Genomic DNA, 114433 nt, shown 5'->3' on the forward strand with positions numbered 1-114433 from the left:
AGATGGCTGACAATAACATCTCTCCGACCCACACGAGGTAATTTGGAGGCTGTGATGGGAGTAAATAGCCTCCCTACCCCCCCAGGATTGGGGGGGCTGCCCTTGCCTGCTGTGCCCTATACCACCCCCGAATTTGTGGGGATGGGGCACTAGGCAGAATGCCCTTCTGTGGATATCGGCGCTCCTGGACGCTGCCTCTGATCTGCGCGTCTAGCTGCAAGAACTTCAAAAGAAACGATTAGGATGAAGCGAATGCACATATTTCAAGGAAGGAGGGGGAGTAAAGACTGCTAACAGAAAAGATCTCTGATAAACAAGACGAGTCGGAAGAACAAGAATTAACCAGATGAAGATACACCAAGACTCGGTATGGCAAAAGGACTGGATGGGGGAGGGGAAAAAAACTTTCCTTTCTTTCCTCTATGTGATTAAATAAGAATTCCCCCCCTCACAAGTCAGAAATGTCGTTTGAAGGACTTAAGCTGTGGATTTATGTCTGTGTGGAGATAAACTTTCTAACCAAAGCATGCTTTAAGAAGAGCGTGGAATGTATAAGGGCTTTGGAATGACGCAGTTAAAAATACCGTCGCCATATTGGGAAGTTCTGTCGGAGGACTTAAGTCTGGGAGGAGAAATAGAGAAATAGAGCTGTTTTTATATTGTGGGTGAAACTTCTCAGAGGGACTTAAGAATGACAGTTTTGTGATTAATGATGGAAAGAGCGATGTTATCTATGAATGCAATAATATATGGAAACCATCTCGATTTGAGGATTGGATGAACGGAAAAATTCACACAGGATTATTATTGGTGTTTATCGGCTTAAGGAGATTATCAGCAGAGATCATAAAGAAAAAAGAGAAAATATATGAACAAGATGAGATGTGGAAACAGCAAGATAAGACTGGATAGAATTATGAACTTTGTTTGGACTGATTTGGACATTAACGCAGTAACAAGAAGATGATCAGAATCCCCCTTCGGATCTTGAAATATGGGTCCCCTCAACAAAATTTAAAATTCGGCTTTGTAATTCGGAATTTATGTGATGTGATTTGATTTGGTTTGATTGGTCGGTTAATAAAAATTATTTTTTTAAAAAAAGTTTCAAATAGGGCCCCACTGGCTGGCCCTGAGTCTCATAGTTGCTGGGCTGAGTTGCCCTGCCCTCACATGAAGTCTTGGGTTTGCAATTTTGGGAAAGGGGAAACTGCCCGCTGGGGGGCAGGCAGGCTGGGGAGGCCCCCTAGATTTAGAGGCACTAGGCTTCAGCCTACTTAGGTAAACGGTAACCCACAGTGCCACCCGCGTCCCTCAGCCTACTTAGCCTATACATAAATCCGGCACTGTTCAGTCCACCTCATGGGCATATTGACTCTGCTTTGTTATGTTCTTTCCAATTGGAGAATTCCCTGGTTCTCTGGTGCAGAGTTCAGCCACTGCAATTGAACCAGTGGCCACTAGAGGGTGCACAAGGACAGGTAAACAAGCAAGGATCCCGTTTCAGCTGGCAGGAAGCCAAGAAGGTCTCCCTGTGGCTTTCCATGTGCTTTTTTGCTCTGGTTCCAAGAGTTCAGTTAGGAGTGCCATGGAGCAGGATGCCACCCACTCCCTCCTTCAGCTGCAAAGCCCTCGAGTAAGTTGCATGCAAAGGCAGCAACGCAGATGCTCCTCAGATTGGAGAGTTTGCCCCACTCTTCAGGTCTTAGCCAATTGCAACTTGTCCCCTCTTTACACCTAGAATGAATATAGAGATAAAAACGGAAGAGAATGACTGCTGGTGCTAATGACACTTCTTTGAGGACCAGCAAAAAGGCCTTGCAGGCTGGGTGTTGGACCACTCTGACTTGGGAATTCAGGACTTATGTAACAAAGAGAGAAGCTTTGCCAGTAGGTTAGAGCGTGGTGCTGATAACACCAAGGTTGCAGGTTTGATCCCCATATGGTACAGCTGCATATTCCTGTATTGCAGGGGGTGGGACTAGATGATCCTTAGGGTCCCTTCCAACTCTTTAATTCTATGATCTATGAAGGCTAGAGCCGGGCGATATATCAATACATTGTCTGAAACTGGTTTGAAGTTTAGATTGTGGTAACAGCTTCAGAATTTTGAGCTGGCAATATATCGTGAATCCCTTTTGGCTCCCTGGTCACTGCCAACATAACAGATTTCACTCCTGAGTGACGCTTGTGCCCTGTAAGGCCACTTGATGCTCTCCCAATCCCTCCCTCCCACAGCCTCAGCAGTGGGAGCCCAAGAAGGTGTAGCCCACCCACCCATTTATCTGCCTGTGCCTTCGCTGGAGCAAGTGGGTTGCCTTGTTCCTCCTGGTTGCTCCTCCCCCTCCCTCCCTCCCTCTCCACCGCAATTGACCCTCCTTATTTCAGATGTAGTGATATTTCACTATATCACAATGGTTAGCTGGTAATATATCACAGTGTTGAAGAACAGGTATTGCCCAGCCCTAGTGATAGGGTTATTGTGATGGTCCTGGCATTTCGGGGGCAGATGGAGACTATGGATTAAGTGGGCCATTGGCCTGTTCCAGCAGGCCACTTGTGGTGCTCTTGTGGAACTTCCAGGCTCAGGGGCAATCTATCTTGATTCCTAGGCTGTTAGGTTAATTAGGTGAGTCTCTTCATATGTTCTTAACAATGAGAAAAGTTATCAGGCCTGTGGAAATTAATCAGTACTGGATATGATCAAAATATGAGTCCAGCGAAAGCATGGCTGAGTGCTGGATCTTTATCTCTCTCAGGTATTCCAGTGATCCTTTCTGCCTACCTTCATTCTTTAGCTCCAGTTCCTGCATTGTAAGGACTACATGACCCTTGGTGTCCCTGCCAACGCTATGATTCATTATACGTTTTTATACAGAGGTTGCACAGCCACCTGTTGGGGATTCTTAGGCTGGGTTCCTGAATTGCATGGGGGTTGGACTAGCTGACCCTTTGGGATCCCTCCCAACTCTGCAAGCCTATGGCAGAAACACCCCTGCCTCATCAAAGGTACGGCCCATCAGTCTTGCAGAGACCAAGGAGGGTGGTGGAGGGCAGCGCCTGGATTTGGCCCCACTGATAAGACGGGGCCTGGTTCAAAAGAGGGCAAGATACCTAGAAAGGACCAGGGGCTTATATCATGGAGATAAGGGAGGCAGGGCTCAAATCCCTAAGTAACTCTCTGGCAGATATATGGCCTCCTGCCCTAGAGCCAATTGAGACAGAGAAAAGCCAGCTGGGTGTAAATTCACAAGTCAGATTCAAAAGTCTCAACCCCACAGCTTAGTTTTTCTTTATTTTGTCCGTTTGTTGCATTTGTATCCCATCTTTGTTTTTTTCCTTCCAAGGATTTTGAGGGGATGTATGTGATGCCCCCCTCCTCATTTAATCCTCACGACAACCCTGTGAGGTGGGATACGCTAGTGTGGTGTAGGGATTAAGGGTGTCAGTCTGGGACCTGGGTTATTGTTTTGTATGTTATGTATTTTTGCCTTTGCTTGAATAATAATAATAATAATAATAATTTATTATTTATATCCCGCCCATCTGGCTGAGTTTCCCCATCCACTCTGGGCGGCTTCCAATCGAATGTTAAAAACAATACAGCATTAAATATTAAAAACTTCCCTAAACAGGGAATGAAAGGTGATACATAAATTTAATAATAATAATAATAATAATAATAATAATAATAAGCAGATCTTTCATCCTGTTTTACGAATAATCTCCTTTTTTTCTTTTCCGTAGTATTTTTTTAAAAAGTATTTTTATTCAATTTTAGCCATATAAGGCAAACAACAACAGAGAACTTCATGAGACATACACATGAAAACTAAACCAAACCAAAAGCTTCTATAACATGGTGAGAGTACACAGTTTGGAGTGCCTGGGAGGACATCTGTTTTGATCATGGGGTAGGTTGGGGTTGAAGGGAGTGTACTTTTGACCGGAGCACAGTTCGACCGAATCCCCACAGAGTTGAATGTCACAGGATGCGGGGGTGGGGGGGTGGGGAGGGGGGGAAGAGAGATGTTTGCTAACGTAAATTTAGTTGAAAAAACATGAGCTGCTTTGACCATAGAACCCCTTAAAAGGACATGGGAACTTGATACTGGCAAACAAAATCTTCCCAAGAATTGGAATAAAATTTTGAAATCTTAAAATCTCTTTCCAGTTTTCTTCGGAAAAACTCCGTGGAATTACTACGCAGGTATCATTACATTCCTTTGCCAATGTAATCCCCGCCCCCCATACCAGCTAATTGTTGGAGGGGCTGCGATAAACTTGGAATGTATTATCATGGATGGAGGGAATCTAAGTTGCTGCAAGATTTGACAGAAATGATAAATATTATAGAAGCATAAAATTGTAGAAGGACCCTGAGGATCATCTAGTCCAACCCCCTGCAGTTCAGGAATCAAAACTAACACATCCATGACAGATGGCCATCCAACCTCTGCTTAAAAACCTCAAAGGAAGGAAATTCCGCTACCTTAAAAAGGAGTCAATTCTACTGTCAAACTGCTCTTGCCATCAGAAAGGTCTTCCTGATGTTTAGTCAGAATCTACTTGCAACTTGAATCCGTTGGTTAAGGTCCTATCCTCCAGAGCAGGCGAAAACAAGCTTGCTCTGTTTTCCATGTGACATCCCTTCCTTCGGATATTTGAAGGTGGCCATTGCATCTCTCAGTCTCCTCTTTGGCAGCCTAAACATACACAACTCCCTCAGTCAGACTCCATTTCCACACCCTTAATCATCTTGGTCACCCTCCTCTGCACATGCTTCAGCTTGTCAATATCCTTCTTAAATTGTGCTGCCCAGAACTGGACAAAGTAATATACAGTTAGAAGATTAGGAGAGGTTATGGAATGAAGGTTTTAACTTCACAGCATGCAGTATGCTTAAAGAAAATGTAATGAAAATGATGTATAGGTGGTATTTAACACCAGTTAAACTGGCCAAAATGTATAGAACAAAAAATGGATGTTGGAAATGTAAGGAAAAGGAAGGTACTCTTTACCATACGTGGTGGACATGTAAAGAGGTAAAAGCTTTCTGGGAAATGATATATAATGAGTTAAAGAAAATGTTTAAAAACAACTTTGTTAAAAAAACCAGAAGCATTTTTATTAGGTATAGTGGGTAGAGAGATACCGAGACAAGATAAAAAATTGTTCTTATATGCAACAACTGCAGCAAAATTTTTGTTAGCCCAAAGATGGAAACAACAGGAGTTACCAACAAAAGAAGAGTGGCAGATGAAAATGATGGACTTTGCAAAACTGGCGACACCTACGGGAAGAATCCGGAACCAGCGAGATTAAGCATTACATAAGGGCTGGAACAAATTTATATTATATTTGAAAGACAACTGTAAGCAATTAACATCATTAGCAGGGTTATCTGAAGATCTGTAAGGTGAAATTGCTACGTATTCAGGTTGAGTAATATAATATTCTAGGTAATGATATAACAAGGATAGGAAATGAAGCGAAATGTAAAGATGTAAAGTTTAATTTTGTAAACCATCAGATGGGAGGGTGGGAAGTCGTTAGGCTCAGTCGAGCCAAAGAGATAAAACAAGAGGGTACGATGTTACGTAATGTGACTATATGTAAAACCAATAAAAATTATTTATATATATATAAAAAGAACTGGACCCAGTATTCCAGGTATGGTCTGACCAAGGCAAAATAGAGTGGTACTATGACTTCCTTTGACCAGGACACTAGACTTCTGTTGGTGCAGCCCAGAATAGCATTAGCTCCCCCCTTCCCCCCCACTGCTGCTGCATCACACGGCTGACTCATGTTCAGCTTGTGTTCCATCAAGACCCCTAGATCCTTTTCACATGTACTATAAGCAAGCCAATTATCCCCCATGTTATATTTCTGCAGCTGGTTCTTTCTGCCTAAGTGCAGAACTTTACATTTGTCCCACTTGAAGTTCATTTTCTTAGTTTGGGCCCTGTTTTCCAATTTGTTAAAGTCATTTTAAACCACAATTCTGTCTTCTGCAGCATTAGGTAGGTCTTCCAGTTTGGTGTCATCTGCAAATTTTATTATTATCCCCTCAATTCATTCATCCAAGTTGTTCATAAAGATGTTGAACAACCACAGGCCAGAACAACACCCTCCAGCACCACCCTTGTCCCTTTTTTTCCAAGATAACGAGGAACCATTAGTGAGCCTTCTTTAGGTTTGGTCTGTCAACTTGCTACAAATTCACCCAACAGTTACCATATCCAGCTTCTCTGGAAAAAATATCATGGGAGACTTTGTCAAAAGCCTTACTGAAATCAAGTTACACTATGTCCATAGCACTCCTCTGATCTACCAAGCTAGTAACTCTATCAGAAAAAGAAATGAGATTCATCTGGAATGACTTGTTTTTGAGAAACCCATGTTGGGTCTTAGTAACCACAGCATCCTTTTTCTAAATACTCAAAGATTTTGACTGTATAAACATCAAGCTCACCAATTGGTTGTTACTTGAGTCTTCTTCTCCCACCCCTTTTTGAAGACGGGGACAACATTTGCCTGCCTCCAGTCTGCAGGGACCTCATCTGTTCTCCAAGAATTCTCAAAGATTATATACAGAGGTTCTGAGATTACATCCGCAAGCTCCTTTAGTACCCATGGGTGCAGCTCCTCAGGCCCTCATCAGATTTTAATCCATTTAAAGTAGCTAGCTGTTCCTTTACCACCTCTTTTCCTATCTGAGGCTGCAGCTCCATCCTGGCATTGTTTATTCTGTGATGACCAGGTTGGACAATGCTTTCCTTTTGGGTGAAGACAATTGCTATATAAACTATTATTTGCTGTCCAAAATGAATGTTAATTAAATATTGTTAGGAGTTTGTTGTGGGGGGGACAGACTTCCAAAAAAGAAAAAAAGGTCGCCGTCTTTGTCAGCACAAAGGAAACACATGAGCAGATCACTAATATCTGCTGAAACAGAGGTCAGGGGATTGAACCTCAAACCTCTGAGGAAACCTGAGGGAAATGACCTTTGTAGTGATGCAGGATGCAACCTCTGAGCTTCCAAGGTTTGGGGGATGTTTGTCCATCAAGTCAGAACCTGGCTGCCACTGAAGATAATTAAACAGAGGTTGGGTGGCTACCTGCCAGGGATTATTTAGCTGTGATTCCTGCATCGCAGGGGGTTGGACTAGATGACCCTTGGGGTTCCTTCCAGCTGTAGAATTACAATGGTACCTTGGGTTAAGAACTTAATTCGTTCTGGAGGTCTGTTCTTAACCTGAAACTGTTCTTAACCTGAGGTACCACTTTAGCTAATGGGACCTGTTGCTGATGCCGCGCCGCTGCTGCGCGATTTCTGTTCTCATCCTGAGGTAAAGTTCTTAACTCGAGGTACTATTTCTGGGTTAGCAGAGTCTGTAACCTGAAGCATCTGTAACCTGAAGCGTCTGTAACCCGAGGTACCACTGTATCTGGAAAAGAGTAAGGTCATGGGCATCTGCCTCTAGCACCTGTGGTAACACCATCCTACCCGCCCCCCAACAATTAAACACTGGAGAATTGTCAGAAATGCTTCCATGCTCCCCTCTCCCGCATTTTATCTGGTATTAGGTTTCAAATTCCCCAGCTCCTTACAAGCCATGGGAGTTGTGTTTATCTAGCCTGAGGCCACAGCAGAGTGGAATCATGGAATCAGAGAATTGAAGACTTGGAAGGGATCCTCAAGGGTCATCTAGCCCAACCCCCTGCAATGCAGGAATCACAGCTAAAGAATCCCTGACAGATGACCATCCAACCTCTGTTCAAAAACTTCTGATGCAGGAGAGTCTGCGACAGTCTGTTCCACTGCTGAACAGCTCTTACCATCAGAAAACTCTTCCAGATGTTTACTCAGAATCTCCTTTCTTGCCATCTGAATCCATTGGAAGAGTTCATGGGCTATTAAGCCTGGTCAATGTTGTTATAATGAACCCCAAACTGGCACAGACTAGGGGACAGGGCTACATGATTTTTGGGGTCCCTTCCAAACCTACATTTCTCTGATTCTATTAAAAACAGTCCCCACTTTTGCAGCCTGTCTCACATCTCCTTTCCCTTCCCTCACTGTGAACCTTTTCCTGATGCCTCCCCAGCAAAAAGATAAGAGGCAGTTAAATTTATCATCAAAGATCCCCCTCCCTGACCTGCATCTCAAAAAATTGTGGGTCTTTAACCCCCTGCCCGCTGCCTCCTTCCTCTGCGTATAAATCTTGTCCTTATCGCACCCTGCAAAGAAAAAAACGGGAATGAGGGTGGGGAAGGGAGAACCAGTGGGAGGAAATGCAGCAGGATTTTCTGAGCCAAAGAAAATTTCTGGTTTGTATTAAGGAGGAAGGATGAAAGAGTGCAAAGGGCCCCGTGGAGAGCATAAATTAGGCAGGATGGGCCACGGGAGAAGATTTACAGGAAGGCCCTCCCCACTCTCGGAGAAACAGCAATGAGACGCACACACAAAAATCCTGCAGTCACAGCCAGGAAGGCACCAAATTGGGCCTTAAAGAATTGTAGAGCTGGGAGGGACATGAGGGGTCATCTAGCCCAACCCCTTGCAATACACGAATCACAACTAAATTCAGGAATCACCACTAGCTTGTCTCCTTCACACCGGCATCACTACCTTGCACAAGAGCTGGCTGGATGCAGAAAGCGTTGTTCGGAAAGGGATTTAGAATAAATCTGCCAATATCACCATGCAGTTATAGAAATCTATGGCATGGCTGCATTTGGAATATACTGCATACAGTTCTGCTCACCTCACCTGAAAAAAAGAGGTTGCAGAGTTGGAAAGGGTTCACAAAAGGGCAACCAAAACGACCACCTTCCAAGGTAGTCCCTTCCACTGTCAGAAAGCTCTTCCTAATGTTTAGTGGGAATCTCCTTTCTTGTCTTTTCAGTCTGTTGATTCATGCCCTCCCCTCTGGAGCAACAGAAAACAAGCTTGCTCAGCTTCCCTGTAGCAGACCTCTAGGTATTTTATAGAATCATAGAATCATAGAGTCGGAAGGGCCCCCCAAGGATCATCTAGCTCAACCCCCTGCAATGCAGGAATCACAGCGAAAGAATCCCCAACAGATGATGGCCATCGGACTTCTGTTTCAAAGAAAAGAAAACTGAGTCTGCCACCTTCCAGCTGAATGACTCAGGAAGTTGTTCCTAATGTTTAGTCAGAACCTCCTTCCTTGCAACTTGGATCATTGGTTCAGCATTGAACTGAGTCATGACTGGACTGAGTTGCATTAATTATTCTAACATTCTTTGCTGCATTTACCTATCATTGTGTTTTATATTGCGGCAGAGACACAACGTATGTGTTCCCTCCTTCAGTGTTACCAGGATTACTGTGAGCTGTATTGAGCTCAACATTTGCTGTTGGAAATGCAGAACACAAATCCAAATTAAATCAAATCAAATCAAATCAAAATTAACACTTCTGGATGTGAGTCTTGGCAGATATATGCAATGTGTGGAAACAGTATATTTTTTGCAGAGTCATGGTGACATTTTTCATGCACCCCAGTTTTTCCTTTCTTTCAGCTCATTTGCTATGGTTGCATTCCTTTTGTGAAGGTACACCAGTCATTTATACTTTCTATATTTTCCCGCACTGTATAAGTTAGGACTAGATGGCCCTTGGGGGTCCCTCCCAGCTCTACCAGTCTATGATTCTATTATTCTTTATATCCTCTGTCCACCAAAATGTAATTCGCCATTTCTTCCCTATTGTTTCTTTTATTTTTTCTAAACTATGTGTCAAATTAATAAATTTTTTAAAATAAAAAAATACTACTAATAAAAATTGCTCCCCAGTAGGTTTCTAAGGAAAGAGGCAACACTGCAGCTTTAGTTTAGATTCTGATTCTCTGCATTCTTGCCCAGACTGCAACGATGGCATCTTCTCTGGGTTATCAATACCTAAGTTGGTAGGACCTTGGTGAGTTTGCATATGAGGCCAGAGGTCACCTTATCTCTTGATTATTTTAAATCCAGCCTCTCTGTTAGGATTCCCCAGGGCCTTGACCCCAAGCAGAACAGCACCTAGTGCTCCTTGACTCGGTCATTCCCCTTTCCAGACAGGTACACGAAGAAACAATAAACTAATAAGATTCTTGCTGGGTCAGAATCTTGCTCAGCATACTGTTCTCTCAGTTGTCCACTAGATGCCGCAATCAGAAACCAATAAGCAGGACCCGAGTGCAAACTTCACTCACATCCACATTTTCTTTTATTGTGGAGAACCCTACTTGGCTCTCCCCCCCCCCCCAATCATCCATGCAATCATTGTTCAGCCTGGGGGTTCAGGGAGGATAAGGAGGTCGAGGAAGGGGTTAGCACTCCCCAGCTCTGTGTCCAATTTCCTCCAATCCCCTGCTTTATTTGTTAAGGAAATGTTGATCCTACCCTCTGTCATTCTTGACCCCAGGTCAAGAATGACAATGCATATCAGTATACTAATGCCAGAAGTTAGAGATAATCTCAATACCCAATAAAGTGCTTAACAGCTTGGAAAAATAAATAGTGCTACAGAAGTTGGGTGCCACCCCCAGTCTCTGCTGAGTGGTAGCAAGATTCCAGGGGGTTCTAGGAACCCACCCAGGGTCTGTGTTTCCTTTGGAGAATTGAGAAACAGCAGAGACTGTTGTAACTTTGAGAAGTACGGTTTATTCACCTAGTCACACCTTCAGTCTGCATGGAGGGCGTCCAGATCTTACGGCATGGTCATCTCAAACAGAGTTTGTTTCCCACAGTGGTGCAGCCCTGAAGCCCAAGGCATCCTTCCCAGCCAGCCTTCAGCCAGCCTGCCCAAGATGGATCCCAGTCTTTCTTCTGTCCCTTCTTCTTCCCAGCACACCTTGCCCCAAAGACTCTCTTTTCCTGTCACCTCAAAAACATACCCCATCACCATGGCAACCTCTGTCTGCCCAGGCCCAAGATTCCTCTTTGATAGGCCATCAACGCCTTTTAACACCTCTGTTCCAGGTGAGGCCCTGGCTTGGCCTGCCGTTTTCCCTTCAAATAATCCAAATAATGGAAAACCTACCATTTATTAATTTCTAGGAATTAGGGGAGGGTCCCCCTCCATTCTATAGCATCCTGTTTTAAGCTGATGTCAAAGGGCACCTGTGTAGCCCTGGTCAAACATATGGAGGGAGAGCATCCCACCTCTAGGGCACCAGGCCACTCTAGGGCACTGTGCAAGGCGATTCTTGGGATTCCATGGAACACACCAACCCTGCAGGCAGGACACTGAGATGGGTCCCTTCTAACACTAGACCTGGTGGGCATTCAGTGAAGCTGAATGTTGGAGGAATCAGGACAGATAAAATGAAGTACTTCTTCACACAGCACACAGTTAAACTGTAGAACTCACTGCCGCAGGAGGCAGTGATGGGAGGACAAGAGGATCATCAATAAATGATGATTGTGCTCTGTCTCCCTGGTTGCAGGCAGCAACATTGCTGAATACCAATTGCTGGGAACCGTCAGAAGGCAAAGGGCTATTGTGCTTGGGTCCCGCTTGCTGGATTCTCTATAAGGCACCTGGTTAGCCAACAGGATGTCCTTGTCCTGATCCAGCAGGGCTCTTTGTACATTCTTCTGTTCTTAGCAGGTAGGCCATTGGTGACAGAGAATTGGTAAAACAAGTGTCCCATCTTGCAGGCTGGAAGCCTGAAGACACAGTCTTCTGTTTGCACAGCTGAGGAGGTGGCTGCGCCAAGAAGCCTCCCAGGTGGACAAGGAGGTCTGGGGTGAGGCAAGCATTTTGGGGACAGACCTGCCAAATTAAACTCCTGCTCAGCATTGCTTGCTGGGTGGTCTTATGGACACATCTTTCTTTCTTTCCTTCTTTCTGCCTGTTTCTTTCTCTTTCTCCTCTTCTTTTTTCTTTTTCTCTCCACTTCATTTTATTCTTTTTCTTTATTAGGCTCCAGAGATTGTACACTGTTGGGCTGGTGACTGAGAGCAGCCACCAGGACCATGTAACACTGGTCCTAAAGGGTGTACACTGGCTGTTTGTACGTTTCTGAGTGCAATTCAAAGTGTTGGTGCTGACCTTTAAAGCCCCAAACAGCCTTGGCCCTGTATACCTCCATCATTCAGCCTGGACACTGAGATCCAGCTCCGAGGGCCTTCTGGCAGTTCTCTCATTGTGAGAGGTAAAGTTCCAGGGAACCAGGCAGCGGGCCTTCTCGGTAGTGGTGCCCATCCTGTGGAATGCCCTCCTGTCAGATGTCAAGGAAATAAACATCTGTCTGACTTTTAGAAGACATCTGAAGGCAGCTCTGTTTAGGGAAGCCTTTAATGTTTGATGTTTTATTGTGTTTTTAATACTCTGTCAGGAGCCACCCAGAGTGGCTGGGGCAACCCAATCAGATGGGCGTTATACAAACAATAAACTGATGATGATGATATGGTTGATGGAGGTATCCTGGTGGGGAGCAGGGAAAAGTTGGTCTCCCAGGTTGAGAGGCTGGGAGGAGAAAGAAAAGATCCAATAGCCAAAGCAGCTAGCCATGTCCTGTTTAACTCTGGCCCGGTAAACCAGCCTTGTTTATAGACTACCTGGCTGAGTTTTGATGGCAGGATTTCTTTCTTTTTTAAAAAATTAACCAGTGCCATTTAACCAGTGCCATTTGCATAATCTCCAACATTCCTCAGATGAAAATAGGGACAATATCCAACCTCCAGAGACATGCCCATCCTGGTGCTCATGCATCAACAAAGATGAGTGAGAAGAGAGTGGTTTGCTGCGCACATGCGGCTCCTCAGTGCAATTGCAGGGAGACAAGATGATGACCTTCAGTTCTTCCTCGCATGCCTGTCTAGACACCACCTGCTCATTCCTAGCCCAGACCATGAGGAAAGTTTCTTATGGCTGAGTATACCTGAAGGAGCGTCTCCACCTCCATCGTTCTACCCGGACACTGAGGTCCAGCACCGAGGGCCTTCTGGCGGTTCCCTCACTGCGAGAAGCCAAGTTACAGGGAACCAGGCAGAGGGCCTTCTCGGTAGTGGCGCCCTCCCTGTGGAACGCCCTCCCACCAGATGTCAAAGAGAACAACAACTACCAGACTTTTAGAAGACATCTGAAGGCAGCCCTGTTTAGGGAAGCTTTTAATGTTTGATGTATCATAGTATTTTAATATTCTTTTGGAAGCCGCCCAGAGTGGCTGGGGAAACCCAGCCAGATGGGCGGGGTATAAATAATAAATTATTATTATTATTATTATGAGGCACTGCTTCAGAAAGTCTGCCGCTGCGACATGCAGCTCCTCCTACTCTCTCTCTCTCTCTTTTGCAAGCAATTGTCAAGTGACATCCCAAGCCCCGCTGAGCAGTGGATGGGACAGGACTGGGAATTGTTCACAGGAAAAGTCCCCAGAAGGGTGGCCAGCTCCACGAACAATCCTTAAGGTGGAAGGACTTTTGCTGGGAAATCTTAAAAGCACAAAGAGTGGGGAGCAAGCTCTTTTGATGTTCTTGTGGAACCTCCAGGCTCAGAGGAAGTCTATCTCAATTCCTAGGTTCTCAAAGCCATGTGAGAACAGGGTGCTGGATTGGATGGGCCCTTGGCCTGATCCAGTAGGGCTCCTATGTTCTGAGAGCCCCACCTCTCCCAGGGCTGCCGCTGCCGTTTTTACCACAGGCCTGGGAGTTGGAAAGGAAGCCTCCGCTCTTTGCCTCTTTGTTCCCTGAGTGACAGGCCCCTCCTGATGCCGACACCCTTTCTCACAGCAACACCCCACAACATTCCTGTCTTCCCGCCTGCGGTCGCCAGGAGGGCCCCCCCCCTTGCTCCACCCGACAGGCAGCTTTGAAGCGGTTCCAGCTCCCAGGCTTGGATCCTGTTCCCAGGCACCTGGAGTGGCAGTCCCTGGGCCTGGAGGGGAGGGCTTGGCATGGCAGGTTGCTTGCTGGGACAGACCCCCCCATGAGTTTCTGTATGCAGCAGTTGCATGCACGCACCTGACTCCCTCCACTCACGCAATCTGTTAGGACTGAGCACATGGGCGTAGCCAGGGGGTGTAAATCAAGTAAATAAATATAAACACTTAACTAACTGACCAACTGCATCACAGATAACTTGGATCTGCCCCCCCCATCATAAAGCCTCCCCCCCAAAAAAACAAAATCCTGGCTATGCCCATGACCGATGGGATCATCTGGAAAGGTAAATTGATGGAGGAAAGGGCTATTGATGGACAGCTATGCTCTGCCTTAACGGTTGGAAGCAGTGAATGCTTCTGAACACCAGCAGATGGAAAATGCTTTTGTGCACCAATCCTGATTGTGGGTTTCCCTTTGGGCCATCTGCTTGGCTACTGTGAGAACAGGATGTTGGATTACATGGGGCACTGGTCTGATCCAGCAAGGTTCTTCTTATGTTATTTCCTAAGCTGCAGGGTTCTATCCTGGCACAATGTTATTCAACATCTCTATAAATGACTTGATTGAAGCAACTGAGGGGATGCTCAACAAACGCGCAGATGGCACCAAACTGGGAGGGGGAGCTAATGAGCCTGAAGACAGAATTGGGATTCAATTTGACCTTACTAGAATGGAGGACCGCGCCCAAACTCACCAAATGAACAGTTGAGGTAGTCAGGGATGTTTAGCCTGGAGAAGAGGAGACTGAGAGGTGACATGATAGCGATCTTCAGATATCTGAAGGGCTGCCACATGAAAGGAAAACCTGTCAGGAATTCTTTAGCTGTGACTCCTGCGTTGCCAATTATGCTCTGTCAGAAGAGGTTGGAGGGGAAACTGCCTGGGCGTCCCTTTGACTGTCAGCCTAGAGGGTTCATATCAGGTTAAATCTTCTTCTGATGTGCTCCCGTTTGGCTCAGGACCCAAAAACATGTGGGTGGGGGGGACGGACTTGTGTGTCATTTTCAATTAGAGTGTTTTCTTTTTTTCTTTTTCTAAATTAGCTGATGCAGAATTTGGTGGCCAGGCTGCTCACCGGGGCAAGATGGTTTGAACATATTACACTGATCCTGGCCTGACTGCACTGGGTGCCAATTAGTTTCAAGTGCTGCTTTTGACCTATAAAGCTTTAAACGGCTCAGGACCGCAATACCTCTGGAACGGTCTAGAGGTGGCTCTGTGCTTGTGGAATTCTCTCTCGTGTGTGTTGTTTCCCATTGGTGTGTTGGCGGCGGCACTTGCCCTTCTTCTGCTGGGAAATGCTCTATCAGGATGAGGGGAGGCAAAAAAATGGGGGTCAAGGAGGGACAGTTGTTGGGAGAGTGAGAAATGTCCTTATTTTCACCTGAGGAATGCTGGAGGGTATGTTTCCAGCAACTGGTATTCAGAAGCACTACTGCCTCTGACCATGGAGGCAGACAAGATCCATCCTGGCTAGTAGCCAGCAATAGCCCTCTCCTCCTCCATGAGGTCTGGGTCCATGAATTGGTCCAATCCTTTTTTTCAAGCCATCTAAGTTGGTGGCCACCACTGCCTCCTGTGGAAGGGAATTCCACAGATAACTGTATTTTTTGCTCTATAAGACTCACTTTTTCCCTCCTAAAAAGTAAGGGGAAATGTGTGTGCAACTTATGGAGTGAATTCAGGCTGCGCAGCTATCCCAGAAGCCAGAACAGCAAGAGGGATCTCTGCGCAGCACTCCCTCTTGCTGTTCTAGCTTCTGGCTTAGCCCCTCAGTCCCTTCCCCCACCTCCCGGAAAAGCCCCCAAGAGCCGCGCTCCCTTTAAAGAGCCGCACGGAGCATGTGTGTGGCTCTTGGGGGCTTTTCCCTGAGGAGGGAGAAGGGCAGCCCGTCAGTGATGGGCTGGCCTCCTCCCTCCTTGGGGAAAAGCCCGCAAGCGCCACACACGCGCTCCACGCGGCTCGTGAAAGGGAGTGCTGAGCAGAGCCTGGGATGCGTACAGGCTCTGCTCAGTGCTCTCTTTAAAGAATATTTTTTTCTTGCATTTGCCCTCTAAAAAATAGGTGCATCTTATGGTCAGGTACGTCTTATGGAGCGAAAAATACGGTAACTATGCGATGTGGGAAGAAGTATTTTCTTTTGGGAAAGAGGGAGGAAAACTGACCATATTCTCATTTTATAAGCTTCTATCATGGCTCCTCTCCCCCACCTTTTCTCTAAGCTGAAAAGTCTCAAACGCTGCAGCCTTTCTTCACATGCTTCCTTCATAGGGAAATTGCTCCAGCCTCCTGAACTTTCTGGTTGCCCTTTTCTGAACCGGTTCTTTTATCCCCAACTCTGCCGTATCCTTTAGGAGGGGAGTCTTTCCCCTTCCAGCTTCCTGCCTGGATCTGGGTCTGCTGCCAGTTCTGCCTCTGTTGTTCCTTTGCCTGCCCCAACCTTATCATTACGGGTGTTGGGACCTGCCCAGGAAAAAAGAACAAAAGAGAACTCTGTCTTGCATGGGAGTGACTGGCCGGGCAAGGCAGCCTGTGGTCTCTCTTTGCGACCAGAAAGTGTTTATATATATATAATTTAATGAAGAACAAACATGACTAGCCAAATATCCCAGCAATTCACAATGTGAAAGAAAGAAAAAAACAATTGAGCATGTAAAGTAACACAGCACATGGTTATGCTCTGCCTCCATGGTTGGAGGCAGCAATGCTTTGGAGTACCAGTTGCTGGAAGCCACAGGTAGGGAGAGCTTTTATTGTGCTTGGATCCTGCCTGCCGGTTTCCCACTGGAGTGTTTGGTTGGCCCCTGTGAGAAAGACTGGGATAGCTCCATCAATAGAGCATGACTCTTAATCTCAGGGTTTTGGGGTTTGAGCCCCTGCCTTACAGAATATTGGACTAGGCATCCCTAGTGGTCCCTTCCTGCTCTACAATTCTATGGATCTATGAATCCTATGAATCTATAATCAGGATGTTGGGGTAGATGGGCCATTGGCCTGATCCACCTGATCCTCATGTTATTATTACATTCTTGTGACAGCAGTACTTCTGAACATCAGAAACCGCAAAGTGGGGGGGGGGGGATTGCTCTTGTGCTAGAACCCTGAATTTCCCATTGGGGCAACTGGCAGGACATAGTGGTTAGAGTACCACAGGAGGGAAGAGTGCTTTTTTGCTCAGTTCCTGCTAGTGGGTTTCTCTTTGGCTGGCCACTGTGAGAACTGGATATAGTGGTACTTCTGGTTAAGAACTTAATTCATTCTGGAGGTCCGTTCTTAACCTGAAACTGTTCTTAACCTGAGGTACCACTTTAGCTAATGGGGCCTCCCGCTGCCACCACGCGATTTCTGTTCTCATTCTGAAGCAAAGTTCTTAAGCCGATGTACTATTTCTGGGTTGGTAACCTGAAGCGTATGTAACCTGAAGCATATGTAACCTGACTGGTCTTGATGGGCCACTGGCCCTGATCCAGCAGGGCTCTTCTTATGTTTTCATATTGTTATACAGAGATGCTGTAGATCCCAAAGGGGCCAGGGTGGAGCTTTCAGGCCAGGCCTCCCCTTACTGAGAACCTTCCTTTCTTAAACCCTGGATAGCCCTGATCCTGCTTGGCCAAAATGCTGCAGCACTACAGAGGTGGGTGGTGATTCCTGCATTGCAGAAGGCTGGACTGGAGGACCCTCGAGGTTCCTTCCAACCCTACAATTCTGTGATTCTATGATTCATTGCAGGTTTTTAAGCTAAGGTTGGATGGCCATTCACCAGAGATTCATTCGCTGTGATTTATTCATTGCAGGGTGTTGGCCTGTTGACCCCTGGGGGTACCTCTCAACCCTACAATTTTAGGATTCTATGACTACTATGGGGGGGGGGAGCCCATTACATAATCCTGCTGCCTTCTCTGGTCCTCCAGCCTCAGCTGCTACATATCGGCCCCGTGACAGGGTTGTGGGAATCCTAGCGCATTCAAGGTTTCTGCAAATGCAGCCCCCACAGATGTTTATTGGGGAGGGAGAAGATCAGACCAGCATCGAAGGAACTTAGGTGTTTCCCCCTCCCCCTTTTTTTATCTTGGATGTTTATGAGGTGGCCAGACCTTGCCTGGTCTGTTTGAACTTGTTGTGAAGCCTGGCTGGGTTTTATGACTTGCTTCCCGAAATGTTTGACGTTGGCAAGGCTGGGCCTGTCTGGGTTGCTCTGAGCCAGTCTCTGTACTGAGGATCCCAGAGTGGGGGGGGGGGGCAGATTGGCTAATGGATGGATGGGGGGCCAGCGAGGTGCCTTTGAGTCCTCCTAGGCTGTGTGCACAAAGAGATAGAATCAAAGTATTGTGGAGCTGGAAGGGCCCCCCTAGCACAACCCCTGAAATCCAGGCATCACAGCTGAAGAACCCCTGACAGGTGTCTATCTGGCCTCTGTTTCAAAACCTCCAAGGAAGGAAAGCCCACCACTTTCCAAAGATGTACCGGTATGTCTTACTCTCAGATAGATTTTACTGCCAATTCTTCCCAATATTTAGTTGGAATCTCCCTTCTTGTAACTTGAATCCATTGGTTCGAGTCCTAGCCCCCGGAGCAGAAGAAAATAAACTTGCTCCATCCTTGTTTGTTTGTTTGTTATATGCTCCTTGATTGCAACAACAACAACAACAACAACAACCCTCAGAGCAGTTTACAAAAGATAAGACAATAAAATCCAGAAAGATCCACAACCCAACTTTAAAACATACAAAAGTTAAAATACTAAAACAGGTTAAAATTGCTTCAACTTCCTGAGCATCTGGGAATGTTTTTAGCACGCACCAAAAAGAGTACAGGTAAGGCACCTGCTTGATATCGAGGAGTAGAGATGGCCTCCTCTGGGAGCCAGGCAGCCATGCATCTCAACACCAGTTGCTGGAAGCCACTGGATGGGAGAGGGCTCTTATGCTCAGACCCTGCTTGTGTGTTTCCCATTGGAGCATCTGGTTGACCCCTGTGAGATCAAGATGCTGGACAAGATGGGCCATTGCCCTGTTCTAGCAGGCTCTTCTGAGGTCACAGAATCTGGCGATTTTACTCTTATCCAAATGGGGGATATCATCATCATCATCATCATCATCATCATCATCATTTATTATTTGTACCCCGCCCATCTGGCTGGGTTTCCCCAGCCACTCTGGGCGGCTTCCAACAAACATGAAAAATACATTAAAATGTCACATATTAAAAACTTCCCTGAACAGGGCTGCCTTCAGATGTCTTCTGAATGTCAGGTAGTTGTTTATCGCTTTGACATCTGATGGGAGGGCATTCCACAGGGCGGGCGCCACTACCGAGAAGGCCCTCTGCCTGGTTCCCTGTAACTTGGCCTCTCGCAGTGAGGGAACCGCCAGAAGGCCCTCGGAGCTGGACCTCAGTGTCTGGGCAGAACGATGGGGGTGGAGACGCTCCTTCAGATATACTGGACTGAGGCCGTTTAGGGCTTTAAAGGTCAGCACCAACACTTTGAATTGTGCTCGGAAACGTACTGGGAGCCAATGTAGGTCTTTCAAGACCGGTGTTATATGGTCTCGGCGGCCGCTCCCAGTCACCAGTCTAGCTGCCGCATTCTGGATTAGTTGTAGTTTCCGGGTTACCTTCAAAGGTAGCCCCACGTAGAGCGCATTGCAGTAGTCCAAGCGGGAGATAACCAGAGCATGCACCACTCTGGCGAGACAGTCTGCAGGCAGATAGGGTCTCAGCCTACGTAACAGATGGAGCTGGTAAACAGCTGCCCTGGACACAGATTTGACCTGTGCCTCCATGGACAGCTGTGAGTCCGAAATGACTCCCAGGCTGCGCACCTGGTCCTTCAGGGGCACAGTTGCCCCATTCAGGACCAGGGAATCCTCCACACCTGCCCGCCTCCTGTCCCCCAAAAACAGTACTTCTGTCTTGTCAGGATTCAACCTCAATCTGTTAGCTGCCATCCATCCTCCAACCGTCTCCAGGCACTCACACAGGACCTTCACCGCCTTCACTGGTTCTGATTTAAAAGAGAGGTAGAGCTGGGTATCATCCGCATACTGATGAACACCCGGCCCAAACCTCCTGATGATCTCTCCCAGTGGCTGCGTGTAAATGTTGAAAAGCATGGGGGAGAGGACAGAACCCTGAGGCACCCCACAAGTGAGAGCCCAGGGGTCTGAACACTCATCCCCCCCCACCACTTTCTGGACACGGTCCAGGAGGAAGGAGCGGAACCACTGTATGACAGTGCCCCCAGCTCCCAGCCCCTTAAGACGGTCCAGAAGGATGTTATGGCCGATGGTATCAAACGCCGCTGAGAGATCCAGCAGAACTAGGAAACAGCTCTCACCTTTGTCCCTAGCCCGCCAGAGATAATCAACCAGTGCGACCAAGGCAGTTTCAGTCCCATGATGAGGCCTGAATCCTGACTGGAAGGGATCCAAATGATCCGCTTCTTCCAGGCGTGCCTGGAATTGTTCAGCAACCACTCGCTCAATCACCTTGCCCAAGAATGGAAGATTTGAGACTGGGCGATAATTGGCCATCGTGGCCGCATCTAAAGATGGTTTTTTAAGAAGCGGTTTAATAACCGCCTCTTTCAGCGGGTCTGGGAAGGCTCCCTCATGGAGGGAAGCATTCACCACCCCCCGAAGCCCATCGCCCAGTCCTTCCCAGCTAGCTTTTATTAGCCAGGATGGGCAAGGATCCAGGAGACAGGTGGTTGGCTTCACTCGTCCAAGCAGCCTGTCCACATCCTCGGAGGTAACAGGTTGGAATTGATCCCACGCAACTTGACTAGACAGGACTCTAGCACTCTCCCGCCCTGGCCCTGCTCCCATGGTGGAGTCTACTTCTTCCCGAATCTGAGCAATTTTATCTGCAAAAAATTTTGCAAAATCATTGCAGGAGATCATGTGGCCCGTACTGGGCCCAGATGTCGCAGGTGGTTCTGCTAAATTGTGAACCACCTGAAAAAGTCTCCTGCTGCTGTTTTCTGCAGATGCAATAGAGGCGGCAAAGAAAGTCTTCTTCGCCATCGCTATCGCCACTTGGTAGGCTCGACGTTGAGCTCTAACCTGCGTCCGGTCAGATTCAGAATGAGTTATCCGCCACTGGCGCTCTAGCCGTCTCAACGATTGTTTCATTGCCCTCAGATCCGTGGAAAACCACGGGGCTGTCTGGGCTCCATGCAATCGGAGAGGGCGCTTCGGAGCCAAACAGTCAATCGCCCTGGTTAACTCCACATTCCAGCGGGCCACCAGGGAATCAGCTGAAAGGCCATCAACATGGGATAAAGCATCCCCTACCATTCTCTGGAAACCATTTGGATCCATTAAGTGGCGGGGGCGGACCATCCGAATTGGTCCCACCTCCCTGCAGAGGGGATGGGTCGCAGAGAAGTCCAGTTATATATAGAATTACCCAATCAGCTTTTCATCCATTTTATCACCTCCATCCCAGGGTGGAAGACTTCTCAACTCCTGGCAGCTCAGTCCCATCCATTGACTTCAATGTTTCTACTCTGAGTAGGATTAGCATTGGACACATCCCCTTTGACTGTTATTTAATTATTTGGTTATGTATTATTTAGTTATTTTTCTTATTTATTGTTTACATACTATTAACTTACTAGTAAATAAGTAAGTAAATAAGTAATCGTAAGTCACTAGTAAGTACCGGTAAGTAAGCAAGTAAATAAATAAATAGTAAGGAAGTAAATAAATAGTAAGGAAGTAAATGTTAAGGAAGCATTGCTATTTATTTACTTACTATTTACTTACAATTACTTATTTACTTACTTACTATTGATTTACTAAGTACAAGGCTAGCATGGGACGTTGCATTCACCAGAGTAAATGGTAAAGCAGGTTATCTGGATATTTGTGATGAGATGCAGACAGTGGAGGGTACCATCACAAGAAAGGAGAGAGCAAGAGGTGTGATGCACACAACCTAAAAGATATACAGAAACATAAACCTATACCTGAAACCATCACAGACACAAACAGCACCAAGAATAAAAAAGTCTGTATTACATAGATTCCTGCATGGACTAGATGGTTCTTGGGGTGCCTTTCAACAATTCTATGATTCTACATCAAGAAACATTGTCAACCAATTTTTAGATGTTGCTTATCACTAATTTTTCAAGAAGTTTGCAGAAGAGACATATGCCAATATTCTTTTTCTAATGTATTCAATAATTCACTTATTTTGCTATACGGGAGGGAATTGGGGCAGGGTGTGTATTACCCTGGCGCTTTGAAACTGTAGTTTTTATAAGATGTTACAAACTTGTATCTTTTTACCATTACAAGAAATAGATACAAACAAAGGGAGAAAAAAGTGGCTGCCTTTGTTTTTTCTTTCAAAAAATGAGTGTACCAGGCAAGCTTTTCATGTCATGATTTCCCCTATATTCTTTGGAGCAATCAATAGACATGCGGCAGCAAGAAGGTAATTTGACAAGTATTTTTGTTTTATATTTTGATTCTTTCCACGGTTTTTATGAATGACTCACCTGAAGGGGGAGCAGGAGTGAAGCCAGTAGTGGCTGTTTCTGGCCACAAGAGGGAGGTATTGGTTCATTTTTGAGGAGTGCCATTGGCTTCCCTTTCGATAATCCCACTAACAATACTGCAAAAATTTTTTTTTTGGGGGGGGTGTGAATTTCTAGACCTCCTTTAAATGGGACATCCCTGATACAAATGTAAGCAACAAGGCACTGAAAATCTTCACTTTTACATGTTAAAATTGCCCTCAAAAAAGTTATTCATTGAAGAAAAACACAATTCAGGGCTTCAGAGTAGTGTACTTCTGCAGGGGAGAAGCCATTCTGTAGGATGACAGTGTGGTGCAGTGGTTAGAGTGTCGGACTAGGACCTGGGAGAGACCGGGGTTCAAATTGTCGCTTGGCAATGAAGCTCACTGGGCGACCTTGGGCCAGATACTCACTCTCAGCCTCTCCTACCTCACAGGATTGTTGTGGGGATTGAATGAGGAGGGAAAAGACCCTTTCACAGAAATAGCGCAAAATAAATGCAATAAAATAAAATAAATAAGACTACAAACCTCAAATGTAAAAAACCAGAGTAAAGAGGTGCTATTATAAAGGTGCTAAATGAAGGCAGGATGGAAATGCAATAAACAAGCAAGCTTGCTTGGAAAGAGGCAAAATCCAAAATTTAAGGGAATGTGGGTCTGGAACAGCCCCCCCCCCCCCCAATTTCACCACTGAATTTGATCAGTACTGTGTATGTATAATCCAGGTTGTTCCAGGCATGGAAAGGTGTTGTTTTTTTCAGGCTTCCCCCCTCATTGGGAGTCTCCTTGCAAAGAGAAAAAAGGCAGCTCAGGTTTTGTCCAAGCAGAGGCCTCTGTGGACTACAGGTCACGTCATCTGGTTGGGTGGACACCTATCAGGGAGTCTTTAGTTGTGATTCCTGCATAGAAGGGGTTGTATCAGATGACCCTTGTGGGTCCCTCCCAAACTGACAAGTTTATGATTCTATGCTGTGTGATCTGGACTGGCAAACTTGGGACATCCAAGGGGTGGTGGTGGTGGGAATGTAGAGGAGGGAGGGACATGTTGTACCAAGAGACCTGGCCAGGTGGGCAGAGGGCTGCATCTGAACTGGGACTTAGCCCCTGCACCCATCGAGAAAACCCCAGCTCACCCCTAAAAACGTGATTATGAATAAAGTGGAGGCAGTGCGTTCTAGCCAGGTGGGAGCAGAGCAGGCTTCTTGTCCCTTCAGGAAAGCTTCCTGAAAGGAACCAGGTGAGCTGTGATTCCTGCATTGCAGAGGGATGGGTTACATGACACCTGTGGGGGTCCCTCCCAACCGTTCCATTCTATGACTCTAGGCCCATTTGGAAGAGGCAGACAGACAGACCACCTTTTTCAGGAGGCCCTGAGCTCAATCTCTCCCCCCCACAGCACCATCTTCAGGTGGGTCTGGGCCTGCGCCCCCTACCTCTGATGCCTTGGAGAGCCCCCAAGTAGCAAAGGCTACTCAAGGGAGGGGAAAAGAAAGAAGCAGGGAGTACGAGCCCCCCTTCCCTAAAGCAGGAAAGTCTCAACTCTGGCCTGGCAGGCTGCTACATCTGTCGAAGCCCCTTGGTGCCGCCGCCATGCCTACCTTGCAGGGCAAGCGTGAGGGAAGCCAAGGAAAAGTTTCCTCCTTTATGTTTGGAAGTTGTTTTATTTTTTTTGAAAAAATATTGTGTTTTAATGCTGCAGTCTCCTCTGCTGATCGTAAGGTTCGAATCCCCACGGCGGGGTGAGCTCCCGTTGCTTGGTCCCTGCTCCTGCCCACCTAGCAGTTCGAAAGCACTTCTAAGTGCAAGTAGATAAATAGGTACCGCTTTATAGCGGGAAGGTAAATGGCGTTTCCGTGTGCTGCGCTGGTGCTGGCTTGCCAGAGCAACTTCGTCACGCTGGCCACGTGACCCGGAAGTGTCTCTGGACAGCGCTGGCCCCCGGCCTCTTAAGTGAGATGGGCGCACAACCCTAGAGTCGGACACGACTGGCCCGTACGGGCAGGGGTACCTTTACCTCTGGGACCATGACAGTGAAGGGTGGGCAGTAAATAAATTAACAATACATCAATACTATACGAAATCTTTTAAACATTTTATCAGTATTAATATATTCACAAATGCTTAGTATAGACACTATTATTGCTGAATAAATAACAATATATTGACACCAATAATAAAATCTATAATAAAACAATAGATATCAAAATTAATTAGTATTGTTATATTAATCCCAATGACATAATACCACTAATAAATTATTAACAGTAATAATGTTATTAAAGCTCGGCTGCCTCCCTTCCCGTTATCCTGTGAGATAACGGGTCAAGCTCCTGTGAGAGGAGCAGCAGCTGTCAGGACTCGGAGTAGGAATAGGTCTCCTCGTGAGCCGGCCCGTGCAGCGCGCGAGTCAGCGCCGTCGCGGCAGAAGCGGTAGCAGCAGCAGCAGGCGCGGGATCGGTCCCCCGGGAGCGTCTGCCGCGGCCGCGCCTCCCCGAGCTGGGCGTGGCCTCCGGCTCCTCCCGCCTTCTCCTGCAGCCGTCACTCACGGCAGGACCCGTTCTCCGCCGCGCCGCCATTGGCCGACGCACGGGGGCTGTCCTCGGTGACCGCCTGCTCGCGGGTTTAGAGCGCGGCAAGGGGTGCGCGGCGCGCCAGTCGGGGTTTGGCGGCCGGAGAGTGCGCGGTGTTGGAGCGCACCGAGCAGGAGGAGCAGCCCGGGAGGGATTGCTTAGCCTGGCCGGAGGAAGAGGGATCGCAGCCGGCTATAGGAGCTGCCTGAAGCCGCCGCAGGAGGCGCCGTGGCGGATCGGGGATTTACTTTTCGCTCGTGGTGTGGATTTAACAGGGGGAGTCGGAAGCGCAGGCGCCGGAAAGCCGGCGGCGGAGGCGGCGGAGGAGGAGGATGGGCCGCCCGGAGGGGACCCACGACGGCCGCCGCCTCCTCTGCCGTCGGCTGCTGCTGGGACTGCTGCTCGCCCTGTGCCGCCTGGCGCCGCCACTGCTGGCCAAGAGCCTCGAGCCCGTCGCCTGGAGCGCCGCCAACCCAAAGTACGTGCAGCCTCGACGGGGACGGAGGGCGGGCTGGGGAGGCTGCCGGCCGAGGCCGGAGCGGGGAGCACCGGCTGCATCTTCAGTCCCAACTCGGGAGCGGCTCCGTCGGGCTCTTCTGTCCAGGAATCCCTTCTGCTGGGGCTGGGTTGGACAGGGCGGGCGCTGGAGTCCCCTTCTCCCTTCCCCGCGTTGTTCCTTCGCCCTTGACCGGCCTCGGAGGGCGAAGCGGGCGCTCCCGCTCGTCTGAAAGGCGCCGGCGTGTCCCGAGTCCGGTTTCGGGTTTTTTTTCCCGGGGAGGAGAAAGGGCACCTGAGTGGGTGGTTGCATTTCCCTCTTAATTTTTTAACCCTCTCCCCAATTTTCATTTATTGTCTTGGGGGTGAATGGCCCTTCTTTGTTGCTGAAATAGAAAACCGAGTGAGTCCGAATTGCCTGTGTGTTCTTTAAAAATGTATTTTTAATTGGATTTTCAATCGCGTAATGAGCAAACAGGAAATATCAAGGCAGCACTGTCCAGATTGTGGAAGACAAAGGAGTCTCCTGGTGTGCGTTGGTAGGGGGGGGGCGCCTCCTCTTTTCCATCTATTTTTTCTCTGCCAGTCGGGAGTTTCTTTCTCTTAATAGGCGACGGACTAATTCTTTCCCCTCCAAGGACTTGTCTAACTTTCACCCCTGTTAAATGCTACACTCAGGCAACCCCTTCTTCACCCATTCCTCTCCGCTTTAAAACTAGGCTTCTTGAGTTGAATGGTACCCCCAAGGGTCACCCAGTCCAACCCCCTGTGATGCAGGGGTCAAATTGGGTGACGGGTTCTTTTGTTGCAGGAAAGTGGATTTTGGCTTGGCGTATGTGTGGGAATGGGACAGAGAGCTGAGTTAAAGGTGGGGGGCCTAAGTGCCACACTCTTTTAAGGTGTTTGAGGGTTTTCGTAAGGGACCTGCTTCCTTCCTTGGCTTCTCTGTTTGGGCCCTGAGCACTTCACCTGGGGGGAGTGTCATCTCAGGTTGCACCCAGACTGGATGCTGGCGCCCACTCTTGGGTGTGGCTGGGAAGGTAGTTGTTCCTGGTGAATGCCGTTGAATAGGGCGCCCAAAATTGACCCACTCTGATAATGGAAATTGACCCACTGCAAATGGAATATTTCTTCCTCCCCTCGTCTGGCACCAAGCGACCCCTGGGGTCGGGTTTATCCCCTGCCCTTCTGTGGTTTGTGGGGCTACCCCTAAACCTGGCTTGTCGAGAGTAGCTGAACCCCAAAACCCAGACTTTGAGTTTTTAGTGAGTCGAAGCAAAAAAGACTATTACTGGCTGCGCCCAGGAAAAACCACTGTGCCCTGGAAAAACCACTGAGACACCCAGGAATAGATGGTAAACATTGGTGCCAGCATAGTGTTGATTTGTCCAGCAGGCCTTCTGCATGCCGCCTTGGCAGGCCTCTGTCTGTCAGACCCAGCTGCAGAAATGTTTGCCAGGCGTTTGCAGACACAAAGCATCACCCACTTCTCTTTACTGGGCTGTGGGGTTTCCTGAGTTTGACTTTGCAGAAAGTCTCACTAAGTGCCTGGTTTCCAGTCTTCCCGGTTCTCCTTTTCCCCATTAATTTTAACCTGAGATACCTATTGTACTAGCTTGTGCTGGGCAAGGAGGACAGGTTTTGGATTCAGCCCTTCCACTTCTCCCTCATCAAAATGCAAATTGGAACCTCCCTGGGGCAGAGACTTGTCTGTCCCCATAATACAATATTCCATGGAGTGCCCTGCACATGGCAGCATAATGAAAAAATACTTTAATAGTGGCAAGAACCATCCTTGGATGTAGAGAAAAGTGTGTGGGTCCTCCCTCCATGTGATATTTATTATTTATTTATTTATTTCATAAAAATTACACACTGCTCGATTGTAAAAGAAATAAAAATCCTCAAAATGGCTTACAAAAAAGATAACAAAATGATCTCTGAGTAAAAAGGAGGACGATAGTTTAAGACTGATGAAAAGTTGAAATAACAATAAAACAGATTAAAATTCCCATCAACTTTCTAAACATCTCGAGAGGCTTGTCTATACAGTAATGTTTTCGACAGGCACCGAAAACAGGACAGTGGAGGATAGGCAGGGAGTTCCGAAGTGTAGGTGCTGCTACATTAAATCTAATAATGTAAATAATAATATATGTGGTCAGGCGGCTTGATTTCCAATAAGCAAAGTGGTTTCCTAAAATGATCACTAAGAAAAATTACCAACAGCAATGCAAGGCGTACAAAAAATTAAAAACTAAGTGATAATGATAGGAAGTGCATCTTTTTGCACCCATGCTAATGGAAGTTAAGTGGGGGGTGGTGGGGTGGCCCAGCAACTTGGGAGCGCTTAAAAAAGCTGCGCTGTTGCTTATATTTATATTGTTGTCAATAGGTTTGATAATGTAGCAGTATTAAATAAATAAATAACATTGTTTCTGGGTTCCTGTAAGTCCACTGTTGGGACCTCACATTTTTCCTTTTTATTAAAATAATTGCAGTGCAATTCCAGGCCTGCCTCTGTACTGTACTTGGTTTGTGCAAAAGAAATGTTAACAATGGCAGATGTTTCTTTCCAAACAGTCCTCTCAACTGCGAGAGTAAAAAAAAAAGTCCTCTGAGAGATGTTTAGATTCCCGGTTGGAGTGCTAATTATCCAGAGACGTTTGGAGACTGATTTCATCAGGATGTTTTGGGAGCGGCTATCCTTTATCTTATAAGTCTGTTTATCTCTTTTAGGGTGGGGGAAAAAATCAAGGGTGAACTAACCCTCTGGAGGGCACCCCCACTTTGTCCGTCAGGGAATAAAGCCCGGAAGGTGGAGGGAAGGAGAGGTGGGGGGGGGGTCATATTCTTTTCAAGTCACATAGTTGGGAAAGGACCCCTTTTCTCCAGCCTTCAAAATCATCATGAGCATTTATTAAATTTATTAGCTGCTACTTTTCTCTGAGCGCGACAAAAAGAATTATTCTGCATCAAGTTGTTGGAAGACATATTTAGATGTCCCTGAAAAGAGGAAACTTTTTGATAAAATTGAAGAACCCCCCCCCCCCAAGTGACCCAGCAGATCAGTTTTTAAGGGTGGAACTGGAATTCGTGAGCAGGATTCTGGAAGAGCCTGAAATCTTCACGCTTTCTTGGGGGGGGGTGTCTCTGTTTAGGAGTGGAGGGTTTATTTTATTTGGGGGTAGGTGTGCGTCTTTAAATACAGTGGTACCTCAGGTTAAGAATTCAATTTGTTCCCGAGGTCCATTCTTAACCTGAAACTGTTCTTAACCTGAGGTACCACTTTAGCTAACCGCGCCACCCGCAGCCGCCGGAGCACGATTTCTGTTCTCATCCTGAGGTAGAGTTCTTAACCCGAGTACTATTTCTGGGTTAGCAGAGTCTGTAACCTGAAGCATCTGTAACCGATGTGGGTCTTGAAGTTTTGAGACCCTTTTGTGGGATGATTGGTCATCGCTTCCAAATAAAAAGGGATAGCATGCCAAATAACAGCTAGAAAGTGTCTGTATGATAAGAGACCTCTGCCAAATATTTTATTTTCTTTACTTTTTCATACAACATAAGAGCATAAGAGGAGCTTGCTGTTATCAGCGTCGCTCTCCAGATTTCCATTATGAGAAGCTTGCAAGCAGAATTCGAACCCAGGAGCAACTCTCCCCTCCTGCAGTTTCCAGCAACTGGGATACAGAATTGTCACTGCCCCCTGACCATGGAAGCACAGCTTAGCCATCGCGGCTAGTAGCCATTGATAGCTGTGTCCTCCTCTATGAATTTGTCTCATCCTTTTTTTCAAAGCCATCTAGGTTTGTGACCATCACTGCCTCCTGTGCCAAGCGAGTCCCACAATTTAACTAAGAAGTTCTTTCTTTGATCTATCCTGAATCTTCCTGCATTCAGCTTCACTGGGCATCCATGAGTTCCAGGTGTTATTTGCACTTTCTCCAGATCACGCATAATTTTATAAACTTCCATCAGTATTCAACAATGTGCCCCCCCCCAACCTGGAGCACCAAATGCCTATTTAATTGCATTTGATTTTAAGTCCTTTTTTAAAAACAAAGGTATAGTTCGGTAAATGTATTTAGAAGCCTGTGACTTTTGAATGCTTTTGGACTAGATTGCCCTTGAACCCCTTCCAATGCAATTCTAGGATTCTGTGTTCTGCCGATATTGCATATGTAATAAAACAAGACCAGGTTGAGTGAGAAGTCGGGGTTTTCTAGGCTGTTCAACTCTCTCGGGACGTTGGGTTGTCAGTTTGTCCAGTTAATATGAAGTCCCAGAGTTGTGAGATCTGGTTCTCAAAGCAAGCCTGCATTTAGGGTCTCCCAAAAGATGGAGAACTTTTTGCCATGATCATTTAGGTTGGTGGCCATCAGTGCCTCCTCTCCCATAGTTTAAGTATGTACTTAAAAGAAGCACTTTCTTTTTTGTCTGCTGAATTTTTCAGCATTCAGTTTTGTTGGATGCCCATGAGCTACAGTGTTAGGACCGAGGAAGGAAAACTTTCCTCTAGCCAGGCATAATTCTTTAAATTTCAGTCATGTCACCTTTTTCCCTCTACGCTTAAAAAATCCCGAATTCTGCAACTTTTCTTCGTAGGGGAGCTGCTGCATCCCTACGGTCATTTCAGTTTCCCCTTCTCCGAACCTTTCCCAACTCTGCAGTATATTTTTAGAGGCGAGGTGGCTGGCACTGTACTCAGTGGCACGTTGCATTCACCATGCTTTCCCACTTTTGGATTTGGGGTGGCTGGAGGATGTGGCAGCAGCAGTCTGTGGTTGTATTGCAGAGCAGGTCGGCAAGGCAGAGAATACCTTGCAGGGGAACATCCTACCCTTCCGTGTGGTTGGAGATCTTGTTAAGTTCCCAGCAAAATAATACGGTCAGAGACTTCAGCTGAGGAAGTCTGTGTACTAAAAGCAAGCAAACTGCTTACGTTTTAAAGACCAGCTTTTCCACACTTACTTCGCTGTAAAGTCTCTTTCTCTCTCCCCCCCCCCACTCTTTTTGTTTGTTTGTTCTGGAGCTTCCTCTGTGAAAACCCGCAGTTTGAAGCTGAATTGGAGCAAACAGCAATTCGGGTTTTCTGTGGATTGCTGTTTGCTCTGATTGAGCTTTCAAAGAGCGGGTTTTCACAGCGAGAGCTCTGGAGAAAACAAAAAGCATTAAAGTGTGGACTATGCGTGGAAAGCATGGGGGAAAGGAAGTGTGGATAAGCCTGGAGATTGGATTCCACCCCCCTTCCCAGATGCCTTGAGAAGACCGTCATGAAAACATGGGGGGTTGGGCTAGATGACCCTTGGGGATCCCTTCGAATTCTGCAATTCTACAATTCTATGGAGGTTCGTTTATTGTAAAGCTTTCCGTTTTATTCCATAAAACAGAGAACAGTTATAACGACAGGTGAAGATTGACAGACAAAAAGTGAAGCTATAAAATAGGCACATAGAATGAGACTGGTTGCGCTTGGGTGAAAATAACAATGTCCAATTAAAGAATATCCCCTTTATTTGATTATTCCAGTTTTGCCAGGCTTGAGACAAGGGTTGTTCAGGAAATGATGCTTCTGTTGTATATGTCATATAGAAATGCCAAATCATACCAAAAAAGCCTGGAGGTTCTAGCCCTTGTTGAAATATCAAATTATGTGCATTTTTCTCCACTATAGCTCTATTACAGAGCAAGTGCTAGCTACTAAGCGTCCAGTGTTAAGATTTTGGGCTGCTTTCCATAGAATTGTAATGACTGGTTGAGCTGCCAAGATCATATATAAAAGCTGTTCTGTTGATACTGGTATCATCGAAAATAATCAGTAGCATTCATTCTGGACAAGAAATAGCAGCTTCTTTAGTAATATTGATCACTTCTGTCAAAATCAAATTCCAAAAAACCTTGCACTAACTTGCTTTTATTGGCAGTTTTTAAGCAGAGTTTGGACGGTCGCCTGCAGGAGATTCTTTAGCTGTGCGATTTGTGCATTGCCAGGGTTGGACTAGATTACCCTCGGGGGGGGGGGTGTCCCTTCCAACCCTTTGATTCTGTGCTTCATTTCAGGAGATTCTCTGGAGCACATAATGGTGGTTCTGCCTTCTCTGCCCCCACCTAACTGGCCTCCACAAGTGCTGTGATTTAATATTTGTTTTCAGAACAAATTGCCTATATCCTTTAAAAAGGAAAACAAGAAGTGTGGAGTTTTCCAACCTGGTAGAAATGGTGTTGCACTTTGCGGTGTTGAGAAAATCACTTGAAATGGTTCAAAATTTCATATGATTTAACAGAATGTAGAAAAGATGGATACTAACACCTTAAATAATCTATTTCTATTGTAACCAGCAGACAGAAAACCAGAAGTTTTCTTCCTTTATCTTTTATGTTTCTTATCTTTCTGTTCTTTTCTTCTTTTCCTTTCTTGTTCCTGTCTTGTTCCCCTTCTCTCTCTATCCTCTCTTTCTTGTCTTTTTGATTCTGTGTGTTCCAAATAGTATTTTATTGTATTGTGAAAACTGTAATAAAAATCATTTAAAAAAATGAAATCGTTTCAAATTTCTGTGCACTACTTCTGCCTCCAGTTTTCTTTTCCTCGCTCCGACATAACTTCTGCTACTCTAAAACAGTAGTTTATAACTATCTGAATGCCACCAAAGCCAGGATTGTGGGAGAACTTTTAGCTTTCCTTAAAACATCCCTTTGGCTAACATTCTTGAGTTAAATATCTGATGGAAGGAACAAATGCCGCTTTACCAGATTTTACCTGTTTTAAATCTTCAGTTTTATAGAATTGTAGAGTTGGAAGGGGACATCTAGCATTGCTTCTAGGTAAGCAGGCAATCATTTGTTTTGTATTTTGGTAGAGATAATGGAATCGGAGTTCTCTACCTTTTCATAATATTTAAACATTTATTTCTTCGTAGTTGCAGGGCGAAGATGTCTCGAATAATTCGTGAAATGCTTACGATTCGTTCTGCGTTTCAAATTCGCTATTGATTCTTGATCGTCTGTTGGAATTTTCCTTCCAGGAAAAGTCCCTGTATATATGCTCGTGTCTGTGAGTGTGTCAGACAGACAGACAGACAGACGCTGGTCTGGTTTTAATTTTATCCCCTCGTGCCTGAAGTGGGAAGTCTGCGTAGCAAATATCTTTCCGGGGAAAGGAGAACAATGGCCTTGCTTGGGTGATTTCAGTCATCCTTTTTTCTGCAATGCCAGACGTCCGGGGTTGCTCGATTCGGGGTGACGGAGTAACATCTTGGAGCCAAGGGGTGAAATTTTGTGGAGAAGTCATAAGGACGTCTGAAGAACCTGCTGGATAAGGTTCCATCCTTCCATTCCAGCATCCTGTCCACACGGTGGCCAACCAGATGTCTCTTGCAGAAAACCAGCAAGCAGGATCTGAGCAACAAGAGTCCTCTTTCCTCCTGCAGTTTCCACCAGCTGATACCCAGAAGGTGCCTCCAACTGGAGGCAGAGCATAGCCACTCTGGCTAGTAGCCATTGATAGTCGTCTTCTCCATGAATTTGTGCATTCGTCTTTTAAAACCATCCCAATTGGTGGCCATCATTGCCTCCTGGGGGAGCACGTTCTGTAGTTTGCACTTAGTGAAAAAGGACTTTCTTTCATCTGCCCTGAATCTTCCAACATTCAGCTTCACCGAATTGCCCACGAATTCTAGTGTTAGACATTCCTTCTTGCCATTTTAGTCAGTAAACATAGTGTATTCAATTAGGCGCAGCATAGAGAAAATCTGTTTGGCCAGTGTGAGAACAGGATACTGTTTCGGATGGGCCCCTTGGCCTGATCCAGTCAGCCTCATCCTGTGTTCTTATGGAAACCTCGGGAGGGGGAGTTCATTTGTACTCGAATCCTCCTTGCAGGCTTCCCAGCAGACGGCATAAGGTCTACCACTGAGAGAACAGGATGCTTGGCTACATGGGATCTCATTGTGTGCTTACAAGGCCTGATGCTTCTGAATGGCAGTTGCTGGAAACCGCACAGCGGGAGAGTAGCTACCTTGCTGCTTTCACCCTGGTGCATCTGGTTGGCCTCTATGAGACCAGGATGCCTCCCTCATCGAACAGCCACGATGGCCTCTCATTTCCTCAGGTGCTGAGAGGAGTGCAGGGCTTCATGTCGGCCTTGCTCCACTTTAGAAAAGAGGCTGGTGGAGGAGGAGCTGGACAGGAGCCAAGGGCTCCCGGGCCTGGGATTGGGAAAAGGGAAGGCAATAGGTGTTGTTTCACCTGAGACATCAGGTGTACCTGGGCCATACCATTGTCAGGTTGCAGGCAGAGGGGTGGGTGGGATCGCAGGATTGGCTGCTCCCCCTATATCCCTCTATATGGGCTTCCCTTGTGCTGAATCCGTAATGCTGTGGTGTGATTATTGAAAGAAGCGAGGCCTTGTCAGCATAGAACCAGAATTTTAGGGGTGGAGGGGACCCTGAGGGTCATCCAGCCCAACCCCCTACAGTGAAGGAATCACAGCTAAAGAATCCTCAACAGGTGGCCACCCAACCTTTCCCCATATCAGGGAGACAAGAGACGGCAGGTCCTTAAAGTTTCTGCCTCCAGGTTGAGGTGTTGCAGCCTGGGGAAACCATTATTATATTATTACATTACATTACATTACATTACATTACATTACATTTCGTTTTCATTTCATTTATTCGGAGCATTTTCATCCCCTCCCGTCAGCCAAAAAGGCTCCCAGAGCAGCTTCAGTGAAAAATGAAAATGAGACATTCTCTGCCCATGGAGGCTAAGAATCTTACAAACAAACAAACAAACAAACAAACAAACACAGCACACAAGGAAAACGAGTCAAGGAGGGACCAAAAATATCAGAACTCAGACAGCAGTTTCTAAACTGTTGTTGCTACAGTGGGCAGCTGCCACAGTTCAGGGGCTGATGGGTCTGTATTTTTGACAGAAATGATGGAATGAGCCTTCTCCCCATCTCTCCCACTGAGGCAGCCTGGTGTAAGGGCAACACAAAGTGATTTACAATATTTTAAGCAAAAACAACAACAACCCAACCCCCCCCATACATACATGATAACCAGCATTTTGTGTGTGTGTGTGTGTGTGTGTGTGTGTGTGTGTATGTGTGTATAGGTGTGTGTGTGTGTGTGTGAGAGAGAGAGAGAGAGAGAGAGAGAAAGAAAGGTGTGTCTTTTCCTTAAAAAAACCCCTATGTTAAAATATCCCACCCACGCAAAAAGGCGATAGATGATTAAAAGCCAAGGTGTGGCAAAAAAGGAATTTTTTGCCTGGCACCTAAAGATGAGTAATGGTGGTGCCAGGCAAGCCAAAATAAACTTGGCCATGATTCCTGAATTTTTTGGGGGGCGGGGCGGGGAAACAGGGATTGGACTAGATGGCCCTTGGATCCCCTTCCCCATTCTCCCCACTTCCCAATTGTATTGCAAGCTTGTTGAGTAGCCACAGCGTACCTTCCATGTGCAGGAAAATTCTACCTTTAAATGCCAAGGGCTTGGAAGCTGGCAAGTGGTTGGGGGTAGAATTCTTCCTTATTTCCTTCTTCCTCCTGTCTGCTGTGGAAAGTAGAATATTGTGGGCTGGATGGATTTTTGCTTCCATCCGAAGTTCTTGAGCAATCATGGAGGGCTGATATGCAGTGGAGTGGACTCCCTCAGAAGATGGTGGATGCCATTCCTTGAAAGCAGGATGGCTACCTGTGAAGGGATTATTGAGCTGTGATTCCTAACTTGCAGTAGTTGGGCCAGATTTTTTTTTAAATAATATTTTATTTTTTACTAGTTGGGCCAGATGTCTCTTAGGCTGCCTTCCAACTCTAAAGTTCTACAACCTGCTTCTTCCTCCGCTGTTTGTCGTTGCTGAACATCCCGCACCTCCTGCCGGCCAGTAGCCTGAGGGCGGACAACTGAGCCCCCTCAGGACTGAGGTCAGATTTGCTCTCCACCGTTTGCCAGAGGCCCTTGACAAAGGTCTTTTTACAGTAATGGGCACAACCTTGCGCGGCTGAATGCTGTCAGTGCATGATATCTCAATGGGCAACCAGGGATGGGAAGCTTCCCAGCTTGGCTTTTTATAGATGATGAGGACCAGAGCGAGCCCCCCTTATGTCAGTAAGCCCCTTCCCCCTTGTGTTGATGCAGAATTAAGAGCCTCTCATTCCCTGCAAGGTGCTCCTTAATCATAGTTGTGTATAGTACAGTTGGAAGGGATCCCAAGGGTCATCTAGCCCAACCCCTTTCAGGTGGCTATCCAACCTCTGTTGGATGGAGCAGCTCCCCTGTGAGGAAAGGTTTTAGAGTTTGGGACTTTTTGGTTTAGATAAAAGGTGAGGAAAAGGGAAGGCATAATGGAAGAGTACTTATTCACACATAAACTATGGAACTCACTCCCGCAGTAGGCAGTGATGGCCGCCAACTTGGATGCCTTTAAGAGAAGATGAGAGAAATTCCTTGAGGAGAGGGCTATTGATGGCTACTAGCCAGGATAATGGCCATGCTCTGCCTCCACAGCTGGAAACAGCCATGCTTCTGAATCTCAGTTGCTGAAGACTACAGGAGGAGAGAGAGCTCTTGCGCTCAAATCCTGCTTGGGGGTTTTCCATTAGGGCAACTGGCTGGCCTGATCCAGCAGGCTCTTCTTATGTTTCTCTGTTTAATATCTGTAGGAAAGAAGGCTGAGAAAGTGAGGCATGTAATGGCAGGAAGAGATAGAGTTCCATATATTTTTATTAAGAAATCACCTTCTTTTGTTCTTGCACTCAAACCCATAATGGGCATCTGGTCAGCCACTGTGGGAACAGGATGCTGGACTAGATGGGCCATTGGCCTGATCCAGCAGAGCTCTTCTAATGCTCTCTGCTCCAGCCGGGTCCTGTCCTGCCTTTGCAAGCCCTTCTGAACATTTGCATTCTTCTTTCTTGCTCTGCAAAACTGCTGTCTCTGCCTGGGCCCCAAAGAGGCAGGGCTGCGAGGGAACTGCTTGGTGCGCTCTCCCTTCCCTTTGATTAAAAACATGGTCTCTTAAGCAAGCAGCCCCTGAAATGGCTGAGACAGGGCAAGTATGTGTGTGTGTGGAGATGCAGGAGTGGGAGCGATTGGTCTTCACTTGGAACAGGAGGGCAGTTTGCAAATGTGCGTGCTAATTAAAAGAAAGAGTGTGCAATTGCCTGCAGGCCTGCCTGCAAACTCAGCTTTGCTTTTGTGAGGAGTGCGATTCCTTTGTTTAGTTTTGCCACCAACATGATCTTGGTCTCCCGTGAGAGGGAAGCAGGGAGTCCATTTCAGGCCACCTTCCTCTCCCAGGAGAGAAGCATGTTTTTAAGATGTTGCTCACTCTGTGTATGCCCAGACATTCTTTCTTTCTTTCTTTCTTTCTTTCTTTCTTTCTTTCTTTCCTTCCTTCCTTCCTTCCTTCCTTCCTTCCTTCCTTCCTTCCTTCTTTTTGGAGCAAGGTTTGCCTCCCAGTTAAGGGAGCTTGATGGCTGTACACCAGGAAAGGAATTGAAAATAAAACTACTGGTAACCTAATTCCATTAGATAAATCTCTTGGTGCCAACCACACTTGCAATATACTCTGTACGGTTCTGGTTGCCTCACTTGAAAAAGGATAGTGCATGGTTGGAAAAGGGCAACCAAAATTATCAAGGGGACGGAGCGACTCCCCCGTGAAGAAATGTTGCCATATTTGGGATTTTTGTAGCCTAGAGAAAAGGCAAGTAAGTGGTGACATGCCTGGCATTGAGAAAGTGGGTAGGGAAAAGTTCTTCTCCCTCTCACAGAACACCAGAATTCATTGGCATCCCAAGAAGCTGAAGATAAAATGAAGGATTTCTTCACTTAGTATGTAGTTAAACAACGTCACTTGCTCCCACGGGAGGCAATGAACGCCACCAACTTGGGTGGCTTTAAAAGAGGATTGGACAAATTCAAGAACAGTGTTATTGGTGGCTACTAGCCAGGATATCTACGTATTCTGCCTGCACTGTTGGAGGCAGCAAATGCTGCTGAAAGCCACAAGAGCAGAGAGTGAATCTTGTGCTCAAATCCTGTTTGTGGGTTTTGCACGAGGGGCATCTATTTGGCCGCTGTGAGAAGAGGACACTGGAGTAGGTGGGCCGCTGGCCTGATCCAGTAAGCTCTTTTGTACAAGCTTGTCTTAGCCTCCCCCAGGCCAAGACTTTGCCCTGCAGAAATAGGTTGACCAGAGGCCACCGAAAGGCACACAGATGCCTGACTTGTCAGCGAGGCAGCACTGAAAAGCTGCCCTTAACTCAGGAGTCCCCATAATTTGCTTATGCTCCTGAAAATGTGCAAGCAGCTAAAAGTGGTAGGAGGAAAGTGTGATCCTGGAGGCTGGTTTCTCTTTTCCTAAAAAGGATCTTAGAATTGTCCAAACCCCAGCAATTCAGCAATCACAGCTAAAGGAATCCCTGACAGAAGATCAACTGACCTCTGTTTAAAAATCTCCAATGAGGGACAGTCCAGTATTTTCCAAGGGACTGTGTTCCTCTGTGGAAAAGCTCTTACCTTCAGAAAGTTTTTTCCTAATGTTCAGTTGGAATCTCCTTGTTTTTGAATCTGGGTCCTCCTGTCCGATGCTTCAGAAAACAAGCTTGTTCCATCTTCAGGTGGCTTATATCTACAGTTTATGTCCAGGCTACCTGGAAGACTGTATTCCTGCATATGAATCTGCCTGGGCTTTGAGATCTTTGGAGGAGGCCCTTCTCTCAGTCCCACCACCCTCAACTTGGTGGTGTTGCAGGAAAGGGCCTTCTCACTGGTGGCTCCTCTTAGACAGCTTAGGAATTCCATCCCCAGAGAAGCCAGACTGACTCCCTCCTTGCTATCCTTCTCCCAGCAGGTGAAAACCTTGTTTCTACAGCCTGCTTGGGGACTGGCTGCTTTAGTGAAACGCCTGGTGCTGTGCTGCTTTTATTGTGATTATATGTTTTTAATAGAGCTTTATTTATATCTATATTAGATGCAATACGGTTTATTCCAAATTATATATGTCATTTTAATTATATTAATGTTTAAGTGTTTTTAAATTATTGCTTCTCCTTCCCTGTGTTTTTAGCTATTCTTATTTTATTTGTAAGCCGCCTTGAGTTCCTTTCAGGAAAAAGGGCAGGGGATAAAGAAATTGATGATGATGATGATGATGATATCACCTCTCAGCTCTTCTCTGAGCTAAAGTGCTGAAATTGTATGATATTGGCTATCTGTAATCCTAACGACTCCTCTACAGGGTAGGACACTGTGTCTGGGCTATTGAAATGAATCTGCATCTGGTCGCCCCCCCCCCGGCAACTCCTGCTTTCAGAGTCCTTTTTTTGTCTGCCAGTAAAATATATCTGGAAGGAAGAAATGGGAGACTGAACCAGTAACTTGAAAGAAAGCTCACCCAATTAAAAATGGAAGAAACCCCCCCGCAAAGGGTAAAAAGCATAAAATTACTTTTGTTACGAAAAATATATATGCAGTTACAGTGATTCATAGGAAATGCAATAAAGGTTGTATCTCTGCGTAACTGTTGCCAAATACTTCAAAGTAGGCAGACGCACTTAGGGTGAGTGTCAGTGAAATGATCTTGGAGGCGAAGTCCAGGATAAAACCGGTTATAGATTTCCTACCCAGCTGTGATGGGGGGGCGGGGAGAGAAAGTTCAGAAACCCCTAATCCGATCTGTGAGTTACTGTGCACAGTACTGGGCAACTCACCTCAAAAAGGATCATAGAATTGTGGAGTTTGAGGGGAACCCAAGGCTCATCTAGTCCAACCCCCTGCAACGTAGGAATTCGCAACTGCACTGCAGAGTTGGAGAAGGTTCAGAAAAGGGCAGCTGAGATGATCAAGGGGTTGGAGTGATGCCCTGATGAAGAAAGATTGCAGCGTTTGGGACTTTTCGGTTCAGAGGAAAAGCAGAGAAGTGGCAATATGGCGGCAGTTTATAAAATTATTCATGGCCTGGAGAAAGTTGGAGAGAGAAATGTTTTATTCCTCTCATGACGCCAGGACTCGTGGACATCCAGCGAAACTGAATGTTGGCAGATTCAGGACGGATAAAAGAAATTCTTCCTTAGTTACGCTCCTGCAGGAGGGCAGTGACGGCCACGACTTGGATGGCTTTAAAAGAGGATTAGACAAATTCATGGAGGAAGAGAGGGCTATCAATAGCCACAATGGCTGTGCTCTGCCTCCAAAGATGGAGACAGCGTATTGTTGGAAACCCCAGGAGGGGAGAGCGCTGCTTTGCTCAAATCCTGCTTGTGGGTTTCCCATTAAGGGCATCTGGCTGGTTAGGCACTGTGGGATGAAGGCGCTAGCCGAGATAGCCCTTTGGTCTGATCCAGCAGACTCTAAATCAGAGGGCATCTCCACCTGCCTTCCAGCCCCTACCTGAATACTGGCATGTTGGAATTTGAACTGTTTTTCCACAAGGGGTTGCCAGCCTGCTGTGGCCCCACTCTTTGCTGGGAGCCTGCTGCTGGCATCCCCATATACCTTCTGGGATCCCCTCCAGCCTCTCTAAACTTGTAGAGTGTCCCTGATCCATTCCTGCCCTCAGACTCTTTCTCTCTGAGCAGGACTTTGGTTCCAGAGAGACGACTGGAATAATTATTGCAGATCATTTCCCACTTTAACAGGGTCCTGCTGGATTGCTTAGTCTGCTGAACGCATTGCTCATTCTCCCCTCTCAATTTCTGAAGCCTTCCTCATTCCAGCAATTATTATTTTTTTCCACCCAGTGGGATCGTATTTCTGCTTTAAGAGCTTTAAACCCCCTGCAAAGAAACACTCTAGAATTGTTGCACAGAATCAAAGAATTTTAGGGTTGGAAACGACCCCCAAGGGTCATCTAGTCCAACCAACTGCAAACAACGAAGCGTTAGGCAGAACCTTCTGAGGGCAATAGCCATTGGGCAGTGGAACAGGCTCCTTTGGAACAGGGGCCTTTGGAAGGTGGTGCGCCTTCCTTCGCTGGAAGTTCTTAAGCAGAGGTTGGATGGCTACCTGTCATGGATGCTTTAGTTGATATTCCTGCATTGCAGGGGAGCGGACTTAGATGAACATTGCAGGTTACCTTCCAACTCTACAATTCTACATTCTAGGTTAGGGTGGTCCACATTTTCATAACAACTAGGCTACAAGAGTACTTCATCATAGAACCTGCCTTGTTGCACCATGGTGGTGCTGGAGAGTGGCCAGAATTTGACACCCTTCCACCTCCTTTCCAAAGCCCAGAGCCTGCCCCACTTACCAGGCTTTGGGAAGGCAGCTTGAAGGAGGGAGGGGGGCATCAAATGTTGTGGAAGGCTGCATGTCGGACCACCCTGATTTACATGGTTTGGGCCATTCTCCCTCGAGGCCCACCAGAATATGTTTTGCCCTGCGAGCCTGGATCTGTAGCTGCACTCTTGAGCATCCCCACTCCCAGCTGTCAAGGCTGGCAGGGTGGTGTGTTTTCTGCAAAGGCCTCCTCTCTCTCACCTCCCTGCCCCCTAGCTCTGGGTGATGGATTGGCCCTTGAAAAGGGGGCCCTCCCACATTCCACCCCATTGAAAAGGGCTTGACAAGTAATGAACTCCCTTTCCTTTTCAGAGGCTCCGAGCTTGTGTGACCTCGTTTCTTTGTCTATGAGGCAAATTTGATTGGATGAGGCCTGCTCCCTCTTCCTTCCTCCCCCCACTCCAGGTGCTGCTGCCCTCCCTCCCCAAAACCTGGAGATAATAGGGCAACTCCGGGTCCCCTTTATTTGAAGGGCACAAACTCCCTGGTGCTAGGGGTCATTAGGGAAGGAATTGAAAATAAAGCTTCCAGTATCGCAATGCATTATACAAATATTTGGTGTGTTTGGAATATTTGGTCATGTCACCTCAAAATGGATATTTGGAAAAGTTTCAGGAAAGGGCAACCAAAACTGTCAAGGGGACGGAGTGACTCCCCTGTGACAGACAGCCACCCAACCTCTGCTTAAAAACTTCCAAAAGAGAAGAGTTGCAGTGCATGAAGAAAGGGTGCATTGTTTGGGACTTTTTAGTTTAGAGGCCATATGAGTAAGAGGCAAACATGATAGAGGCCTATGAAATTATCTGTGGCCTAGAGAAAGTGGACACCCATCAAAGCTGAATGTTGGGAGATTCAGGAGAGTTAGAAGGAAAGACTTCTTAGTTAAACTGTGGAACTCACTTCTGCAGGAGCTCATGACGGCCTCAGACTTGGATGGCTTTAAAGCAGGATTAGACTTCATGGGGGAGAAGGCTATTAATTTCTATTGGCCACTCGATAATTCTGAATATCCTTAACACGCCATTTTCAGAATGATTTTACCATCAAGAAAGTTCTTGTTTAGTCTGAATCTCCTTTATTTTAACTTGAATCCATTGGTTTGGGTCTTCTACCCTGGAGCATCAGAAAACAAACTGGAAGGGACTCTGAGGGTCATCTTAGTCCTTTGCAATGCAGGAATCACAGCTTAACCGTCTAAGTCTTGGTTTCCAGATCCTTGATCATCTTGGTTGCCTTCTGCTGCACACAATCAACCTTGCCAACGTGCTTCTTGAATATCCTCCTTGTAACTTGAACCCATGGATTCCTAATTATAAGAAGGGAAATTCCAACTGTACATCAGGGGGAACTTTCTGACAGTAAGAGCCGCTTGACAGTGGAATGGACTCCGTTGGGAGGTTGTGGACTCCTCTTCCATGGAGCATTTAAAGCAGAGGTTGGGTGGCCATCTGTCAAGGATGCTTTAATTGTGATTCCTGCATTGCAGGGAGTTGGACTAGATGACCCTCAGGTCCCTTCCAACTCTACAATTCTACGATACTTAGAATTTTGGGTGCCCAGAACCAGCACTCCCAGTGGGGTCTGATCAAAGCAGTATAGAGTAGTGCTGTGATTTTTCTTGATCGGGACACTTGAGTTCAGTTAATACAGCCTGTAATTGCATGAGCCTTTTTTTGCTGTTGGCTCGTGTTAAGCCTGTGGTCCCCCAAGACATCACCTTCCTTTTCACATGTCCTGCTATAAAGCCGGGTGTGCCCCCCCCCCCATATTTTGGCATCTGATTATTCCTGACTAAATGCAGAACCTGGCATTTGCCCCTATTGAAATCACCATATTTTTCCACGCATAAGACGCCCCCATGTATAAGACGTCCCCCTATTTTTGGGTACTCCAAATTAAGAAAACACCCCTCAGCACTACCCGTGTATAAGACGAGCCCCAATTTTAAACCTATTTTTTTTATAAAAAGAAACCTCGTTTATACACAGAAAAATACGGTAATTGGATGAGCTGTAGCCCAGTTCTCTGGTCTGGGACTCCTTCGCTCCATTTGGGCTTGGAGGTCCCTGTGGGTCATTCTGACCTGGGTATCTCCACTTAGAAATTTATCCCCACATTGCTTATGCTGAATCTGCAACTCTCGTGATTTGCTTAATGAATGTTTCGTGCCAGTACAAGCCTGGAATTTGCTTTGAGCGTTGCACATGGCCAATGAGTCACTTATTTTAGAATGAGGAATAAAAATTGGAAACTACATTGAAGCAGGAGGAGGCTGTCTCAGCTCAATGCATCAGCAAGCAGCCTGTTCCTTGAGGAGCCACAGATCCTAGGGGAGGGTCATTCTCACTAAGGGCCCCCAAGAGTGGGTTTGGGCCCGAGTGAATTCCCCCCAGGTCCCCCAACAAATGCAGACCAGCTAAAAACCCTTACGTGGGATTTGTATTGATGTACAAGCCCCCACTCCAAGCAACTATGCCCTGCTTATTATACAAATGAAACATGGAATAGGAAAAGAAAACAATTAGCCAGAAAGTCCATATAAAAAATATAAACGTTTAAAAGAAACTTTTTTGTTCTGTTTGGGGTTTTTTCCGCAATAGATTTGTGATGATCCATGTTAAGCATTGGAAAGGCATAAAAAAGTTCTCTAAATTGGCTCCATATTCCGTGTGACAGCCCTTCAGATATTTGAAGGTGGCTCTCATATCCCCTCTCTGCCAGCTCTTCCCCAGAATAAACATGTCCAGCTCTCTCTTTCATGGAATTATAGAATTGGATGGGGCCACAAGAGTTATCTAGTAGTCCAACCCCCCACAATGCAGAACCCACAGATAAACCATTCCTCATAGGGCTTGGCTCCCAGACCCTTGATGGTCATGGTTGCCCTCCTCTGCACACCTTCCAGCTTATCAATATCCTTCTTGTTTTAACACTGTAAGTATTTGCACATGGATATCTGTATTTGCTTGGAACTGTTTGGAACCTCTCCAAATGCTTTTGGTTTGGGTTGGTTAGGAGAGAACTGTGTTAACCTCTAATTTCTGCTGTCTCTCTGAGGGCGAGTCTTGTCTTTGTCTTTTACAAGCTCAGCAATCCCATTTTCCTGTTCCCTGGAGATCTGCTGAACCCACTCAGGTAGAAAGGACGTCTGAGGTTTAAAAATAGACCCCACAGAGGTAGAGGCAGGTTAGAGACCTCTCCCGCTGAAAGAAACTGAGCAGATGCAGTCGGAGCCAATAATAGCTCTCATCGTCGTGATTGCCAATTAAATGTATTCCTTTCCATAAAATTTAAGCCCCGCTTGATTGTAGAAAACCTCAAAGCGGTTTGCAAAAAGACTAAAAATCAATAGGGTGATTGGTAAAAATGGTTGAAACATTCAATCAAACTAAAAAAACACACATTGTCATTCCAGGTAACAGGGTAAGGTTTGTCTTAAACAAAAAATATTTTTAGCAGGCATTGAAAAGTGTACAGCGAAGGTGCCTGCCTGGTATCAATAGGCAGGGAGTTCCAAAGTTTGGCTGCTTCCACACTAAAATATTGATTTATTATTATCATTACTATTATTGCTATTACTATTAATACCAGTTCGGGATTCAAGATAAAATAGAAGAAGCTCAAAACGCAGGAAATTACATTAAAATGTAATTGCACACTAATAGAAATTAAAATGATATTGAGAAAGATCCATTAGAAACATGGGCAACAACAATAGAAACAGTAAATGGTATAGTGAAGGTGTCTGCCTGGCATCAAAAGGCAGGGAGTCCCACAGTGTAGGTGGCAGCACTATAAAAGAGTTGAGTCCTTACAAATGTGGAATGGGGATTATGTGGTACCTGTAAAGGACTGCCGCAGTTGTGTGGGCTCCAGTGGGGTAAGGCAATGTCACAGGTAAATCGGTCCTAAATTATTAAGGGCTTTGTATATAGGCAGTGACCATTTTATGCATGTCCAATTGATATGCAATCACACACTTGTTGCTGCCGTCAATGAAGTGGACCAAAAATGGGGTGGGGCGGAATGGAACATGTGTGTGTGTGTGGCTTATGTGTCTTCCGCTGATGCGCACTGGGGTCAGGAACAGAACCCCCATGCATAATGGTTGCCACCTGTACCACTTGAACTCATCCTAGTAGCAAATGGAGAACCAGTGCAGATCTTTTGAGTACTGTATAGGGATTATATATACAACAAGGCCTTGCAGCAACTGGGCTGCAGAATCCTGCTCTGGCTGCAGCTTCTGGATCCAGCATGACAGAAGCCCCACCAAGAGCCCATTGCAGTGCAGTGGTACCTCCAGTTATGGACTGGATCCGTTCCGGAGGCATGGCCGTATCCTGAAAAGTGCGTAACCAGAGGCGCCCTTCTGCGCACGTATGCACGCGGCACAATTGAGCGCTTCTGCGCATGTGTGCGTGGCGAAACCTGGAAGTATACAGTTCCGGGTTTGCCGCATTTGCAACCCGAAGTTTACATATCTAGAGGGATACGTAAGCAGAGGTATTCCAGTCTTGAAGGAGCTGATTTTAAAGGGAATGTAAGGATCTTAGCTAAGGGCCAGCAGCGGCGCCTGCAAGGACCGGAAGGAGCCTCTTGCTCGCTGGGGATCAGGTTTTGCAAACGGCAAGCTCAGAATGGTCACGGCCTCCACTTCACAAGGCCTCTCCTGGGAAATGGTTGCCATGGAGAAAATCCTCCCAGTTCACGGCTGCGACAGAAGGCTGGGTTTGTTGACATGCAAAGTTGTTTTCTGTGTGGTGGCGGACATTTTGGGAAACCTCTTTTCTCTCTTTCTCTTTTTCCCTCCTTTCTTCCTCTTTCTCTTTGTCTCCCACTTTCTCTTTCCCCCCTCCCTTCCCTCTCTCCCTCCCACTCACTATCTCTGGTTGAATCCAGCCTAGGAAGCACTTCAAATTAAACTTTGGAACTCTCTCCCACAGAAGGCAGGGGTGGCCACCAATTTGTAGGGCTTTAAAAAAGGATTAGGCAATTTTGTGGGGAGAGGGCTATTGTTGGCTTCTAGCCAGGATAGCTATTCTCTGCCTCCATGGTCAGAGGCAGTAAATACTTCCAAATACCAGTTGCTAATATCTAGATTCCTAGAGGTTTTGACTATTGTAAGAACAGGATGCCGGACTAGATGGGGAAAATGGGCAAGAGACCTGAGCTCTAAGTGCCCAGTATATTTAATAGCATTGATTTGAGGACCACTGTCTGTAACTCATGTGGACGGACTCTTTGCATTGCAATTATATCCCACCTTTTTTCCTCCCAAGGAGCTCATGGTGGCATACGTAGTTCTCTCCCTACAACAGCTCCTTGAGGGAGGTTAGGCAGAGAAGGGCAGTGATTTGGCCCCTAAGGTCAGTCACCCAAGTGAGCTTCATGGCTGAGTGGGGATTTAAACCCTGGTCTTTCCCAGGTCCTAGTCCAGGGGTCTGCAACCCGCGGCTCCGGAGCCGCATGTGGCTCTTTTACACCTTTGCCGCGGCTCCGGAGCGGATACTAGCGAGGGGAGGAGGCACATTGTGCGCCCCGACACTCCCCACTGTGGCGGGCGCTGTACTGGCTGTGACGTCGCATGGGGGCGGTGCGTGCGTTAGTCACGCACCGTCCCAACGTCACCTTCCCGCCCGCCCGCCCGCCCCATTGTAAGGATCATGTACGCTGGTCACTGCATTGAAAGGGGGAATGTATGCTGGTCACTGTTTTGAAGGGGAGTGAAGAACACACACACACAAAAAGGTAACTTCTTAATTTAATGTTTATTTCTATGAGGAGGAGTAATTCTGAGGGGTCAAACAAAGAAATAATAAAAAAGTGACAAAAAAGTTATTTTTATAATGACGAGTTTTGCGGCTCCCAGTTTTTTTTTCTTCGGAAATGGGTCCAAGTGGCTCTTTTTGTCTTAAAGGTTGCAGACCCCTGTCCTAGTCCAATGCTTTAACCACTATAACACATTGGCTTAAAAGGTGCTTGCCCAGATGTGAGGATTTCACAAAAAGAAAAACAACCCTGTTTATGTTTGCCTCAAGAGAATGCAGAACAGAAATGCGACCTGAGTTTCCCCCCGCTTCCTTCCTTAAATTCGGCTACACGGGGAAGCAGAATAGTCCGCAATAGCGCCCTGAGACAAAGTGCTTTTTAAATTTATTGCATGTTTTTATTTCTTACAGATATATTGAGGCACATGGTTACTCAGCGCCTCCATAGAATTTTAGAATTGTAGAGTCAGAAGGGATTCCCCAAGGGTCATGTGGCCTAAAGTCCTGCAGTGCAGGAATCACAGCTCAAGAATCCCTGACAGGTGGCCATCAGGGTTCAGCATTGCAGATGGGGAGAGTGATTCACTATCTGGACAGTCCATTTCACGAGCCTTCAAAGCCGTTTGCTGTTTTTCCCTTTGACTGTCCTTTAATCTGTATTTATGGCTGGATTTATTGAGCTTTTGAATGGTTGCAGGTGCAGCAACTGTTGCCTTACAGAGGTTATAGGAATACTTGCTTGTTTTATTTTGAACTGTGAGAGTCACTTTTAAAATCTGTTGCTGGGCACTAAAATGAAAAGAAAGAAAGAAAAGAAATCCCCTATAGCTGAATGGGCAGCCCCTTGGTTGGATCACATATGAAGAACTTTGATTTTTCTCTTCTCTTCCCTTGTGTGTCTTTTTGATTGTAAGCCTGTTTTGATGGCATGTAAGGCCCTCTGGGAGCCTTCTTGGCTGAAGAGTGGGGCACAATTGCTGTAAGAAACAGAAATTGGAGAGCTGGAAGGAGATCCCATGGGTCATCCAGACCAACTCCCTGCCATGCAGGAATTACAGCTAACATAAGGCAAACCTTCCTGGATCAGGTCACTGGGCCATCTAGTCTAGCATCCTGTTCTCACACTTATCCCTGTGCGACGCCCACAAGCAGGACCCAAATGAAGAGCCCTTTCCCTCGCCTGTGGCTTCCAGCAACTGGTACTTTGAAGCATTGCTGCCTCCAACTGTGGAGGCTGAGCACAGTCATCATGGACAGCAGCCATCAATAGCCCTCTCCTCTGTCCTCTTTGCTGCTGCATCACACTGTTGACTCATGTTAAGTTTTTTGGTCTACCAGAAGACCCACAAATCCTTTCCATATGGAGTGATGTCAATCCAGGAACCCCCAGTGAATGAATGAAACAAGCAATGAATGGAACCTGGTAACCGAACAGGACTGCCCAAAGATCAAGCCAAATGGCTGGGAGGGGTTGATGGCACACCCAGATATGATTTGCAATTGCTCAGTGCTACCATGTGGTCATGTTGCTGTAGCTGTGATACCTGCAAGGTAGGGAGTTGGACTAGATGATCCTTGGGGTCCCTTCCACATGTAGAACCCCATGATACTGTCACATGATCACAAATCGCAGTGAGTGAAACAAAAGACATACAGGAGGCTGAAATCTGAAGCCATGGGTGCATCGCCAAAAAATTTGATTGTACGAATAATCTTTGCTAAGTGAAAAAGGCTGTATTTATTTCCTTGCCAGTTCAGTGTATCCTTGAGGAACCAAGCCCTTTTCTGCTGCAGGAGAAAGGTTTTTGGTTGTTTTTTTTGCAATTGGGGATGCCTGGCCACCCTCCAGGAAGACGGGTGACCCCTGTTTTCTGAGGGAGCTCAGTATGAATTTATAGGTGTTCTGGGAAGGCCAAAATGGTGACTAGATCAGCAGCTTGTGTGCCTCCTGCCTGTCTCTGCCAAAACAAACAAGAAGGTTTTTGGCCTCCTCCAGAGTTCCCAACACTTGCTGGGGGAGACAGAGGGAAGAGCAGCTAGGAAATCTGGATGTTTGTCGTCCTCTCTGGTAAGAACCTGCCACTTGCGATGTGTCAATTCACTGTTGCTAAGGTTTCCATGCACCTGATATGTGTGCAAAACCCAGAACCAGATTTCCTGGCTTCTTGTGAACCTGCACTTTGGGTGGCTTTAACCTCCAAGTCCTTAAAGAGTCCTATGTTCAGTTCTGGTCACTCCAGTTTAAGAACCATAGAATTGTGGAGGGACACCAAGGGTCATCTAGTCCAACCCTCTTCATTGCAGAATTTACAGCTAAAGAATCTGACAGGTGGCCACCCTACTTCTCCTTAGAAGGATATTGACAAGCTGCAAGGTGGTTAGAGGAAGGAGACAGTGTTAGAAACTCAGGTACATAAACTAATCACCAAATGCCACCTTAAGCCTAAGTTATGGTCACTACAGTGGAATGTCTAGGCATCATTTCCCCATGGATGAAAATTCTTCTTTCATTTATATATCACTTTATATACTTTGAAAGAAACTCAAAGCAGTTTGCAACACATTAAAACATCAAACAAAACGATCCAGAATAAAACAAATTCAAGCTTCAAGGAGCATATCTGAGATCCTTCTGTAAGTGACAATTTGCTTTCCCTTATTTATTAGCTACTTAATTTATATAGTTGCCACATAGCAGAAGTACTCCAGGAAGCCAGTGTGGTGTAGTGATTTGATTTTGGACCAGAACCTGGGAGTTCAGGGTTCAAGTCCCCACTCAGTCATGAAGCTCACTGGGTGACCTTGGGCCACTCCCAACTTCCTAACCTACCTCATAGGGTCTTTGTAGGGAGAGGTTTGAGCCATGTACTCCTTGGATAAAGAGGCGGGAGAGGAATGCAATAAATAACCTCTTCTGCTTACCTGGTTAAGAAAATTGGAGGGGCCTGCCAAATGCAGGTATCAGTCACCATCCTGGCACCCAGAGATCTCCATGAGGTCACAATTGGACCCATGCCAGTCGCAAAATGCACCTGGCACATGGGAAATTTCTAACACTGGAGGGAGATCGAGATGATCTAGGGGGTCCTAGTGGAATGCAAACCTAACTTTGGTCGGCAGTGTGATGCAGAAGCAAAAAAAGGTTTCTGCCCCATTTTCCCATTGAGGCTCTGCGAAGCCTCAGAACTGGGGAAGACACTTTGGCATGCCAAAAAAATCAAATTACTCTCCCCTGAGTTGGAATAAATCTCATTTCTCCTATCTGAATTCTGCACTACCCCTTCCCTTCTCTCCTCCCTCCTTTCCCAAATCAGAAGCCATAAGCTACTTCAGGGAGGGGACAAAAAGGGGTATTATGGTCTGCTCTTAGAGAGGGAGTTGTTCATCCTGCCGTTTTCTCCCACCTGTTGAATTGCAAGGAGATTTTTTGGGGTGGGGTGCACACACTTGGATCTCCTCCCAGTGTTTGAAGTTAGCCAGGCACCAGGTGCATTTTGCTACTGGTGCGGGTTCAATTGCGACCACATGGAGATCTCTGGATGCCGGATTGGTGACTGACATCTCCATCTAGCCTTCCCCCTCCAGCTTTCTTAAGCAGTTAAGCAGAAGAGCTTGTTTATTGCATTTATACCCCACTGTTTTCTCCAAGAAGTAAAGGGTTCAACCCCCCCACCCCACCCCACCCCACCCCAGGTTAAATCCCACAATGACCCTCTGAGGTAGGGTAAAAGGCTGTGACTGACTCACTCCAGAGTCACCCAGTGAGCTTCATGACTGGGGATTTGAACCCTGATCTCCCAGGTCCTAGTCTAACACACTAACCACTACACCACAGTGACTCCCTAGGGTATTTATGCTATGGGGCAGCTCTATAAATTAACTAGGTAAATCAGTATAGAGAAAGTAAAATGACATTTACAGAAGGAACTGAAATATTTACCTTGAAATATTCTGAATGGTTTGATTTGGTGTTTTAATGTGTTATAAACCACTTCGAGATTTTTTCTTTATAGTGGCATAGAAATGAAATCAACAAAAACAAATTTCACCAGGGGGAAAATAGCATCAAGACATTTCATTCTGGCAGCTGTAACACATAGATTTAAGGTGCCGTTTGGCAATTAGCTTAAATATATTGAGTTTCTAACACTGCTCCCCCCCCCCCCCGCAGCTGGCTGTTGGAGGTTTTTTTTTTTGTAAATGACTCCAGTGAATTTTGTCACCCTGCTACATTAAATGTTTCATGGCAGTGCAGCATTAAAAGTAGTTTAAAATAACATACAACAACGAGAGGTAAAATGAGAGAGTGTGTGGTATAGTGGTCAGAGTTTTGGACTAGGTTGGACATGGGAGATCAGGGTTCAAATCCCCAGTTGGACATGAAGCTTACTAGGTATGAACTTGGGGCAAGTCACTGCCTCCCAACCTAACCTACCTTACAGGGTTGTGGGGATTGGATGAGGAAGGGGAGGACTATGTTGGACATCTTAGCTTGGAGGCAGCAATGCTAATTGTTGGAAACCACAGGAGGGGAGAGTGCTTTTCTGCTCAATTCCTGCTTGGCCATGGTGAGAATAGGATGCCCTATTCTGCAGGTCTGTTATGATGCTGTAGTTCAGGGGTCGGCAAGGTTTACCTTGCCTAGGATGGTTCACTCCAGCGGAGATCCCTCCATGGGCCGGATAGTGCACGCACCCGCAGTTTTCGCCGTCTGCACATGCGCAGATGCGATTGCCATGGGGACTCGCCAAACGGGTGGCTCGGGGGTTGGTTAAACGACCCCCATGGGCTGCTTGTGGCCCATGGGCCTTAGGTTGCCAATCCCTGCTGTGGTGGAATCTCCAATTCCATAGATTCCTAGGTCGCTTGGGGTATTTGGGCACTGTGAGAAGGGGATGCTGGACCAGATGAGCCACTGGCCAGTTCCTACTGGGTCAGTTCCTACGGTACGATTCTATGTTCTCACAATACTCTTTGGAGACTAGACTCCTAATCAAGTTCCCCGACTACTTTTGCTGCCGAGATTCACCCCATCTTCCAAACCAGGTGCTCAGCTGCCAACGCTGACATTAGATGCCAAAGAAATTCTTTGCTTTGGAAGCTGGATGTGTGTGTGTGTGTGTGTGTGTGCTGCCTTCCTCTTTGGCTTTCTCTTGGGAGTCAAGTAAGGAGTGGGAATCATGCTGGGTCGAGCCACCTTCCCATCTAACCTTCCCTCCCCCCCCCCCCCGAAAATCATTGGAGAAGGGGCTCCATAGGCCTTCATAAGCCAAATGCAAACAGAGGAACCTGATCCCCTTCTGTCAGATCATTTAACTGGTGTTTGGAGCCCTGCTGCTTTGCAAAGGAATCTATGCTCATTTGGAATTTTGGGTGGTGGGAGGGGGAAAGGTTTTCTCTGGCGGGGAGCCTGCAAGAAGAGCCAGAACATGTGTGCGTGTGCGTAAAGCACATTCTCCTTTGTGCTTTCTGAAAGCATAACCAGGGAGCTTGGGAAGCTTTGTGCTTTTGGATGCAGTTTAGGGTGGAGAGAGAAGAGGACTTCTGGTTTCCCTTATAGAATATAGAGTCATGGAATTGTAGAGTTGGGAGGGAGTTCCAACAGTCATCTAGAGAAGCCTCCTACAATGCAGGGATCACAGCTCATGAATCTCTCTGACAGGTGACCACCCAACCTCTGTTTCAAAGCTTCCAATGAAGGAGAGTTATTGTTATTAACTGTTAAGGTCATCTTGAGTCCGCATTCTATCTTCTGCAGTATTGGTTACCCCTCCCAGATTGGTGTCCCCTGAAAATTTGATGAGCATACTGTCAATTCCTTTGGGACAGTAGTAGCCAGATTTTGGAATCATCAGATTTTTCTTCTACTACAACTATTTCTGTTGGACTTTATTGTCCTTGATCTGGACAGTGCACTTCTGATGATACAGCCTAGAATTGCACTAGCCTTTTTTTTTTTTTTTTTGCTGATACAACACACTGTTGAATCATATTGACCTTGTGGCCTAATAGGGCCCCTGAATCTTTTCCACATGTCCTTCCATCAAGCCAGGTGGCCCCGCATCTTATATTTGTGCATCTGATTTATTCCTGCCCAGGTGCAAAAACCCTTCTCTGTGCTTGCTTTTTCCTTTCCTTCCCAGTCTGGGGTAGGGAATCTCCTTTCTTTAGCAAGTTCCCATTTGCAGGGGCGAAATGTCGTTCATGTCTTTATTTATTTCATAAAATTATACACCGCTTGATTAAAAAAAGAAGAAACACTTCATTTTTTAAAAAAATGATATTTATTGAAAATTTTTAGAATTACAAAAAAGAACAAAGCAAAAAAAAAGAAAGAAAAAACAAAGAAAAAACAAACCACATCAAACAATACAAATTCAAAAAACAAAAATACACCACAAACACTCAAAAACAAGTCCATCATTCTCAAATCCTCAAATGTCATTACCTTCTTTCTTTGACCTCCTCCTCCTCCCTTTTTTTGTATCCTAGTTGTTAATTGTCGCAGCAAATCCTTTCCATATTTCATAATATTCTGTCATTACATTACCTTAATCTATTTTAATCTTATCTTACTGTAAAAAACCTTAAACCTTAAAACTTAAATCTTATTTTTCCCAACTTCTCATAACCATAATATTCTTACATAATTCTTTAAACATTTTTGCTAAAGCCAAGTAATTTCGTTCCAACATTTTTCTAACATTCATCAATTTTATAAAACAATCCTAGTAGTAGAAAAAAGAAATAAAAACAATCCAGTCTTCATCCAGCGTCCCTTCCTCCTGGTCACGGGTTTTGTCAGTCCTTATTATCCCATTGATCTAGTGCATTAACCTGGTAACCTTGTATCCGAGGCCCTTAAGTCTCTTCCATGTCCCTTCCGCAGCTCTTCTCCATATTTATAACTGTATTTTCCTTTGTCTCCTGCTCCTTTCACTCGTGGGAACTCCAGCTTAACAATGTTTTTGACCCTTCTCGACAAATCAGCCCCTTTTCCATAGTCCACACTAAACTCCATGTGGTATTCAAGAACATGTTTCAAAATCCCTCCAACATTAAGAGCCCTCACAACCCCAAGCATCTCACAGCCCATTGCCAGACTTGAAAGGTCCAAACATCCCTGCATAGGGGGGTCTATCCAACCCCCCATTTCCAAACCAAACCAAACCTCATCTTTCCAAATCTGGCTTTTTCCAAGTTCATTTGTCAAGTCCAAAAGCTCATGTTCCTGCTGGGCCACAGCTCCCTTCATCTCTGGCGCCCAAGATTCAGCAACATCCTCTTCCCTCCTCTGTTCTGTCAGGGCACACTCCTGATTTAATTCCTGGGTGGGCTCCGTATAATTTCCCACTGCCTGTTCAAAATTTCTGATCGCATCAGTCATCAAGTCCGTCTTCTCATGTAGCTGTTCCAGTAGGGCATTTGTTTTACAGAAAGCATGCAACAGAGCTTCTGAATACATTGTCCTGCAAGGTCAGAAGTCTATTCCCACGATTGTAATCTGTAACAGCTGCAAGCTCCCCGGAGTTGGTTACAGTTTCACAGTCTCCCTCTAGGGGGAAAACTTCTATTTGTTCTTTCTTTTAAAGACAAGTCTAACAACAAAATTTCCTTTTTCAGATATTTTGTCAATATTTGTTCCTTTAAACTGCGAAAGGGAACAATGGAATCAATGTTTCTCTTCTTATAGCTATCTGTCAAAAACGTTTGTCTCTGGTCAATGAGCTTCAAAAAACGTCAGTCCTGACACCCCGCTCCAGGATCAGGACAGTGGAAAGTTACTTTACTTTACACTCACTTCTGCAGGTTTAAACAGTCCGAAAAAAATCCCCCCTCTTCTCCTGCTTCCGAAGGGGGGTTCAACAATTTTAAATGATGAAAGTTAATCTTTTACAAGTGATTTTCTGAGCTCTAGTTTGCCATGTCTTTGCTTTAATCTATCTACAAAGAAACGGAAGGCTGACTTCCTGTTTAGACCTTCCCGTTTCAGTGCCAAATTGAGGTAAACTTTTAAGTCCAATTTTCCTTTCGGCTCGCAAGTCCTTATTTAAAGTCCAATTGTCCGAAATTTAAGTACTCACGGGTGATTATTTTAGAAGCCAAATTGTCCCAGGAAAAAGGCAGCGCTCTCCGGCAACGGCTGTGTGGCTTCGCTCCACGGAAAAAGCAGTTGACTCTCAGCATCGCGCCACTTCCCCCTCTTCGCTCCGGAGCCCGTTAATGGGTTCTTTTGCGGGTTGGGGGGGCGCTAAAGGTGCCCGCCGAGTCCCATGGTCACAGGCTTCATCTGCCTGTAATTTTTGAAAGGGTCCCCGCTTCGCCGTAGCGGAAAAGACCCGTTTCGCGTGGAGCTAGTCCCTCCAGATCAGAGGGAGTCCGCCATTGCCGATGGCGCCACCCCGGAAGTCCAAAAAAAAAGAAGAAACACTTCAAAGTGGTTTACAGAAAACTATAAAACAATAGAATTATCAATAAGACAAATCAACAACAATAATTTAATTCTCATTAAGTTAAAGTAACAATAGATTGAAAACAGCTTAAGACATGCATCAACTTTGTAAGCAAAGTTTATAGACAGGCTTGTCCATAAACAGGAGTGTTTTGGTATGCGCTGAAAAGAGTGCAGCCTGCCTGATATGAATAGGCAGGGAGTTCCAAAGTGTAGGAGCCACTGCACTAAAGGATCAAGTCTTTTCAGAAGCAGAGTGAGGATTACGTGGCACCTGTACTGTTGCCAGTTCCACTGGTTGAAGCAGTTGAGGGAGCACTTATGGGATCAGGCAATCGCACAGGTGTAATCTGGTCCCAAGTTGTTAAGGGCTTTATAAACTAACAGTAGCACCTTGAACTTGGCCTGGTAGCCAGTGGTCAAGTAGTGCAGATCTCTGGAGCACACAGGTGTCATATGTTGACAAGGCCTCACTCCTGTCAGCAATCACCCTGCAGCATCCTGAAGGGAAGCCCCACATAGAGCTCTTTGCAGTAATCCAGTCTTTTGTGTATTTGGGTAGGGGGCTCCCTCCCTCCTTGTCGATCTCAGCAGAGCCCTGGGGTCTTTTCTCCCATCCCCACCCCCACCTTCTCCTTGGGCAGGCTGGGTCTTTAAAACCAGGCCCAGCGCCTCATTGTCTCACTTTTCCAATTATCGCCCCATGTCGGCATTCAGCTGCCTTACGGGTTTTGTTCAGGCGGTTTTTGTTCAGGCTTCCGTCAGTTCTCATCAGCCTCTTTTGTTCTCCCCCCCATTAAACCCCACACCCCACAAAACCTCTTAACAAAGGCCTCTCTTTTGAATTGCCTGTTACCTCATTCTCAGCATGGGGGACCCATTGATGGAGATAATCACATTGACATGCCCATTTTATATTTTTGTGTGTGAGGGGGTTGCTGGATGTGGTAGGGGGTGAGCCAGACGGACACTCTCCACTTCTCCCCCACTTTCCCGTTGGGAGGAAAGTCAGGATGGGGTGGGGTGGGAAGCTGGCTCCAGTCTTAATTGGGCTGTACTCCATGCAGGGTCGTTGTGCAGCCAGCTCCTTTTTTGGGGGGGGGGAGATCAGTAGGGGGAGGGAATTACCTGAGATAGGTGGAGTGGAGAGGTCATACTCCTGTTATAGGATTGTATGGTTGGGGAGCGTGCCTCCCCCCCAATTAAGTCTAGTCCTCTGCAATGCAGGAGTCACAGCTGAAGAATCCCTGACAGATGGCCATCCAACCTTTGTTGAATAACCTACAATTAATCATAGAATCCGAGAATTGTAGAGTTGGAAGGGACCCAGTGGTCATCCAGTCCAACCTCTTTCAGTGCAGGAATCACATCTCAGGAATCCCTGACAGGTGGCCATCCAAAGTCTATTTAAAAGCCTCCAACAAAGGAGAGCATGCCACCTTCTTCTGAGGTGCTGCTAAAGACTTTGGACCAGTTTCAGGAGGCGAAGCTCTTTGTTTAGGGCCGGAAAATAATTAACTGCTGGGTTATTTGGAGGCCGATGACTGAACAAACGGAATCTGGGGATCCGGAGTGGACAATGGTGGTCATTAGCCCTTGGTAGCTGGGCCAGGAAATTAGCCTGGTAGGTGCTGGAAAGGGACCCAGTCTTTATTTGGGAGGCGGATTGCGCTCTGGAATTTCACTTGGGGAGGAAGGGAAAAGTAGTGGGGCTGCTGGCCAGAAGGTCTTAAAGAGCAACTGCACAGCTTGGAGGTCTAAGAAAAAGTGTGTTTGACGGTGTGCCAGGAACCTTGGGATTCAAGTGGATCTCCGTCAATTGTTGTCGTTGCTGTTGAATTATTAACCTACGCTTCACCAGCAGGGCCCCAGGGTGGGTTGCAAGAATTTTTAATACAGAATTAAAAGCTGTTAAACCGCATTATGTTCACAAGAATTGGGTGGGTTCTGAAAACACACATCTCGGGTGTCAATGGCTACTAGCCAGAGTGGCTATGCTCTGCCTCCAGGGCTGGAGGTAGCGATGCTTCTGAATGCCAGTTGCTGGAAACCACAGGAGGGGGCAGTTGCTTTTACACTCAGGTGTTTCTTGTGTGTTTCCCATAATGTGCATCTGGTTGGCTGCTGTGAGAACAGGGTGCTGGACTAGATGGGCCCCCTTTAGCTTGATCCAGCTGCTCTTAGGATCCATAAGGACCAGGGTAAAGAGGTGCCTCTTCATCTTTCTCCAAAAGCTGTACAATGATGGTGCCTGATGCATCTCTGGGGGAAAGGTGTTCCACAGCTCAGGGGCTGCCACAGAGAAGGCCCCTGGCCAGCCCCCCCACCCAAAGTGGAGGGATACCAAGACTAGCTCTGCCAGTCTCAGCATCTGAGAGGTACTTTAGGGAATACCTTCAGGTATTTAGGATTCAAGCCAAATTTAGAGGCTGATAAGGGAGAGAGATGTTTTGTTGCAGCTGGGGCAGATGAAGGCATCTGGTTTCACCATTAGAGATGCACCATGGAGTTTCTTCTGTCTGTGCTCCTCCCAGTGGTCATTCCTCCTTTGGTCACTGCTGCAGACACACAACCTGTCTGTCTCCAGGCACTGTGGTTGTCTGCAAGGGATTCCCAAACGGTGGGGTTGATGTTGCCAGCCTTCATATTTCGCTTTCAGACATCTATGTAACACAGAGGTGATCTGCCAATGGACCTGGTGCCTGAAGCTAGCTCCCCATAGAACATCTTCCATTTGGACATGACCAAGCCAGCATAGATGTTACTGAGACAGGAGTGTAAACATGCTGGGATTGTGGGCTTGGGAGAGCACATCTTTGTTTGAAACCCTGTCCTGCCATGCGATACCCCAAATCTTGGGGAAGGTGTTGAGGTATCGCTCCTGATGGTTGCCCACCACTCACTTCCATAAAGCAGCATGCTCTAGACGCAAGCCTGGTAGACCTTCATCTAGGTATTGGTCATTAGCATCACATTCTCCGATACCCTTTTGGAGAGGTGAGCCATTGCCAGAGCTGCCTTGCCAGTACTCTTGTCCAGCTCAGCATCAATGGAGTGGCTGCTGGTTATGGTGGAGCCCAAAAGCACAACATCATTTATCATCTCAAGCATGTGTTCACCAATGCTGATGCATGGAGTGCTGACGACGATGTTGGTCTTTGTCAGGCTGATGGTAAAGCCAAACTCTCTGTAGGCTTGGGCAAAATGGTTGACAAGCCTCTGTAGAGCTGTCAAGGCTGCTTCATCTGCAAACATTTCTCAGAAAAGGACCAGCCATACTTTTGTCTTGATGCAGAGATGTTGAACAAACCTCTATGAATAGATGTACAAACTGTCTTCTGTCAAGCTGAAGGCATATAAGAGCAACAAGGAGAAGCATATTCCACAGAGGGTTGGGCCGAGAACATGGCCCTGTTCCACATCACTCTTTACAGGGAAGGTGGATGAGGATGGCCCGTCATATTGGATGGTGTGGCACATGTTTTTGTGGTTAGGTGGGTACCCTATCTTATTGAGTAGCGTCAAGAACTCCATTAGGCTGACAAGGTCAAAGGCCTTCATCAGTTCTATGAAGGCGATGTACAAAGTTCTCGGCATTTCTCCTGCAGCTGATGCAGTGAGAAAATAATGTTGACTGTTGACCTCAAACCCACTGAAGTTCCTGAGTTGTCTTTGAGGGCAGCTCCACATAGAGTGCATTGCAGCAATCCAGTCTGGAAGCACATTTCAGGTGCTTTAAAAATCCTGTGAATGATCTCACTCTTACACAAGGCACTTAGAGTGATGGTTATTTATGTCTGGGTGTCCAATGTGTTGTTGAGCTTACATTGGAGTAAGCACTTTCACTGATACTAGGCGGTTGTGGGACCAGTTCCAGGCTGTTCTTTCCCCTTTACTCATGAGTCTGGATGCAGATGAGAACTTGCTAAAGAAGGGAGAGTCCCCTCTCCAGACTGGAATGTAAAGAAAAAAACAAGCACCGAGGGAGGATTCCACAAGTAGGCAGAAGAAACCAGATACACAAATGTAGGATAGGGGATTCTCAGCTTGACAGCAAGACATGCAGAAACGATCTCGGGGTCTTAGGAGACCACAAGCTTCACATGAGTCAACAGTGTGATGCAGCAGCAAAGAAGGCTAATGCTATTCTAGGCTGTATCCACAGAAGTCTAGTGTCCCTCTCTCATAGCACTAGAACTCGTGGACATCCATTGCAGCTGAATGTTAGAAGATTCAAGATGGATAAAAGGAAGTCCTTCTTTATGCAGCACATAGTTAAACTGTGGAACTCCCCACAGGAGGAAGTGATGGCTAGCAACTTGGATGGCTTCAAAAGACCATTGGACAAATTCATGGAGAAAGGGCTATGAAATGGCTACTAGTTCTGCTTCCACTGTTGGAGGCAGCAATGCTTCTGAATATCAGTTGCTGGAAATGACAGGAGGGGAAAGTGTTGCTGTTGGGCTCAAATCCTGCTTGCAGCTTCCCCACAGTTATGTATTCATACTGTGAGAAGAGGATGCCGGATGAGGTGGGCCGTTGGCCTGATCCAGCAAGCTCTTCTTCAGTAATGTGTACATACACCATCACTTTCTCCAAACCTCCAGTCAAGTATACTGCTGTTCTTTCCAGCTTTCCCCCCTTGTTCTTTGACTCCGTTGGGGAGGACAGCATTCCAACTTAGGCTTTGCTAAGGCTGAGTACAGATCTTTGTCGGAACCAACCCCAAGGGAGTGTGAGCTTGCAAGCCTGCACTGGTCCTCTCTTGGTCTTGATCCAGCTTCAGGCGGCTTACTCAACGCTTGTCTGGAAAAGGAGACACACAGCCAATCAAGTTCACACTGCTTTATTTTTAAACCTGTTTCCAGTCCTCCATCAAATGGCCCTTCAGCACTTTGAAGACTTGTGCATGCTATTGCCAAACCCTTGCAGTAATATATGCGTTGCATGCTCACACCCTGTTTGCAAAGTTCAAAGTGCTGCCTCGTCAAACCCAAACCCTTCCCCACACCCAGGACACCCACACAGCTCTAAGAGGCCCATGGGAAGACGGAAGCACCTGCCCTTAATGCTGCCACTGTGTGCAACTGAATGAAGCTCTACAATTCTGTGATACGATTGGAGGTTTTCAAACAGAGGTTGGACGGCAACCTGCCAGGGAGTAAAATTTCTAATCCACATTCAGAGGTCTCCAATACTTGGCTCTACTATGTCATTAAAAAAAATACGTTTCTCAAATTCTGTGCATCATTTTCAAAGCAGAGTTGCTTTCAGGTCAAAAACAGCCTCTTGGAAGATAATCTTGTGAAGTTTCTTGGAATATTTTCAACCTTCATCTCTCCTTCATTGGTGGTTTTTTTCCTTCTGAAAAAAACAGATATTGGAAGGTGATCTGTCAGGTATTCTTTAGTTGTGATTTCTGCATTAAAGGGCCCCTTTGGTCTGATCCAGTAGCTCTCTTCTGGTGCTGCTATGGAACCTCCAGGCCCAGAAGCAGTCTACCCAGATATGTAAGTTGCTGTGGGCATTTGGCCACTGTGAGAAGAGGATTCAGGATTACATGGGCAGCTGGATTGATCTAGAGGGCTCTTTTTATGTCCTTGCCTTACACAAAGATCCAGAGGAACAGGCCTTATTGAAGCAGCTGGTGGTGTCTCCTCCCTGGTCCCAGTCCCCAGGGAGGTTCTGTGCTATCCAGAGGCTTTGACTGGCTTGTGGCCTGAGGGTGTGATCCTGGCCTGGGAATCCTCTCTCGCTCTGCGTCTCATTCCTGGTCCTTTGCAGAAGAAAGCCCTTAAGGCTTAATTTTAATTTTTTTTACTGAGTGTGTGTTCTGGAATGACATCGGGAACTGCCTGGATTTGCTTAGGAAGGGCGTGTTTGCATGTGTCTATGTTATATCTATGTCATCTGCAGTGTGGTTGCCTCTCTGAACGTGTGAATTTTACTGAAGTGGTTGGTGGTGTCTGCAAAACAATGCAAAGCCCAGAAACAAGATTTGCCACCACCCTGGAAATAGAACTCCCGGTTAGCTTCATGGCTGAGTGGGGATTTGAACCCTGGTCCCTCCCAGGTTCCATTCCTCATTTTATCTTTGTGAGAACCCAGCTTTAACCACTGCATCCCCTTTGTCATTTTTTCTCCAATAACGTGATCTGCCCCTTTCTCTCCTAGGTCCTTGGTCTCCCTACCCTTGCTGAGATAGATAGTCTTTCCCCTCTTCCATCTGACGGCCCTCTAGTTATGTGAAGGGTTATGTGCCACCCCTATCAAATCTTCTGTCCCATAGGCCAGTTCCCCTCCAACTCTAGGATTCTGTGATTCTTGAGTTGGTATTCCCCTCTGCATTGCGGGGGGTTGGACTAGATGACCCTAGGGGTCCCTTCCAAGTCTAGAATTCTATGAAATGGCTTTACAAGTCAGCCCTTGGGTCCTAATTCCAAACCCTTGTTCCACATGGGTGTTCCACTTGGGTAATTTCTGTATATCATAGAATTTTAGAACTGGAAGGGACCCCCAAGGGTCTTCTAGTCCAACCCCACCAATGCAGGAATCACTGCTATATGTTGCTGCAGCTTCTTGTGTGTCCACCGCCACTGCTGTTATCCCTCTTACTGAAGCTGTTACGGAGGTCTTCATGCTCTTTCTTTCTTTCTTTCTTTCTTTCCCATAATTCTCTTGCTTGGGCATGCAGGGGGAGGGCAGAGGCGAGGACGATCCTGGCACCCCCAATGCCTATTTTTTCCCTTTTAAATGAGGTGCCTTTCAAGCGCACAAAGGGGACCCCAATGTGATTGGGGGTGGAGAGCATTGTTGGTTTAATCAAGTAACAAAATGGCAGCTGCTTATTGGGGTGGGGGGAGGTTTCTGGGGTTAACCAAAGCATCAGGTTTTCCTTAACCACCGAGGGATTTTCCTCCTCCCAGATTTCCAAACATCTCTGTGTTTGGGGCTGAGAAGAGGAGGGGAGCTGAGTTTGGGTGTAGGGGGGAGCTTAGGGGTTGCCAAGGGAACCTCTTTTCTGCCCCATTGATGCATCTTGTAAATCCATTTAGGGAGGACGTGGAGGTGGGCCCCTTTTGTCTCTGAGCCTCGTTAAAAGTGAAAAAACATGGAGGGGGAAGAATGGCCTCAAAGTGTGTCTCTGAGGGGTCCAGGGGTCCAGGTCGAGTAGAGAGGGCAGCAGGGGACAAAGGCAGCCCCATAGCCTCTCCTTAGCTCCCTGGACTTTATTAATAGAGGAGTATTTAACCACCACCCTTGCTCCCCAGACAATTGGAACATTGGGGTTGGAGGGCTGGGTTTGGAGCAGGGTGTCCATGTCTTGCCGCACCTAGCAGCATTTCGCCTAGAATTGGAGAATTGGAATTGTCCCCATGGGCCATAGAATCCAGCCCCGTGCAATGCAGGGAGCACATCTAAAGGATCCCGGACAGATGGTCACCCAACCTCTGTTTAAAAACCTCAAATGAATAATAGCACTGTAGATTGGGACCCCCAAGGGTCTTCCAGTCCAACCCTCTGCAGTACACAAATCACAGCTCAAGAATCCCTGAGAGACGGGCATTTGAGCTCTGTTGAAAAGCTTCCAAGGAAGGAGAATCTTCTACCTTCCAAAGCCTGCCTTTCTTTCTTTCTTTCTTTCTTCCTTCCTTTCTTTCTTTCTTTCTTTCTTTCTTTCTTTCTTTCTTTCTTTCCAAACCTCCCTTCATCTGAAGATCACGGGGCTGTATAAAAATACATACCATAGTAACAAACAAAAGTTCTCCCTTCCCATCGCATTCTAAAGGCTATAGCCAAAAACCTTGGAGAAGAGGAATGTTTTTGCCTGGTGTCTAAATATATGTTGTGAAGGTGCCAGACAAGCCTCCCTGGGGAGAGCATCCCACAAGCTGGGAGCCACCACAGGAAAGGCCTGTTCTTGTGTTGCCATTCTCCAAACCTCTCGCAGAGGAGGCACACAGAGACGGACCTCAAATGATAAATGCAGAGTCCAGGTTGGTTCAAATGGGGAAAGGCAGTTGTATGATTGCATGGTTGGAAGGAACCCCAAGGGTCATCTCTCATAAATAATGTGTTGAAGCCTTTAGTTCAGAAGGCATTTGCTGCTGTGATTTAACCCTTTTTTGCAATGCAGGAGAATGGATGGGAGAAGCCTTTCAGCTCTTTGTGTTCAAATCAGGTGCTGATGAAATGCTGAGAGAAGCTCTTTACAGTGCCGTATAAAATATGAGGCTGCCTCTGGAGACATTATTTCCTGTTGGATGAGCTTGATTCAACATCTCCCCCCGCCCCGCCCTTTATAAAACTCATTCCCATTAGGAAATATATTCCCAAGATGTACAGTTATGCTAATAGGCCAGTGAATATTCATGAGCTGATTACAAACACATGGTCACCTGCTGGGTGATTGTGGCTGCTTTTGTGGGAGGTTTAGCACCCTAAAATAAGCAGGACTGAGGATTAATGTTGAGTCGGTGGAGGAAGATGGAAAATCAGCGGGTGAGGTAGCAATTCCAAGATTATTTTTTTTTAAAAAATCAAATAATGCCATTGTTGTTTGTGACTCAGAGGAGGAAGAAGGTGGCAGGAAAGGGGGATAAGAAGGTTTTTTTTAGGTAGATCCTGAACTTGGAGCCAGCAAGCTGCCTGAAGAGGAAGTCAAAAAATTAAACAGTGTTGCTGTTCTGATTCATTCTGGTGGTTCCCAAACCCAGCATCCTGAACCCAAGGACAGGCAGAAGCATTGGAAGAATTCTATAGAAATAGGATGCTTTTAAGAGCAACTGCTCCCCAGTTTCATAAGAATGTAAGAAGAGGCTTCTGGAATAGACCAATGGCCCATCAAACCCAGCATCTGGTTTTCACAGTGGTGAAATGCTCCAAACATCCTAGGAATAGAGAGAGAGCCTTTGGCCTGGAAGATCCATAAGAACATACGAAATGGGGCAAAATGAACAAAATGAATTTTGGTTGGGACAAATGTAAGATTCTGCACTTAGGCAGGAAGAACCAGTTGCACAAATATAAGATAGGGGACACCTGGCTTGCCAGTAGTACATGTGAAAATAATATTGGGGTTTTAATAGGCCACAAGCTGAACACAAGTCAACAGTGTGATGCAGCTGGGGGAAGGAGAAAGCGAATGCTATTCTAGGCTGTATTGACAGAAGTCTTGTGTCCTGATCAAGGTAAAGGGACCTCTGACCATTAGGTCCAGTCGTGACCGATTCTGGGGCTGAAGCGCTCATCTTGCTTTATTGGCCGAGGAAGCCGGCATACAGCTTCCGGGTCATGTGGCCAGCATGACTAAGCTGCTTCTGGCGAACCAGAGCAGCGCACGGAAACACCGTTTACTTTCCCGCTGGAGCGGTACCTATTTATCTACTTGCACTTTGATGTGCTTTTGAACAGCTAGGTTGGAAGGAGCAGGGACCGAGCAACGGGAGCTCACCCTGTCGCGGGGGTTCGAACCGCTTACCTTCTCTGTGGCCCTAGGCTCTGTGGTTTAACCCACAGGTCACAGTACGGCTCTAATCTGCATTGGTCAGACCCCCACCAGGAGTCCTGGGTCCAGTTCTGGGCGCCACAATTTAAGAAGGATATTGACAAGCTGGAAGTTGTGCACAGGAAGGCAACCAAGATGATCAAGTGTCTGGAAACCAAGCATTATAAGGAATGATTTAAGGAGTTGTGCACGCTTAACCTGGAAAAAAGGAGAAAGAAAGGAGATATGATTACCATCTTCACTTATCCAAAGGGATTTCACATGGAAGATGGAGCAAGCTTGTTTTCTCCTGCTCCAGAGGGTAGGACCCAAACCAATGACATCAAGTTATGAGAAAGGAGATTCTGACTAAACACCAGGAAGACCTTTCTGACAGCACGAGCTGTTTGACAGTGGAACAGACTCCCTCGGGAGGTGGTGGGCTCTCCTTCCTTGGAGAAGCAGAAGTTGGATGACCATCTGTCATGCATGATTTAGCTGAGATTCCTGCATTGCAGGGGGTTGGACTTGATGACCCTTGGGGTCACTTCCATCTCTACAATTCTGTGATTCTATTAATGGAGACAAGATTGTCTCAGCGCAATCTGTTAACGTATATCCTTGGGAGTCCCCAGATTATCAAGCCAGATGCAGCACTTAGGCTGTGAGATCGAATTCCGCTTAAGCCCCTTCTGGGAATCCGTAAACCACTGTGTGGAGTGAGTGGGGATTAAAGCTGAATTGCTCAGCGCTCTTCAGAGATTCATCCTGAGCCCCCATGAGAAGCTGATGGTCATAAGCCATTAGCTTTTGGGCCCCATTTGCTATCTTTAGGGCAGTAGGCCCTCTGTTTTTCAAAAGCCAAGCTATGGACCCCCTACTTTTTAAAATGCTGTTATCTCTGTGGTAGTTTTTATGTGAATGGTGCCACCATATCCTCCAACAAATGCAAGTGTAAAAATTGAGATGCACAACTTTTGGGCTGCGCTCCCACGTCCCCTTGATTGCACAGTGCCCAAAACTGCATAAGTCGCGCTTTTTTGGCACCCCGGGTTGCATGGACCCACTATTGAAAACCATTGCTTTAAGGTATAGATCTTCAAGCAGAGGAGTCATAGAGTTGTCAGGAACCCCCAAGGGCCAGCTAGTCCCACTCTCTCCAATGCAAGAACCACAGCTAAATAATCTGAATTTCTGTGCTTTTATAGAATCATAGAAATGTAGGGTTGGAAGGGAACCTGAGGGTCATCTAGTCCAGCCCCATGCAATGCAGGGATGATTCTATTATCCACTTGGTCAGGTTGCCTGTGGTGAGCTTGAGGCTCTCCATTGCCCTTAACGCTCCCCCCCCCATTCTCTGCAAGAGTGTCTGCTGCCTGCCCCCCAAGGCCCCTTGGCCAACAGAGCTCTCTTTGTTTACTCAACTCAGTGGTCTCAGAAGGGGCACTTTCACTTTAACCACCAGAAAACACCTCTAAGAACAATGTAGGAAACCTCCACCTGGTACCAGACACCTCCTTCCAAGGTGAAAGAGGCTTCCATATCTGTCCCCCGCCCTCCAAGTTTGAGCACAAAGGAGTCTTTGGAGGAAGGGGGGCTCTTGGTCTTGAGCACAAGCACTGGCCAAAAGTGGTACCTTGGGTTACATGCGCTTCAGGTTACATACGCTTCAGGTTACAGACTCTGCTAACCCAGAAATGGTACCTCGGGTTAAGAACTTTGCTTCAGGATGAGAACAGAAATCGTGCTCTGGCAGCACAACGGCAGTGGGAGGCCCCATTAGCTAAAGTGGTGCTTCAAGTTAAGAACAGTTTCAGGTTAAGAACGGACCTCTGGAACGAATTAAGTACTTAACCTGAGGTACCACTGCAATAGCAAGGAGCCCCCCTCCACACCTTTTTTTTTGGGGGGGGGAGAGAGGGGACATAAGCATATGAGGGAATTTTGCTAGGAGGCAGCTTGAGGAATATGTTGACCCAGTAAGATCCATTGGACTTTGGAACAGACAACCTTTGAAGAAGGAGGCACACCTTCCTCCTCTGGAGAATTTTAAGGAAAGGTTAAGGGCTGTCTTTCCAAGATATTTTAGCTGGGATTCCTGAGTTGAAGGGGGTGGCACTTGATGTCCGGAAGCCTGAGTGGACTTTTCCCAGTTCGTTTAAGTCAGTCTACATTCCTTTCATTTCTGCCAGAGTTTTATCACCTGGAGCAAAGATTTTGGGACACAGAAACATAGAATTGTAGAGTTGGAAGGGACCCCAAGGGCCATCTTGTCCAAGTGTCTGCAATGCTGGAATCTCCGCTAAAGCATCCCTGGCAGGTGGCCCATACAGCCTCTGCTTAAAAACCTCCAAGGAAGGAGAGCCCACCACCTCTCATGAGAGTCTGTTCCACTGTCAGAAAGCTCTTACCCTTAGGAGGTTCTTCCTAGTATTTAGCCAGAATCTCCTTTCTTGTCATTTGAATCTGTTGGTTCGGATCCTCCCAGAGCAGCAGAAAACAAGCTTGCTCCATCTTCCATGGGGCAGCCCTTCATATATTCGAAGATGGCTGTAATTCCATCTCTCAGTCTCCTTTTCTCCAGGCTAATCATCGCCAGATCTCTCAACTCTTCCTCTTCTTAAGGCTTGGTTTCCAGACCCTTTATCATCTTGGTTGCTTTCAATTCCTTCTTTCAGATTGTGCACACATTGGGCCCAGGACAGAACCCTGGTGTTAATGACTCAGGATTGTGATGCGTAAAGTCAGAAGACAAATATTGTAGTGTTGGTAGCAACCTCAAGGCTCATCTAGTCCAACCTCCTGAAATGCAGGAATCCCAGCTAAAAAATCCTTTATAGGACCCACCCTTGGGTGGCTGGGCAAAGAATCCTCTCCTTCCTTGTGTTCTAGCCCCACAGGTTTGGGTCAAGGGGTGGGGCTGTGGATTTGTGTAATATAATCCCTGCAGAGTATAACTCTCCACAATTACTTTAAATTTGTCTTAATTTTTGTGGATGTGAGTGTTGCAACTCCTGCATTTGGCATTCTAGACTGAGTTTTTTGAATATCCAGTGTGTTTCATCTACATGCATGGGTTAACAAAGCATTTTTAATCTGTTTATTCAGAGCATTTGCACCCTGCTCTTCATCTTACATGCAGTCAGTGAAAATGAGACAGTCCCTGCCCACGCAGGCTTACAGTCTTTTTTTTTTTAAAACCACATGCAAGAAAAAGGGAGGAGGAGGGAAGAGGAAAAATAAAAAATTGCACCCTGCTCTTCATCTTACATGCAGTCAGTGAAAATGAGACAGTCCCTGCTCACGCAGGCTTACAGTCTTTTTTTTTTAAAACCACATGCAAGAAAAAGGGAGGAGGAGGGAAGAGGAAAAATAAAAATTCTGGCATTGATTTCTAAACTATTCAGCGGCTGATAGAGCTGGGTTTTCAGCAAAGCTGATGGAATGAGGCTCCTGTGTCCCATCTCTCCCACTGCTGGGTTTTTGTTTCTTTCATTTCGTTGGACGGAGGAGTGTTCAGTCTTGTGAGCTGGGGCAGAACGCTTACGCACCTTATCAGCTGCTTCTGAGAAACGGGTCTCAGTCCCATGATCTGTGGGGTGGTTTCGTGGGTGAATCACCAGGCTGCCAAAAGGCATGGAAGGGGACCTTTGTACATGGGTGGGGTTTGTCAGAAGGCAGTGAGGAGGGGACACTCTGAACAACTTCCTTTTAAAAGTTCTGGGCAGCGTTATGGGCTCCGTGTCATAGTTACCTGCAACATAGCATACCTAGACCTTATTTTCTCTTGCCCTCTCTGCAATTGGCTGTGATTCCTGCACTACAGGGGGTTGGGCTAGATGACCCTGGGGGTCTCTTCCGACTCTACAATTATAGGATTCCTACATCCCCCTTCAGACATTCTGAACATATTCTGAATCACAGGCTAGAGGAGCAGAAATACAAACACAGCCCAGCTCCAAACAGATAATAAATATTTACCTTATAGAAATGATTCTGAAGTCCAGTTTCTGGAAACTGATGTGGGGAGAGGGCTTTTTTACTCAGACCCTGCTTTCTGGTTTCCCATAATGAGCATCTCGTGAGCCACCTTGAAAAGAGAATGCTGGACTGGATGGTCCCCCTTTGGCCTAATCCAGCAGGACTCTTCTCAAGCTCCTATGGAACCTCCAGCTGCAGAGGCAGTCTATCTCAGTTCCTAAGATGTTAGGGGCATTTGGCCCCTGTGAGAACTGGACTAGATGGACCAATGGCATGATCCAGAAGGCTATTCTTACATTCAACCATTCTTAAGTTCTGCATCCTTGTTGTGCATTTGTGGAAAGTGTTTTCTCTCCCCCTCCTCTCCCTTTCTCCCCCATCCCCCCTGCTTTAGGAAAGAGGTAATGCCTCGCAGCCTGACCGGGAGGGTGCAACCAGCAGTCTGGGCCCACACCACTATTCCCCCCACCCTCCTCGAACCCCCTGTTTCTGCCCTGCAGCAGTCAGGATAATTTTGCCTTCACATCTGTTCCTGAGTTATCTTTCACCAGGAGCAGATTATGGTCGTTAGCCTAAGTCTGTGTTCTCCAAACTTTTTTTTCCTCTGGGCCACACTTTCAGAATAAAAATTTGCTTGTGCCACACCCAGTTTTTTATTGATAAGAAATGCATTGGAAAGCAAAAAAGAAACAGCTCCTAGCAGTTCTTGATTATACCATAGAACAGGATTACTTTATAATATGATCATGGGATATGCAGAAAGCATAAAACAATGTGGCGACATAAGAACATGAATCATTCCCAAAATGTAATTATAAATGAGCCTCTTCCATATGTACCTTAAGTACGTCTACAAACTCCATGAGAGGTGTGAACTTGCATTTGCCAGGTAATCTCATTTATATTAGGTCTAATTTGACACAGACAAATTCTCATCTCCTCTTCAACACAAAGAAGCCTTCCTCTCTTCTGATCTTTCATACTGTTTCTGGGTTGTGTGTGTGTGTGTGTGTTCATACTATACTACTACACTGAAATGTTCAAATGTTTATTTCATTGCCCTTGAATTTCCCCCTCCACACTTGTCATCCTCTCCTGCCACACCAGTGTGGTGAGTCACACCCTTTGAGAACCTAAGTTGATGTTCAGTTCTTCCTTCTCCTTGCCTTCATCCCTCGATAACTCTTGCCATGGAATCATATCATAGAATAGTAGAGTTGGAAGGAACCATGAGGATAATCATAGTCCAACTTCCCGCAGTGCAGAAATCTTGCCCAACACGGGGCTCAAACAGACAGCCCCGAGATTAAAAGTCTCATGCTCTACTGACTGAGCAAGTCCACCATAAATGATCATCTGCACCAAGTTTATTGCAGCCCCTATGACAATTAGGTTATCTATACCCAGATATGTACATGTGAGCACAACATTAGAAGCAGTTTTTAAAATGTCAAAAATGTCCCCACCCCCCTGTAACATTTTGGACATTTATAAAAACTGCTTTTAATGTTTTGTTTTAATGATGTTACCTGTCCTGGGACCTTAAGGCGAAAAGTGGGATAACAACAACAACAACAACAATTATGATTTCTGTATTGTAGGAGGTTGGGTTGCAACCATCATAATCATCATTGCTCTAATATCTTTCCTTTTGCTTTCTCAGGTTTGTGTCTGGAAAGGGACTGATCATCTACCCAGAAATTGGGGACAAGCTGGACATTATCTGCCCAAAGGCTGAGTCCTCCAGGCCCTATGAGTACTACAAGCTCTACCTGGTGAAGCGCGGCCAGGCAGATGCCTGCAGCACCATCATGGACCCCAATGTGTTGGTGACCTGCAACCGGCCTGACCAGGAGATCCGCTTCACCATCAAGTTCCAGGAGTTCAGCCCCAACTACATGGGCCTGGAGTTCAAGAGACACCAGGACTACTTCATCACCTGTGAGTCTCCCCGGCTGCACTGTTTGCCCTCTGGTCTTATTTTGCCCGACTACTTTTCATTAGTATATTCATATTTATATCCCGCCTTTTCCCACTGACAGGGACTCAAGGTGGCTTTATAGCTAAAAGAGAAACAGCTAGAAACAGAGAGGGGGAAAGGAACCATTAAAAAAGCAATCAAACATTAGTATAATTTTTTTATATACAGGCGTCCCCCCACTTACGCAGGGGTTACATTCAGGGACTCCGCGCGTATATGGGAAATTTGTGTAACGTGGGGAGGGGTGCTTTTGAGAGAGGCTGGGAAGCAGCACTATTTCAGCTGATAACTGTCCATCCCATTCGCCTTCACCCGGGCTGCGATGTGCCCTTGCCTGCTTCTGATGATCAGAAACTGGATCTGGGGGTTTGTAGCTGGGTGGCTCTGGGTGCCCAGCGCCGCTACGGGGCCTCTCAGTGATCTCACTGTTAGTCTCGGAGGTTGCTGGAGATGGGTTTCTTTTCATTTAGTTTCTCCCCCACCCTCAAGAAATAATGTTGCTGCCCTTGTTGTGGGGTGGCGAGAGAGAGGGCAAGGGAGGGCGGAGGGACTTTCGAACCCTGCCCAAGGAACACAATTGATACGAGCAATGGAGGGAGGGGCTTGTGAAGGCATGGAGCACGCCCCCCCCGCAAGAGAACCCTGATAGCCGGGAAGAAGAAGGCCAAGGAGGGTGAGTGAGTGGGGGGGCGGGCAGTGAGACACTTGGAACGGCCGTGCAAGCTGTTTACCCTGCTCCCCTGCTCTCTCCTGCTCTTTCGGCACCATTTCCTGGTTCAAATCATTTATTTATTTCGCAGTGACGCATGTAAATGCAGTTTCACTTGAGTGGAATGCGCATAATGGTGTGTGTGTGTGTGTGTGTGTGTGTGCATGCGCGCCTGCATCTTTTGTCTGTCTATCAAATATTTTTTAAAACACACACGTATTGTTACAATAAAAATATCACAGCACTAGCCCTTTCTTTAAAAACATTCTGTTCCCAAAATCCTGGTAAGCCCCAGTTTTGGCCTTAAACCTGTCCCAGCCCCAAACCAAATCCCAGTCCTAATCCTAAATCAGATGTAACACCACCCCTATCCACAAGCTGAAATGTGTGTTTGTGTCCCGTGCTTGCAGGCAGGGTCCAGAGTGAGTCTCTAGGCTGGGCCCCTCAAAGGTCCCTGTCGTCCCTGTCGTCCCCGTCCGGCCCCCCCCCCCCCATGCGCAGGTTGAATGTGGCTGGTCTTTGGCTATCAAGACCACCCAGAATGCAAAAATCACTGACTTTCAATGGCCTCTCAGCCTTTCCGCTCAGATTCAGCATAAAACACACACCATATCATTGCTTTGTGTTCTGTAGCAACACTAAGGGGTGCTGCTCTGTCTGTCACAATTTTGGCATGAGCAGTGTGCATTGTTAGTATTAATCAAAAGTCAAAATGTAAAAGTGGGTTTCGTGTTGCAGGCTGTGGGTCTGAGGCAGGTTTTTGGTGTGGACCAGTGAAAGCCCATTAGTCTAGAGGACTGAATGCTGGCTTTTCTTCCATAAGAACATAAGAACAGCCCTGTTGGACAAGGCCAAAAGAGGCCATCCTCTTTTTTCAGTGGCTAACCAGATGCCTCAATGGATGCTTTAGTTGAGATTTTTGCATTTCAGTGGGTTGGACTACATGACCGCCGGGATCCCTTCCAGCTCTACAATTCTATGACTCTATGAAACCTTCAGGCAGGGTTTGAGCACAAGAGCCCTTTCCCCTCCTGTGGTTCGCAGCAACTGTTATTAGGATGGTTGCTGCCTCTGGCAGCAGAGCAGAGACTCTGTCATGGCTGCTGGCCATCAGTGGCCCTCTCCTCCTCTGTGAATTTGCCCAATCTTTTAAAGCCATCCAAATTGGTGGCCATCACTGCTTCCTGGGGGAGTGAGTGCCATAGTTTAACTGCACTGTGTGAAGAAGGACTTTCTTTTATCTGTCCTGAATTTTCCAACACAAGCTTCATGGGATGTCCACAAGTTCCAGTGTTAGAAAAGAGGGAGCAAAACATTTCTCTATCCCCTTCCTCCATGCTTTGCATCCATTTATAAACGTCTACCGCGTCTCTTCTATTGTCTTTTCTCCAAACTAAAAAGCCCCAAACGCTGCAACTGTTCCTCATAGGGGAGTCCATGTCATTTCCTTTTGGTGAAATGTCTCCACATATTCAGCAGGGGTAACTTGGGAGAGAATTGAATATGTGTTTGATAGAGAACAGTTGCAACATTTGGGACGTTGTAGTTTGGAGAAAAGGTGTCATGATAGAACTCCCACCCTTCCTTGAAAGGCTTAGTTTCCAGGTCCTTCATCCTCTTGGCTGCCTTCGTCTTGCACACCTTCCAGCCGGTCATTATCCTCCTCCAGAACCAGACACAATATCTCTATCGTGCTGCCTCTGCTCCAAACCAAAAAGTCTGCTGCGTTGAGCCATCCCAGGCCGTCGTGAGGTCTAGAACAGACCCGAGCCTTGTGTTGCTCCTTGGGGTTTGCACAGCTGCCGTGCCGTTCAGCCCCCGCCACCTGCTCCAGTTATATGGCCGAGGGATGCTTTTCCGGAGAGAGTCTCACCCTCCCCCCCCCGCCTCCGCCCCACCCCCACTTCTGCTTGCCGGCTTCCCCACAGCTGCCATTGCTTCTCAAGAGCAAAGAGTCCCAGCGTGCAACATCTCTCTCAAGGGCTCCTTTATACGGGAGGAACAAGGACTTGTTAGATCTGGGATTTCCCTCCTAGCGAGGAAGCCAGCCTGGGGACTTGAGAGCATCTTAGGCGGGAGCAAAGACACAGCCTGCTGCTCGGTCACTTTTAGTTTGGAGGAAAGGTGTGGAAGAGGCAGCACAATAGACGTTTATGAAATTATGCATGGCCTAGAGAAAGTGGAGAGAGAAAAAGCCCCCTCTCCCCCTCAAATGCTGGAACTCACGGACATTCACTGAGGCGGAGTGTTGGGAGATACAGGACAGACAGAAGGAAGGACTTCGTAGCACGGTGCATATTTAATTTGTGGAACTTGCTCCCCTAGGAAGCCCCAATAGCCACCAATGTGGATGTCTTTGAAAGAAGATTAGACATGGGGGAGAGGGCTGTCGATGGCATCCTCTTCTCACAGTGGCCCATCCAGATGCCTATAGGAAATTCACAAGCAGGATTCGAGCACAATAACACACTCCCCTCCTGCAGCTCCCAGCATCTGGCACTGAAGCATCATCACCTCTGATTGCGGAGGCAGAACATTGCCATTGTTTCTAGTTAGTCATCAGCTGCCCTCTCCTCTGTGAATTCGTTCAGTCCTCTTTTAGAGCCAAGCAAGTTGGTGGCCATCACTGCCTCCTGCGTGAGGGAGTACCACAGGTTAACTATGTGCTGTGTTAGGACTTCCTGAATCTTCCAGATTTCTTTGTTTGCTGCTTTTCAAAGCAGCAGAGAAAAACAGGAATGCATCTCAGAATCAAACATTGCAAATGCAATTTCATAATAGCACCATGGGAAAACAACACGGTAGCAAATATATAACACATTGTAAACGAACAACATTTCAGCAGTGTAAATATAACAAGATTGCATTAACAACATAACACTTTCTGGCGGTCGTGAAAATGAAAAGCGGGCCTGTCAGTTTCACCTATATCCTGGGGTGAAGCCTAATGGGATGCTTGTTTGGGGTGGAGAGCAGCACCAGGGGGCTCAATGTGACGAGCCTGATTGCGATGTGGGGGGGGGGGGCGCAAGGATGTGGGACTTAATGGCCATAGAGGTATGTGGGTAGAACAATCAGAACAGCTTCTGTGGAGGCAAGCAGGGCATCACCTGCCCCTTTCATTTTGGGCCCCACATCCCAGGATTTGACTATTTGGAGGATTTAGGACACCTAAAAAGAAATCCATTCTTTACTCAGAGCTTAGTTAATCTCTGGAACTCCCTCCCACAGGAGGCAGGGATGGCCACCAATTTGGATGTCTTTGAAAGAGGATTTGAGAAATCTGTGGAGGAGAGGGCTGTTGAGATGGAGGCAGCAATGCTTCTGAATGCCGCAAGTTGCTGGAAGCCACAGGAGGGGAGAGCATTGTCTCTCCTGCTCAGATCCTGCTTGCTGGTTTCCCATTGGAGCATCTGGCTGTTTAGGACAGAATGCTGAACTGTGTGGGCCACTGGCCTGATCCAGCACTTACGTTCAGATATTCATTGCTGAGGATTCTCTATTGTCAGCTGTTGTATCTCTTCTCCCCACACCTGTGGGTGATTGGTGGCCTGTTGTCTCTGTCTGTCTGCTCCAAGTAGAACGATGCCCTTTCTGCTGTGAGTAGGTCACTTCCTCGCAAAGGGCAGGTGGATCCTCAGGCAGAGGGGGAGCAGTGAAAGGTGAAGGGTCTGATGTGAAAGGTTGGGAAGCTGGCCTTTTGGATCCCTGTCAAATGCCTCCTCTCCAGTCTCCACCTATCAAGAGTTGCAGCAAGATCAGAAAAGGGCACCCTCAAACAATCAGATGACTCCCCCAAGAGGAAAGGTTGCAGCATTTGGGACCTTTTAGCGCAGGGAAAAAGCGATGAAGAGGCGGCACAATAAAAGTTTAAGAAATCATGCATAGCCTGAGGAAGGCGGGCAGAGAAAAGCTGTTCTCCTTTTCTCGTGACTCCAGAGTTTGTGGACTTCCGGTGAGGCTGAATGTTGGAAGACTTAGGACAGACAAAAGAAAGTCCTCCTTTGTTAACCTATGGGACTCGCTGCTGCAGGAGGCAGGGATAGCCACCAACTTGGATGGTTTTAAAAGAGGATTGGATAAATTGATGGAAGAGGGGGCTACTGATGGCTACCAGCCACAATGGCTCTGCTCTGCTTCTATGGTTGGTGGCAGTAAGGCTTCTGATTATCAGTTGCTGGAAACCGCAGGAAGGGAGGGGCTCTTGTTCTCAAATCTTGCTTGCAGGAGTAGCTCAACCCCTTTAGCTTAACTTGTGTAATGTCAGGCTTTCTGTTCAAGACCAGTAGAAATCTGGAACAAATCTGGAGCCAGCGGTTCCTGCCTTCTGCAGGGCTAAGTGGAGGCAATGGACAGCGAGGGGCTTAGGAGATGGGAAGGAGTCTGAAGCTTGAATGGAACCCCTGCAACACTTTCTGTAGAGCTATAGCACCTGCCTTGCAAGCAGAAACTCCCACCTTCTACCCCTGCTGGCATCTCCAGTTGGGGCTGGGAGAGAGACCCCTGCCTGAAATCCTGGAGCACCATCGCTGCCAGTCAGTATAGACAGTACCGAACTAGATGGACCAATGGTCTGACTTAGTACGAGGAAACTTCCTATCTTCCTTTGCTATCTTAAAGGCAGCAAAAACTACTTAACGTATAATGTACGCCCAGAACAGCAGAAATGCTGTTTTGGGAGCTGAAGGCAGCCAGGCCAAAATCTGTAATGCTCCAAATCTTACTGGAGAAAACCTGTCTTTTCATAACTTGTTCCTTTACAACTGCGAGGGGCTGGACATTTCCAGGAATTTCCAGGCCTTTTGCTTTGCAGGAATCCTGCATCATGGTGTTTGTAGGCTGAAATCTCACCCTGTGTCGTGGTGTTTATCGGGTGAAATCTGTTAAGCTGAGCTGCTGTTTTGAAGGCCCTGTATACTTTTGTATACAGGTGTCCCCTGCTTACATGGGGGTTATGTTCCGAGCCTCTGCGTGCATCACTGAAATTGCATAAAGGGGGGAGCCCCCCCCACTTTAATAGAGAGCATGTGTGGGAAGGAGAGACTTATGTGCGCCGCTGGGGCTGCTGCCTGGAAGTTGCTTGAGGCCTCTGCCCAGCATGCCTTCCCTCCATTCAGTGCCATCGCAGCAAGCGAGTGGCCAAGAGCGACTTCCAGGCAGCTGACCTGAGCAAGGGAAAGCATGCCGTTTCATTCAAATTCTTTACTTACTTTGCGGCGACCCTTGAAAAAGCAGTCGTGTGCAAGTAGAATGCGCGTTAAGTGGGGGAATGCCTGTATATTCTTTCCTCTAAGGGCAACCCAAGAGTTTAAGCAGCCCTGCAAAAGGGAAGCAGGGTGAGTGGATCCTCCATGGCAGTACTTGCCCAACAAAGGCCCCCATAGCTCAGTGGTAGAGCATCGATCTTGAAGGCAGAAAAATCCCTTTCCCAATGGCATCTCCAGGTAGGGCTATAATAGACTTCTGCCTGAATCCCTGGCAAGCTATTGCTGCCAGTCAGTGTAGACAAAAGAAGCAAGGGTCTGACTCAGTATAAGGGAGCTTCCCATGTTCCTATTCAGCTGAGCCTGCTATTGAGAAGCATGAGGACTGGAATCTTACTTTATTCCTAGCAGAAGGGTCGCAGCTCAGTGATAGAGCATCTGCCTTGCAAGTTCAATCCCCAGTGGCATCTGCAGATAGGGCCAGGAGAGAGACCCCTTAACTGAAAACCTGGAGGGCCATTGCTGCCAGAAAGCATAGACAGTGCTGAGCAAGATAGACCAAGTACTCAATATAAGGCTGCTTCCTGTGTTCCTTTGTCTCTCGTCCTGTCTCATGCCTGACCTTAATCTTCCTTGACTTCTCCTCCTTGCATCCACTGAGCACTGATCCTCAGCCTCTGGGTGGGCCAAAGATCTTCGTCTGATCTCGGATCCCCCGCGAGTCCCAAGACCTCTCTGCTGCCAACTTCCAGAGATCGCCGTAAAAAGCAAGTCTGGACCACCCACGTTTTTGTCTTCCCCTGAAACCTCGAGAGATGTAAGCTCCTCTCCCCTTGCCTTTTCTATTACTGGCAGGATTTAAGCCCAGAGGAAGCTTAAAAGGAGGGTGGGCGGGGGCTGTTCTCTTCCGCTGTGCCCCCCGCCCCTGGTTTCCAAAACCCAGGTGGAGAATCTGCTGCATTTTCTGGACCATGGCAGTTTCCTGGGGCTCATCATTCTCTCACCTGCTGCCAGACACCCTGGGCACAGCTGTTACCCCTCTTCTCCTGCTGGGAACGTCAAAAAGGATATTGTGGAGTTGGAAAAGGTTCAGAAGAGGGCAACCAAAACTATCAAGGGGATGGAGAGACTCTCCTATGAAGAATAGTTGCAGCATTTGAAAACAGGTTGTAGTGCAAATAAAAAACTGGTTGCGACATATGAAGAAATCTTGCAGTTTTTCGGACTTTTTAACTTAAAGAAAAGGTGAGGAAGAGGGGACACAATAGATGTTTATAAAATCATGCATAGAAGTTTTAAAAATGCTCCTCTCTCATAGAATCATAGAATATTGCAGAGTTGAAAGGGATCACCAAGGTCCATCTAGTCCAGCCCCCTGCAATGCAGGAATCAACAAGCCCTGACAGATGGCCATCCAACCTCTGCTTAAAAGCTCCAATGAAGGAGAGCCCACCACATCTTGAGGGAGTGCGTTCCACTATCAAACAGCTCCCATTACACTAGAACTGGTGGACATCCCATGAAGCTGAATATGGGAAGATTCTGGACAGATAGAGGAATGTCCCTTCTCAATGCAGCACAGAGTTAAACTCTGGAATTCCTAACCTCAGGAGGCAGTGATGTCCACCAGCATAGATGGCTTTAAAAGAGGATTAGGCAAATTCATGGAGGAGGAGAGGGCTATTGACCACAATGCTTCTGAATCCTAGTGGCTGGAAGCCACAGGAGGGGAGAGGGCTGTTGTGCTCACGTCCTGCTTGTTGGTCTACCTTTGGAGCATCTGTTTGGGCGCTAAGAACGGGATGTTGGACTGGATGGGCTATTGGCCTGATCCAGCAGACAAGTTCTTCCCTGTGTTCTTCCAGAACCTCCAGTCCCAGAGGCAATCTATCTAGATTTCGAGGCTCTTAGGGGCATCTGGCCACTGTGGGAACAGTTTGCTAGACTAGTTGTCCTCATCCAGCAGGCCCTTTTTAAGTTCTCATTTTAGGGGCCGCATCTTCCTCTTTCCTCTTCTTTCATTGCTCGGAGCTTGGATTTCCAAACAACCGGCAAGGCCTGCAAAAGCCTCATGTGACATTTTCTCCCCATCCTCTTGGAGTCCCTGAAACATCAAGCTTCTGAATGCTAAACGGCTTTCATTAAAAAGCTTCTTTTCTCCAAGGTGTTAGGCAAGGAGGCAAGGGAGAGGATTTTTCTTTTTAATTTGCTTCCTTGAAAAGAAACACGAAGGTCCTGGCAAGTTGCAGTGAGCGCACGGGCCAAGTGGTTCGACGGAGCCAAGACGATCAAGTGAGAGAGGATGCTTGATTTGGACGTCTGTCCAGTGGTCAGTTCCTGAAAGAGAACCATGAAGCTTAAGCCTGCCGGCAAGGTGGTGCTCTTTCCTTCCTTGGAGGTTTCTAAATAGAGGTCGGAAGGCCATCTGTCAGGATTTTTGAGCTGGGATTCCTGCATTGTGTGTGGAGGGGTTCAACTAGAGGACCCTTGGAGATCCCTTCCCACGCTTCAGTTCTGTTATTCTTTCCCAGTTCCCTGCCCTTCTGAACATGGCCCCAAACAATGCACCCTGCAACGAGATGTTCTGGCTGACACCACCTTGAACTTCTGCGAAGGCTTTGCTTTGCGAGATACCGAGGTTTTTGAGGAAAAGCACTCCCTCTCGCCCCGGTTTTTAGTTTATTTTGGATCCCCTCCCCCCTCAAGAGGTTCCCGGCATAGCTTTCCAGAAGTGAAAATTACCGGAAAACAAATAAGCATTCAGATACAAAATAAGATAAAAGCAAACTGCAGGATTTTAAGACTTTGGAAAGTTGCCCCCTTCTTCTTTTTAAAGGTCTCTGTCTTCAGATATCTGAAGGGCTGTCATGTGGAAGGCGGAGCAAACTTGTTTTCTGCTGCTCTAAAGGGGAGGACCAAAACCAATGGATTCAAATTGCAAGAAAGGAGATTCTGACTAAATACTAGGAAGAACTTTTTGAGGGTAAGAGCTGTTCAATAGCAGAACACACAAGCTCAGGAGGTCATGGACTCTCCTCCTTAGAGGATTTTAAGCAGACGTCAGATGGCCGGCCACCTGTCAGGTATTCATGAGATGTGATTTCTGCATTGCAGGCGGTTGGACTAGATGACTCTTGGGGTCCTTTCCAACTCTTGGCTGCCCTCCTCTGCACAGCTTGTCAGTATCCTCCTTAAATCGGGGTGCCCAGAACTGTACATAGGACTCCAGGTGGTGTGGGGCCAAGGCAGAATAGGTTGCTATTCGTTCCCTTCATATGGACACTAAACTTTTGTTGATCAAGCCTAGGATTGCATGAGCCTTTTTTGCTGCTGCATCACACTGTTGACTCATGTGAAGCTTGTGGTCTCTACTAAGACCACCAGATCCTTCCCACCTGTGCTGCTGTCAAGGGAGGTATTCCCCATCATATAGTTGTTCATCTGATTATTTCTGCCTAAGGGGAAGAACCTGACATTTGTCTGTGCCAAAATGCATTTTGAGCATCTCTGGTTCCAAAGCTGAGAGGCCACGGTCCTTTCAAAATGGACTGCAATGTTGCAGTTCTAGTGTTGAAAATTATTTTACACATTTGCAATTAACTGTGACTCCTGCATTGCCTAGATGACCCTTGGAGTCCCTTCCAACTCTACTGTTCTGTGAGTGTGTGTTCTAAGGGATTCATCCCATGCCTTTTGGTAAAACTCCCAGGGTGCCTTGCAGAATGTAGAAACGCAATTGGAACTGATGCAGAACATGGAAATGAAAAATTTGCTAAATCACCAAGAAAAAGTATTTGCTTGCACCCCCCCCCCCCCTAAATATTCAGTTGGATGAGATAAAGGATGAAGGCTCCTGAAGGCAGATGCAAATGTCAGTGCCCATCAGGGTGTTTGAAGTCCAACTGGTGAGGAAATGTAGTGTATTTATATTTAATTAAATTGCTTGCAGGCTGATGTTCTATGAAAACGGTCAGCATGGCATTTAAACTATCAAATGTCTGAATCTAGCCCAGGAAATGAATTGTTGAACACGCTTTAAAATGGGCAAAGCAGAAGACACTGCTTAAAGGAAGAGCCCTCTGGATCAGGCTTATCTGGTCCAGCATCCTGTCCTCACAGTGGCCAACCAGATGCCTCAAGAGGAAACCCACAAGCAGGATTTGAGCACAAGAACGCTCTCCCCTCCTGTGGTTTCCAGCAACTGGTATTCAGAAACATTTATTTTCTCTCTGACTTTGGAGGCAGAGCATAGCCATCCTGGCTAGTAGCCATTGATAGTGTGATTCTCCTCCATGAATTTGCCCAATCCTCTTGGTTGGTAGCCATCACTGCCTCCTGTGGAAGTGAGTTCCATACATTAACTCAGAAGGACTTCCTTTTATCTGTCCTGAATCTTCCAATATTCGGCTTCATTAGATGCCATGATTTCTAGTGCTTGCATCCTGCTTGTGGAGTTCCCACCGGGGCATCTAGTTGGCCACTGTGGGAAGAGGATGCTGGACTTGATGGGCCATTGGCCTGATCCAGCAGGCTCTTCCTTTCTTTTTATGGATCTTCCAGGTCCAGTGGCAGTCTACCTAGATTCCTTGGGGCATTTGGCCATTGTGAGAACAGGTTGGATGGGCCATTGGCTTGATCCAGCAATTTCTTCTTATTTTCTTGGGTCCGGGAGCCCAAAGGAATTTCCTGTCTGAAATATCTTTCCCCCCAGCTGTTTTGGTACAGATTTCTTGTAGGACCTAAACTCAGAAAGAATTTCATATGATTTACTTAAAGATTTTGTTGGGTTTGATCTGAATGCAAAGGAAAGGGAAAGATGTGTGGAGTTTTGCCTCTGCTCTACCTGCGCCTTTAAAAGTACCCAGACAGCTTGCACAGCTGCAAGAGTCATTTAGCCCCATAAAAAGGCCAGCAGCTTGGATTTTGCTGCAGCCACGGCACGTTAATGGTGCGCTGGAGCCCAAATCATAACAGAGACCTGCTAAAGGGAACCTGGGAGGCAGCTCAGAATGCTTAATTTTGTCCAAAGCTTACTGTTTAAGAGCCCCCTTACATTTTATCTTTCGCCAAGCGTTCTACGTTCCAAATCTTCCAACCTGCCCAGATCACATTTTGCTTTGAAAGATGGAAATAACACACGCAAACCCCACCCCAAAGTTATAGTTTCGCTGAGTGTGTGGGGAGGAGAGACTGTGCAAGTCTGCACTGATGCACTCATGGAATGGCACCATTGTAGAGTTGGAAGGGACCCCAGTGTCACTTAGCCCAATCTCCTGCAATGCAGGAATCACAGTTAATAATCCAGACAGATGGCCATCCAACCTCTTGCATTTTTATAGAAACCATAGGAGAGGAGTTGGGCTCTTATGCTCAGATCCTGATTGTAGGTTTCCCATTGGGGCATCTGGTTGGCCACTGTGAGAACAGGGTGTTGGACTAGATGGGCCATTCAGGCTCTTCTGATGTGCTTATGTGGTACCCAAGTGGTGTAGTGCTTAGAGTGTCTGGCTTGAACCTGGGAGAGACCAGGGTACCAATCCCCACTCCGCCATGAAGCTCACTGAGTGTGACCTTGGGGGCAAGTCTCGGCCTCTCGGCCTAAGCTACTTCTCAGGATTGTTGTGTGGATGAAAAGAGGAAGAGAAACATGTGCACCACCTTGAGCTCCTTGGAGGAAAAAAGGAGGGCTACATAAAAGGCAAAGGGACCCATGACCATTAGGTCTAGATGTGGCCGAACTCTAGGGTTGTGGCGCTCATCTCGCTTTATTGGCTGAGGGAGCCGGCGTACAGCTTCTGGGTCATGTGGCCAGCATGACTAAGCCGCTTCTGGCGAACCAGAGCAGCGCATGGAAATGCTGTTTATCTTCCTGCCTAAGTGGTACCTATTTATCTACTTGCACTTTGACGTGCTTTTGAACTGCTAGGTTGGCAGGAGCAGGGACCGAGCAATGGGAGCTCATACCGTCGCGGAGATTCGAACCGCCGACCTTCTGATCGGCAAGTCCTAGGCTCTGTGGTTTAACCCACAACGCCGCCCACATCCCTGGAGGGCTACATACATATGCAATAAAATAAAACAGGTAGTATGTTCTTACTGTTGTTCTCGGGAGGCAAAAGTGGTTCTGTGGACGATAGCATGATGCTTACTTAGCAGGCTTTTTTGTGAGAACATAAGGAGTGTCTGCTGGATCAGCCCAATAGCCTATCTTGCCCAGAACTCTCTTCTCACAGGGGCCAGCCAGATGCCCCAATGGGAAACCCACAAGCAGGATCTGAGCCCAAAAGCACCCTCTCCCTTCCTGCAGTTTCCAGCAACCTGTGGTCAGAAGCATTGCTGCCTCTGACCATAGAGGCAGAGCATAGCAACTGTGGCAAGGAGCCATTGATAGCCCTCCCCTCCTCTATGAATTTGTCTAATCCTCTATTCAAGACATCCGGCTTGGTGGCCGCCACTGCCTCTTGCAGGAGCAACGTCCATAGTTTATGTGCGAATAAGTGATTTCTTTTCTCTGTCCTGAATCTTCCGACATTCAGCTTCATTGGATATCCATGAGTTGCAGTTTTAGGAAGCAGCTACGTGAGGGTGGGCTGGCAGACGTGCTTCTTTCCCTCCTCTTTCTCCAGGCCGGTCATCATTGTATAAGCTTCTGTCATGTCGCCTCTCCAGCACCTTTTCTCTAAACTGAAAAGCCCCATACGCTGTAGTCTTTCTTCACATGCTGCAACCTTCCCCCCACATGGGCATTGTTCAATCCTCTCGATCATCTCAGTTGCCCTTTTCCGAACCTTTTCCAGCTCTGCGAGTTCAGGCATCAACAATGCTGATGTCCATGCTTTGTGTGGCCCAGCGCACTCCCTCCTGCTTCTGCCTCTGCCCTGTGTGCTTTCCGTGTCTAGAAGAATTATCACCCCGGTGCTTCCAAGCAGGGAAAGTGAAGAGAAGTGACCCATGTGATTTGGCTAGAATTCATTTCATGCCTTGCGCTGTAGCCTTAAAAAAAGAAGAAGAAGAAATAGAATGCCCTACCTGCCTTCGGGAGCGTTCGTCCTTTATCTCAACCTCTAACTTAAAAGTGTGTTCTCCAACAGAAGTGTCTAGCAAGAAGAGCTGCCTTTTTCTGCCACCAGGAAAAGCGTCCAGCAAAAAAGCTAAACTGTGAAGCTCTAGCAGTGAGCCAATTATGGTAGAAATCCACTGTCCCATCTCCCCCAGCTACTGTTTTCCACCCGAATGACCTTATAAAGCAATTGCTTATGTTGTTGTTGTTAGATTTAGAATTATAGAATTGTTGGAAGGGACCCCACCCCCAGGTCACGTAGTGCAACCATGTGCGGTGTTGGAATCGCAGCCAAAGAATCCCCAACGGATGATCATCTAACCTGCTTAAAAACATCCAAGGGAGAGGCCACCACCTTCTGAGGTCATAGAAGCGTAGAATTGTAGAGTTGGAAGGGGACCCCCAAGGGCCATCTAGTCCCACCCCCTCCAGTGCAAGAATCACAGCTAAATAGAAGTTATTTAAAAATACAAATATAGATACAATTATAAATAAAATATAAATGCATAAATGTAATTTCAATGCAACGTTCTTTGCTGTCTATCCTTTTTTTTCTTTTTTGCTGCAAGATTAGATGAGTGTATATATTTATTTTTTCACACATTCATTTTTGGGATACATGTGCAAACAACTGCTACTGTCCTGAGTTTTATTGTGTTGTTACCTTCCTTAGTGGGTGGGGCATGCAGACCACTGTTCTGAATACAGTCATACCTCTGTTACGTTTGTTTCAGGTTAAATCTTTTCAGGTTGTGTCCCACGGCAACCCGGAAGTACCGGAAAGGGTTACTTCCGGGTTTTGCTGCTCGTGCATGCGCAGACGCTCAAAATGACATCACACGCATGCACAGAAGCAGTCGTGACCCGTGCATGCGCAGACGCGGGTTGCGTTCTGCTCAGGTTGCAAATGGGGCTCCGGAACGGATCCCTTTTTTATTGGGTAGGGTAGGGTGGGGAGGGGAGCTCTGGGGGTGAATCTGGAATTCTGTGCACATTTCTTTTCACCTCACATCAAAAAGGAAATAGTGGAGTTGGAAAGGGTTTAGAAAAGGGCAACCCAAATGATCATTTTGGAGAAAAGCAAATAAGAGGCAACATTATAGAAGTTTATAAGCTTATGGATGGCATGGAGAATTTTTTTTTCTTGGCCCCCTCATAACACTAGAACTTCGTGGACATCCCATGAAGCTGAATGTTGGAAGGTTAGGGAAAGATAAAAGGGAAGTCCTTCTCGGCACAGCACAACCTTTGGAAGTTGCTTCCACAGGAGGCAGTGATGGCTATAAAAGAGGAAAGGACACATTTATGGGGGAGAGGGCTACTGGTGGCTACTAGCCATGATGGCTATGTTCTGCCTCCATCGTGGGAGGCAGCAATGCTTCTGGATACCAATTGCTGGAGACCTAGGTTTTGGGGGTGGGGAGAGTGCTCTTGTGCTTAAATCCTTCTTTTGGATTTCCCATTAAGGTATTTGGTTGGCCTCTGTGGGAGCAGGATGCTGGAGCAGATGGGTCACTGGCTTGATCCAGCAGCTGGACCCTTCTGATGTTCTTATGGAACCTCTAGGTTCTTGGTGTGTTTGGCCATTGTGAGAGCAGCATGCTGGACTAGGTGGGTCAGTGGCCTGATTCAGCAAGCTCTTATGTACTTCGTTGCTTTGAGCAAAACAGCAATTGATCTCTCCCAGCTAGGGAGTCCTGCTTACCACTCAGATCTTTGTTCGAGATCTGCCTTCTGTCTGGGACATCTTTTGGAAGGAGTCCATATCGGTGGAACCACTCCATTTCTCCAGTTCTCTGTGACCCTATTTCTCTGTCTCTCCCTCCCTGGGCATTGAGCAGATGAGCTTGTAATCAGAGAAGGAGCCTTTGTCGACCGCACTGGCATTGTGGTTTTAGTCCTGCCTCCCCGAACCAGGAGGTCTGCAGTCTGTGGATGGTGGCTCCATCCAGTCTATCAAGAACGAGAGATTCCGTCTGGGTTGCTCCGGTCTGGTCTGGTGATTGTGGAGGGGAGAGGGGTGACAGAGAGTTGAGCTGCCCTCTGTTCTGCAATTACAGCCACTTTGGAAAACTGGTGGGTTTACATTCACAAAGGATGTCAGAGTTAACAGTGACTGCATGCAAGTTAAACTTTGGGCACCATAATACAATGGTCGAGGTTGTTCCACAAAAAGCTATAGGTCAGTTTCTGCTAACATATAGTAGAGTTCTTCTTAGAGTTATAGAATGGTGGGATTAGAAGGTAAGAGTCATCTAGTCCAACCCCCTGCATTAGTGGGAAATCAGCTCCAAAAGACCATGGAGAGGAGCATTGCTGGATCAGGCCAAAAGAGGCCCACCTAGTCCAGCATCCTGTTCTCACATTGGCCACCCAGATGCCCCACTGGGAAGCCCATGAGCAGTACTCAATTCTATTTTCAAAAGAGAGATTGGATGCACGTCTGCCAGGAATCCTTAGCTGTGATTCCCATGATTCAGGGGGTTGGACCAGATTGCCCTTGGGGGTTCCATGCCAATTGTATGCCTCTACTGGCCCTTTCCTCCTCCTGCTCCTTCTCCTCTCTGCACAGTCCCACCCTTAGTTCTGTGTCTGGGATGCATTTGCTGGAGCCTGGAGAGTACAGACAATAATATTGAAAGTTGACCGAGAGGTTGGTTGCTCCCCTCCCCCTTTTTAAGAAAACCTCTCTCTTGTATTTTTGCTGCATTTGAACAAACTTAGACACCATTGGGATTCATTTTCGGATGGCATATATATTGACCTGCATGTGCAAATTGGGATGGATGTGTGTATGCTGTTGATTGTGAATGCAAGCATGAGTTGGGGTTGTGTTTGTGTGTTTTGCGGGGGTTGCGTTCCAGGTCGTTGCGTGCATCAGTGGTCTCGCGTAACCCAGTTCCGCTCCCTTCCAGGATCGAAAGCGATGTATGCGTCAGTGGATGTCACACGTGCAAAAATGGTTGCCGCCTGTAATGGATTTGCAGGGTTTTTGTTTTGTTTTTTAAATCACTTTCCTACACCTTAAGGTATCCCAACAAGATTATGATTTGAACCCAGATTTCCACCCTACCCCAAGTGCCTGACACTCCATCTGCTTCAGTGCCCTAGTTAACTCAGATGTACCTGTCCCTGGAGATATCTGAATTGGCCACATGGACACATGCCTTAATTGCATTCTGTCAGGACTGCTGTAACACACTTTATGTGGGACTGCCTTTGAAAAGTGCTCAGAAACTGACTGGGGCTTGTTATAGGGAGCAGACAGCTCCCTTGCTGCAACAGTTCCAATGGCTACCAGTCTGCTCCTGGCCACAATTCAAAGGGATAGTTATGACCTATATCTGGAAAGCAGGGTATCTCATGAATCTGCCTGGGCTTTGAGATTTTTGGAGGCGACTTTTCTCTCAGACCTACCCCTCTCATAGGCATGATTGGTGAGGATGTGGGACGGGGCCTTCTTGGTGGCTACTCCCTCGCAGCTTAGGATCTCCCTCCTTAGAGAAGCCAGGCTGGCTCCCTCCTGGCTATCCTTCCGCTAGCAGGCAAAGCCCTTCTTCTGGGTTTATGGGAACTGAGTGCTTTTTAAGGAAAGGGCATTTTAATAGTGCTTTGCCGTTTTTACTAACGTTATTTCAATAAATTGATCTTTTCGATTCTGTTGTGGTTTAATTACTTTTGAACTGTTATATTTTACATGTTTTTCATTTTCTGTGTTTTACCTGTGGGTTTTTCTTTTTTTTAGAAAACAATTTTTATGAAACTGGAGGTTTCTAAGCAGATGTTGGTTGGCCACCTGTCAGGGATTTTTAGCTGTGGTTCCTTCATTACAGGGGGTTGGACTAGATGACGCTTGGGTGTACCATTTGAAATCCACCATTCCCTGGAGCGCTAGTGCCACTGCTGCCAGCCACACCTCCTCTCCCTTTGCACACCACACCTGTGAGCGTCTCTGTGCCCCATGCAGTGCCTCCTTGGGGGCCACCTGCAAGAGATCAGTACCTGAGATCTCTCCTTCCTTTGCACCATCTCCAATTTTTAAATTATTGTTATTTCCACATATTTATGCAAGAAGCAACAATCCGTTTTCAACCACCCCACCTGCCGCAGAAGCACCAAATGCCTATTTAATTACATTTCAGTTGTTAAGATAAGGTATCATTCCACCAGTTCCGTTCTCAGAGGCCCATAACCATGTTTTCCTGCGTTGCAGGTGCATTGATTGATTGCAAACAGGTCTGCATTTTGTTTTGGTTCCTGCATTGCAGGGGGTTGGAGTCGATGACCCTTGGGGTCCCTTCCAACTATACAATTCTGTTGTGCAATACCATGAAATAGTAAGCTGTGCAGCAGTCGATCAGATGAGCAATGAGATCCTTATCCCCATTGTTGAGACGTTTCTGAGTAGTACAATAGAGGTGCTATTTTGGCATCCAAACGGATATTTTGTTTTGTGATAAGGCATGTTTCACAAAAAAAGCTTTTTCCTAAAACAAAAAGACTTTGGGGCATTGCCACTTTTAACACCACCATTTGTGGATGAATGAGTCAGTGATGTGCAATTTCTCTAACGCATGGCTGATCATTTCTAGTTATGTACTCTATGTGGAGTTTTTCCTACTGGGCTGAGTTCAAGGTGTTACTATTAATGTATAAAGTCCTTAAGAACTGGGGACCAGTTTACCTGTGAGATCACCATATCCCACATACTTGACCACTTCAATTGGCGGAACTGGCACCGTTACAGCTGTCACATAATGCGCATTCAGCACCTGTGAGAATTCGTTCTTTTAGTATGGTAGAACCTATACACTTTGGAACATTTTTTATTTAGGCAAGGCAACTTAATTTTGTAGAATGTAGAGGGATGTTTTTTATTCTGTTTTCAGTTTACTGTTGATTTTATGTTTTGAAAGAATTACACGAGTCACTTTTAAGGTTCTTTTCCCTGATGGTGTTATTATGGGTTTGTAAACCCCTTTGAGAGTTTTTTAAAGCAAGCAAGCTGTGTATAAATTCTGAAGTAAACAAACGAACAAATTAGACTTAGTAATAATATGGTGGGTGGGGTGTGTAGCATCACCTTAACCCTTACTTAATCTCCTCTTGCTTTGCAGCTACATCCAATGGGTCTCTGGAGGGTTTGGAGAACCGGGAAGGCGGGGTCTGCCAGACACGCTCCATGAAGATCATAATGAAAGTGGGCCAGGGTGAGTTGCCAAGCCTTTGCATGCGATTTCTCCTGCGGTTTGGGAACTTGGTCAAGAATCGGTCCTCGGGACTGGCTGTGAGCACCTGATTCTTGCGTTGCAGGGGGTTGGACTAGATGACCCTTGAGGATCCCTTCCAACTCTGTGATTCTATAAAACAGGGTGGTTTAACATGCATGCAAGATGTTTTCTGGTGGACAAGGGAAGAGGGCAGTCTGCAGGCCGCTCTATCCTGCAGCATCCTTGCGGGGTGCCTCCACAGCCAGCTCCGAGGAAGGGAATCTGCACTGCTGGGGCTTCTGGGGTAGTAGCTCTGCTGGTTTCTCCTCTCCTTCTGAAGGCACAACTTTGACTAAGGAAGTTGCTGGGAAGAAGGGCTCCTTCCTTCCTTCCTTTCTTCCGAAAACAGTACATGCTTGTAAACCCACCCACCTGCTCAAATGTAAGCAGCCAATTAGGAATGCAAATAACAATATTAATAATAATACTGAGGAGTCGGTGGGAGCTTCTGCCTTAATGCCTGTGTCCAAGGTGTCCTGAGGAAGACCTCATTTAGTTAATTGTTCTGTTTGTTTTGCACATACCTGCCCTCTGGGGAATCTGAGGAATACCTCACAAGAGTGAGGGAGATTATAGCTAAAGCCACACAGTAAACTAGCAGCAATTGAAGGGCAGTTATGTGTAGAAGGCAAAGCAACAGGGCCCCCACCAGCAGCTGAAGGCTTCCCTTCCTCCGGACTTTGGAATCTGGAACAGATTCAGCCTTCCACTCTGAGCAGGCAGGTGAGGAGGACGAGGCAGGCACTGCCCCCCACTTCCTCCAACCCTGTGCTCTCCTCCTCTTCTTCTTCTTCACCAGCTGCATTTATTTACTGGCTTAAGAGGAGGCTCAGAGTAGTTTGACTGAAGACTTCTAAAATGGCTGCAGCCAACCAGCAAAAGAGAAAGGAGAAAGAAACGATTTGCCTTAGCTCTCCTGCTCCCTGATTCACCCAATCTTGCTTCCTCCCTCCCTCCTTGTGGGTTCTGCCTGAAAATGGCTTCTGCCAACTAAGAAGCAAGGAAGTAAGGAAGTGGGCAAAGGTCTGGCTGTTCAAATATCTGAATCTGCTGTGTGTATACAGCGATATTTGGGCGTTTATGTTTGCGGCTAACAAGCGGGCGGATAGGGGGGCCTGCATGTACTTTTCCACACAGCACATAGTTAAACCAGGGAACTCCATCCCACAGGAGGCGGTGATGCCCACCTCCTTGGCTGGCTCCAACATACAAATCCGTGGGGGAAAGGGCTAGCGATGGCTGCTTGCCACTATGGCTTTCCTCCGCCTCCGCTGTTGGAGGCAGCAATGCTTCTGAATATAAGTTCCTGGAAACCACAGGAGTGGGAATGCTCTTGTGCTCGGATCCCTCTTGTGGGTTTCACATACTAGGCTTTTGGGCAGCCAGTGTGAGAACAAGATGCCAGACTAGATGGGCTCTTCTTACATTACTATGCTGCTATGGAAACCACAGGAGGGAAGGGTGCTCATATCTTGCTTTCAGGGTTCCCATAATGGGCCTGGCTGCTGTGAGAAGTGGATTCTGCGTTAGATGCCCCCAAACCCCCACCCCTGGCCTGATCCAGCAGGCTTCTCTTGTGTTCTTTCATTGTTTAGAGTATCAGCCGCAGTTGCAGGAGCCAAAGAAACAGATTCCTGTTTCTCTGACACTCCCTTTGCTCAGGCTCAGGGGACACTGAGGAGGCAGGGAGGCGAGACCGCAGCAGTTTCTGAAATAGCAGAGAAATTGTCTTGCTCCTCAAAAAAGAAAAGAGGGCAGAGGAACCAGATGACCTGCCAAGTGGAAACCGCATGCAATCAGATCTGCTGCTAGACACCAGACTTTTCCCAGTGCTGCCTCCACCACCTCTGTTCCCCACCCCCTTGTCTGGAAACCCTGCCTCCTTCAGAAGAGAGGGTCCCACCAACTGAGAAGTCCAGGGGCTTGAGAGCACTGTGGCTCAGGATATTTGGGCTTGCACCAAAACCTAATTTCATTGCCAGAATTGTGAACTCTCCCTCATTGTTGGTATTTAAGCAGAGGTTGGATGGCCACCTGTTAGGAACTTTTTAGCTGCAATTCCTGCATTGCAGGGAGTTGGGCTGGATGACCCATGGGGTCCCTTCCAACTCTATGATTGAGCTTCATGGGTACACATTGACTTTCTTTTTCAACAGGTTGAAATGAAAGTTGGTAGTTCAGTGAGACTTTGATATCTCAAGTAGGGAAGGGAATATAGCCACCGGTGTATGAGGCATGGCATGCACACTAAGACCCTAGAATTCAGACCAAATGAATCAGTCCCCGTTGCTTTGTGACCTTCACAGACATTGCACAGCCCTCCAAGCTATTGAATATGCAATCATGAGGACTAGAAGCACAGAGGCCATAGAATCATGTGATTGTAGAGTGGCAGGTCAAACTCAAAGTCAGACTCCTATCCTTTAGTGTTGTATGGATTCCTTCCACCTCTTAAGTTCATGTCACCTGCTTGACTTCCCTGATCTATGACACCCAGCAGCAACCTAACCTTGCATGCTCTAACCTTGCATGCTCCTCTGCTGATAACCTTGCATGCTGATAACCTTGCATGCTGATAACCTTGCATGCTGATAACCTTGCATGCTCTGCTGATAACCTTGCATGCTCTAACCTTGCATGCTCCTCTGCTGATAAAATAATCCGACCTGGTACTCACCTCCCAAAGGGTCAGGTGCATAGCAAGAGAGATTATGTCCTCTTTCTGGGCCCAGTTTTATCATCCCGATTTTTTCTGTCTTTGTGCCTAGATCCGAATGCTGTGATGCCTGAGCAGCTGACGACCAGCCGGCCCAGCAAGGACTCTGACAATACAGTCAAAATTGCCACACAGAGCCCACGCAACCGGCTCCCACCTGTGGAGGACCCTGGGAAGCCAGGTACAGAGCAGGAGCATAGGAATCAGACCATGAACCCCACAATGCAGGGAAATGTTTGAGACTATAAATCCCATGATGCAGGGAGATATTTCAGACCATGCACCCCATGGTGCAGTGTTTCCGTGAAACAAAAGTACTCATTCCTGGAAACACCCAGCCCCTTGCAAGTATAAAGTTATGAAAATACAGGTTTTGCCCACTAGGATCTTCAGCATGGTCAGTTTGGGTCTGCCTGCCTCTAGTTTCCAAAGCAGCATTTCTGCGTCACAGAAAATGACGCCACAGAGTCATTTTTATGTACGTTGTCTGTTCACAAAATAACTGTTTTTCCTGCTGTAAAAGAACATAGGATGCTACTTTCTGCAGTGTCAGACCCTTGGTCCATCTCACTCTGCCTTGTCTACACTGACTGGCAGCAACTCCTCTCCAGGGTTTCAGGAATTGGTCTCTCTCCCAGCCCTACTTGGAGATGCCAATTGGGGATTGAACCTGGGACCTTCTGCAGGCAAAGCAAGTGCTCTGTCCCCACTGAGCTACTTCCCCATAGGAATAGAGATAGCTGCTTTCGCCATGACCCTTCTTTTAAAAATAAGGCTCCTGTCCTCATGAATAAAGGCCCGATTTAAATAGGAACCTAGGAAGCTGCCTTGGTATAGAGTCACACTCTTGATCCATCCAGCTCAATCTTGTCTACATGGACTGGCAGCAGTGACTCTCCATGGTTTCAGGAAGGGGTCGTCTTCATCTTTTAAAAACAGCTTTTCAAAACTTAAATTTTATTGGACGTGAAACCATGACACCACTGGGACCCACTTTTACGAACACAAAGCTTCATTATAAATCACTGCCAAGGCACCCAGGAAAGTGGCGCATGCCAGGAAGTTCACCTCTTGGTCCCTGTTGCAGTCTGGATCTTCCATCAGTCCCTGGATCTCTGCCTCCCTCAGTTTCATTTCAATGCTACACGCTTTCTGGATCAGCTCCTCCCTATTTAGAGCGTTCTTACTGCCTTCCTTGCCTTAATATTTGTGCAAAGCGGCAACTAGGAAACCAGTAGGTTGGTCAAGAGGGTGTGCCGTGGTGTGAGATCAAGAGGGGCTTGGTGCTGGGTGGCAGGAAAAGAAGGGGAAAGTGGTCAGGTCTTTCTTAAAGGAAAGGAAGATACTAGTTCTCACAAGCATAAAAAAATGTAAATAACAATTAAGTTTCCTTTTACTTCATTCACAGCACTATAGAATTTTATATGATCCTTCTCTACCCCCATACCCATGCCATTATATTTTACTTTTTCTTTCTTTCGTTTTCTTTTTCTTCTTGAGAAACAAGGATGGGTAATACATAATAGTTTTGGTGACAAACTGTAATATAGTGACACGCACACAATCAGGACAACTAGTAACTTCCTTTCCTTTAAAAGAAAAACAAACACACATGAGCTCGTCAAAATTGCAAGATCCCAAATCGAATCCAGCACAGCACATTTGCAGCCCCTTTGACTGTGGCTACTGCCAACACACAATCCTGTGATTCTTTAGCTGCGATTCCTGCATTGCAGGGGGTTTGTCTAGATGACCTGTGGGGTCCCTTCTGACTCTGCAGTTCTACGATTCCATGATAAATTGGAGGTTTTGAAACATAATAGAATGCAGATTAGTGGGGAGGGGATTCCTGTACCGAGTTTATTACATCCCCTCCAACAATTAGGTAGTAGAGGATTAGTTTTTAAATTGCACTCTACATTGCTTATTGTAACTGATGGATCAATTCAGCCCTTTAAAAAGATACTGGAATGAGATGTTGGCACACAAACCCTTCTCATGTCAAAAAAACACATATCCTGCCCCCATTGTTTTTAACAAAACTTTGTTAAGGGTATCAGAGCTTGCATTTTTTCATGCTACTTTATAATAAAACTATGAATTCGGTTCAAAATATATCCAGCTTCTTTTAAAGATCGCTAAGGTTAATTTTGTTTGGTTAGTAGATTTAGGTTGATTGCTATTCTAGAAACCTCTTCCAAGCCCAGAGCCAATTCACCAAAGTTTCTTTCCCCCCATCTTTCTCTTTCCTCCCCTCGCACCCCCAGACCACGTCAACCAGGACGGCCAGGATGGCCAGAGCCCGGGAAACGGCTTCTTCAGCTCCAAGGTGGCTGTCTTCGCCGCCATTGGGGCGGGTTGCGTGATCTTCATCCTCATCATCATCTTCCTCGTGGTCCTGCTGATCAAGCTGCGCAAGCGCCACCGGAAGCATACGCAGCAGCGGGCACAGGCCTTGTCGCTCAGCACCCTGGCCAGCCCCAAGTGTGGCGGCAGCGGCGGCTCGGAGCCCAGCGACATCATCATCCCCTTGCGGACTACAGAGAACAACTACTGCCCTCACTACGAGAAAGTGAGCGGGGACTATGGGCACCCCGTCTACATTGTCCAGGAGATGCCCCCGCAGAGCCCGGCAAACATTTACTACAAGGTTTGAGGGAGCAGCAGCCTTGGAAATGCTTTCTAGAAACTGGGGCACAGGGGGGCAGGGCGGCCTCTGCCAGGAACCACTCCTGCCCGAAACGTGCTTGCGACTGCACTGCACGGCAGAGAGCGGGAGGCGGTCCACCCGCTGCCACGGTGAAGCGCAGAGCACCCTTGCCCCTCACGCCCTTCTCCCTCTTCTCCAGTAATTTAGTTTTGTAGTTCGGAGATTTTGTAGTTGAGGTGGAGGAGGAGGAAGAAGGACCTCGCCAGCAGACCCTCCTGCCTCGGGAGTGCCGAGGTCTTCGCCGTCGCCCTCCCCCCCAGCACGTACCGCTGTCCGTGCTTGGGCTTTGTGCCTTTTCCCTCGCTCTTCGGACATGTCCAGGGAACGTTGCCGTCGCCGTCACTTACTCTTTCCCTTTTTGTTTTCGATTCCACTACTCCCGAGTTTTTATGATTTCAGGTGTTCTCAGGGCGGGGTGTAAATGTGTGTGTGTTTGTGCACGCCAGGTCAGCTGTCCTTAAACCTGGTCTCCAGGATAAGTTGGGAAAGGGAGCTGTTTGCCGGTGTGGCAAAGATGGAGAACCTGCGAAGCGAGGGGAGGTGTCTGGTCCTGACTTTCTCCTGCGACATCAACTTTTTTGTAACTTCCTTTTGAAGTCGCGGAATGTTGGAGCTCAGAGTCACTGCCACCAGCCTCCCAAGCTTCTTTTAACTATTTGCTACACACATAACTCCCCCAGCCAGGAGCTGCACCAGGGCCCTGGAGACCGGCATCCTCCCCTCTCCTCCAATGACCCTCTTTGCCATTTTGAGCTTCTGCTCTTGGACGTTCGGAGCAGCGCTCTCGCTCTCTCCCTCTCTCTCTCCCCGTCTCTCTCCGGTTTGGGCCTGTCTTCTTTATTTTTAGTTTAGAAAACAGAAAAAGATTTTTAAAATTAAAATAAAGGTCTGCAATAGTCAGCAAGAGACAGACAGAAAGAGGCCCAGGTTCTGTAACAAGCAGGAAAGGAACCTTAACAGGAAAGAGCCCTCACCTCCAGGCTGTTAGGCAATAGGGTCAAAGTTTTGATAATGTGTGTAATGGGTGTTGGGAAGGGTCGTTTGGGATGCTGCCTTGTATCTTGTCTGAGACATGGGCTGCCACCTTCCTCCTGTGCAGGGACCGTTCAGGGAGAACTGAACCACTGGCTTACAAGGTGTGTTTTGCTGCCGCAAGGAAAGCAGAATCTCAAAGTTCAGCACTTGCGTTTTCCATGGACGAAAAACCAATACAGTGGTACCTCTGGTTACATACTTAATTCGTTACGGAGGTCCATTCTTAACCTGAAACTGTTCTTAACCTGAAGCACCACTTTAGCTAATGGGGCCTCCCGCTGCCATCGTGCGATTTCTGTTCTCATCCAGAAGCAAAGTTCTTAACCCGAGGTACTATTTCTGGGTTAGCAGAACCTGTAACCTGAAGTGTCTGTAACCCGAGGTACCACTGTACAGTGAGGCCTGCACCTGCTCTCTAACCCAGTGACCCTAGGCATTAGGAATCAAGCCCACTGTTTTACCCTTTCTAGTGTCCTCATCCTGCTTCTTAGAGCTCGCCCACACTTTTCCTTGGCCCTTATTTGGAATGCATCTTGTCCCTATTAATTCCTCTGTGTCTATGCGCTTTCCTTGCTGTTCCACAGCTGTGCCTTGCGAAAATCCAATCTCACCCGCTGATCTGAAGCTCAGGTAAGCAAAATCCCTCTTCAGATTTTCCACATATCTGATAAGATCTGATTCACTGGGTAAGACCGGATTTTCACAAGGTACAGCCGCAGAACGGCGAGAAAAGCTCTTAGACCTGAGGGAATGAATCGGTCCATGATACGATCAAAATACGGTGTCAAGCAAAAATGTGGATGAGCCCTTAATCTCTCTCGGAAGTTGTACAGATAGGGACTGTTAACAACCTTTTTTTTTCAGAGGCAGGGGGCTCCGGCACTGAAGACCACGTTGCTTCCTGGTTCTTGGCACCAATTAAAATGCCACATGACACAGTCTGCTTTAAGTTTTGAGGGATTTTGTGAGAACAAAGGGATGCATGTGCAGGCCTGTGCAGATAATCATTTTCTGTTCCGCAGAAGCTGCCTTGAGGTGTGCAAAAGTGCTTCTCTCAGACATCCCAACATTGCTGGTGTGGTGTGTCCAGCAAGCAGTGAGCTCAGAGGAGTTGACGAACTTTGAGGCTGGAGGGGCGATTCAGTCTCAAATGGTTTTGAGTGACAAAAGCCAGTTGTCTGAGGCCAAGAGGGGGCTGGGAGAGAGAGAGAGAAAGCCGTCACCTTATCCGTTCTCACAAGAGGTCTGTATCTAAACCCAGCAACACCTCCCCCCAAAAAAAATTCTGTCGGAAAAGACAGACTTTTGGACCACGTCATCCCTCAGACAAACTCCATATGGTGTGGAAGGGAGAGAGCCCATCACTGATGTCACCCACTAGCCCATTTAGCAACAGCACTGAGGTTCTTATTTGCCCAGGGTGTGGTAAGAATTTTCTTCTCCACCACCAGTTCATTACCCAAGTGAGGGAACAGCTTTTAAATAAAACACGGAACCAAGACCATTACAGCAAGCTTCAGCAGATCCAGTTAGGTGCCCGGAGTTTATGAGATACTATTGCAATAGGACAGAGCCCAACTTAACATGGCTGTTCTAGCTGAAGCCCATTGCAGTCAGACTTCTTGACTTTGAGGCGCATCCTCAGTGGAAGGAACCGCAGCCGTGGCTTCCACAACCCCTAGGAGAGTTGGGGGTTGGGGTGGGGAATCTTGCCTGTCCTGTGGCTGGCTGCCTCACGTGTGGAAGAGAGGGAACAAATCTTGATGGTCGGCTGGCACTCCGGGAATCCTGGCCCCTGTTGCTGTGCATTAGAAGCGGGGCTCAGCTCCTCCTCTGATCACACCAGCATTCCCAGCTGGGTGCTCAGATCAGGGCAGAAGCGCCAATCAAAGACCCTGCTCCAACCTTTTCCTTTTGTCGTCTGGCGACAGACACCTCCCCACCAACCTGTCCCCATGTCCCATGTCTCCAGATGGGTTAGCACATTTTCCATGGGTGGGGAGCCCTGCACTCCACTTGATCACTAACACACCCAATCTGCCTGATCCACAACTGGGCTGTGACGTTCTAAAGGTTTGGGGGCACCCCCCCCCCAAATGAGAGCCATTTGCCCTCAATTTGTTGGGTTGAATTTGTCATGCCAGAGGCCTTACTTTGTGTAGGGGAGGAGGACCCCCCCTTGCCCCCAGGCCCAGGCCTGGTTTGCCCCCACTACTCTGGGGGAGAGAGAGACACACAGACATCGTTCCTCCATCACACCTATGGGCCTAGCACCCATGCCTCCCTGAGGCTGTAGCTGCCTGCCGTCCCTGCTTGCATCAAAGCCTTATTTCTCCACTTCATAGGTAGATTTTGCTTTCACACTGACTAGGCCAGGTGGTCTCGGAAGGCCTTGAAGGGAGCTGGAGACACTGCAGCAGGGTGCCCTCCACCCCCGTTACAGCTGCCAGCATGCTATGCCCTTAAACCCTCTCTGCCTTCCCTTTTGATACAAACTTCTGCTCAAGGCAATAATCTGAGGCTTGATGGACTTGGGAAGAATTGAGCAGGCGCACATATCACACACCCAAACACAGCCAGCTAATCTCTTGAGGTCTCCCCAGTTGGGCTACTTCAGCTGCACCTTCTTCATGTCCAATGCAGTTTGGCTTCTTCCTGCCTTTCACCCCACCACCACCGCCCCATCCCCAATGCACTGACTCTCCCCCCATCTCTATGCAGGATCCGGAAGCTGTTGGTGGGTGGGAAACCCTGTAAGGGCTTTAGGTAAACCTTGCACTTTTTCAGGCATGCTCCGTGGAGATCAGCCAAGGAGGCAGGTTTCTCAGGACTCCACAAATAACCAACAGTCTCTTTTATTATTGTTGTTGTTGTTGTTGCTATTATTATTTTTTATTTAAAAAAGAATGGAAGCTTTCCCCCCTTCCTTCCTTCCTTCCTTTCTTTTTTTTTTTTTTTTTTTTTTGAAAATCTCTCCATTCCTTCTAATACAAACGATCCCTTTCTTGGTGCCACAAATGCAGGGTCCTTTGAGGCTGTTCAAAGCAGTGTGTGTTTGTTGGGGGGGGGGAGAGAACCCTCTGTCTTAGAATGTGGGTGGTAGCAGGGCTGGTACACTCATGAGGCATAGTGAGGCACTCGCCTCAGGTGGCAGGCTGGGAAGGGACAGTAGATTCGGCCCAGAGAAGCACTCCCACCCATCTCCTCTGCTTCTCTCCCACCTCCACCATCGTCTCTGCTGCTGCCACCCCTGCTTCTCTCCATCCTTTTTCCTCTTCCACTCACTGGGGCTTCTCCAAACCACCTCCAGCAGCAGTGGAGGAGATGGCATGAGGGACAACTGTTTTCTGTTTTGCCTCAAGCGGCAAAATGCCATGGGCCATCCATGGGTGGTAGATATATCTGCAGGAAATGCCAGCCACAGGTCTAGATTGGAAGGGATGATGCTGGTTTCAGCCTAAGGTTTTGTGGTTTGCATTTTGCTTCTTACCTTCCCTGCAGCACAAATAGGTTTCTCGAATCATACTGCCTTGGACAAATACATCTGTCCGTTTTCTTGATTTAACTGGCAGGTCAGGCGGGGTCCCAGAGTCTGTTCAGCGACTTTTGGAAATCAATGACTACCAAATCCAGGCTGGCTTTACCATGCCATCGCACTGTTTTCCAAGTCAGGGAGAGTTTGTGTCAGACTCAAAACGACATTTTAAAAAGGGGGCCAGGGTTTTTCTTTTGCTATTTTTTTTAAGGGGGGGGGGTTATAGATACATTTCTTAGATAGCAGATCCTGTGGGGGGAGGCAAACAAGAAACAGGAAGGTATGAAATGGCAGGCTGAACGGAACTGAAATCACTCTCTTTGAATGTGCTACGTTGAGAAACTTGATTTCCTGTAAGAAAACCGTGGAAATTGCATATTCTTCATCTTTGCATATAGAGGGAAATACGTCAAACACACGTACGTGTCCACCACGACATGGGAGGCAGTTCCCCTCCATAAAACTGACTTTGCAGGGAAATTTGCCCTCCTCCTGTCCGTGATCCTTGCCACCGTAATCAGTAAGATCTTTCCTGACATCACTTGTCGCCATAGGTTTGTGCGCAATCACTTGCAGGAGGTTCCAACGCTAAGGTTAGTTTTGGTCCTCGTCCAAAAGGGAACAAACTCATCCAGTTGTGGGCAGCCAAATAAAAAAGGGGAATGGGGGAGAGGAGGAGGATCAGATATTTTTGTGTGTGTCTGACTTAATGGGTCCTAAAACAGTTTCTTTGTTGTTGTTCTCCCCACCCCGCCCCTTCAGAAGAACATTTCTTTCTGTATTTTTGAGGTTTTATTTTGTGTAAATATCTAGTCTTTTTTGGGAAAAAAATATAATGTAAAGATGTTTTGTATAAACTCTGGATTATTTTCTGGTTGCTTTTTCTTAGAAAAACAAAACAAAACAAAACAAAACAAATAAGAACCTAAAAAAAAAAAAAAACCACACAAGAACGGGTGTAAAACATTTTGTCATGCTGCAGTCCGGCTTAGCAGGGTTCATCCATCAAACATGGGGTGTCATTGCCTGCGTGCTACCCTCCCAAAAGCCAGGCGGGGAATCCACAGCGGAAAAAAACAGTCCCAGTGCAAAAAAAAAAAAAAAAGGGCATCATCAGATGGTGTTGCAGGGGATTGGACTAGGTGACCCTTGGGGTCCTTTCAAATTCTACAATTCTGTGGGAGAGGAGAGGAGACACGGGATGGGCACTGACCATTTGGAAATCTCTGGGTTGGCAAACAAAACCTCTGCTTGAAAATGGTTGTTTCAGATTCATTTTGGAGTCCTGCATCTGTCACAGTCCTCTCCCCTGCTGCCCCAGCAGAACTGGATGGCCAGTTTGGATGGGGCTGGAATGGCATTTCATAAATATTTCCAGCCTTCCCTGGAGCTGAAATTCCTTTAGGGTGCTGGTCATTTCCCCCTGAAATTGTTAGGTTCCCTGCTTGCCCTTCAGAAATAAATTGGCTCTGCACAATTTCTAGTGGTCAGAGGGCTGGAATAGATGAACCTTGGAGTCCCTTCCTACAGTTCTCTGATTCCAACATATGGCTTTGTGTCCTGGTTACATTCCCTGCCAGGTCAGACTTGGGAGAGCAGAAGTCACGGCCACAGCCTTATTCCGCTCCTGTGCTAATGAGCACTGTGAAGCTGCAAGGCTCCTGAATTCTGGTAACTGATAGCCAAGGTCTCTTCTTAAGTACAGTGTCTCCTCTTCTCCCGGAATCAGCACTTTTTGCATCCAGCTAGTCCCCCCCCCCCCCAAATTCCCCGACCGCATGTAAGCAAAGCATATCACCAGCCGTGCCCGCCTGGGACTGCAGAACCCCCTTCATTCACGCCAGCCCTGGGAGGTAGGACTGCTGTGCCGATGAGGCTGAGAGAGGAGTGTGTGTTAACGTGTGCTAAAAGCTTAGCCATCTACACACTTCCAAGCCCAGCATCTTTGACCTTTCAGAGACGTGAACCAGCCCATCTCATAGGGGGTTGAGTGTCTACTGTGTTAGTACACACAGCCTCTCAAGAGAGAGTGCCATGCCTTGCACCCATCCACATACATCCTTCGTGAGCCACCTCATCCCATGCCACTTTCAGCTGTGATTCCCTCATTGCAGGGGGTTGGGCCAGATTGCCCTCTGGGACCCATCCAACCCTGCAGTTCTGTGATAAATGCTACCTTCCGTTTTTTCCTTCCCTTGGATGTGAGTCTCCTTCACTCGCCTGGGTGGTCCAGGTGGGTGGCCCACCCCTGCCAACTCTACCACCCTAATTTTGCAACATCCATCCAGCCCCCCCCCCCCCGTGGGACGAAGGTTTTCAAAAACAGTTCCCCTTTTTGTGATTTCCCTCACTATGTTTTCACTGGGGGCGGGCGGGCAGGCAGTAGGGGAACTTGAAGCTTTAGTTTAATACCCCTCCCTCACATAAGGGTTTTCCCCCCTGGGTTTTTATGCTGGGGGTGGGGTGGGGGGCATAGAATGCAGCAACTTAGGCTGCCACTGGTTGATCCCATCCTGGCTTCCAGCATTGTCAGATTTCTGTGCCAGGGGCTCAGGGAATGCTGGGGCCCCTATGGGTGTCATCAAACTTAATGGAACAGTTACATCTTTTTAATTTTTCCTTGACATTCTTGTCACTTCATAGACATTCATTCAATGCACACAAACACACACACACTGTTCTCACCCAGTTATCATAACATCATTGTCACTGGTAAAATCAGTAATAACGGGATTTTGATTCCCTGGTGCCATGATGGAGCCTGATATATTGTTTAATAAAATATTTTTTCCTATGGAATTTGGTGGTCTTCTGTGTCTTTTGTTGTTGTTGTTCTCCTTTAGAAACTGGGTCAAGGAATAAATATTAAATTTAGCTGTCGTATCTGCATGGCAAGGGTTGGAATAGATGACCTGTTGGAGATTAGACTCACAATTCTATTATTCTTTAGCTGGGAATTCTGCTTTGCAAGGGGTTGAACTAAATGAGCCTTTGGTGTGCTTTCCTACTATATGATTCTATGATTAGTCACCCCCCCCTTTTTTTTTTTTGGTCAAAGCAACCAAAATCCAAGCACATATATATGTTAGAATCAGCATTTTTAAGGGGGGGGTCCCCTTAACATTAAAGCATCCCACTCACACAAAGGCATCATGAAATAGGAATGTTTTTGTCTGGGAGCCACTGCAGAAAGGTCCATTCTCATGTTGCCTTCCTCTAGGTCTTACAGAAGAGGCACATGAAGAAGGGCCTCAGATGATGATCACAGAGTCTGGGTCTCATATGGGGAGATGCAGTTCTTGGTGTATTGCGGTCCTGAGCCATTTAAGGTCAAAATCAGCACTTGGAATTGGTCCTGGAAACTGATTGGCAGCCAGTGCAGTCAGGCCAGAATTGGCATTGTATAGCGAGCAACCTGGCCACCAAATTCTGCACCAGACAAAGTTTTTGAACTATATTCAGAGGCAGCTCCATGTATAACATGTTGCAGTAGAGGTTACCAGAGCATAGCTAACAACAGTTAACCTCTTCCTATTCAGATAGGGGCACAGCTTGGCCACCAGCTGAAGCTGACGGAAGGCACTCTGCACCACTGAGGCCAACCTGAGCTTCAAGCGACAGCAGTGGATCCAGAAGTATCCCCAAACTATGTACCTGCTCCTTCAGAGGAAGTGTAACCCCATCAAGAGGAGGCAACCTCCCATTCATCCATTCTAGGAAACCACCCCCTAACAGTGCCTCTGTATTATCTGGATTAAGCTTCAGTTTGTTGGCTCTCATCCAGTCCATTACCAAGGCAAGACAGCAGTCCAGCACATCAGGTGCCACCCCTGCAGATCTAGAGAGGCCAGAGAAGATGGAGAGATGGCCCTCAAGATATTGGGGTCCTGAGCTGCATAAGGCTTTAAGGGTCAAAACCAGAACTTTGAATTGGGCCTGGAAAATAATTCGTAGCCTAATTGGCAGTACTCTGCATTAGTGGGGTTTGGGAACAACAGCAATTAACATCTGTAGGGCACTTTTTGAGTTTCTTGTGGTCCTTTGCATTCACTTTAAGATCCCTAAAGGATCATTTGTCTCTCGTATTTTAATTGTGCCTCTCCATGAGTCTTTGAGCAGAAAGACGATAAAGCAAGGTGCAGTGGTGATAGGAAAAGCCTGCTAAAATGATCAAAGGGGTAAAGTAACTCACCATTATAGAAATCTATGGTGTAGCCACATTTAGAAAACTGTACAGTTTTGGTTGCCTCAGCATCCAGACGATGTTGCAGAGTTGGGGGGGAAAGGTTCAGAAAAGGGCAACCAAAATGATACAGAGGGCGAAGCAACTCTGAAGAGGCTGCAGTGTTTGGGATTTTTTTGGGTTAGAAAAAAAAAGTCGAATGGGAGGATCATAAAAAATCCTAAAAATACACGTAGCCTGGAGAAAGGGGACAGGGAAAGCTTTTCTTCATCTTTCCTAGTGCTGGAATTCATGGACATCCCAGGAACCTGAATGCTGGAAGATTCAGGACAGATAAAGTCATTCACCCAGTGCATCGATAACTATGGAACTTCTGCAGGAGGCAGTGAGGGCCACAAACATATCCAAAGCTTCCAAAGAAGATTAGACAAATGTATGGAGAAGAGGACTATTGAGGGCAACTAGCCATGATGCCTTCATAGTTGGAGGCAGCAATGCTTAATCTCAGTTGCTGGAAACTGCAGGAGGGGACAGGGCTTTTGTGCTCAGCTCTTCCTTGTGGGTTTCCCAGAGACATCTGGTTGACCACTGTGAAAACATGACTCCAGACTAGATGCACCATTGACCCAATTGAGCAGGAAACTTCTTACGTTATGAATTTTTGGATTTGCTGCTCCCTTATGAGTTGAGAAAAATTGATGTGACTACACGTAACACTCCTGCATTTCAGGGGGTTGCACTAGATGAGCCTTTGGGTCCCTTCCAGCTCTTTAATTTTATGATTCTAAGAATTTATATATATATATAACCATGTTTTTAGGTGTGCAATTTTACAGACCGTTCTTTGTCTCATAGTGGGATGTTTGTGCAATGTAAACAGCCCTCTGCTCCTGCTTCAGCATATGCTGCACCTCCACTCCAGATCCATCTCTGTCTCTGGTGACACCAATCCAGAGAATAGCCCCCGTGCCTCTGCTTGCTCTTGCATGCGAAATTAATATGGCAGTCACCACGCAAGATGTGAAGAAAGGCTGAGTTTTCTGTCACATGCAATCTTGGTGGAAAGGATTTGAGGGAATATAAGATGCCACATTTGTTTCGTGTAAAGCAGGTTCCTGCTGTGTGTCAGAAACGTGGGCCAGATGAGGTAACTGTTAGGTGGGTTTATAGCTGGTTGGCTGACCGAACCCAAACTAATGGTTTTCCTCATCATCCTGGGGGGGAAAGGGACAAGAGGGGTGCTACAAGGTTCTGTTCTGGGCCCATTGTTGTTGTTCAACATCTTTATAAATTACTAGGGTGAAGGAATTGAGGGGATGCTCAACCAATTTGCAGATGACACCAGACTGAGAGGGGTAACTACGTAATGCCTCAGAAAAGAGATTTGGGACACAAGATGAATTTAACAGATTGGAGAACTGGGCCAAAACTAACAAAACTTCTTAAAAAAATACTCTCTTATCAATTTTGCACATAGTTTAGAAAACGATAAAACAAACACAATGCGGGAGAACTGGTGAATCACATTTTGATGGACAGCAGATGCAGTATAGATAATATTAATATCTAGTGTCTCCTCTACTTCATAAAAGGAAATGAGCTGAAAAGAAAGAAAAATGGGGTTGCAAAAATATCAATATAACTAGACAAAAATCATACTTGTCTTTACATATTCCTTAGGTCTGCCAAGGCTGCTTTTGACAGGGACAAATGTCAGGTTCTCCACTTAAGCAGGGAGAACCAGCTGCAGGAATGTGAGATGGAGGACACCTGGCTTGTCAATAGCAGATACAAAAAGGATCCTGGGGTCTTAGTTAGACCACAAGCTTCACATGAGTTAACAGTATGATGCAGCAGCAGTAGCAAAAAAAAGGTCAATGCAGTTCTAGACCGCATCAAGAGAAGTATCAAGGGAAGCATTAGTGCCATACTATTTTGCCTTTGTCAGATCCCACCTGGAGTACTGTGTCCAGTTGTGGGTGCCCCAGTTGATAAGCTGGAGGGTGATTAAAGATGACGAAGGGTCTGAAAACCAAGCCTTATGAGGAACGGCTGTGGGAGTTTGGAGGTAGCATGAGAGCCATCTTCATATACCTGAGTCACATGGAAGAAGCTTGCTTTCTGCTGCTCCAGATGGGAGGACCCAACCCAATGGGTTCAAATGACAAGAAAGGAAGAACTTTCTGTGAGGAAGAGCTGTTTAACGGTGGAACAGACTCCCTTGGAAAGTGGTGGACTCTCCTTTGTTTGAGGCTTTTAAGCAGAGGTCAGGTGACCATCTGTCATGATTGCTTTAGCTGTGATTCCTGCATTGCAGAGCATTTTTTCAGATCACCCTAGGGGTCCCTTCCAAGTCTACAATTCCATGATTCAATAATGTCCACTGTGCAAGGCTCACCAGCCGGGCAAAGTCCTTCCATGAAAGTCCTTTCCTCTGGAAAACTCTAGAATTTTAGAGATGTTTCTTTCCCTCCTTCCTCCAGGAAAACAAAAAAAAGGAAAAGGCCCACATAGAATATATATATATTTTTGCAAAAATATTTCATCATTTCATTTTTGTGGCTGCTCCCATTTTCACCCCACAACGAGCCCTGGAATGAGTGCAGAGATACAAAATGGTGGCCAGGGAGAAAGACACATTAGAAGGGGAAAGGGGTTATTTGCAGCTGCTAGGCATGATGGCCAGGACGCGGGTGGCGCTGTGGGTTAAACCACAGAGCCTAGGGCTTGCCGATCAGAAGGTTGGCGGTTCGAATCCCCGCAACGGGGTGAGCTCCCATTGCTTGGTCCCTTCTCCTGCCAACCTAGCAGTTCAAAAGCACGTCAAAGTGCAAGTAGATAAATAGGTACCGCTCTGGCGGGAAGGTAAACGGCGTTTCCATGCGCTGCTCTGGTTTGCCAGAAGCAGCTCTGTCATGCTGGCCACATGACCCAGAAGCTGTACGCCGGCTCCCTTGGCCAATAAAGATAGATGAATGCCGCAACCCCAGAGTTGGTCACGACTGGACCTAATGGTCCTTTACCTTTACCTTTAGGAGATGATGGCCATTTTCTGCCTTCACTGTGTTGAAGGCAGCAATGTTCTGAATCCCAGTTGCTGGAAACGCAAGAGGGAAGAGGGCTCTTATGCTTGAATCCCGCCTGCAAGTTTCCCACCATGGGCATATGGTTGTCCACTGTGAGAACAGGATTCTGGACTAGATGGCACATTGGCCTGACCCAGCAGGGCTCTTATGATGCTCTTATGGAGCCTCCAGGCAAAGAGGTAGCCTACCTAGCTTCCTAGGTTCTCTGGGGCATTTGACCAGTGTGAGGACAGAATGCTGGGCTAGATGTGCCCATCAACCTCTTCTTATATCTGTATGTCATGGAATGATAGAATTGTAGGGTGGGAGGGGACCCCAAGGGGCATCTAGTCCAACCCCCTGCAATGCTGGAATGCCTCTTATGTGTAAAATGTGGCCATTCCCTCGTGCGGACATGCCACCCCCCACCCTGCAATCAGGGAAACCAATAGTGGGATCTGTGCTTCTAAGGACAGATCAGCTGTTCTCCCTTGCTGGCTGCAAGTGTCCAAGTGGGGCCCCATTACTTCTCTTCTGGCAAGTAGCATCATTCCCCCCTCAATTCCCACGAGATGAACCTGAGTCTTTAGCAGGAGGAAGAAGAGGAGAGAAAGGGTTGAAAGGAGCAAAAAAAATGGTTCCTTGGGGTGGGGGTGGCCTGTGTTGGTGTGGAAAGCTGAGTTGAGTGGAAATCCTGACATCTGTCACAGGGACAAAGCCTGCCCCCAATTCCCAGGGCTAGCTCTTTTTCTTCCATTCCCCCACCCCCAAACACCCCAGCTTGGCAGGTGAGGGTCCTTTGTGGGCTTCCAGAAGTCAGTGGCCGCCAGTTTCAAGGTGGGGGTAGAGGCTGGCTTCGTGCCAGGCCAGTCTGCCTTCTGCTCAAGGAGGAGGGGGTCCTTTGCTCTTCACCACACACCGCTCCTGCCCCACAGGAGGGCTTGCAGAAGAGGAAAAAGGGGGGACTCCCATCTCCCACTTCAATGGCAGGAAACTGACAGGCAGCCCTTTGATGTTGAAAGGTTGAGCAGGTCACCATGGCAACCTGGCCGCTGGCAAGAGACCTAAAATGCTCCCCCCACTAATCTCTCGTTGACATGAATGTTCAGCCCCCCCCCCTTCTGTCTCAGCACTCAATGGCATTTGGGGAGCCCCTTTCCAGCCCCCCATTGCTTGCCAGTAAAGAGATCCTTTACCGCCTCTGCATTTGGGGAGGGGAGTAGTTCCACCCACCCCCCCAAAACCTGCCTCCTTTCCTTGAGCAATTCTGCAGGGGGGGGGGAAAAGGTTTTAGCAGGGGAGGAGGGAGATGCTTTAAAGATTAAAATGATGCAATTCCCTGCTGATAAATTTCCCCGAGCCAGATGTTGCAGTAAGGATGAGGATGGCCAGTCTCCTTTCTCTTCCAGAATAATGTAAGGGCTGGGGTGTAAAGTGCTTTTGCAACATGCAAGACCTGACCTGACCGCCAACCCTGCAAAGCTGCACTGGGATGTTCATGCGTGGAAGAACTGGGAGAAGCCAGTGTAGCATAGTGCTTAGAGTGTCAGGACTAGGACCTGTGAGAGAGCAGGGCAGAGATCCCCATTCTGCCGCGGAGCTCACTGGGTGTGATGTTGAGGGCTAGTCGCTGTCTTTTGGCCTGACCTACCTCATAGGGTTCTTGTGAGGATTAGACTGGGACCTGGGAGACCAGGTTTCAAATCCACACTCAATGAAGTTGACTGGGTGACGCTAGGTTACAGTCCCTGCCTCTCAGTCTAAGCTACCCTTGCAGGGTTGTTGCAGGGACTGGATGAGAAGGGGGAGAACCTATGTGCACAGCCTTGAGTTCTTTGCAGAAAAAAAGCTGGGCTATAAGTGAAAATGAATAAGTAAGTAAGGCCCTCCAGGCCAGTCATAAGAATGTAAGAATGGCCTCCTTGATCATGCCAATGGACCATCTAGTCCAACATCCTGTTCTCACAATGGCCAGATGCCTCAATGGGAAACTCATAGCAGGATCCAAGAGCCATTCTCCCCTCCTGTGGTTTCCAGCAACTGGTAACCATAAGGATTGCTGCCTCCAGCTATGGAGACAGAGCATAGCCACCTTGGCCTTCAATAGCCCTCTCCTCCTCCATGCATTTGTCTCATCCTCTTATAAAGCCATTCAGGTGGGTGGTCATCTTTGCCTCCTGTGGAAGCATGTTCCACAGTTTCACCAAGAAGTCCTTTTAATTGTCTTTAATCTTCCCACATTCAGCTTCATTGGTTGTGTTAGGAGAGAGGGAGAAAAACTTACCTCTATCCACTTTCTCTAAGCCATGTGTAATTCAATAAACTTCTATCGTGTCACTTCTAGTTGCCTTTTCTCTAAACTAAATGCCACAACTTTTCCTCATAGGGGAGTCGCTCCATCCCCCAATCACTTTGGTCACCCCCACCTCCAAATAAATCCTGGGAACTGTAGTTCGCTCAGGTGCTGCTGGAAACTGCTGGAGGGGAGAGCCACTGTTGTGCTCAACTCCTGCTTGCTCGTTTCCCACAAGAGGCACCTGGTTTGCCACTGTGAGGACACAATGCTGGACTAGGTAGACTGTTGGCACAGTCTAGCAGGCTCTTATGTTCTTACAGTTCTCAGGGGTTTCTGGAAGAGAAACTGTGACTCTTCAAGTGCCTGAATGTCTGGTGTGGATGTGACCTCTCTTGCCTATTACATTGCTGGACTAGGGGGCTCCTGGTGCAGGATTATCCTCCACTTAATTAAGTTCAGGTTGTCCCATCTTGATCAATTTGACAAAAGGGCTAATGCACCTCACCACTCACCCATTTGATCCTGCTGGAAGTTATTTGGACTGTGTTTCTCTGCTCTGCTGTGGAACTCAGCTCTGTTCAGACTCTGGTGGGATGTAGTGCAGGCATCTAGAATTTCACCTCCACCCCCAATTCTTGCAGGCTGGTGTAATTGCCCCACCCACTTCCCCCAGCAGCAAGCTGAGTGCCAAGTTCTTGCTGCAGAATTGACTGTCTTGGGACTCCCAGGTCTCTGTGATGTTCCAGAGCCAGCAAAGGAAGAGAGACATCAGTTGATTCTAAAGGAAACAGGATTGTGGAGGCTCTCGGCTCACCAACTGGGGTCAGGTTTTGCAGGTGTCCTCCTGTGTAGAGAAAATATTTCAGATGCTAGACCAAAGAACCTCTCGAAGGCCCACGAGTGCTTCACTGTGGGGAAGAAGATTGCAGATGGACCCTGCCCCAAGGTCCAGTAAAGAATAATAGAATGGTAGAGTTGGATGGACCCTCAAGTGTCCTCTAGTCCAGCCCTCTTCAGTGCAGGAATCACAGCTAAGACCAGGTTCTGATTCTTGGGTGGCCTTGGAGTGTCACCCTGTGAACTGAACCTCAGGCAAGAGGTCTCTCCAAGCAGGGAAGCATAATCCAACCATAAGATCATAGAATTGTAGAGTTGGTAAGGGACTCTGAAGGTCATCTAGTTCAACTCCTTGCAATGCTGGAATGTCAATTGAAGCATCCATGACAATTGGCCACCAAACCTCTGCTTAAGAGATAAATTTCAATAGGGACAAAAGTCAGGTTCTGCACTTAGGCAGGAATAACCAGCTGCACAAAAATAAGACAGGGGACATCTGACTTGCCAATAGTACATATAAAAAGGATCTAGGGGTCTTAGCAGACCATAAGCTGAACATGAGTCAACAGTGTGTTGCAGCAGGAAAAAGGCTAATGCTATTCTAAGCTGCATCAACAGAAGTTAGCATTCAGATCAAGGGAAGTAATAGTAACACTCTATTCTGCCTTGGTGAGATCACACCTCAAATACTGGGTCCAGTAAGAAGGAATTTGACATGCTAGAACGTGTGCAGAGGAGGGCAACCAAGATGATTAAAGGTCTGGAAACCAAGCCTTAGGAGGAACAGTTGAGGGAGTTGGGCATGTTTAGCCTGGAAACTAAGACATAACATGAGAGTCATCTTCAAATACCCGAAGGATTGTCACATGGAAGATGGAGCAAGCTTGTTTTCTCCTGCTCTGGAGGGTAGTACCCGAACCAATGGCTTCAAGTTACAAGAAAGGAGATTCCAACTAACATCAGGAAGAACTTTCTGGTGCTAAGAGCTGTTTGACAGTGGACCAGACTCTCTTAAAAGGTGGTGCGTCTTCCTTCATTGGAGGTTTTTGAACAGAGGCTTGATGGCTATCTGTCATGAAAGCTTTAGTTGTGATTCCTGCATTGCACAGAGTTGGACTAGATGACCCTTGGAGTCCCTTCCAACTCTACAATTCTATGATTCGATTATTCTAGATAGAGTGTATCTGAACCTGGAGGTTCCACAGGAGCATCAGAAGAGCCCTGTTGGATCAGACCAAAAGCCCACCTGGTCCCTCATTCTCTTCTCTCAGAGGCCAACCAGATGGGAAACCCTCAAGCAGCACCTGCAAAAAAGAGCAGCTCTCCCATCCTGTGACTTCCAGCAAGTGGTATTCAGAAGCATTGCTGCCTCTGGCCTTTAAGGCAGAGCATAGACATCATGGCTAGTAGCCATTGATCGCTCTCCCCTCCTCCACGAATTTGTCCAGCCCTTTTTTAAAGCCATCCACCTTGGTGACCATCACTGCCTCCTGTGGGAGTGAGTTCCACAGTTTAATTACTGTATGCACTGTGTTGAAGAAGTCCTTCCTTTTATCTGTCCTAAATCTTAGAAGGCAGAGAGTGTGTGGAGCCTGGACTGAGATGGAGCTTGATCTCCTCCTCCCTTGGATTCAAATGATCCTCCAGGCTGGGTGGCCTTTGCTTATCTTGGATATTCGGTAGCGGACTTGGAACTTTTGATGAGAAAAGTGATCCTCCGTTCAAAAGGGCAGTCCAAACAAAGCCCGCAGTGTCTTCCTCTGGAGCAAATCTCCCCCTGGAAGTGTGTCATCCAGCTTGAGGGTCAAGGGGAAATGAATCTCAGGTGGGGTGAAAAGGGGGGGGATGAGCCTTGATTCATAAATATTCCTGGTATCCTCCCCTAAAACCAACAGAGGGATAATTAGCCATTAATAAGTTGGGGAAACAAACCATCTGCCCTGCTGAGGGCCCTAGAGGCCGAAGAGGTGTGGCTGTAAAGGGTGAGCTCCCCACCCCAAAGAAAAAGAGATTGGATTGCCATCTGTCAGATATTCTTAACTACGATTCCTACATTGCAGGAGGTTGGACTAGATGTCCTTTGGGATCCCTTCCAGCTCAACAATTCTATGATTCATTAGAGCTTTTCAATGGAGGTTGGATGGCCATCTGTCAGGAATCTTTTAGCTGTGTCCTGCATTGCAGGGGGTTGGACTAGATGACCCCCCCAGGGCCAGGGGTCCCTTCCAACCCTAGGCTTCAAGGCTTCTATGACAGCAGTTGCGAGGAAATGCAAGAAAGCGTCAGACGCCTCTGCCGCCACCTGAGAGCCAAGATCCTTTGTAAACAAGGCGCTGCACCAGATCCTGCTTGTTAAACACCGAACGGAAGTAAACAAGCCAGCTCTTTGTGTTGCTCCCAGGCTTGGCTCATCCCTGGCTGGCTCCGTTTCATGCACAAGCTCTCCAAGCCCACGTGGCATCCAGCCGTGGCAGCTGGGAGCCATGTGTCAGAGCGCGACTCCGCTCCAAGGAGCAAGCCCTGCTCGGGTGATGGGGAAGCTGGCAACTTTCCAGGCATATGCTAGCTGATTCTGCACTGGGCATATGCAAGCAAAGGGGATGGAGCGACTCCCCTATGAAGAACGGTTGCAGTGTTTGGGACTTTTTAGCTTAGGGAAAAGGCGAGTTAGAGGCGACATGGTAGAAGCGTATAAAATTACTGCTGCAGAGTTTTGTGCGCCACCCCTAATATCTGCTGAGCAGTAGCAATATTCCAAGGGGGTTACAGAGCTCACCAAGGGTTGTGTTTCCATTGGGAAATCAAGCCTCAGCGGAGATTAGTATCTTTAAGAAATATGGTTTGTTATTGTTGTAACTTGCATGCGTATTTACATCTCTACTTTGGAGAGAGTTCAGAGCGTTGCATCTCTAGAGGGGCTTGTTCCCCACAGCAGTGGAGTCCGAAGAATCCTGCATGCCATCTCCATGCCTCATTCCCAGCCTGCCATGATGGTTCTGGCCTTCATGTTGTTGTTGTTGTTTAGTCATTTAGTCGTGTCCGACTCTTCGTGACCCAATGGACCAGAGCACGCCAGGCACTCCTGTCTTCCACTGCCTCCTGCAGTTTGGTCAAACTCATGCTGGTAGCTTCGAGAACACTATCCAACTATCTAGTCCTCTGTCATCCCCTTCTCCTTGTGCCCTCCATCTTTCCCAACATCAGGGTCTTTGCCAGGGAGTCTTCTCTTCTCATGAGGTGGCCAAAGTATTGGAGCCTCAGCTTCACGATCTGTCCTTCCAGTGAGCACTCAGGTCTGATTTCCTTAAGAATGGATAGGTTTGACTTCTTGCAGTTCATGGGACTCTCAAGAGTCTCCCCCAGCACCATAATTCAAAAGCATCAATTCTTCGGCGATCAGTTCCGCTCACTTCCTGTCTTCTTCCCAATAACCCTTGCTCCAAGTAACTGCTCCCCATCTGACAGCTTGCTCCCCTTATCCAGACTTCTGTTTTTCAGACGGACACATTTTTTTCCTGTGTGACATCATGCCTCCTGAAACCTCCCCCTTCCAACTCTGCTCAGAGCTCAGACAGAGGGCCAATGACTGGCCATTGTCCGGTAATTTCACCTGGATGGCCCTTCTCCCAGGTGATTTCCTGGTTTAACCTGTGATTTAAGTTCTATTACCTTAGATCCATAACATTATGCATGGAATGGAGAAGAAAAGTCTTTCTTCCTCTCTCCTAACACTGCAACTCACGGACATCCAGTGAAGGTGAACAAGGGAAGATTCAGGATTGATAAAAGAAAGTTAAAACTGTGGAACTCATGCCCACAGGAGGCAGTGATGTCCACCAACTCAGATGGCTTTAAAAGAGGATTGCTTCTGAATACCAGTTGCTGGAAGCCACACAAGGGGAGAGAGCTCTTCAGGTCTTGCTTGTGGGTTTCCCATAAGCGGTATTTGGTTGGCCACTGTGAGAACAGGATGCTGGACTCCATGGGCTACTAGCCTGATCCAGCAAGCAGGCTCTCTCCTTATGATCTTATGTTCACTCAAATGCTTGAGTGCTATTTTAAGACCTTTGGTTTTTTAAAAAATCAGTATTTTAATTATTGCTAAAATGCTTTCCCAGCTACATATTTTTAATGAGAGGAATAATAATAGAAAATTAACATGTTGTTAATTTTTATATAACAGTGCTATTACACAATTGTACCATTACACGGTAATGGTAATTAATATATTTTAAATATATCTTGGGTCATTGCCATTTTTGCAATGTAGTTAATTGCAATGATTAGGAAAGTTTCTTTTTTAAAAATAGGATAGCATTATGATGCTACAGCAGTAAACCATATATATATATATATATATATATATATATGACTCAAAACTGGTTTAGCAGTACATAAATAATAAGTTAAAAGCCCCTGCCCCACCATGGGATTGTAAAATGGTACTGTACTTGAGATGCCATTGAATACTGCTAGAAGGTTTCCCTCTGGGGCAGGTGTAGTGCACCCACCTCTTTTCACCGCCAATTAATATTGTGGCAGATCCATTCAGCCAGCGGCCCCCAATTAAATATAGTGCACCCACATCACAGTACAAATTAAACAAATTTCTACAATTTACCACAGATTATCTAGTCTGGCTCTGCTGTCCGTTACAGCAGGGGGGCCCATTGCATGGCCTCAAGGCCTTTGTCAGTGGTTCTTGGCAACGCCCCCCACCCACCATCCACAGCGCTCACTCTGCCTTCCCAAAGGCTGGTAATCAAGGTGCTGGGCTTGGGGAAGGAGGTGTGAGGGCTCTGGTAGGGTCCTAGAGTCCTTCTGTCTACTTCCTAAAACCTACTTAGCAATTTCCCAGCTTTGGGGAGGATGGAGGAGGTTTTGGGACCCTGCCGGAACTTCACACCTTCTTCCCAAAGCCCATCACCTCACTTAGCCAACTTTGGGAAGGCAGGGGGGGGGGGCATCAAATTTTGGCCTTGCTCCCCACCCTGCATGACAAGGCAGTGTACAGCCTATGGATTCTGTGTCAAAGTACTCTTGTGGCCCACTAGGTTTGAACATTTGGACCACCCTACATGGGTATAGCCAGCTAGGTACTCAGCTAGGTAAGTATTTTTATTGATTTACTTAATTTGCGTGGGCAGCTGCCTCCCTGCCACATCTTGACTATGCCCATGCCACCCTACTTTGGGGCATCTGGTTGGCCATTGTGAGAACATGCTGTTTGGCTCAATAGGCTGTTGGCCTGATAATTTTAATGCATTTACTGCTTGCAATCCTTTATATTGCAGAGGTTTGGACTAGATGACCCTCAGGATCCTTCCAACTCTAAAATTTCGA

The 114433-nt window shown here is 47.0% G+C and overlaps 1 protein-coding gene and 1 long non-coding RNA gene across 2 annotated transcripts; one reads left to right on the forward strand and one right to left on the reverse strand.

The window, feature by feature from the left end:
* The first annotated feature begins 25078 nt into the window (after window positions 1–25078).
* EFNB1 (ephrin B1) lies at window positions 25079–99633 on the forward strand. Its single transcript, XM_080989935.1, has 5 exons — window positions 25079–25488; window positions 70153–70430; window positions 88561–88653; window positions 91482–91610; window positions 93697–99633. The coding sequence occupies exons 1-5, from the start codon at window positions 25343–25345 to the stop codon at window positions 94083–94085; spliced, it is 1035 nt and encodes a 344-aa protein (XP_080846061.1). The 5' UTR covers window positions 25079–25342; the 3' UTR covers window positions 94086–99633.
* Window positions 59852–68132, reverse strand: LOC308468094. Its single transcript, XR_013981467.1, has 2 exons — window positions 68060–68132; window positions 59852–60385 (listed from the first exon to the last, which is right to left on the reverse strand). It is a non-coding gene; the product is annotated as an uncharacterized lncRNA (long non-coding RNA).
* Window positions 99634–114433: the final 14800 nt, after the last annotated feature.

Source organism: Podarcis pityusensis (genome assembly GCF_964106645.2).
Source record: "Podarcis pityusensis genome assembly, chromosome: Z".
Lineage (NCBI taxonomy): Eukaryota > Metazoa > Chordata > Lepidosauria > Squamata > Lacertidae > Podarcis > Podarcis pityusensis.

Coding starts and splice junctions, on each gene's coding strand:
- EFNB1 (XM_080989935.1), top strand. CDS start 25,343: ATGGGCCGCCCGGAGGGGACCCACGACGGCCGCCGCCTCCTCTGCCGT. Junction 88,654..91,481: donor CATAATGAAAGTGGGCCAGG/GTGAGTTGCCAA, acceptor CTTTGTGCCTAG/ATCCGAATGCTGTGATGCCT. Junction 91,611..93,696: donor GGAGGACCCTGGGAAGCCAG/GTACAGAGCAGG, acceptor TCGCACCCCCAG/ACCACGTCAACCAGGACGGC.